General features: G+C 31.7%; 4 protein-coding genes across 12 annotated transcripts; 2 read left to right on the top strand and 2 right to left on the bottom strand.

The window, feature by feature from the left end:
- The first annotated feature begins 4,678 nt into the window (after window positions 1-4,678).
- Window positions 4,679-6,583, top strand: LOC134705862 (uncharacterized). The gene has a single exon (XM_063564576.1). It carries the CDS (start codon window positions 4,679-4,681, stop codon window positions 6,581-6,583), a length of 1,905 nt encoding a protein of 634 aa, XP_063420646.1.
- Window positions 6,584-14,916: 8,333 nt separating this feature from the next.
- Window positions 14,917-67,312, bottom strand: LOC134707570 (proto-oncogene vav-like). Of its 6 annotated transcripts, none has more exons than XM_063567460.1 (30): window positions 67,089-67,312; window positions 65,832-65,948; window positions 65,411-65,472; window positions 60,458-60,553; window positions 59,578-59,671; window positions 56,127-56,228; window positions 50,922-50,990; window positions 49,977-50,177; window positions 48,529-48,624; window positions 48,233-48,304; window positions 47,462-47,535; window positions 47,044-47,062; window positions 45,044-45,135; window positions 44,723-44,768; window positions 42,986-43,006; window positions 39,793-39,885; window positions 38,947-39,056; window positions 37,932-38,027; window positions 36,625-36,656; window positions 35,422-35,481; window positions 27,946-27,972; window positions 27,250-27,279; window positions 24,374-24,498; window positions 23,282-23,341; window positions 22,091-22,245; window positions 21,302-21,424; window positions 19,741-19,831; window positions 17,457-17,559; window positions 16,647-16,801; window positions 14,917-15,496 (listed from the first exon to the last, which is right to left on the bottom strand). In XM_063567460.1, the coding sequence occupies exons 1-30, from the start codon at window positions 67,293-67,295 to the stop codon at window positions 15,449-15,451; spliced, it is 2,676 nt and encodes an 891-aa protein (XP_063423530.1). In that variant the 5' UTR covers window positions 67,296-67,312; the 3' UTR covers window positions 14,917-15,448. The 6 variants fall into 6 exon arrangements, with proteins under 6 accessions (XP_063423530.1, XP_063423529.1, XP_063423527.1 ...); XM_063567459.1 differs by lacking the exons at window positions 42,986-43,006; window positions 59,578-59,671 and adding exons at window positions 44,347-44,361; window positions 58,077-58,185; XM_063567457.1 differs by lacking the exon at window positions 59,578-59,671 and adding an exon at window positions 58,077-58,185.
- Window positions 67,309-84,117, top strand: LOC134707571 (rab9 effector protein with kelch motifs-like). 4 transcript variants are annotated; one of them, XM_063567464.1, is made up of 6 exons: window positions 67,464-67,581; window positions 68,332-68,401; window positions 75,435-76,784; window positions 79,045-79,365; window positions 79,975-80,239; window positions 82,782-84,117. In XM_063567464.1, exons 3-5 carry the CDS (start codon window positions 75,959-75,961, stop codon window positions 80,184-80,186), a joined length of 1,359 nt encoding a protein of 452 aa, XP_063423534.1. In that variant the 5' UTR covers window positions 67,464-67,581; window positions 68,332-68,401; window positions 75,435-75,958; the 3' UTR covers window positions 80,187-80,239; window positions 82,782-84,117. The 4 variants fall into 4 exon arrangements, with proteins under 4 accessions (XP_063423535.1, XP_063423533.1, XP_063423534.1 ...); XM_063567465.1 differs by lacking the exons at window positions 67,464-67,581; window positions 68,332-68,401 and adding an exon at window positions 67,309-67,331; XM_063567463.1 differs by lacking the exon at window positions 68,332-68,401 and having other exon boundaries at window positions 67,411-67,581.
- An 8,524-nt stretch (window positions 84,118-92,641) lies between these two features.
- Window positions 92,642-101,317, bottom strand: LOC134705861 (potassium voltage-gated channel protein Shaw-like). The gene is made up of 2 exons (XM_063564575.1): window positions 100,817-101,317; window positions 92,642-93,507 (listed from the first exon to the last, which is right to left on the bottom strand). The coding sequence occupies exons 1-2, from the start codon at window positions 101,315-101,317 to the stop codon at window positions 92,653-92,655; spliced, it is 1,356 nt and encodes a 451-aa protein (XP_063420645.1). The 3' UTR covers window positions 92,642-92,652.
- Between the last annotated feature and the right edge of the window lie 14,823 nt (window positions 101,318-116,140).

Below are 116,140 nucleotides of genomic sequence, written 5' to 3'. Positions count from 1 at the left end.
AGGCCCGACATGTGAAAAACACACACCCCTGTTTTAGTTACAAAGTCCCGTAACTCAAAAAGTTTTAATCTTATTTTCAAAAAAAGTATACAGAAAATTTGGATAAGTAATTCTCAAGTTACGGTGCGACATGTTTACGCCGGACAGACATACGGACGACATTTGTATGGTCATAATACGTCCCGTCAACATTTTGACTGGCGTATAAAAATCATTCAGGACTAACAAAGGCCAGATGCATCTGACTTGGAACAGACGCAAAAATGCGGCGGGGTCAAACATGTTTTTTAGATCGCAATCCTCTCCCTATACCTGACCATAGTCACCATACCTCTGGTCAATGTAGAATGTAAGATGTCTATATGTTGAATTATATTTACGAATGATGTAATTCTCTTGTGCCGATGATAAAATTTAGTAAATGTTTTGACTAGTTTGTGATATCGAAAACCCTGGTGTAACAATTCTTCAATAATACACAAATTTCTCTCGCTAAAATCTTATACTTTGTTACAAACACGAGCGAATCTTACAAGTTGAGATATATAAACACCATGAGATGGTGCCAAGAGAAAGTCGCCATCTAAAATGGGTTGTTTGCACCTGTCCTATGTCAGGAAACTGATGTTCAGTAGCTGTCGTCTGTCTATGTGGCTCATAAGTGTTTCTCGTTTATATATATAGATTAGACCGTTGGTTTTCGCGTTTAATTTGGGTTTACAATAGTAATTTGTTTGGCCCTTTATAGCTTGTTGTTCGGTGTGAGCCAAGGCTCCGTGTTGAAGTCCGTACTTTGACTTATAAGTCTACTTTTATAACATATATACATTGTTACTTGAACGGAGAGTTGTCTCATTGGCACTCATACCAAATCTTCCTATATCTAATTAACGATAGGAAATGAAAAATCATATCTCTTGTCATAAATTTTGGTATTGAGTTTCCCGTCAATGATAAAGATATCAAGATATAGGAAGGTTCAGTGTTCATTATAAGTATTAGCTGTATTTAAAGTTATTTCAACAGGATAAATTTCTTTAGTATACATACTGAAGTCGTCATTATTGAGAGCCTTTATGTCATTCAAATATCTATAAGTATTGTTAAATGTTTGTTTCAAATGTTGTTTTGATGGGTCTTTGCTGATTTTAGTCATACATTGTAACTCATAACAATACAGAAACAGGTCCGCAATAAGCGGTGCACAGTAGGTCCCCATTGGAATTCCGATTACTTGACGATATATGGAATTTCCATTTTAGAGAATAAAAACGTTATCAAGTAAAAATTCAATGTCAGTTATAGTACTTGAAAATTTTGAAATTTTTCAATTTGATGAAAGAAAAGAAAGTCTGTTCAAGCAGATGACAAAAAAATTATTCTGAATCCAGATTTCCTCTGTACCTTATAGTATTAATTTAAAAAGAGAGATTTGATTGATAACGATGTAAAACTGAATAAAAAATGTCATGACTCAGACAAAAAATAACATACCCCTTTGAAGTTGAATGTTTTAAAAGTTTAAAATTTTACTTTGTCACAGTCAACACAGCTCTCGGTGCTATCAACATGGGCAACCTCCTTACTTTATAAAAATCAATCAGTAACTATAACGTTTCTATAAACAAACCAATTGCAACGATTTTTTGAATGACAAAGACGTGTTGCAGGATCTCAATTTTGATGACTAAACTTACGCACATACGCTTGCTTTATTTAACTGTTTATATACTAATCCGGCTGGCCAAGTTATTACTGGTAGATTCAGTCGATGATTATGCCAGTGGTTTAAAAGCGAGAAAGGATACGTAGGTACTTCTTTCGAATGGATAAACGATGCGAGGTCGTTGATGCAAATCAGAATTAAAAAAAACTAAATGGATCTATGAATACACGTTACATCGAATGGTGAATTGTCACGTCCTACCTCCGTGACAAATATGCTGTTGTTGTTCCTGCAGGTAAAGCCCCTAAACATTACACAAACTGCTCGGTAAATTTATAGGGTTCTGTCAATTCACCTGACAACTCAACATATACCTCAAGATACTTATCAAAGAGGAAATCCTGGATAATTATATATTTGTTCTAAATTCTTTTGTCAAACAAATATATGAAGAACTGGGTCTACTGAATAACATAAGAGGCCCCTCATGGGGGGGTCCTAGTAATCACATAATCACCATTTTTTTGCCAATATAATCACATAATCATTAAATATTTGCTTATCTTTAGTAATCAAATACAGTCATAGGTAATCAAATAATCATGAAATATTTGGCTTAATAATCAAATAATCATTAAAAAAACGGCCAAGTAATCACATAATCAAAAACCCCATGAGGGCCCTCACATAATTGTCCTTACACACAACGTTATAATGCCTGGTCTTCAAATGTGCGGCGTAAAACTACTTTCATGACTATCAACATCAATTTTATCACCAATCAAAGCCGGGTAACACTGTTATAGTGAAACTACATATTCTAGGTGTAGTGTAAATCAAATGTGGCTATTTAAGTATTTAAAATTCCTAAGATCTGTTAGAGTACATACAATCTTTCTCGACTTTCAATATTTTAAATCATTTTATAATTTTTTTTTTTCTGTACACAAGTATTTCTCATTTCAAACCCGAAGACACATTAAAAGAAATGGTTCTGCTTTTGTTTCCTAAAATGGAATGATCAACGTATATTCAAGTATCTTGTCTAATTGAGGACGCGGCAAATGTTATTTGTTAACATTCACTCGTATTATAAAACAAAGATTCTCTGAATTGACTTTATCAAGATTCTTGGTTTCTAGATTGGCAGTTGCTATTTGTACGGCTAGCCGGACGAATAGTACCAGGACTATTTGTCCGGCCAATACAATGCGCATGTCACTATAATATTAGTGTGTGCGTATGATTATCTTCAGCAGCACCAGGTGGTAACACATGTTTAATTTAAGTGTAAGGTCCTAATCTTGTTACTAGTAATTGATTTTTTCTTCTTCATACTAGTATATAGTCCAATGTGGATAAACAATACATCGAAAAAAATCATAAAATATCCTATATTTTTAATATATGAAGAGAGAAGAAATTACTTGTAAAAAAAATTTGGTTTGTGTTTGACTCGTGCACTTTAAGTTAGCGTAAAGGATTTTGTCTAGCTGAAAAAGGTACAAAATTATTATGTTTGTAGCTCATTTCTCTGTCAAAGAGAATTATAGACCCCTTGCCATAAAGTTATCCATATTTTGAGTGAAAGGTGAGAGATTTTTCTATAATCCCCCCCCCCCCCCCCCCCCCAATATTTAAAAAAATATTTATTTACGTGAGGAGGTTGGGTGACACGGTGTGCTCCTTTTCCCAAATTTCTCTTTTATATTTTTTCTCCTGATCCAATTTTTGTTGTCCCGTGTATTTCAATACCCCACTTTTTATAATCATATTTCCAACATCCCCACTTCAGTCAAGTTTGAAGCCTCACACCCCCCCCCCCCTAAATGTACTTCTTTCAAGGCTACTTGCAAGACTCATTTTTGGAATAAAACTATAAGCTAAATTTCATTCAGTTAGACATGCAAAATTGTAAAGGCCTTTCTCAACTACTCTTGCTTTGAACATATTTTCCACCATTTAAATAGCTGTACAAGTCGAATAATTTTGTAAAACCGATCAATTATCTTTAATTTTCCAATTTTCCTTGTGATTTCAATTTCTTAGAGTCACTTTTATAAGATTATATCATTCTAGGAAGTTCATACTATCGTATTCCATTGTCAAATTCCGAAAACTGCAAAAAATATCTCAAATATTGATATCCCCGTTTTCAGCCATCTTAAAATTGAATATCAGTTATCAGATTACACGCACCCCCTTGGTGCTACTGAAGATAATATTACACCCGCGTCCGAACGCAAATGATATGACATGCGCATTTCCATGGCCGGACAAATAGCCCTGGCACTATTTGTCCGGCTAGCCGGACAAATAGCCACTCCGTTCTAGATTACCAACAAAATTCGTAATGTTTTTTTTTGGGCAGTGGCTATTTGACCGGCACCGGCTAAATAGCAAATTTGCTATTTGACCGGCACCGGCAAAATAGCAAATTCGCTATTTAGCCGGCACTGATTACAACTGTTCATTGATGTGATTAATAGAGAATAAAAAACTTCTTAATTACAATTTAAAACAATTTTATCACAATATCAAGCATTAAAAATATAGAACAATAAAAAATAAAATATTGAAGATGTAAATAATTTATAACTTTATAATATCAATTAAAAGTATGAAAACACATTTATATGTACATTAATTTACTAAATATATCTTTTCTAAAATATTTATAAAAAAGTTAATGTCCAAATCTGTGTAAAATATCCTGCCATGCGATAGAAAGAGTGATTTGTAAAACTACGTTCATCATGAAAAAGACAATATTAAAGTCAGGAACTGTAATTCAGTGGTTGTCGTTTGTTTATGTGTTACATTTGTTTTTCGTTCATTTTTATACGACCGCAAATTTTGAAAAAATTTTCGTCGTATATTGCTATCACTATCGAGAAAGCTATAAAATCAATCAATAAAGGAAAAGCTGAAGATGTATTTGGTATATCTATTGAAAATGTATTATATGCCGGACAACAATTTAAATTATTTTTGCATAAACTGATTAATCGAATGTTCGAAGATAAGGTACTTCCTGACATCATCAAAACAGGATTATTATCACCAGTATTTAAGAACAAGGGAGACAAAAACGATGCCAAATATTATCGTGGAATAACAGTCCTTCCCATACTTCTGAAGATCATTGAATTTATTTTACGTTTAGACCTAAGATCTGGCTCTCTAAAATTACAGTCCATACTTCAAAAAGGTTTCACAGCAAATACATCACCTTTAAATGCTGCTATCATTTTAGAAGAAGTGTATAGGGAATATATGGACAAAAAATTACCTTTCTATATAGTGCTATTGGATGCAAAGTCAGCTTTTGATGTTGTTGTTCTAAAAATGTTGTTAAGGAAAGTATATATATCAGGCACTGATCCATCATCCTGGCTACTGATTGATGAAATCCACAAGAACACTGAATCTCGAATAAAATGGTCAACCGAAATCTCAGAAAAATTTTCAGTTTTACAAGGAGTTAAACAAGGTGGTTTATTGAGCGCAGATCTATATAAACTATATATCGAAGATCTTCTTAATACATTTGAAAATACAACATCTGGATGTGAGATAGGTGAAACGCTGATTAATGCAGTAGCATGTGCTGACGACGTAGCAATTGTTAGTGAAAACCCACATGAACTACAATACCTTGTGAATATTGCTGCACAATACAGTGAAGACCATCATTATCTCTTACAACCACAAAAAAGCGTAGTTATACAAGTACAACCCTCAAACCGGAAAAAATCTGAGGATCCAGTAAGCATATTTATAAACAACAATGCAATGCCAATTTCAGACAAATCTCCACACCTGGGAATTTTAAGATCAACAACCAGTCAAAAAACACAAAATGCTACTGTTGAACAGAACATCACCAAATCAAGAAGAGCTGCGTACAGCTTAATGTCAGCCGGTATGCATGGAGAAAATGGACTTGATCCTAGTACTGCTATTCAACTTTTTAAAACCTTTGTACAACCCATCTTAACTTATGGTCTCGAAGTCATACTACCAACTTCAAAAAATCTACTTAAATTGGAAAAATTTCAGAAGAAAATATTAAAACAAATTTTATCCATACCTATATCAGCTCCGGATCCAAGTATTTACATCATGTCTGGCATTCTACCTATAGAAGCTCAAATTGATCAAAAATCATTAAATTTATTCAACAACATCTGTAACCAAAATGAAGAACATTTAGAAAAGAAAATAGCAAGGAGGCAATTAAACGCAAAAAATCAAGAAAGCAATAGCTGGTTCATAGCAATCAAGAGAGTACTATTCAAATACGATCTACAGTCACCAATCGTACTTCTGAACGATCCACCAACAAAATATTCTTGGAAGAAATCCGTTCGTTTAGCAATTGACAATTACTGGAAAAATGTATTAGTACAAAAGAGCTGTACTTATAAATCGCTGAAATACCTTGGAACCTTGAACATTTCACCGGGAAAATGCCATACATTATTATTCATTGGAAATACAAGTGACCCAACTAGAGAAGCTGTCCGAATATCTGTGAAACTAAAGGTTATTACTGATACCTACATTTTACAATCTCATAGATCAAGATATAATCTAAATGAAACTCCTACTTGTAAATTATGTGATACAGATATCGAAGATCGTTCTCATTTCTTGCTTACGTGTAAAATACTCCAATGCATTAGAGAAAGATATCTCAACCAAATTGATGAAATTATCTCCGATTTCTTGAACTTTAGAATGAGGGACATACCAACTGATGACCAACTTCAAATTATCTTGGACTGCACCGTGTTACTTTCTCGTTATACAAATGATAATACATTGCTTCAAAGGATAGAAGATTTATCAAGACAGTTGATTTATGCTCTTCACGTTGCTAGATATAGAACGTTGGACATTAAGAAGAGATAGTTGTGCGTCTTTAACAGGAAATAAGTATATTGTTAGTGTGCGGGGAACATTTAGTGCTAATTTTACCGTGATTGATATTGTGTATATATGTGTGCGGGGAACATTTAGTGCTAATTTTACCGTGATTGATATTGTGTATATATATGTTGTATATATATACACAATATCAATCACGGTAAAATTAGCACTAAATGTTCCCCGCACACTAACAATATACTTATTTCCTGTTAAAGACGCACAACTATCTCTTCTTAATGTCCAACGTTCTATATCTAGCAACGTGAAGATTAGAACTATATATATGTTGTATATATATAGTGTATATAAATTCGGTGATGGATATTATTGACATTATTGTGATGACGGATTACTGTTGTCTGTAGATATTACTAAAGAAAAAAAACTGTACTCAATTGAGGTTGTCCCAACGTGGACGGAAAAAGAATACCAGAAGAAGAAGTTGGCGTCGTCGTCGTCGTCGTCGTCGTCGTCGTCCGAATACTTTTAGTTTTCGCACTCTAACTTTAGTAAAAGTGAATAGAAATCTATGAAATTTTAACACAAGGTTTATTACCACAAAAGGAAGGTTGGTATTGATTTTGGGAGTTTTGGTCCAAACATTTTAGGAATTAGGGGCCAAAAAGGGCCCAAATAAGCATTTTCTTGGTTTTCGCGCTATAACTTTAGTTTTAAGTGAATAGAAATCTATGAAATTTTGACAAAAGGTTTATGACCACAACAGAAAGGTTGGGATTGATTTTGGGAGTTTTGGTTTCAACAGTTTAGGAATTAGGGGCCAAAAAAAGGGCCCAAATAAGCATTATTCTTGGTTTTCGCACAATAACTTTAGTTTAAGTTAATAGAAATCAATGAAATTTATACACAATGTTTATGACCACAAAAAGAAGGTTGGTATTGATTTTGGGAGTTTAGGTCCCAACAGTTTAGGAATTAGAGGGCCAAAAAAGGACCCAAATAAGCATTTTTCTTGGTTTTCCCACCATAACTTTAGTACAAGTAAATAGAAATCTATGAAATTTAAACACAAGGTTTATGACCATTAAAGGAAGGTTGGTATTGATTTTGGGCGTTTTGGTCCTAACAGTTTAGGAAAAAAGGGGCCCAAAGGGTCCAAAATTAAACTTTGTTTGATTTCATCAAGAATTGAATAATTAGGGTTCTTTGACATGCGGAATCTAACTGTGTATTTAGATTCTTTATTTTTGGTCCATTTTCAAATTGGTCTACATTAAGGTCCAAAGGGTCCAAAATTAAACTTAGTTTGATTTTGACAAAAAATTAATCGGTTGGGTTCTTTGATATGCTGAATCTAAAAATGTATTTAGATTCTTGATTATTGGCCCAGTTTTCAAGTTGGTCCAAATCGGGGTCCACAATTAAACTTTGTTTGATTTCATTAAAAATTGAATAAATGGGGTTCTTTGATATGCCAAATCTAACTGTGTATGTAGATTCCTCATTTTTGGCCTTGTTTTCAAATAGGTCTACATTAAAGTCCAAAGGGTCCAAAATTAAACTTAGTTTGATTTTAACAAAAATTTAAATCTTGGGGTTCTTTGATATGCTGAATCCAAACATGTACTTAGATTTTTGATTATGGGCCCAGTTTTCAAGTTGGTCCAAATCAGGATCTAAAATATTATATTAAGTATTGTGCAATAGCAAGTCTTTTCCAAGAAATATCTAATTGCACAATATTGTGAAATAGCAATATATTTTTTTAATTGGAGTTATCTTTCTTTGTCCAGAATCAACTCAAATCTTTGTTATATACAATGTATATTCACTTTTTACTACCAACTGATAAATTAAAATAATCTTTACCATTCAGTGATAACAAGCAGTTTTTTTACATCTTAATATTTTATGATGTATTTAAATGAGTAGTTATTGTTGCAAACTCCATTAGAAATTTAATTGAGATTAATTTGGAATAAGGGAAAGGGGGATGTGATTAAAAAAAATGGGTTCAATTTTCTCATTTGAAATGAAATTTCATATAAAATGAAAATTTCTTCAAACATTTTTTTGAGAGGATTAATATTCAACAGCAAAGTGAATTGCTCTAAGAGAAAACAAAAATTTTAAGTTCATTAGAACACATTCATTCTGTGTCAGAAACCTATGCTGTGTCAACTATTTAATCACAATCCAAATTTAGAGCTGAATCCAGCTTGAATGTTGTGTCCATACTTGCCCCAACCGTTCAGGGTTCAACTTCTGCGGTCGTATAAAGCTACGCCCTGCGGAGCATCTGGTTTTTACATATTAAGTTAATTAGTTTTCTCGTTTGAATTGTTTTACATTAATTGTCTTATCTGGGCCTATTATTTCTATTGTTTTTTCCTCGTTTTTGTTGAGCCTGCCATTTACAGCAAAAGTAGGAGAGGCACTGGGTTCCGCGAAAACCTTACATTTTTTTTCTAAATGAGAGTTATATTGTCATTTTTAGAATATTTTTAATTTGAAAGTTAAAAGTTTTTTTTTATTGTACTGTATTTTTAATGCTTGATATTGTGATAAAATGATTTTAAATTATTATTAAGCTTTTTTATTCTCCACTAATCATATCAATGAACAGTTTTATTCCGTGCCGGCTAAATAGCAAATTTGCTATTTTGCCGGTGCCGGTCAAATAGCAAATTTTCTATTTAGCCGTTGCCGGTCAAATAGCCACTGCCTTTTTTTTGCGTGTTTTCATCAACAAAATTCGGCAGTCACACGTGGGAACCAACTGAGCTCCTATTTTGCCGATTTGTTCCTTTAATTGTATGAGGCTGGTTTATACAGGAGCTTTTTAGGAAGAATGAAAAGAAGCTAGCATTATACTATAACTTCATTAATCGTTATATATAGCTGCTCACTATGTAGTTTAGAATGAGGAATAAATCAATTGTTGGTGACTATATACGCATCCATCCTATCGAACTTGAAATGAGGGATACAACAGATACAGTTAAGTAAAAGTAAGTAAGTAAGTAAATTATTTATTATAGTGACATGTGTAAATATGTACAGATTATAAATATACAATATATGATAAATATCAATACACCCGGCCCAATGGACCTATAAGTCACCTCAAATGAAATTAAGTAATTTTAAAACAATATATCACGTTCTTCAAAATAACAAATTATTCATGAAATTATCTTTTTGTTGACGAAAGTTAACCTTTAATTAATTTTAAAATAAAAATATATAAATATTAAGCTATTTGTAAACAAAATTTCGTCTTTTAGAATATGCCTGTACAATGTATTTGTAAACAAAATTTCGTCTTTTAGAATATGCCTGTACAATGTATTTGGCTAGTTTTCGAGTATGGCTAATATTTAAAAAAATAAGTTTTTCATTAATGTTCATAGAAATAAAGGAAGTAGTTAACAAAAGTTCACCAAAAACATGTTCTCGTATATCAGAATAGAATGTACAGTCTAGTAAAAAATGAGTTTCAGTTTCTGACACGTCTGCAGTGCAAAATTTGCAAAGTATGTCTCATATTTTGACGCACATCTAGAAATTGACAATAAAGGTCGACTGGAAACAAAACTTTACAACAAAAGAGATGCAGAAGCTTCCAAATAACAAACTTTCCATTTCTAAGTAGTAACATTCCAGCGCCTGCACATTGAGTATATATCTCCAGTTTATAGGAGATTCCAGAGCTTGCATTTCCTATCATGATTTCGATGATAAATAGTTTGTTGTAACAAGGAAGCTATTGAACAAAGAGATAAAAGTGATGAAGTTTAAATCTTATTCAACCATTTTACGGACACCTTCACGAGTTGATTATGAAATATGTGTTTCACAGATGCCTACGATAGGTTCCAAGTTCCGTAACCACATCCCGTCATCTTTTTCATGAATGCGACTTACCGAGTTATACTTGTCACATGTTGTGTACTTTCACGAGCATCAAGACGGTGTCACGTGTGGAGCAGGACCTGTTTGTATAATATTGATGGACTTATCAAAGATTGTATATATAGCGTATTTTCTATCGAATTATGGGGGTTCATAATCAATCTTTAAAAAACATACAAATCAATACTGTTAACAAAGCAATTTAATGGGAGATACATTTTATTGCAGTTTGCTCAGGTTCATGTTATTAATTTATTTCAAGCTTAATTGTCACTTATTTAATCAACCAGAGGTAATTATTGCACTGATTGTATATGTTATATAAGATTCCCTCGCATTTTTTTTTTTTTGGGGGGGGGTCTTTTCAATGAAAAAAACACAAAGTTTTAAAAATTCTTAGAGACATCCTTTACAGAACAAACGTATATGGATTAGTCTCAAAGTAAAAACTAATTGATAAAATCTACCATCCAAATATAGCAAACATCTGATATACTATTGTGGTCAACAATTGTGTAGTGAATTGTGTAATAAAGTGCAAGACAAAAGTAAAGTGATTCGGTCTGTTAAGATTGGCATGTAGAGGATGTTCCATCAACACTTTATATTTTGTCTTTAAGTGTTTGATGAGAGTTGACAAAATTACTGGTACTCTTACTTGATAAACAAGAGGTTACCTTTAGTACAGGTGAGCTAAAATGATAAACAAATTACAAACGTATTTACACTAAATTCATTGAATGTTGAATGTGTACTGATTGACATTTCAGTTATATACATTTTTATTATTAAACGATATTAAAGACAACAACACCCATCAATTACCGCATGGTGATTATTTTTTAAGTTGATTTTTATTATTAGTTAATATTTGTGGGTTTGAACTAGCCGTCAGCTGGAAACTGGGATATACTATCTACATATATGTTCCTGCTGTCAGTAACTACTCTCAAATCTGTACTGAGTGTCATTCTGTTGTAAGGGGTGTATAAATACCCCAAAAAGGCCATTCTTGATTTTTTGTTACAATGTTTGTTTGCTTTGTATTGATCTGATGAGTTAAGCCCTTTGCAACTATGTTTGCAGTTACACCACTGTCCTAGTTTGAGCACTCACAAATATGTTTTACTCCTCCGCATTCGTGTGCCTCTCCCAAGTCAGTGAACTGTAATTTAGTGGTTGTCAGTGATTCATGGCCGTCATATTTTTTTTGGAAAAAAGTTTTGTTACAAATTAGGCCATTAATTTTCTCAATTGAATTGTTTTAATATGTTCCTGGTCTTTTATAGTACTCTATACAGTTTATGTTTTTCTCATTGTTGTAGACCATACAGTTGCCTTTAATTGTTTACATCCACTTCATTGGACTATGCTGTTGATTAGACTTGGGTTGGGACTTCAACTAAAATAACTTGGCCAAAAACTTTCAACTTGAAGCAGGACTTACAGACAAATGGACAGACAAACAGAACAGATAAATGAACAGATGCAGGGACAGAAAAACATAATGCCCCTACGTGGGGCATAAACATCACCTTCCTCTCTCAACACAACTAATATTGATTCTTTTAGGTTTATCAGCTAAACTTTTCTTGATTAATCTGTGACACCTTTTAACATGGCCATACGATGGATTTCAACTTGTGAAAAGTAATTTCAAACAAGTTAGTGGTTTCTTTTTTATTATGCACAAATAGTACATTATATACAAATTAATTCAATTCTGTACAACTTTCAATATATTCACATTTAAAACTCATAAAATTTTATAATAGTATGTTATAAGTTATTATTTCTATGTGCTTACAAAAGCTACCATTTGCTTACAACATAAATATTCAATTATTTAAAAGGTTACTGAAACAAGTCATAAAAAAGTGAACCCATTAATAGTTTCCTTATCATGCTCTATTCTTCAACAGAAACAATTGCATGAATGAAGATATACATCAGACTCAACACTATTGTCTTCTATGTTCAGTGGACCGCGAAATTAGGGTTGACTCTAATTTGGCATTTAAATCAGAAAAATCATATCATAGGGAACATTTGTACTAAATTTCAAGTTGTTTGGACTCCAACTTCATCAAAAACTACCATGACTAAAAACTTTAGCCTGGAGAAGAACAGGCAGACGAATGAAAGGACCCACAAACTGAAATCAAAATATCCCTAAGTGGGGCATAAAAATCAGGCCTAAAGAATTCACTTTAGATCAAAAATAGCCTGAACACTTCAGCTTTATAATATTATATCAAAATGGCCTAAATTTGGTTCTAAAACGGACCTTTTTCAAAAGTCTTACTACTAGTTTCAACAAATCTTTTCATTAGAGTACATTTTAGGTTGCAAGTCTGAGAGCATATTTGGATTAATTGTCAAAAAGTTATGATTTTGTGCATTTGTCAGTTTGCAGTTTAATAGTACATGTAGACTCTGATGCAACATTTCTGTTGACACATTTTAATTGGCAATTTTGATGACCTCAGTTTTTAGTTGTTGACAATACCAAGATTCTGCATCTGGTAATTGCCATATGTTTGAAATGTGGCAACAATGCAATGTTTTATATATATTAATCTATGGCTTTAGTCTTGATTCTATTTTTGTTTTAAAACAAAACTAATTTATGACTTGTAGTATTCACCCTTAAAATCACAGCATTAATTTGGCAAAATGGAATATATACATTAAATTTTGTTTGTAATCTTCAATAGTGATTTGTACTCCATATCAACTGGTAGAATACTTCAGATGATAAAAGTTCACAAGGCTTGTTTCACATATTTTCAAAATACAAAATTCTGTAAAATAATTTCATTTCAGCTACCAGGTAAGCAAAATTAATTGCAAAATTATTTTGTGAAGAAGATGCGTATATATACTAGCTATATGGAAGGACAATATCATAAGTACAAACACAAGCCACAACAGTATTTACCTCATCATACAGAGGCTCGACTCTTTTCAAAATGTATTAACACAGATCACTACTTATGATTTATCTTGAAACATATACAATGTTTTATTTTGAATGGACTTTCTAAAAATAACTGGCTCTTTAGAAACATGTTCACATACAGGTATATTTTAATAATTGGTACAAAAAAAGGCTATAAATAAAGGTTTTTTCTTGTTCTGTATGGAAAGGGATCATTCAAAGATAAAATGACCTAAAAAGCCAATCACTTATGCAATATTTTACTAGAAATAATCATCATGACTTATTGCTTCAACTTAAGTTACAATGGATTCATTTATTTTCAGTGGAATCAATTTTCTAGAATAAAAGAAAACTTGTATTTTTCGTGGATATTTGATTTTTGTGATTTTATAAAAATGTGTGAAGAACTGTTCATGTGAGGGAGTGGACAGAAAGACTGTGGACGCCTCATATTTATATATCACCTTCACTGCATTGGGAGAGCACATTCAGGATACAGGAACAAATTTTTAGTTACCGTCATGACAATCTATTTAAGCCTATCTAAGAAAATGTTAAGACCTTTTAAAAAAAAACTTGTTATAAAACAAAATGAATGACTTTTTTGATAACATAAAACTGATCAGGTTAAACATAACCAATGTACATCATAAAATTATTTAAAAAAAATGTTCAGTCCATCCTTACTAATGCAAGGGGAAAACCCCAATAAAATTCTACATACTGTCCATTAAATTAATATTGTAATATTTGTATATGTATATATATATATATAAATTAATGAGCAATCATAAACATGATATTAACCAACATTTTTTTTTTATAATACTGATTCTTTATCTTAAATTAATGAGAGTATACATATATAAACATTATATAAATATAATACAGAGTTCACAAGTTTATGTCACGTTTTCTTTGATACTTAGGTTATACTTTATTGTGAGAAGAATTTTAACTACGATAATGCCAAAAGGTTTCCAGCATTTAATAATTTATTCTTATTTAGTCTAAACAGGTAGTCCTACTGGTATGCTGTTTCCTTTTTACTGATGATAAAAGAAAATCTAACCAGTAAAAGTTGAGGCTACTCAAGTGTTGCCACCTAGTGATAGTTTGAAAGCCTATTTTAAAGCATAAGATAAATGAGAAATGAGAAACTTGATTGAATAATATGCAAATTCAAAAAATTGACAAACAAATCAAGAAACTTCATTTCAAAGTAAGGAGCAAAACTTTAAAATTCTTACAATATATATTCTATACATAAAAGATGTTAATAAGTTCCAGGAATGGTAATCATTTTTGTATAGTTGTAAACAAACATTAAAATATCTATATGAGGCAGGTACATATGGGCAACTTTTTGGTAAAACCTTTACATGATATTTTTTATAAGGAAAGCAAAATGGAGGAGATATGATCATTGTTATTCAAAGGTCCATGAAGTATGGTTTTTGAGATCCTTTACAAATTAACTTAATTTAACTTTAAAAAAAAAATTATTCAACAAAATAGTCAGTTCTCATTCTTTTTTATAAGAATCAAGACAACAGACACAGGAACACACAAAGAAAAAGTTGTGGCTTTTATTATAATACTTGAACGTGCTTGTAAATCAAAATTAAAATTAGTTATAATCACTTGTGTTCTTTATCTTTCATCTAGATAGCACTTTTACACTACCAGGGTTATTTCACCTAAATTCACTAACATTTTTCTAAAAATAAAAGTGATCAAGACATTTCTACTTGTCATTTTGATTAGTTTGGATTTGACAAAAAGGAAAATGTTCTTTTTTTAAATAAATTTAAACAAAACAACCCTAACATATACCAGTATTCATATATGTCCTTCAATAAGTGTTATTTGCCTGTAATAAAAACCGGTACTCAAGCATAAAGCTTTGCAGTACAATCACAGATATTCAGTCATGCATGACACATTTGTCTTTCCATTTTATGGGGAACAGCACTGTCTCTATGTCACACCTGATTGACTTTTTGTTTGGAATGACCTTTTAGCACTTATTATTCTTCATCATCTTCTCTAACATATGCTAAGGGGAAGTAACCAACCTGTAAATCAAAATAAACTAAGTTTAAATTAAATTTATTAAAAATTGTCTTATATATATGTTATAATTTCCCTTTTATATATAAATTCACAAACATACATGTAACTTTACAGGGCTCCATGTTGAAGGCTTACCTTTACCTGCAATGGTTTACTTTTAATACTGTTCTGGCACCTGTACAGGAAGAACACAAAGTTTTATCTAGCACCAATTGTAATTTTTTGTTGTTGATATTCACCCCATTTGTACCAGCTGTTAGATTACTTTTATTGATATACAAGAATTTTCTTGGTATTCCTTAACCAGAAGATGATACACACAGAAGAAGTATACTTAACAACAAAATTATTTTACCTGTGTATAATATGATATAATGTGTTTCAAAAGTGATGATTTTCTAAAATTTGTTTAACATTTCACAGTGGTATCATACTTAACTATGTTTAAACCTGTTTATTTACTTTATACCTTAATTATTTATCCCTTATAATTGTTGTTAACTATGTATTTGCATTCAGGTATCACAGATTAAATTTATTCGTCATTGTATGTTTACTTGCATTTTTTGATTGAGTTAAGCCTTCCAATTGATATTTTATAGAGTGTTTTTCTATGTTGAGATGTTATACTATTGTTTCAGAAAAGGGAGAAGGTTTGGTACCATGACAATGTTTAATTTGCTGCAAATATTTGCACCTGTCCTAAGTCAAGAATCTGATTTACTGTGGTGGTCATCTGTTTATGTAGTTCATACATGTTTGTAGTTTTTATATTGGTTAGAATGTTGGTTTTCCCGTTTGAATGGTTTTTCACTTGTAATTTTTTGGGCTCTCTATAGCTTGCTGTTCAGTTGCTTTTAATATAGGTGCATTTTAACTTATGCATATCTGCATTGCATCTCATTTCTCATTTTGATATTTTCTGTGTTATACATTGTCCACTTCAATTTTTGTTCTTGGTTGATTTTTGTGACATGTAAATTGTATTATCTGTTCATTGTATACATGTGTGCATGTCCATTGAAAGCTGTACACAACCTACTTTGTAAAGTTGTATTTGCTACCATTTATCTAAATAATTTATCTTTATGCTTTATGCTGTTACTAATTCTAGTCTAATATTCTGTAATCTGACAGCATCTATAGCTTTACCTTGCCAGTAGTACAGTGCTCTCCCTTCCACCAGCCTTTATCACTTCCTGTTTTACTGAGTATTGCAACACGATCTCCACGACATAAAGATAATTGTGATGTAGCATTTGCAGCATAATCATACACAGCAACTGCATAGCCAAGAATTCTGGAAGCTATAATGTAGAATAATATTTGTATAGTCAATTGTCCTGTACAGTTTCCTGAAAGCTAATATACAGAATGAAAAACATGTTATAGGGTATATTAACTACTGTAAATTCAGAAATTATTGCAATAATTTTATTATTGCGAAAAATGCGATAGGGTTATAATCACAATAATTCAAAATCATACTTTGCAATTTTCTATATGAATTAAACAAGAATTTTTCTCAGTATCGCATAAACAAAATTTTGTTTAAGTTTAAATAACAAAATCACAATAATAAATGCACACAATAATTTCTGAATTTACAGTATCATTTCATTAAAACTTGATGAAGATGGATGCATATTAATGTCCAGTGTCCAATTAAATATTCAGGGGTTGAAGTCATAAAACTTTGCTCAGTGCTCAGAGCACAAAAATCATGCTCGAAACATGAAATCAAGCATTTTGATTGGTTGATTCTTGAGTCTGAGTACAAAAATCGTGCTCGAAAGTTTTATGACCACAAGGCCAGGACTATAACATGTTAAAGCAATATAAATATCAACCCTGCTTGTTAGATTTTTAACAATGGTACACACAATTCTCCTTACAGACAACCCTACTCTAAACTCTGACCAAAAGTTGACTTTTATTTTATAACTGTTATACTGTACTTACTTGCACCAAATCCAGCCTGACTTTTGATTGGATACAATAATGTGGTTTTGACACCAGGGAAACATTCTTTTAAACTGTTCTGTTGATAAAATTCTACTAGTTCCTGTAAGTATAACATAGAAAAGAGAATAGAAATGGGTACAAACTGACCATATAGCAGAAAACATCCAAATGACTATCAGGAAAAAAGGTTTTGTGAACTCTAAAAACTATACTGAAGTGGCAGTTTTATTACACAAAAGGGATTACAAAACAAAAAGAAATCTTATCTAAACAAAATAACCGAAATTCTTTCTGTAAAATTAAATTTGTTCTTTATCCCAATTATTCATTTAGGACATATAGCTTTTAGCTTAGGTCATGACCTGCAAATATGACTGTTTTCATACCCTTGGTTATGAATTCAAATTAATAAGGGATCTTTCATCAGATATATGCAATGATATCTCAATTTGATTCTGATTTAACCTAAGATAACAGATTTGACATCTTGAAACCTTAAATGTGACCTGATTTGGGTCTAGGTAGGTCTTGTACCTGTGACCTTGAACTTCAACATATTGACCTTTTAATCAAGGTGATCTTTTCTACTATCACATGTATATGTTTTTGAAAGATATCATTTTTGAATATTAACAGCCAAATTCTCAAGCAGAGACAGCAGAAACTTCAGTAAGTCTATTTACATCAACTGAGGAAAATCTCTTTTCACTAAGTTTACTTACAACAATTGAGGTAAATCTCTTTTCACTAAGTTTACTTACAATAACTGAGGTAAATCTCTTTTCACTAAGTTTACTTACAATAACGAAGATAAATCTCTTTTCACTAAGTTTACTTACAATAACTGAGGTAAATCACTTTTCACAAAGTTTACTTACAATAACGAAGATAAATCTCTTTTCACGAAGTCTTCTTACAATAACTGAGGTAAATCTCTTTTCACAAAGTTTACTTACAATAACTGAGGTGAATCTCTTTTCACTAAGTTTACTTACAATAACTGAGGTAAATCTCTTTTCACTAAGTTTACTTACAATAACGGAGATAAATCTTTTCACTAAGTTAACTTACAATAACTGAGGTAAATCTCTTTTCACTAAGTTCACTTACGATAACTGAGGTAAATCTCTTTTCACAAAGTTTACTTACAATAACAAAGATAAATCTCTTTTCACGAAGTCTTCTTACAATAACTGAGGTAAATCTCTTTTCACTAAGTTTACTTATAATAACTGAGGTAAATCTCTTTTCATTAAGTGTACTTACAATAACTGAGGTAAATCACTTTTCACAAAGTTTTCTTACAATAACGCAGGTAAATCTCTTTTCACTAAGTTTACTTACAATAACGAAGATAAATCTCTTTTCACTAAGTTTACTTTCAATAACGGAGATAAATCTCTTTTCACTAAGTTTACTTACAATAACTGATGTAAATCTCATTTCACTAAGGTTACTTACAATAACTCAGGTAAATCTCTTTTCACTAAGTTTACTTACAATAACTGAGGTAAATCTCTTTTCACTAAGGTTACTTACAATAACTCAGGTAAATCTCTTTTCACTAAGTTTACTTACAATAACTGAGGTAAATCTCTTTTCACTAAGGTTACTTACAATAACTGAGATAAATCTCTTTTCACAAAGTTTACTTACAATAACTGAGATAAATCTCTTTTCACTAAGTTTACTTACTATAACTTAGGTAAATCTCTTTTCACTAAGGTTACTTACAATAACTGAGATAAATCTCTTTTCACTAGACAGGAAGTAAAACCCTGGTTCTTGATGAACTTTCATGTGTTTAAAATTAAAATCCATTCTACAAGATATATACGGTTTAAACTGACAAATTCATATAAAATCATGAAATTTATTAACATGCTTACATTTTTGTTTATATCTGATAATACGTTTTGCCTTTAATAGCTATGTCTGGCATCATTGACAAAAGATGCAAAGTGCCAACTCCCCCCAACTTGTACAAAGAATGTTAAAATCATACATAAGGCAAAAGGTTGGCAATTAGAAGAAAAGCTTCAAGAGAGGTCTTTCAGAGCAGAGTGATCATAAAACTGTCAAAATATCATTTAGTAGCAGTTAATACAGTTTTTGCAATTACATTTTTGAAGGAGAAAACATCAATTATTTGAGAATGAAAAAGAAACATGCTTTATCATATCAAGAAACCAAACACATAAGTTCAGATGGCGATGACTCTTTTCTTAGTAAATGCCAACCTTTGACCTCATGTTTGAATCAACTTGAGACTGGTACTTACTGGAACAGTTTGGAAGTATTTGGTATCACCTAAATAGTAATAGTTTTCAGCACTTTTTTCTACACGGATATGCCGCACCTGGTTTTCATATCTAGAAGGAAAAGTTAACAGAATCCAGTTAAGGGTTATTAAGGTCATGCAATACTGAAGATTAACATTCAAAGGTTAAAAAAACAAGTCACAGTTAAAAGGTCAAAAGGTTAATCAAAGAATTTAGACAGAATGTATACTAAAAAAATTGCATTCAATCAAAGATTTTTTTTTACATTATCTCTCCAATCTATAGAAATTTCACATTCTGAGAAAATAGAATGATGCCAATTTTCATGATTACTGTTCTCCTCTTATATTTATTGCCTTTTCCTCGGTTTTAGTTTGTTACCCCGATTTTGTTTTTTGTCCATGGATTTATGACTTTTGAACAGCAGTATACTACTGTTGCCTTAATTCATGATTACTGAAAAATTTCATTGTAACCTAAGATTCTAGGCTTTAAACTTGACACTTAATTCACCAATGGAAAATCTGAACCAAGATTGGTTTTGAATTTGTGTAGATTTAATCATCCACACTAAGCATGCCTACACCATCCCTTATGGATAATTTGTTTTTATTTTTTTATATTTTTGACTCAAAGGTCCTCTTTCTGACTCCACCCGCTGTTTATCTGGAAAACTAGTAACATTCTTTGAAAAAAATATTATCAGTTATTTGAACTAGTGAGTCCTTCTTCAGCAATTTATTTCTAGAATAAGATTGGACAAGTTTCTAGTGGCCATAAATAACGGACAGCTTGATTTTACAACACTCAATAGAACATCAGTAAGTTATTGACAATAGATACAGCCATAGTCTTATAATTATTAAGAGAAAAAAAGGAGTTAAGCACAAAATTGGCAATTTCATAGATAAAACAAGAAGTTGAAAAATATGCATTCAGTAAATTATCTTGGTAAGAATTAGTAAAAACATGCATCTTTTTAATGTATGGTTTGTTCTTTAACTATTTAATTCAACATTTTGTGCATCAACTAAATATTCAATTGAATTCGTTCATCATTATATTGCATTGCTGTGGTTTTCATAAAAATGTGATTTTTTTTTCTAATTTCTGTAATTTCTATGATTGTCTGTCTCATGTATCTCTCCCTATTTCTATGATTGTCTGTCTCATGTATCTCTCCCTATTTCTATGATTGTCTGTCTCATGTATCTCCCTATTTCTATGATTGTCTGTCTCATGTATCTCTCCCTATTTCTATGATTACGGTTGAATGAATAATTTATCCTCATACCTCTGTGTTTTTTTTATTTTCAAATCCTCAAATAGGTTGTTTTCATAATCAAAAGGATCATGGGTAATCTCATTGTGTCAATAAAAACAACTGCATGTCATTAGTTAAATTTCAATTGTTTGGGACAATGTTAATCTAACACAAACATTTTAGTGATTTCTTTTGAAAAAATTACCAAGAATGCATTAGATTCTGAAAGGGAAATTATTCCATTTTTCAGTCTGATAAATTCTTAAAAGCAAGTGAAAATAATGAAGTAAACTTACTTTAAACTAAGTGAAAGTTCTCCTCGTCGTCCTGGATTTTCACTAACACGTATTAAAAAGGTTCCATTTGGCAAGGAAGTTAATCTTCTTACTGCTGTATCCCTGTCCATAGGACCAACAAACCTGATTTAAAAGGAAAGTAGTTTTAAAAGTTTATCAGCACTTCTACTGATTTTAAGAATCAGAAATATATGATTTGCAATGGGTGTTGACAATGTCATTGGTTAACTGGTGATGGCATTTCAGCATTACAGTATAAACAAGATAAAAAAAATATTTAATTTAAATATTTTATCAGTAATTTGTCGTTTTTGCAACGAAATATTTTAACATGTAAATAAGAACAAGACTGACAGGATTTGTCATGTAGCACATATTCAAATCTGTCAATTTTTGTTAATTTTGTTATACATTCTAAGAAAAATTAGAAGAATAATCAATTCAGTTTTGAAACTGCTTAAACCCAATTATTATGACTAATTCTTTTGTGAAATTTGACTTCTTGATTTCAACAACATATAGGTATAAGAAAGCAATGCTTGACAAAACTAAATATGCAAGTCAGATAGGTGATAAGTTATATTAAATATATTTAGTTTAAAGATAAATTTCAATGAAAATGAAACTGTTTTGAATGAATGTGGTGGAAAAATGAAATAGAATTGAAATTTATACTTATTTATTGGCACTCTATAAATATCAATCTGAAACAGCATTGAAAATATTTTTTTATTTATGTTTTTAATAACCTTAATTAAAAATTAATCACAGCAAATTAAACATACATACCATTTATACACATTTAAATGACTGGACATTTCATTATCGTTAGGGACATTCACATAACCAACAAGAGGCGAGTGTGGGCGAGGTGCAGGTGTCACACCATTTGGTGTTGAAGGATATCGAATTTTCACATCCACATAGGATTCTTTGCGTATAATCTAATCACAAAACAAAGAAAAGCAGCATTTAGTTATACACAAATTTATTAATTCAAATTGAGGATTTAAGAATGCTGAAAGCTTGTGGAATTGCCAATAAATACACTAAAAATTCCAAGGTCATACATTCATTTATAATAGTAATCAAGTTAAAACTTCATGCAAAACAATGAAATAAAATCAAAATTCTTTTCAAAATAATTTACAAATCAATCCTCCACATTCTCACACAGTACATCAATCAAGTCACACAGACATTAGATCATAAGTCTTATACAAGGTTAACTTAGATAATTATGATTTCTACACTTAAAATATATATATTTCATCATATCTGTGATGTGGTATGAACATTTTTATGTATAATTGGAAACATTTTTTCTTCAATTATTATATCATTCATCAAACATGCCATCACTAGTCTTTTCTTTGCAGTGAGGAGGCAGTCGTCTGACATATAGTAATCGCTGTTGATCTTTGATATTAATACAGATTGTAAAATCTGGATTTCTTCGTTTAAACCTTGAGCAGACCATCGACATTTTAATTTTGACATCATGCAACAGTCACTTTTTTTTTTTAGAACATTTTCTCTTGTGACATCAAAATTTTACGAGAAACCGTAATGTGCAGTTGTTATTTACTATGAAGACCATATGATCTTTAGCTGTTGTGACTTTTAGGAAAACTTTTGCATGCAGACATACCAAATACATCTACAAAGTTTCTGACATTTTTCTAAAGCTTTCAGTATCTCTCTTGGGATAATCCTTAATCTTAGCTGTAGAAAAATTTAATTGAAGAAATTTAGCCATGTGATAAAATAAATACAAGGACTTTTCATTAACTTTATAAAAAAAATGTGTATGTGTGTCCATATATAATCAATTGCTTTTAAATTGGTTTACACGCATTATGTCTTATTAAGGTAGGTTCTAATTTCTTTAACCACTTCTCCATATATCAAAGTAAACAAGTTTCGATCCTTTATAAAAATTCCAAGCTTTTTATTTATAAATTGGAGACTGTTTTTTACCTTATGTTCTTCTTTGACTAAATGTTGAGGAAACCAACCTTCTTCATTACTCATAGTACCCTGTAAACAAAATGTATATTTATGTACTCTAAATGCAATTCTAATGCAATTTGGATGTAACAAATTTTTTCATTGGCTAAAAGTTGCCGTCAAATCCACAGTTGACCAGGCGTAACTAAGGATGGACCTGCCATTTTGAATTGGTGAATCAACAAATGTTCGATTACTACTATATAATCAAAAATAAAACAACACCTACCTTGAATTCGCCGTTTTCATGTAATTTTATACGAATTTGAAGCGTACAGGTAACGTAATAACCTCCAGTTTGTAAGTTTTCATTTGTATGACGTCACGTTTAGCCATGACGTCTTTGTGCCAAAATCATTCATGATGTTTTGCGGATTTTTTATTTGACAAATTTAGACATATTTTCAAGTTTTATCGTATTTTTCATTTTGTAATGCATTAGAATCGGAATAACAGTACTGTAGTTGAAGAGTTGCCACTGTCAATTTTGATTTGACGGTCGAAAATCTCCGTTTTACTGTCTCCGCTACGCGTCGCCAGTAAAACTGCATTTGCGACCGTCAAATCTACAATTGACGGTGGCAACTCTTCAACTACAGTACGTTTATTTCTTAAATATACCAATTAGATTATCAGAAGTTATGAGCTGTCATATTGAAGAGAGCTAACAGCCTGTTTGACATGCCACATTCTATGCTATTTTTTCGATCTATCAAGAAGCATAACACTTGAAAGGCAAAAATGAAAATATTTGCTATAGAAATTGACCACCATTTCTTCATATTTTTTTTTAAAAGTTCAGCAGTTAATCTATGAAATGAAGCTGTATTTTTCGCCTGTACCTACTGTTTACCACTTTTTAGAAAATGATGGTGTCCCTTTAATTCACTGTCAAATTTAATTGAATATTTCTATTATTCTTTTATGAACTCCTTTTTCTTTTTATTGAATCCCTCAACCTGATGGTACCTTCAGGTAAAATACCAATATTTATATTAAAAAAAAAAGATAATTAATTCATGTTTAGGGAAACAGGTCAAAGAACTTGTAACTGGTACCTACCTTCCACCACTGTGGATCTGAATTATTTAAAATTTTAATTGTTTGATCTTTTCTGAAATGTAAGGGTCTCTTGCCAGCTGGTGGGGCTGGACTCCCAACATAGTCTACTATTGCTTTCACATGACCTGTAGGAATAAAATATATAACATTTGTAAATGATTGTCATAGATGTACATTCAAAAGACAATAATTTCTTTCTAAAATGGCTGAAATCCTTTATTAAAAAAAATCTATCATGTTAAATTGTTTTGCAAAATCATTTGTTTTTATCTAAAGTTAACATCATAATAAATAATATTTTTTTTTCAAAAATAAATTTGAACATGAATGACAATCTACACTGTAATTAATTTTTATTTAAAAAAAAACTTCTGCTTGCAAATTTTTTGAAGAAAGTTGAAGATATTTTCAACAATGATTTATGTACATCATGCCATTTTGAATCTCAAGAATATACACATTAAGGACTGCCACAAGGTAGGACTGCTAGCCACTAAACCAAGGGAAGTTAAAATTAGAACATCATTTGAATATCAACAAGTATGGGTTCTACAGTGCATTTAGGTACTTATTTCACTAGCTTGTATATGCTTATTTATAAAATAAGTGGAAGCAACGGACCTCTGATAGAATACTTTGAAATGGCCTTACATTTCCTGCATCTGCTGGATCCTAACACAAAATAATCATTGGAAATTTTTAAATACAAATTTTAATAATAACTTTCAGAACTCTTTCATTATAAAAAAGAATAAGCTATTTACAACTATTATATTTTGAGTACTGAAATTTCCGAAATCATTGTGTGCATTTATTGTTGTGATTTTGAAAGAATCGACAAAAATGCCAGATTAATTATTGCAATTTCAGGAAATCTGTTTACAGATGTTTGTATCAGATATCAAGATGCAAGTTCTAATTATTGGGATACTCTCCCATTTGAATTAATCACACAAATAAAAGCCTAGCAATAATTTCTTAATTTACAGTATGTCAAATTAAAATAAAGTTAATAACTCTTGTTTAATAGGCCAACCATGACATTAACACTTTAAACCAACTTATTTTTAACTTACTAAGTTACTTAATAAGTTCTTCATCACAAACTTTCCTGCAATTTATTTTTGCGATTTTTCAAATTTGTCCATGTATTCAAATGAGAAATTGATCTAAGTTTGACAAATTGGCGACAATTTATACTTCAAATTATTTTTCTACTCTTAAAAAAATTGCTTTCAAAAAATGAGTTGGTTTATAGTATTACCTACAGATAGATAGGTAAATGTTAACAATATTGATTGAACTACAGAGAGGTAGAAGAAGGAGAACAATTACAACCAATCTGATCATTGAGTCTTTTGATTACCACAGCTGGTTTGGAAATTTATGGTTAGAAACACGAGAAAAGAACATTTTAATAATCATTGAATTTTACAAAATCTAATATAGTGTATAACAATTACAAACAAGAATGTGTCCACAGTACACGGATGCCCCACTCGCACTATCATTTTCTATGTTTAGTGGATCGTGAAATTGGAATAAGTTCTCTAATTTGGTATTAAAATTAGAATGATCTTATCAAAGGGAACATGTATACTAAGTTTCAAGTTGATTGGACTTCAACTTCATCAAAAAATACCTTGACCAAAAACTTTGACCTGAAGCGGGACAGACAGACAAACAAACGGACGCACAGACCAGAAAACATAATGCCCCTCAACTATCATAGGTGGGGCATAAAAAAGTATACATAATCACTAATAGAAATAGTTCCTTACTGGTAGATATAAAGTACTGGGGTAATTTATTGAAAATGCAACAAAATGCTTCCACAACCTTGTGAAGACTAGATATTTTTGTGATCTACAAGTCAGTTATTACCAATTTAATAGTCTATGATCTGTGTTGTATCTAATATATAGTTCATGTTTTATCAAAAAGCTTGTGAAATATCATATTTTTTAGCCAAACAATTGTTACAAGGCAATATATATGTATGCATGATCAAACTAAAAAATATCCAAAATGTCATCACAACTTTTGCCATTTCAAGTTTCTAAAACTCATGTTCCTAGATTTTGTCCCTATAACTACAAGCCTCCTACCTTCCCAATCAACCACTCACTGGTATAGATTTTTCATTTTAAATATTTATAATATATATATATTAATTGATGTGGGGAAATGTCAGTGAGACACCAACCCAATGACAGAAAAAAATAGACATCATTTAATAGAAACATTATGTATAGCTGTACAGGGAAGTAAATAAAACAAACTGCTTGTGTACTTGACAGGTTTAAATTCATTTTCCAAACATTCATAGAATATCATGGCAGTCCATTTAATTGATGAAATATACTAGGTATTTTATAGTTGAAAACTAAAAAACAACTAGCACAAACTTGTAGAATGACTGAACATTGCCATTTTTGCATATACAGTGAACAATACTAGAAGTCTAGGTTAGTAAACATATAAACATAAAACATTGAGATAACCCACTGAAGTATATAACCGTTATGATGACGTTACGTTAGAATAAGAAAATGAATAAGAACTAAACTAGTGAAAGATACAGAACTACACCAAAACATTTGATAAGTTATTTTTCTAACACTACAAACTTTGATTGAAGATAATATTTAGTAACAATAAAAACCCTGATAAAAAATTAAAGAATGGACACCTTTCATGATGCTAATAAGACATGACATCCCATCATGCAAACATCTCTATCACTGTTTCCAACAAGAGAATTTCAATGTCAAACTGCTGGAAAAATTAGCTTAGTTATGGTAGTATGTTAAGCTTATGAAAGAAGCAGAAAAAAAGCAGCAGCAGTCTTAAAGTAGGTCACTGTGACAACTTACTGATTTTAGCAGATGCTTCTGACTTAGCACCTAAAATTAATTACACATCTTAATAAAAACTGCATATCTTTTATTGATACAACTAGTGTTTGTTATTCCTTTCTAGGTCTTCCATACAATACTAAACTTTTTTTTATTCAAAATCTGAATGACTTGTTGAATCTAAATTATTATCAGGCAATTTCAACTTTAAAAAAAGAAATTAATTTGAATCAAACGAATTGTAATATCATCTGAATCTAAAACATGTATATCAACTTCAAAGATACTTTGACCAACATATGAATGGGATTGGAATTTTACCAAAATATATATTAAGAGTATTATTTTCATATAGAAATGAGATTACTAGTTTTAAATCTGTTTCTGTATATAAACTTCCATAATATAGCAAAGAGTTATAAAAACTTTTTAAAACATATTTCTCACCATAGAATTAGAATTTGTTTTATCTGATTATAATATTAACTTAAGAGCCTATTAAGTACAGCATTTTTGCTTCAGATTGACAATCTGCACTTTTTGTGTATTTTTTTTAAACAACACCTAGAGCAAGTGAACTGAACTCAAGCTCATGAACAAATACAGCTCAACAATAATGTGAAGCAAAATACTGCCAACAGTTAACTCCCTTACATGATACCCAATCAAGCCAACTAACTCCAAAGAATATTTTATAGAATATTTTGGACTTACCAACAACTCTTGGCGGGACAGGTGGCACTGAAAAAATAAATTTAAAAGTTAACATAACTTTATGAAAGAAATAAACAGTAATATAAATAGTTCACATCCTAAAAATTTGTACTTTATAACTGGAAACTCGGTCTATGAAATGAGCATGTTTATATTTAATGTAATGTATGCAAAAACTGTGGATTTATTAATTTTCATGGATACCAATTTTGGTGGATTAAAGAAACTTTGTATTTTTTTCGTCGATATTTTATTTCGTGGTTTAAAAAAGGATTCATACAATCCTATGGAAAATGTGTACTTCAATGATTCACCTGTAACCACAAAATCCACAAACTAGAGGCTCCAAAGAGCCTGTGTCGCTCACCTTGGTCTATGTGAATATTAAACAAAGGATGCATTTGAATTCATGACAAAATTGTGTTTTGGTGATGGTGATGTGTTTGTACATCTTACTTTACTGAACATTCTTGCTGCTTACAATTATTTCTATCTATATTGAACTTGGCCTAAAAGTTTTAGTCGAAAATGTTAGTTAAAATTTACAAATTTTATGAAAATTGTTAAAAATGCACTATAAAGGACAATAACTCCTTAAGGGGTCAATTGACCATTTTGGTCATGTTAACTTATTTTTGGGTCTTACTTTGCTGTACATTGTTGCTGTTTAAAGTTTATCTCTATCTATAATAATATTCAAGATAATAACAAAAAACGGCAAAATTTCCTTAAAATGACTAATTCAGGGGCAGCAACCTAACAGCAGGTTGTCCGATCCATCTGCAAATTTCATGGCAGATTGATCTTGACCTGATAAACAATTTTACTCCCTGTCAGATTTGCTCTAAATGCTTTGGTTTTTGAGTTTTAGCCAAAAACTGCATTTTACCCGTATGTTCTATTTTTATCCATGGCGGCCATGTTGGTTGGTTGGCCAGGTCATGCCACACATTTTTTAAACAAGGTACCCCAATAATGATTGCGGCCAAGTTTGTTTTAATTTATCCTGGTAGTTTTAGAGGAGAAGATTTTTGTAAAAGATTACTAAGATTTACGTAAAATGGTTAAAAATTGCCTGTAAAGAGCAATAACTTATAAAGGGGTCAACTGACCATTTTGATCATGTTGACTTATTTGTAGATCTTACTTTGATGAACATTATTTCTGTTACAGTTTATCTCTATCTATAATAATATTCAAGATAATAACGAAAAACAGCAAAATTTCCCTAAAATTACCAATTCAGGGGCAGCAACCCAACAACGTGTTGTCCAATTCATCTGAAAATTTCAGGGCAGATAGATCTTGAACTGATAAACAATTTTACTCCCTGTCAGATTTGCTCTTAATGCTTTGGTTTTTGAGTTATAAGCCAAAAACTGCATTTTACCCCTATGTTCTATTTTTAGCCATGGCGGCCATCTTGGTTAATTGGCTGGGTCACGCCACACATTTTTTAAACTATATACCCCAAAGATGATTGTGGCCAAGTTTGTTTTAATTTGGCTTGGTAGTTTCAGAGGAGAAGATTTTTGTAAAAGATTACTAAGATTTACAAAAAATGGTTAAAAATTGACTATAAAGGGCAATTACTCCTAAAGGGGTCAATTGACCATTTTGGTTATGTTGACTTATTTGTAGATCTTACTTTGCTGAACATTATTGCTGTTTACAGTTTATCTCTATCGATAACTAGAGGCTCTAAAGAGCCTGTGTCGCTCACCTTGGTCTATGTGCATATTAAACAAAGGACACAAATGGATTCATGACAAAATTGTATTTTGGTGATGGTGATGTGTTTGAAGTTCTTACTTTACTGAACGATTTTGCTTCTTACAATTATATCTATCATGAACTTTGCCCATTAGTAACAGAGAACTATATTTGGTAAAAATTTACATAAATTTACCAAATTAATGAAAATTGTTAAAAATTGACTATAAAGGGCAATAACTCCTTAAGGGGTCAATTGACCATTTAGGTCATGTTGACTTATTTGTAGATCTTACTTTGCTGAACATTATTGCTGTTTACAGTTTATCGCTATCTATAATAGTATTCAAGATAACCAAAAACGGCAAAATTTCTTTAAAAATTACCAATTGGAGGGCAGCAACCCAACAACCAGTTGTCCAATTCATCTGAAAAATTCAGGGCAGATAGATAATGACTTGATTAACAATTTAACTTCTTGTCAGATTTGCTCTAGATGCTTTGGTTTCATAGTTATAAGCAAAAAACTGCATTTTACCCCTATGTTCTATTTTTAGCCGTGGCGGCCATCTTGGTTGAATGGCCAGGTCATCGGACACATTTTTCAAACTAGATACCCCAAAGATGATTGTGGCCTAGTAGTTTCAGTGGAGATTTTGTAAAAGATTACTTAGATTTATGAAAAATGGTTAAAGATTGACTATAAAGGGCAATAACTCCTAAAGGGGTCAACTGACCATTTTGGTCATGTTGACTTATTTGTAGATCTTACTTTGCTGAACATTATTGCTGTTTACAATTTATCTCTTTCTATAATAATATTCAAGATAATAACCAAAAACAGCAAAATTTCCTCAAAATTACCAATTCAGGGGCAGCAACCCAACAACCGATTGACCGATTCATCTGAAAATTTCAGGGCAGATAGTTCTTGACCTGATAAACATTTTTATCCCATGTCAGATTTCCTCAAAATGCTTTGGTTTTTGAGTTATAAGCCAAAAACTGCATTTTACCCCTATGTTCTATTTTTAGCAGTGGCGGCCATCTTGGTTGGTTGACCAGGTCACGCCACACATTTTTAAAACTAGATACCCCAAAGATGATTGTGGCCAAGTTTGGATTAATTTGGCCAAGTAGTTTCAGAGGAGAAGATTTTTGTAAAAGATTACTTTAATTTACGAAAAATGGTTAAAAATTGACTATAAAGGGCAATAACTCCTAAACGGGTCAACTGACCATTTTGGTCATGTTGACTTATTTGTAGATCTTACTTTGCTGAACATTATTGCTGTTTACAGTTTATCTCTATCTATAATAATATTCAAGATAATAACCAAAAACAGCAAAATTTCCTCAAAATTACCAATTCAGGGGCAGCAACCCAACAACCGATTGACCGATTCATCTGAAAATTTTAGGGCAGATAGATCTTGACCTGATAAACATTTTTATCCCTTGTCAGATTTCCTCAAAATGCTTTGGTTTTTGAGTTATAAGCCAAAAACTGCATTTTACCCATTTGTTCTATTTTTAGCCGTGGCGGCCATCTTGGTTGGTTGACCAGGTCACGCCACACATTTTTTAAACTATATACCCCAAAGATGATTGTGGCCAAGTTTGGATTAATTTGGCCAAGTAGTTTCAGAGGAGAAGATTTTTGTAAAAGATTACTTTAATTAATGAAAAATGGTTAAAAATTGACTATAAAGGGCAATAACTCCTAAACGGGTCAACTGACCATATTGGTCATGTTGACTTATTTGTAGATCTTACTTTGCTGAACATTATTGCTGTATACAGTTTATCTCTAACTATAATAATATTCAAGATAATAACCAAAAACAGCAAAATTTCTTCAAAATTACCAATTCAGGGGCAGCAACCCAACAACTGATTGACCGATTCATCTGAAAATTTCAGGGCAGATAGATCTTGACCTGATAAACATTTTTACCACATGTCAGATTTGCTCTAAATGCTTTGGTTTTTGAGTTATAAGCCAAAAACTGCATTTTACCCCTATGTTCTATTTTTAGCCGTGGCGGCCATCTTGGTTGGTTGACCGGGTCACGCCACACATTTTTTAAACTAGATACCGCAATGATGATTGTGGCCAAGTTTGGTTTGATTTGGCCCAGTAGTTTCAGAGGAGAAGATTTTTGTAAAAGTTAACGACGACGGACGACGGACGACGGACGCCAATTGATGAGAAAAGCTCACTTGGCCCTTCGGGCCAGGTGAGTTAAAAATGGTATCCCATGAATAATAATTTATCCACAGTAATTATCAATTCAGCATCTTTATTTCAGATGGACGATCTGTATTTTTGGTCTATTGATTTGTTGTTTATTATTTGAAAATAAATCATAAGGAGCAAGTAAACTTAATCTGAACTCATGAACAAATACAACTTAACAATAGTGTGAAGCATAACAATGCAAAAATGATGACCATTGTATTGTATTGTAATAAAATAAAGTGGCAATAGTGTTTTCTTTCTGCATCCTATATAAATTTTCACTATCCAATCCCACTTGAGCAAATATTCCTATAGATCTCACTTTAAACATTTTTTTTTTTTTATATTTTTCAATTTTTCCCATACTGGAATATCAATTCTCGATTTCTTTAATTTTTTTTTTTTAACACTAACTGTTGAATCAACGGGAAGTACCGCATATGTAATCAATGATATTACATATTAATATTAACTGCTTGGTTACAGAAGTTAAAATAGCAACAAAATGTAACTCACTTGATTGGCAAACAAAAAAATTGAATCAATAAACATATAAAATAGTTAACTTTTTCTCTTTTTAAAATCATTACTGCTTTTTACAATTCAAACTCTGTTGTCAAAAGACCTCTCAATATAAATTAAATCCAAGATAAACACAATTTGGTTTTGCACTTTTCCATAATGTCCCAAAAGACATGAAAAGTAGACTTAAATGAGCAATCCAAGGGAGGGTACAAAAGATACCAAAATATTTTTTAAACATATTTAAAGTGTTGCAATATCTTTATAGAAGCCTTGTCCTTGAAGACTATTAAATGATTTATCTACGTGATATATTGACTACTAGGAGGATTAGGAGATAGAAGAAGTGTGGCTATATATGGAATACATTAATGAGTGAAACACACATGTAAAATCCTACATACAATAGATTATACTATCAGATATCTTAAATAAGTAACTATTGTTAGTCTTGTATGTTGCTTTTTTAAATTTTAGTTCTTTTATATGTTTCTGAGTTAAGTATGATGTCCATTTTCCCTGAACTAGTACACACTTGTGTTAAGGGGCCAGCTGAATCCAACCTTTGTGAGCGGGATTTTCTTGATGTGTTCAAGACACATTGGTGACCTTGGGATGTTTTCTGCTTCTTGGTAGGGTTGTTGTCTCTTGGAAACATTCCCAATTTCAATTCTCAATTTTACTATATAACTATATAATTATTAATTTATTTACTGAAAGATTGTTCAAGAAAAGTAATGGTTGAAAAAACCTTGATAAAATTTATTGATATTTCAAATATTTTCATATCAAAAATACCTTACACAGAGATAACAAATGTAAGAAACCTATATCAATAGGTTGATAAAACTAACGTCTGCAGAGGCTATACCCACAATGCCAATTCTAACTATCACTATGAGCAGAAAGGAAATGTATGGAAATGCCCATGCCACAGAAACTCAACCACACAAGTTCACCAAAATAGAAGTAGGTCATCATACTACACAATGACCAAGCACTAACAAATCTACGAAAGGATGTGAAAAAACTTCTACTAAGACAATGAAATATCTGCAGCTAATAATATCAACAAATTAAAAACCGGAGGAAACAAGGACAAGAATTTAACTCAAGACAAGGACCTAGACAATTACATCTACATTCATTTTATTTCCTACATCAGAGGTCAAACAAAAGATATGGTGCAGTACAATTGTGACTGTTACTGTGATAACAAATGTGCAAAGATGAAACCAGGTACCGTGAAGCAACTAAAAGTTTGCAACAAGCTGAAAGCAGGCTCAAAGTACTTTTAAATCTGTTTTTTTTTTACAATCATGGCTTTCTAATACACTTATATTGGCTGTATATCATGATGCAATACGGGAAGATTGACATTGAGATAACTCTCCACCAGAGAACAAACGGCATAGAAGATAACAACCATAGATCATCATACGGCCTTCAACAATAAGCAAAACCCATACTGCATTGTAAGCTTTAAAAGGACCTAATGACAAATGTAAAACAAACAGTTAAAATGGGAAAACTAATGGCCTATATGTGTTTGTCCATTGAAACTAACAAAACTGTTTATTTCATATAAATATCTGTAAAATTTGATATAAAGGTCAGATAACTGTTATAAATTTCATATGTCTTTGTATTGTTAATCTAAATTTAATATAAATACAGAATATATTTCTGGTTAATATCATTATATATTTTTGTTAATATTTGTGAACATAAGCACTACAAGTTTTGGGTTATTACTCACTATGATGCCCTGGACAAAGAAACAAACAATATATTATAATTCATATGTATACAACGACAAGGAGATGTGGCAGGATTGCCAATGAGACAACTATCCACCAGAGTGTAAATGAAGAAGATGTAAGGAATTACCATTTTTCATTTATAGAAGATAAATTAAAACCTTTTCATCAGAATCATCAAATGTCTTTACTGTTGGAGTTGGACAATTAATGCTAATGTTTTACTGTTGGAATTTGAAGATTAATGCTATCTATATAAAAAAAAATATCTTAAAAAATCCCATTGAGTTTTAATCAATATTTGTAGGAATAAAAAAGTTGTAGGAATATATTTGTTTATGGTCAATTCAAAAAGCTATTTAGAACAAAGACATACAAATTGAAAGATTTAACATGCAGATGCTTGTAACTTAATTCTAGTAACCTGTTTAGAACTTTTTTCCTTCCATGATCTTTCATGCATTGCATTTTAAAGTAGAAAGAAACCCAAATTAAAATGTTTGCCAAATACTAAAAAAAGTTTGCATAAATAGTGCTAATTGGTTTTTTTAAATAACAGGATAGTTGTACCTACAAAGAACAGTGATGAACTTTGAACCTACAACCATTCCTTGGTAATCAACATTTACCAACAATTTTTTCAAACTCATCATTCTTCCAAAGTTGAGACCGAAATAGCTGATGATTGGTGCTGTTTTGGCTATTGAACTACTGTGGATTCATTAACATTCATTGGATTTTTTGTTGATTTCGTTGGTACAGGAGAACCACAAATTCAAATGTTCAATAAATTACCAATTTTCAAAAGGAATTAGTGCAGACTTTGCCAAAACCACGAAATCAAATTTCCACAAATATGCAAGTTTTCCTCAAACCACGAAATTTGGTACCCATGAAAATAAATGAATCCACAGTACCGCATAATATATTTTCATTAACCTTATATATATGTTTAATTTATCTAAACTTGCTTGTTCTACTGGTTGAAAATGTGAGTTGTCTTTAATCTTAGACTGAATAGAACAGGTATCGTAGTATGAGACTTATGGCAGCTGGCTTTCAAGTGGGAAATTAAAAAGGATTTAGTAAAACATACCAAATAAATCACCTTCCAACATTTTTAAAAACTGGAGAGTTTGTTATTCCTTTTTCCAGTAAGTAATAAATTCTGTAAATGATTACATTATGATTGGGTTTCCTTCTAATTTAAATTTCATTAAAAGTTTAACATTGTCTTACCTCCCTTATTCTGTGTTGGCGACTTCCCTATGCATTCTTTATGAACAGACTGCTTATTATCTGAAAAACACGGTAACATTGTTTTATACATGCAGAATAATAAATTATTGTACAACCAGTCTTCAGCATCATTTGCCAAAGTACTGCAATAAATGCTATAGTGAAAACGAAAAAATTAAATCATGTAAAGATTGTTTCTTAGCAATTATGCCTCCTCTCTATCAATCTATGTTCATCTGATGTTTTGTAGTTGAAGATTGTCATTTTTTTTAAAAGATTAGACTGTTGGTTTTCCCATTTAAGGTAGCACTCCACAGTTAGGTGTGGTGTTTCGCATTTGGCCCCTGTGGATTTTTTTCAAATATGAGAGCTAGTGTGCAATAAAATTCATTTGTGGATAGCTGAGTATTAAAATAGCCTTTGTATTGGGTTTATATGAACATCAAGGTTATGTAACGCATGTAATATAGGCTGTTTTCTGTATGACAGTCTGTATTTGCATGTCCATACCATACATTGGTCTGGCAATTATTGTAATGTTTTTTTCCAACTTTTTATCGCACGAACTTTGTGATTGGATTTTACGAAAAAATGAGGCGAAAGACACCCATTTTTCATTTGATCATTAGGAAGATTTATAAAAACAGTTTCTAAAAAAGTATCACTCAAAGGCATTGAAATTCTAGTTTGATCAAAATTTTGGGGGGATATGTGACATGTTCACCCCCCTTTTTTGCAATATTTTATGATAAATAAATGCAGAATGTTGACATGGATACACATAAAAGGAATTAATTTTCACCCTTTTAACTTTTGAAAATCAAATCTATGGAAGATACTGATTACATACATATGCACATGTACAAAACAAACAGTTAGGTAAATGTATAAGAAATCCTGGAATAGGAGATGATAAAACATTTTGGGGCTCAGTTTTAATCTTATTTTCTAACTGTGGAGTGCTACCTAAATGGTTTTACACTTGTAATTTTGGGCCCTTCATGGCTTGCTGTTCGGTGTGAGCCAAGACCCTGTGTTAAAGAATGTACCTTGACCTATAATGGTTTAATTTTATAAATTGTTATTTGGATGGAGAGTTGTCTCATTGGAGCTCATCCCACATCGTTCTATATCTATTTATAACTTTCTTTTGTTGATAGTCATATGCATTGCTGATGGTACAACATAATATAACCAACTTACCTTCACACAAATATCCTTGGAAGAATACACCTCTGAAATATACAAGAAGAAACATTAATTGCCATAACAGAAATGGACCAACATAAACAATATAAATATAAAGACTACTACTTCATCAAGCATGATACAATGTTTCTCTTGTGGTGACTGTTACACTTTTTAATTTAAAAAAGCAAGGTATATAGCATTCAGCTGTCATTTCTGTTTCTCTAATGACTTTTTAGACAATATGCAAGCAAACTTGATCTTTCTTTACAATGATCCGCACAATATGTGATGTCATTTGGCATGATCAACTTTTATGTTACGTTACAATAGCAAACTTCAAAGCAATTCAAGAGAAATCTGAGGTCATCATTGCATTTTGAACGATGACCAGCCGAGCTTAATCAGTCAGGGGCGTTACTTAAACAAGTTATTTTTTTTAATTACTGGTATCAGTAATTTTTTATTTTAAAAATACTAAAATTACTTAATAGAGTTATTTTAATTTTCAATAGAAACATAGACTAAATATAGTTTTCATGATTTTAAACAACATTTTATATCATAAAATAAAGAATTTATCAGATTTGAGAGGAGTATAGAGATAAAGGGTTACTTTGAAAATAATTACAAAAATATTACTTGAATGAGTTATTTTAAATATTTTTGAAAAAAATAGCAATTACACTTATCTAAGGCACATATGTATTTGATTTAGGTTACAAATTATAAATAAATGCAGGTCTTAATTAATTTACAAGTATCTATCTATTTATATCAGTCTACTTTCAAGATTTTAGAAGAAAATGATAATTTAATAGTCCCAAGAGACCAATCTTTGACCCAGAAGCGTCGGTATGAAAGATAAGTGCGTCGGAAAGTTAATTAGTGTTTGTGAAGAATTAGTTTTTATATATCAAGGGGAAAATAACCAGATAACTGTGAAAATTATTTAAAGCTATTAAAATCTGTATTCTTGGACACCTATAAAAATAATATTTAGAAAAATAACTTATATAAGTTATATTTAAATAAGCCTCGTTTTCAACATTACTTGTATAGGTAATTTTAATTGTTACTTGTTTAAGTAATGCCCCTGACTGTTAATAGAACAACACATTGATTGTAAAAACTTCATCAACTGGTTGTGGTAAGTATTGTGTTTATGTTTGGTAACACTTAGTTGAGGCAAACTAAAGTAAAAGAAAGGAAACAAAAATTCAACAATTCTTCCATTGTAGCTACCCCACAGGGGCATTACTCTAGAATGATTAAAGTCACATTAAGATGAAAATATGTATTCTTAACAACCTACAACTTACCTCAATAATTTACCACAGGCATAACATTCTGTTGGAGTATCAAATGTATTCATTTTATAATTAGCACCAGCAGGAGCAGGAGGCTGGGTATTATCTCTGAAATAAATAGGAAACGTAATAGAGACCACTTGTTCTTTGATCACTTAGAATAATATTCACACAACAGTTTTTACTCTATATAATTTGATGAAATAACTATAAAACAAAAACTTGGAATTGGAATTCTCAGTCTCAGGTTGGAATGGAATTCCCATAAACTTTTATTGGACAAAAATTCTAAAGTGCTTTAAATTTTATTGGAATGGAATTCTAAAAGTGCTTGTAGAATACGAGTAAGATATCATTTATTATTCCAACATCCAACTTTTAAAAAAAATTTGATTTGATTTTTTTTTTCTTTCATTTAACGCCACTTTTAAGCACTGATTTTGGCTATTTCGTGGTGGCCATTTTAAATTAGTGGAGGAAGCTGGAGTGCCCGGAGAAAACCACCAACCTTTGATAGGAAAACTGACAATCCTAGTCAATAAAGATTTGAGTCAAGTGCACTTGCACAAGCAGGGTTTAAAACTTACAACCTCAGTGTTGACTGGCAAGTGATTACAGTAGTAACTACTTTGATTTCTTGGCACCTTCTAAAACTGATGATATGTTCAAACAACCAAAAATATATACATGTTTAACAAAAGGCTACATGTTGTACACTAGATATTTATAGCTTCTTTTTGTAAGTTTTATTATCACTGTTGGTTTTTTTCCATCACATACTTTAAAAGAAAAAAAAAGAAAACAGAAAAATATGTATCAAAATACACATTTCTCAACTCTTCATAAGTTAAGAGTAAATATAAAGTTTATAGGATGAAAACAATTTCACTGTTTCAAACTCATATAAATTTTCATTATATGCAAAGGAAACATAATTTTTCATTTCAATAGCAAGACAAACCGAAGGGAATTAAACCTTACAAAGATAATGTGATTGCCTCTATCCACTTTATTCTCATAAACTTACAAAGATAATTTGATTGCCTCTATCCACTTTATTCTCATATCATCTGTTTTGGCAAAAAATGTATAAGCTATCTGTTCATCTTTCTTTGCCAGGATAAAGCCACTGTTCCACTGAAAGATAATAAGAAAAAGACAAAATTTAATTCAACTTATATTTACCGGTATCATCAACATAGTATCTCATTTGACAAGAAATCTAATATACAGCATCTACAATCCCCTTTTGAATGAAGAAGGATCTGCATTCTATTTTGGAGCACATGATTTTCTTTCAGAACAATTAATTTTCTAATAAAATTGAAAACATGGACATTTTTATACCTAAGAAAATATATGTTTGGATTTTTTTATATCAGACGTCTGCTTTACAATATAAGTAGACTATGTAGCAATAGACTTTTTACTAGTAATTTGTATCCACACAGACACATTTTACCAGGACTTATTTATTGCTTACCCTTTGAAACTCATGCATAGATTTCATGTAGACCATTAATTTACAACCATCTTGAATTGTCAGTAGCATTATTTATTATTATTATTATTTCTACTTTTATTTCCATTTTGACCTGCCTTTCCACACTATTGAAATATCATGTGTATTTTACCTGCCTTTCTACAGTATTGAAAAAATCATGTGTATTTTTACCTGCCTTTCCACACTATTAAAATATCAATTTTTACCTGCCTTTCTACAGTATTGAAAAATTCATGTGTATTTTTAACTGCCTTTCTACACTATCAAAATATATGTATTTTTACCAATCTTTCTATACTATTATAATATCATGTGTATTTAAGCCTGCCTTCAACCTATTGAAATATCATGTAAAATGACAGTACTTACATTTCCTTTTTTCTGCCCTTCTTTAATAGATGGCATATCTTCTACTCTAAAGGCTGCTAATATAATGGCTTCTTTAAAATTATATGTTTCACCCTACAACAACAAAAAACAAAACTATGCCAATAAACTATATAAAACTGATCAGCAAAAATAATAGTCAGTAAAATACAGAAAAAGTGCAAAATATTATAATCCTTGAGTTGATACATTAATTTCTAGAAAATCAATTTCTTATTTACCATATAAGGGGGAAATGGATTTGAATAGCTATCATTAAAATGTGATTTCATTGGTAAACTTTTTAAAGAAGTGTATGCCAACTTAAATTAAAACTTAATATACTATTAAATATTCATACAAGTGATTTTTTTTGTGAGTGCAATCTAAAGTGAGTTGAATATATAACAAAACTCTTGGTCCAAACAATAAAATTTTATGATTTTCACACTGAATTGACTAACAAATTGATTTTTATAACTAATACTTTTTGCCCCTAGTATACAAAGTTATATATTTTAAGACACAAATGAGGGTAATTTCAATTTTGCATGAGACCATATTTCCCTCCAGTGCAAAAGGGTTGTATATATTTTAATATATAGCGTATACAACTTCCTTGGCAGTTTATAGATATTTTATTCTATCAATATGTTATATGATCTTGTACAGTTGATTCTTTGTTATCCAAACCTTAATAAAGGCTTCATTTTCAAAATTAAGTTGGTACTATGGAAATAACAAAATAAGAACACTGCAAAATATGAATACCTTTTAAATTAGTTAACATTATATATAAACAGTTGATATACATATAAATTTACAATATTTTTTTTCTTTCTGAAAATCAGTAACTGGCCTAGCATAATAAATGCATACTTCTAAGTGTTGTATTTAAATAATGTGCCAGTAAACAGGCATCTGTTTAAAACATACCACTGCATAAACTGAAATGAAGCAACCAGAGTGTGAAGGGGAAAATAAAACTGTGTAGACATATAAAGCAAACATTGAGCCTCTATGCAAACAACAAAGAGAAAAGTGGGTCATCTGTATAATAAAATAGGTTACTGTGGATTCATTTATTTCATGGGTACCAATTTTGATCAATTGAGGAAAAATTGTATACTCATTGATATTTGATTTTCAGGGATTTGTCAAAGTATCCACAAAAGTCCAGAATTTTTTTAACTTTGTTAAACATATAAATTTGTGGTTTAACCTGTACCCAAGAAATCAACAAATAATAACAAATCCACAGCGTATTCCTGTAAAATATGGTAACCTCATTACTTTCTTCAAATTCTAATTTTGTCTAACTTCTTTTCAAAGCAGTTTACTTGAATTATAGGACTTTATAGCAAAGCTATAATATTGCTTCTGAAAAATATTATGTTTTAACTCATTTCATGTTATGTCTTGCTTTAAAATAATGATTTTGTATTTGTAAAACGTGCATTTCTTCTGCAAATCTATAAACCTAAATGTAATCTAGCTAAAGATGCATCAATTTCTAAATAATTAATACTAAATAATAAAAAATAAAAAAAATGTTGAACACAGACTCTTGACTTTTTATTGGTATTTCATATTTAAAAAAAACCCCAGACACACAATATATTTTTAATAAATGAAACTTAGTGATAAGGTTCTTAATACCACAGAGAATTAATACTATGCATAAATTTATAAAACTAAATTTCACAATCCTTTTTTAAAAAGAAATCTCAATTTAATAATTTTATTGACTAAGACAAAGAATTAGGGATAGTATATAACCCAAAGCCCTGAAGGAGAAAGCTACATATAGGACATTCAATACATCTAACACCTCATACATATATGTCCCTAACAACTGTATTATCGTCCTTAGTCCAGCAAGTACGGCTGACCAATGTATTAAGTCAGAGCATACTGTAAGATTGACAAGCTTTTTAGAAAAGCATTAGACTTGCTACAAGAATCTTTCTATATGTCATTTGATTTATTTCTATTTAACTGCTATAAGAGACGCATATTGTATCAACACCTTTTATTGATAACTATAGAAGAAAGGGACTTGCTAGGTCTATCACTTAACTTATCCCTGATGTGAATTCTTACATCAGATGTCAATCCCTGATGTCAATTCTTTCATTAGAGGTCAATCCCCAATATCAATTATTACATCAGAGGTCAACCCCTGATATCAATTCTTACATAAGAGGTTAATCCCTGATGTCAATTCTTACATTAGAGGTCAATCCCTGATATCAATTCTTACATTAGAGGTCATTTTCATTTAACAATAATAATATGTTTTCTCTCTTATAGCTATTGCATTGGAATAATGAACATGTAGAAAGACTGTGTACCAAGCCTAAAAGCAGCATTGAATGATCATTTTTGGTACTTTAATATAAAAAAGAAGATGTGGTATGATTGCCAATGAGACAACTATCCACAAAAGACCAAAATGACACAAACATTAACAACTTAATATGAGTACATCTATCATTATAAATAATCTTTATCATTGATCTTTTGCAAGGCTCTATTTGTGCAAATATTGGTATCAAATAATAGGCAGCATAATGTAATTTGCCTATTTGGACTTCAATAGTTCAGGAAATGTGTTTTCTTCTTCCTCATGCTTTATGAAATTTGTAATTTCACAATATGCTCTTGTCCACATTTTAGTCAAAACACAGAAACAAAAAAACCCAACATAAATGTGAAGTATGAGAAAAATAAATATTCTCTAGTGTGCTTGCAATGAATAATATATGTAATGCCTTTAAAAATGGGCAATATTTGTGATGAATCTGCAGTGTTCTCTCTGCTCCAGTGACAATTAGATAATAATAGAAAGAGAAAACTTAATAATTAACTATATAATCAGAAAAGAAAACTTTTTCTTAGGCAATATATTTATAAATATTACATTCCTATGACAAGAAAACAGAAAAGTTGAAGTTGGATTTCAGAAATCAAATCATATTTTAGGCCTGATGTTCTAAGAAAGAAAATAATGTATATATTTCTCTTGTCTGAATAATCAACGTTCTGGTCATTGTTATGAATGCAGTGACCAGTTTAACCAAATCAAATGCAAGAATGAAGTAACATAAAATGAAATGCACAAATGGAAGATATGAGGAATACAAATAAGCTTTTACAACGCAGTGTCCAACATTCCTTTGTTTATGTGTCTTACCGAGAAAAACTTATCCACTGTCTATGATGCAAAAAAGAAACATGAATTAATGATATGATTGGTGATAAATATGATCACATGATGAAATGCTGCCTTCTAAGTGGTCAATAAAATGAGTACATGAATATCTTTCTATAAACCAACTGATTTTTTTAACAATTTTCTGTTATTTTTTATTGATCCACTCAGAATTACAATTGAAATCAGTTGGTTTACAGAACACATTCAGATTCTGCCACACTACTGAAACACTTCTAAAAGACATATAAAAGTTAATAATGAGTTGTGTGATGATACTGGTACATGTATAAAGAAAAATATTACAATAGTAAATAGTGCTATAAGACTATACCAATGAATACACTCAAATAAACTAGTCTTAATATATATTTGCAGAAACTACTATCAAGATACACTCCAAAAGAAACTACTCTCAAGAATCAAATAATCTACTCTTAATATATAGACTTTCTATTATTAGAATATGGAAAGTTCCACCTATTGATGAAAGGGGAAGTGAATTGTGAAATCACAGCAAATTTTCAAAGTGAAACTAACAGTGCCCTTATGTTAAAGATATACAAATCTTAACCAATCTTTGATTTGAAACATCCAATGGAAATGTAATGACTTAAAATCTATTTAAACTTTAGATCAATCAAAGTTAACAACATCCCTCCCTACCAAAAAAAAAAAAAACAATCGCAAAGGCATAGAAAAATAATCAACTTTTTTGTATTCAAATGACATCTTTTTTTATATAAGAAATATAGCTGCTGGAAAAATAATACCAAAAAGGATAAAATGGCATTGAAAATTTTGGAATTTTGTTAATTTTATTTCAAGGATAGACAAAAAAGCATTAGAGCTGTCAGAATGGGATTGTGTTTTATTCTGAAGCAGAAAATAAGTTCATAATTTAAAAGGCCACTAACTTCCCAATGGATGTGTATGTTAAGATTTAGCCTACAACTATTCCATTCCAAACAAAGAGGTATGGAGTAAAATTCAAAAAACATGTAGTTAGAAGGAAAAATTATTGCTAATGCTTCAACCAAAAATTTGTTCATGACTTGACCTTAATCTTAAAAACTTATATTTTCCTAAATAAGTGATGGTCTTCCATATACATAACTAAAAATGTCTAAATCTAAATTGACAAACAATTTCTTCATAATTTCTAATTACTAGACAACTACATTTGACATTGAATTTTCCTCTTCAACAAAAACATTTTGAATCAGAATATATTTGGATCACAACAAATTTTTTTAATTCTTTTTCAAAATAGATTGTTCTTGTTTTCACCCCTATTTGCTCAGAATGGAATAGCCCATTTGAGAACTTTTGCAAACATATACCTGATGATGCTGAAGCTGGATATAAAAACATCGGTATAACTTAAGTGTACATTTTTTTGCATAAATTGCTATAAAATAGTGTAGCACACAAATTACGACACAACAAATGCTGCAGAAGAACGATATTAAAACACAATACAAATCATCAATGTGCTTAAAATCAAACAGTTCCTAAATATTTTTCAGCTAAATAATGAGTTTTTCTTAAAAAATGACAACATTTGTAACAACAATATTACAAATACTAGCAGGAGCTAAATTTGTAAACAAATTAATAACAGGTAAAACTACCAAGATCATGAAAATCTATGGTTGGTTTACAACATTCAGTAAAAGATAACTCTGAAATTACTACAATTTATAAAATAATACATACCCGCGATTTACACATTAACATAACTTTGTCAAACAAGAAAATGTATCTGAAAAATAAAGGATATATATCTAAACTAAAGAACAAATTTATAAAGGCATGTACAGTATCGCTTATCTTTTCAAGGCAACCAAAATAAATTATACAGATATACAATAGAACAATTAGTTGCTGAATGTGATTGTGAATGAGAAAAAAACCTAATATTTTTCAGATTACTGTAAAGAAATCAGTTTATTCTAGCAGCTTAGTCTTAAGACACAAATCTGTAATTTAATTTTATAATTGTTTGGCATTGTATATTCTACTTTCTAAGATACAAACCTGACTCTAGTTTTATTATCTACATGATTTTTAACTTTCAGTTCGCCGTCTTTCTGTAACCTCCCATAATCCTTTAATGTGGTGTTGGGAGGCTGAAAAATAAATACAGTAATATAAGTAATGCCTGTGGTAGTTAAAGTAACAAATATCATAAACAAATGATCTATACTACTTTGTTCTGAAAGAAAAGTGCAGTATTCTATTGACTTATTAATTGCAATGAGTGCAGATAACATAAACAATACCAATTTCACTGCACCAGATGCACATGTCTCAGTGATGATAGAGACCAAAATATTTGTAAATCCAAAACTAACTACAAATGCTTTAGAGCTGGCTAGCCCAAAATAAACTCTTAACAGAGCTTTAAAGAAAAGAAAAGAAAACGAATAAGAAAACCTAATATACAAAATTATTTTTCTTTTAAGAGTGGTGAAAACTTGATGATGGTTTCTGAGAAAAATATGAGAAAATTTCATGGGACAGACAAAGCAATACATGTAATAAATGCATGCAATAATTTCTGAATTGACAGTAAATGATCTATTATCAAATCTGTTTGTTATTCTCTCAATTAGGTAGCATGACCAATTTGAATCTCAACAAACATATTTGGATACAGACCTCCCGCTGGGGTTCAAAACCAACCCCTTTTCATCTATTCATATCTACATATTTTTCCTGCATTTCACATGACATGCAATCTATATGTGACATCTTAATTAGATGTTCACCACATGGGATAATTAAGATAAACTAGATATCATTGAGATGGAAGCCATCTCTGTGGGCCCCGCTGTCAATAACGTTGGGTAAATAAATATAGTGTGAATCAAAATTGTAAGCGATGGACAGACCAACAGACAGACAGACCTTTGACCTAGGAAATTGTACATACATCATGACACACCCTCTGGTGTTGGTTAAAATTGATGTCAAGTATAATATTTGAAATCAAAACGGTTCCCAAGACATAGAGTGGACACAATCTTCAACTCAGGACACAGGGTTGTCAACTAAAACCAAAGTTTTTTTTACCTTGACCTTTGACCTAGAAAGTTGTACATACATCATGACACGCCCTCTGTTGGTGGTTAAAATGGATGTCAAGTATAAACTTTGAAATCATAAAGGTTATCCAGATATGGAGCAGACACGATCTTTACCACAGGACACAGAGTTGTCAACTGAAACCAAAGTTTTTGACCTTGACCTTTGACCTAGGCAGTTGTACATACATCATGACACATCCTCTGGTGTTGGTTAAAATGGATGTCAAGTATAAACTTTGAAATCATAAGGGTTCTCAAGATATAGAGCGGACATGATCATCACCACAGGACACAGGGTTGTCAACTGAAACCAAAGTTTTTGACCTTGACCTTTGACCTAGGAAGTTGTACATACATCATGACACACCCTCTGGTGTTGGTTAAAATGGATGTCAAGTATAAACTTTGAAATCATAAGGGTTCTCAAGATATAGAGCGGACATGATCATCACCACAGGACACAGGGTTGTCAACTGAAACCAAAGTTTTTTTACCTTGACCTTTGACCTAGAAAGTTGTACATCATGACACGCCCTCTGGTGGTGGTTAATAAACATGTAAAGTATAAAATATGAAATCATAATGGTTTTCTAGATATGGAGCGGACACAAAGTTGTTACGGACGGACGGACCGACAGACTGATCACTATAGGGCGACCCAACTTTTAGTCGGGGCCCTAATTACACACAAAGTTTACAGAGATCTTTGCAGAAGATGCACATTGGTGACCCATTGACAAATAAAATTGCAACCCATTGTTATATACCATCATTGAACCCATTGCTAGGTTCCAAAAAAAAATAACCTATACCAGTCTCACATCTGTGTATACCTTTATTTAGACAATCATATTCTTTTCTTCAATTTTTGAAGACCTTGAGCATGTTTTTCTATTACATTCATAAATAAAAGTAGTTATAGATTTTTACTGCTTTTAAAATTCTTACCATTTGAAGATCACCAATACTGAAATAGAAATGAACTCTTTTTAACATATTTTTTAACATATATTTCTAGTAAAAATCATAACTTTTTAAAAATCTTTTTGAATACAAATTGTGTGGGTAATTTGGGATGCTTTAAAATAATTAGTAAACCACAATGGTTTTGGGATGCTTTAAAATAATAAGAAAAAAACTACAATAAACTATCCATTTTTTACACATAATAACCTTAATACATAAAGTTCCCTTTAACAAAATGAACGATGGACAATGCATGATTACTTGATACTTGATGCCATTATTTTGTACTGTAGGGTTTTTAATTTCCATTTACCTTGTTCTGAAGACAAAGATCTAATCAGCAAAAGTGTTGTTTTCGATTTAGCAGTTTTGTTTTAGTTTAAGCCATTAATTAACTAACCTGTTTTGAATTTCTTGTATTAATTGTAATGTTTCGTTGTCACGTTTCACCTCATTAACATATAAGGAGAGATCCTAAAATAAACAAGTTAAAATAAGAAAGTGAAAAGGATTATAAATAATTGGTGGTTATTACATGTTTAGGGTATTAAAGAATGTCAATCTACAACTTTTTCCTAGACTATACAATCATGACAATACAATTCTAAAAAAAATATTTTGAAAATTTTTACAATTATTCATTTCTTTCGCATGAAATGTCTAAAAACAACTATTCTGAAAAAAAAATGTCTTCTAACTGAAATGTCTTACAGACACTGAGCTAGACCTTTTTTTTTTAAAATGATTTGATATAAATTTAAACACTTCTTGAAAAAGTTGCCATTTAAAAGAAATACTGTTGCCTTTTTTTTTTTTTTTTTTATCAGGGACAACTTCGAAATGAAGTAGGAAATCCGATTATGACAACAATGAGACCCATCAATGAATTCTAAAGAGAATTTAAAGCAAATCAAGTCCTGGGCCATATCACCTCCCCCCCCCCCCCCCCCCCAAAAAAAAAAATAGAAGAAAATTTAGATACTATTATGTTTATGCACAAATATTCTGCTGACTATATAGTATGGGGTTTAATCCTTGTTGAAGGCTGTACAATGGCCTATCATTGCTTAATACCACTTCATTTCAACTCTGGTGGATAGCTGACTCATTGGAAATAATATCACATCTCCTAATTTTGAAAATGATATATTACAAAAAATGAACGTTTTACCATCATTGCTTCTAAAGCTCTTTCTAGTCGTTCCTTCTCTTCTGAACCTTTATCTGTATTTTTTATTAGTTCCTGTAACATAAAAATGTTAATTAAAAAAAAACCAATTTATTTATATACAAAGGATGATCTTATATGATGTCGACTATTATATACAGCCATTTTTTTTGACAATTCTTATTGGAAAAGTAGTTGAAGATTTGTAAAATTCTAAATGTTAGTTATAAGATATACTATTAAGTCCATTTTTTAGGGCTGAGTTAATAACACTGAACATTTTTTTTTTTAAAACTTACCCGTAATAATAGATGATATTTGAGGACTCTCTGCATTGGTACATGTAGGAGATCACGTAATCTAAACTTCCCTTCATTTGCTCTTTTTTCACAAGCCTGAAAAATAAAATGAAAATAATCACATAATTACATAAAGAGAAATGGTTCATGTAGACAAATCTTACTTAATACTGTAACGATTCTTTCCAAGACTTTTCATGCTTAACATTATTGCTATAAAAGGAACGTTTTATGAACCACATGCTACACTGCTAATAAACATCTGTTATCACATAGCAAATCCTGAGTCATCAACACTCTTCTTGTTGTATTGTTAAAACAGAATAAGATGCTAAAAATGTTAGCAGTTGATTAACAGTTTATACATCCAATGGTTTCATTGGCAGATTGTATGTATATTTTATTATTACCCCACCTGGGTAATACAACAACCCTGGGCAGATTGTATGTATATTTTCATTATTACCCCACCTGGGTAATACGACAACCCTGGGCAGATTGTATGTATATTTTATTATTACCCCACCTGGGTAATACAACAACCCTGGGCAGATTGTATGTATATTTTCATTATTACCCACCTGGGTAATACTACAACCCTGGGCAGATTGTATGTATATTTTCATTATTACCCCACCTGGGTAATACGACAACCCTGGGCAGATTGTATGTATATTTTTATTATTACCCCACCTGGGTAATACGACAACCCTGGGCAGATTGTATGTATATTTTCATTATTACCCCACCTGGGTAATACAACAACCCTGGGTAGATTGTATGTATATTTTTATTATTACCCCACCTGGGTAATACTACAACCCTGGGCAGATTGTATGTATATTTTTATTATTACCCCACCTGGGTAATACTTGGACAACCCTGGGCAGATTGTATGTATATTTTTATTATTACGCCACCTGGGTAATACTTGGACAAACCTGGGCAGATTGTATGTATATTTTTATTATTACCCCACCTGGGTAATACTACAACCCTGGGCAGATTGTATGTATATTTTTATTATTACCCCACCTGGGTAATACGACAACCCTGGGCAGATTGTATGTATATTTTTATTATTACCCCACCTGGGTAATACTTGGACAACCTTGGGCAGATTGTATGTATATTTTTATTATTACCCCACCTGGGTAATACTTGGACAAACCTGGGCAGATTGTACATATATTTTTACAATTGGTTCTCTCGTTGTATTATAAACAAAGAATAAGATGCTTGAATTCTATGTTTATTAACAAGTAATATATCCAAATGTTTTATTGGTAAATTTTGTGTATATTTTTACAATTGGTTCTCTCATTATATTGTTAACAAAGAATAAGATGCTTGAAATGCTAACAGTTTTCCTATCTTGTTAAATCATTGCACATTGTAAACAAAGATTTTTACATACAGCAATCCATGCAGGGGAGGGACAGACTTACCTCTATTTGTTGTCGTATTGAGTCTGATCGTTTTAACACATCATCAATTCTTTCTTGTGCCTTTGGTAAATTAGAACAATAATCACCATATACTAAGAGTTTTGTTTTGTATTTACAAAAAACGTCCTCCAACCTCGGTTTACCAAGTAATATAGCATTTTGTATCTCTTTTTGAAACACTTCATGAACTCGTAATAATTTCTGAAAAAGATCAATGTATAGTTAAATATTAAATATGATAACGAAAGCATGTCTGAAATACTTTAGTATTTACAACATAAAACAGCAAAACTGACCATTTTTAATCTAGCCTTATTAATATTTTTTTTCTCGTAATGAGTTATAGGAATAGCATCTTTATCCAAAAACTAATTCACTGATTAACCATTGTTACTGCACAGTCATTTACATAAATAAATACAACATATATATATTCTTAATTGTTATTATTGTACTAGAACATTTCAGATCAAATAATATGCTGCTCAAGATGATAAAATCCAAATAGTTATGATTGTGTCATTGGTGAAACATTTGATTGATAGATTTTTGTTGTTTTAATGTCACTTTCAAGATTTCTGTTATTTAATTGCAGCCATATTTTTTGGTTGGAGGAAGCCAGAGTGCCCTGAGAGAACAGCGACCTTGGACAGGAAAACTGACAATCCTGATTAATTATGATTAAAATCAAATGCATCTGCCATGTGAGAGGCTCAAACTCCTAAAGCTTGTGGTACCAATGAGATGGTGGCAGTTGTGTATCATGCATTGTGTTAAGGTATAAATACATTAAACTTTTTGTGTTCTGTTTTTTTATCAAGTCAAAGTATATTCTTCCTTTTTTATTATGAGGATAAGGAAGTAACATACTTTGAAATAAGTCCAGTCTTTTACTATTCCTCAATTACATGTACAACAGGGTATTCAGTAGATAGTAATTCTTACCTCTATATGGTTAAATATAATATTTCTGTCATCAGGTGGTATCACATCTTTTAAAGGCTTGATAAAATGCTGAAATGAAACAATTTAACATGAAGATACAACTTGGAATTTCAAATAAAACAAAAAAACATTTGGAAGAAGTAAGCATGCAAGTGTCATATCATGGTTGTAAAGATATTTAATCAGCAAACAGTCAGGTTACATCTTTCTAAAAATAACCAGATGCTCTGCAGGGCGTAGCTTTATACGACCGCAGAGGTTGAACCCTGAACGGTTGGGGCAAGTATGGACACAACATTCAAGCTGGATTCCGCTCTAAATTTGGATTGTGATTAAATAGTTGACACAGCATAGGTTTCTGACACAGAATGAATGTATTCAAATGAACTTAAAATTTTTGTTTTCTCTTAGAGCAATTCACTATGCTGTTGAATATTAATCCTCTCAAATAAATGTTTGAAGAAATTTTCTTTTTATTTATGAAATTTCAAATGAGAAAAATTGAACCCAATTTTTTATTCACATCCCCCTTTCCCTTATTCCAAAACTAATTTCAATTAAAATATTCTAATGGAGTTTGCAACAATTACTACTCATTTAAATACATCATTAAATATTAAGATGTAAAAAAACTGCTTGTTATCACTGAATGGTAAAGATTATTTAAATTTATCAGTTGGTAGTAAAAAGTGAATATACATTGTATATTGTATATAACAAAGATGTAAGTTGATTCTGGACAAAGAAAGATAACTCCAATTAAAAAAAATTCTTGCAGATATTTCTTGCTTACTATACTGGACAAAGAAAGATAACTATTAATTAAAAAAAAATTTGCTATTTCATAATATTGTGAAATTAGATATTTCTTGCCATTGCACAATACTGTGCAATTGAAAAGACTTGCTATTGCACAATACTTAATATAATAATTTTAGATCCTGATTTGGACCAACTTGAAAACTGGGCCCATAATCAAAAATCTAAGTACATGTTTAGATTCAGCATATCAAAGAGGCCCAAGAATTTAATTTTTGTTAAAATCAAACTTAGTTTAATTTTGGACCCTTTGCACCTCAATTTAAACCAATTTTAAAACTGGACCAAAAATTAAGAATCTACATACACAGTTAGATTTGGCATATCAAAGAACCCCATTTATTCAATTTTTGATGAAATCAAACAATGTTTAATTTTGGACCTCGATTTGGGCCAACTTGAAAACTGGGCCAATAATCAAAAATCTAAGTACATTTTTAGATTCAGCATATCAAAGAACCCCAAGGTTTCAATTTTTGTTAAAATCAAACTAAGTTTAATTTTGGACCCTTTGGACCTTAATGTAGACCAATTTGAAAACGGGACCAAAAATTAAGAATCTACATACACAGTTAGATTCGGCATATTAAAGAACCCCAATTATTCAATTTTGATGAAATCAAACAAAGTTTAATTTTGGACCCTTTTGGCCCCTTTTTCCTTAACTGTTGGGACCAAAACTCCCAAAATCAATACCAACCTTCCTTTTATAGTCATAAACCTTGTGTTTAAATTTCATAGATTTCTATTTACTTATACTAACACTATGGTGCGAAAACCAAGAAAAATGCTTATTTGGGTCCCTTTTTGGCCCCTAATTCCTAAACTGTAGGGACCGAAACTCCCAAAATCAATACCAACCTTCCTTTTGTGGTCATAAACATTGTGTTTAAATTTAATTGATTTCTATTTACTTTAACTAAAGTTATTGTGCGAAAACCAAGAATAATGCTTATTTGGGCCCTTTTTTGGCCCCTAATTCCTAACTGTTGAAACCAAAACTCCCAAAAATCAATCCCAACCTTTCTTTTGTGGTCATAAACCTTGTGTCAAAATTTCATAGATTTCTATTAACTAAAACTAAAGTTATAGTGCGAAAACCAAGAAAATGCTTATTTGGCCCTTTTTGGCCCCTAATTCCTAAAATGTTGGGACTAAAACTCCCAAAATCAATACCAGCCTTCCTTTTATGGTCATAAACCTTGTGTTAAAATTTCATAGATTTCTATTCACTTTTACTAAAGTTAGAGTGCGAAAACTAAAAGTATTCGGACGACGACGACGACGCCAACGTGATAGCAATATACGACGAAATTTTTTTCAAAATTTGCGGTCGTATAAAAATGGAGGGGGTGAATCTTAATCAAATTAGGGAAGATTATAGTTTTACATCAGTGACAACAATCTATATTCACTTTCCTAGGAACATTGTTAGTTTATGTCATTCATTGTCAACATAGTTTGAAGTTTTTCCTGGATCTTTTTTTAATTGCCATTTGAACCAGATTGGGATATCTCTTCAACAGATATCACTCAGACACAAAAGGATGCACAAAATGGTGCAACAAAAACAAGTTGAATTGTGATATCCCTACTGATACTCAGGAATCTGATGGGAGTGGATTAAAAATGCATTACATTCACTTTCATTTTTGTTGTTGTTGAAAAAGAATATATTAGCTAAGAATTCCTGTTTGTTTCATTTTATTTTTTGCAATATTCTTCCTGTTGTGTGATTATTTCACCTCTAATTCAAAACCATAACAATCTAACATAACTGTTGGTGTTTTAAAGTGTCTTTCTATGTTATGATGTTGCATTCAGGTTACGGTGAAGGTTGGCGCCTGTTGAGGCATTTTGACCTGCTGCTTTTGTTTGCACCGGTCCTAAGTCATGAGCCTGTTGTTTGGTGGTTGCTGAAGAGCAAACACCAGTCAGATCTAAATAATATGTAGTGCTGTCTTTCTGAGTGATTATAAAGAGACCAACACCCACAGTATATTTAAAGGGACCATGAAAAGATATCTACAACATTCAAAGAAATACCTTGTAACAGACAAATGAACACAATACTGTCTATACTTATAAAGGTATCACAAAAAATATTTTAGAAATTAACTGGTTTCAGATTCTCGGCTTTGTGTCATTTACCTCATACCATATATGCATCAACCACAACAACTACATTGAAATATAAACAACTGTAATCTCTATAGTAATCAAGCTTATTATGTCTTGAACAGACTTGGACAAAACTATAGAGAACAATTCCTGTCCATTTAACCTTGACAACACAACCAAGCCTAACTGCGCTTACTATATTGCCAAGGCAACAATGGATGAGTTGTCATGATGTCAAACAAAGATGGCTGTCATGAGATATAAAACCTTTTACTTCTTCATCACTAACCAGAGTTAAAAATTTTAAACACATCACAGTGCACAAAACTTATTTCAATTTTCTTTAACCTTATATCATCAGGAACATTAAATAGAGACTGAATGTAAGGAAAAAGTAATTGAATAAAAACTTTTGCACCACTTCTTTGTATGGATTTTTTCCTTGTTCAAGTCTCGAATGAACTATGATTGATTGAATTTTGGTGTTTTAAAGCATTTTCAGCCCTGTTGGCTATTTTGTGGTGGCAGAATGCTGTAGTACCCAGAGAGAACCACCAACCTTCAGCAGGCTATTATGTGGTGGCAGAAAGCTGTAGTACCCAGAGAGAACCACCAACCTCCAGCAGGCTATTCTGTGGTGGCAGAAAGCTGTAGTACCCAGGGAGAAACACCAACCTTCAGCAGGCTTTTCTGTGGTGGTAGAAAGCTGTAGTACCCAGAGAGAACCACCAACCTCCAGCAGGCTATTCTGTGGTGGCAGAAAGCTGTAGTACCCAGAGAGAACCACCAACCTCCAGCAGGCTATTATGTGGTGGCAGACAGCTGTAGTACCCAGAGAGAACCACCAACCTCCAGCAGGCTATTCTGTGGTGGCAGAAAGCTGTAGTACCCAGGGAGAACCACCAACCTTCAGCAGGCTATTTTGTGGTGGCAGAAAGCTGTAGTATCCAGAGAGAACCACCAACCTCCAGCAGGCTATTTTGTGGTGGCAGAAATCTGTAGTACTCAGAGAGAACCACCAACCTTCAGCAGGCTATTCTGTGGTGGCAGAAAGCTGTAGTACCCAGGGAGAACCACCAACCTTCAGCAGGCTATTTTGTGGTGGCAGAAAGCTGTAGTATCCAGAGAGAACCACCAACCTCCAGCAGGCTATTTTGTGGTGGCAGAAATCTGTATTACTCAGAGAGAACCACCAACCTTCAGCAGGCTATTCTGTGGTGGCAGAAAGCTGTAGTACCCAGGGAGAACCACCAACCTTCAGCAGGCTATTTTGTGGTGGCAGAAAGCTGTAGTATCCAGAGAGAACCACCAACCTTTAGCAGGCTATTTTGTGGTGGCAGAAAGCTGTAGTACCCAGGGAGAAACACCAACCTTCAGCAGGCTTTTCTGTGGTGGTAGAAAGCTGTAGTACCCAGAGAGAACCACCAACCTCCAGCAGGCTATTCTGTGGTGGCAGAAAGCTGTAGTATCCAGAGAGAACCACCAACCTCCAGCAGGCTATTCTGTGGTGGCAGAAAGCTGTAGTATCCAGAGAGAACCACCAACCTTCAGCAGGCTATTCTGTGGTGGCAGAAAGCTGTAATAACCAGGGAGAACCACCAACCTTCAGCAGGCTATTTTGTGGTGGCAGAAGGCTGTAGTACCCAGAGAGAACCACCAACCTTCAGCAGGCTATTTTGTGGTGGCAGAAAGCTGTAGTACCCAGAGAGAACCACCAACCTTCAGCAGGCTATTCTGTGGTGGCAGAAAGCTGTAGTATCCAAAGAGAACCACCAACCTTCAGCAGGCTATTCTGTGGTGGCAGAAAGCTGTAGTATCCAGAGAGAACCACCAACCTTCAGCAGGCTATTCTGTGGTGGCAGAAATCTGTAGTACTCAGAGAGAACCACCAACCTCCAGCAGGCTATTTTATGGTGGCAGGAGGCTGTAGTACCCAGAGAGAACCACCAACCTCAAGCAGGCTATTTAGTGGTGGCAGAAAGCTGTAGTACCCAGAGAGAACCACCAACCTTCAGCAGGCTATTTTGTGGTGGCAGAAAGCTGTAGAACCCAGAGAGAACCACTTACCTTCAGCAAGCTATTCTAGTCAATGAAGGTTAGAGTCAAAGTCAACTGCCACTGGCTGAGGCTAGAACTCATGACCTCAGGGGTGACAGCCGGCTAATGGTACAGAAGTTAAACAAATTATACCACCCGGCCAACAAGACCAAAGAATAAACAAGATCCGACCCGTTTCTATCAGTATTACATAAATCAAACATTTACCTGGTACATCATGCGTAGTGCATCAACGTAATTCTTTTCTGTGTCATATAATTCTTTGATGCAGAAATCTCTTTTTGTGGTTGGAGGAGGCAACTCTGAAACCTGAAGCAAATCAATATTACAATTGAGGAATATCCAAATTCAGTTTTTCACTTATATCATTTTTACTTTGTGTGCCTTATTACATTGTCAATGATTCAATAACTTAAGAAATCATCTTTTTATTACTAATATTAAACTGTATACAGTTTACTAAATAAAATCTAACAACATTCTTTTTTTAATTTATTCAAATATAAAGCGGTTTTATGTACGACTTATTTGACTTTGTTTTGCAGGTTACATTTGAAATTAGCTATATGTATAATTTGACCAATAAAAATAATGAACAACTTTATATGAAATGTCATAAATACACAAAATAAATTTAATTGGAACTCATACTATTTTTGCTGTGCCATATTCTTCTAGCAGTAAAAATTATGACATTAGCAAATAAGACTAGAATTAACAGGCATTAAACTAAAATAAACTAATTATACTTAAGTTAATAACTAGCTGCATCTGTTTGAATTAACATTATGCAAGTCCACATTTACTTGTATATATAGATATGTGTAAGAGGATTGATTTTGAAACAATATAAAAGATGAATTTTGGTCTGTTTAGTAGGGTACAGTTACAGACTTTCCATAGAGCATTGTTCAACCAAAAATAAGTTGCTATTCACTTGCATACAATCGATTTCTACACTGGCATATCTAGAAATTTCATTTCAGTGGGGGCACACTGACTGCCTAAGAGGTGTCCTGCTCCAGTCAAGCTTCAGTGATTCCCTATATAAGCAACCAAATGTTTTCCAAACCCAGGCCCCCTCTACCTAAATCCGCCTCTGTTCTACCTCACGCAGCTCAAATGTTATACTGTGAAAGTACTTTTATTCGTGGGGTATCAATTTTCGTGGATGACTTTATCCACGAATTTAAGTGTCCAACGAAATAAAACAACCATTGTCCAAATCAAGACATGGAAAGATAACCATGTAGCTTTGACTACTGTTATGATTTAGACAATATGTTGAATAACGTCAAATATTTTACAATTCAAGATACATTTATAGCATTTGTGTATGTTACTTTTTTCTTTAGGTGACATGTTTATAGCCTAATTAACAATTAAAAACTTAGCAATTTCCTTCAATCCAGACTAAGTGTAACTGTCGGTTCTAAAGGTTTCAATTTTTCATTTTTTTTTCTTTCTAGAAAACTTAAATCCACGAATTCAAAAACCCACGAACCTGTAAATATTGCTGAAACAACGAAAATTGATACCCCCGAATTAAAGTACTTTCACAGTATTACCATAAGGATGCAGAATTCATCTCATTTAAATCTTTTGGTTTATAGTTACATAACCAAGGAATAAAATTCTGGTTCTAAGCTTTTAGGTCTTATTCTCTTTAATCGATGTCTAGATTAATCAAGGTTAAATCTGTATCTATAATTTTAATTGGCTGAAAACTATTTAAAGCCATTCCTATATCATAATTTATTTTAGTACAAAAAACAACAAAAGAGGAATTATCTAAATGTGGAATAAATTGAATTCTGTAAATCCTTAAATTCTTATCAATTTTCCAGACTTCAAAGTTATTCCAAATTCAAATAATTCTTTGTAGCAGCTTTGACTTTTATCGGTGACAATTTTAAACAATGCATAGCAAAACAAACACTAAGTATTACTCTTTAACCTGTAGATGTAGCATAAAATGGGATTATACAAATTGAATGCTTCTTTTTTAGAATTTAAAAAGGTTTTGAAAGTGTTGATCATGCACATAATTTTAAATGTGTTTCAGTCAACACTTATATAACCTAATAAAATTATGAAAAGAAGCATTCAATTCTTTAACAATTTGCGATTTTTTAAAACTGCTTGATCAGTGCTTACTCTAGATTCTCTGTGCTTTTTTCTAGAACAAAGATCTTCATAAATTTCTTCATCGTCCTCTTGATAAACTTTATCATATATTTCTTCATTGTCATCCAAATCATTTTCACTATATAATAATAAAACAAAAAAACATGCTTCAACTAAAGGACAAATTACAACATACAAATAAATGACAACATAAAGATACTGATAATGTGTGCACAACACAAGGGAGACAATTATGTCCTTGCTAAGGGGAGATAATATCTGTCTGGGTTAAAACAAACACACATGGGCAACTTTCTGTTTGCATATGTATGGCATGAAATATGGCATAGTTTTTCTCAATACATATCAAGTCACTTAAAACTTTTAACTTTAATTTGACATTCTAAATTCTAAAGTTTATTTGCAGTTCTTAAGACTTATTAAGTTAAAATATTTCAGAAATCATTAACTTAGATCTTGTCATCTTCACTTTTGTTCGAAAAACTCTGAACAGTAGGTTTTGGGAAAAAATATGCTATATCAAATACATTGCTTTGCTAATTTGCTATAAAATGCTGCTAGTTTGTGTTTTATTTTCTCTTCTTTAGGATATAACAGACATAAATCATCTCCCAAATCTTCTAGTCATATTTTCTTTCTCATTTATATTAATTTTTTTTTCAAACATAATACTAAAATCTGTCCATATACATCAAAACAGCATGCTCTGTAAGAAAAACTATTAAATGCAAACTGAAACTTAAAATAAACTTCATATCACATAAACTTAAAATTTCATTTTCATCACACAAAAAAAATATTAACCTCAGCTATTCAGGTTCTGCTTGACAAAAATCTTTACAGCCATAGTTAAATGTGGTAAAATAGTCCCCCATCCTTTTTATAAAAAAAGAAAGGGGAGGGGCTTTATGTACAATTTTATTAATAGAATGTAGAAAAGCAAACATGTTAATCTAAATATTGGGGTCCATGTCCTCTCATAGTAAAATTCATAGGACACAAAAAATCTAACAAAACCTGAACAACTGTTGAATGTCTCTTTAGAGCTTATCTTTGAAAATGGTTCAAAAACTCAAAGCAATTTAAACACCCAAATGTGTGCACTTGTTAACTAACTTTTCTCTCAGCTGATTTGTTCAATTTGTATCTTACATATTTCTTTTGCAATAAATATGGCTTATGTGAAGCCTCTTGGTTCAGGTTACTTTGAATTAACCAAAGTTCTGTCAACAAAATTTTGGTTTCAACACCTGATACTTCAGCAGCTCTTCTTGAAATTAGATAGAATTAACCATCTCTTAAAATTTGGTTAGGAATTAATTTCACACAAATATCACATGGTAAACATAAAGAACATTTCCTCCCATTACAAAAGAGAAACTCTAAAGATACAAACTGAATAAAACTAGATAAAACTACAATAATAAATCTGTCTTTTTGGGTACAATTAAATCCATGCTTTCAACAACATCTATCATCTGCAGTCACATGACTATCACATGACCAATACCTGTGAAGAATGTTTAACAGAACAGATTTCTACATATATTTTTTCCTCCTGATCCCCCGTTTGGAATTCTGCTTCATCTGGCATGTCATGATCCCTGTAACAGGCACATATTTATTTAACTCTCAATAGAGAAAAACATTTCAACTCACCCTTTTTACCTAGACTTTAATTCAATATGATTGTTAAGTTAAGTTGCAGTCACTCTATAACTTGCACTCAAATGGAGATACTCAATGCAGTTATAATGTAATTTTTTGTACAGATGCTTCAACTAACCCATCAAATGTCAATTTAAACCCAAAACTGAATCAAGTAATAAATTTGAAAAAATTACAGGTCATTTTTAAAATTTAAGGTGAAGAAAATGTATGAACTAACTTTCATATACCAGGCCTTTATCTGTTTATACCTGGTACTATATTCAGACCTATACTTAACACATCATTCATGTATGAAATGTAGGACAAAGTGACTGATTTTTTAATGCATCTTGATGTGTAACTTGAAAAAAAAAAAACAACATATAAACATAAAATCAATAGAACAATTGCTTTATTCTTTTTCTATCTCTGTAGACTGAGGAACGTAGGCTTAAAAGGGCTAAATTAGGATTTAGACATCATTGAAACTGCATTTAGAAATTATTTTGTAATTGCATCATTGAAATATCAAAGGATGAACTTTGTGAAGCTGAATGAAACAACATCTTGTTGCTTGCAGAAGCAAAGGATGAAAATGTCAGTCAATGAATATATATCATGTATATAAAGGCTGAATCTTAAGCTTGTTATAAATATATTTGTTATGATATCTTCTTTCAAATTGTAATTTTATTGAAATAAAGTCACCAAAAATGATGTAAAAACACTTCTAAACTTACATTGCCATTTCTGGCAGATGGCCATAAATATCATCATCGTCATCTGGAACTCTTCTTGTTGACTGTCTGTGACTGGGAGCATCTGTTGGAAAACCACTACAAAAAGCGAAGAATAATTTGACTGAACAATCGTTCCATAAATTTGTGCTGCTAAAATTAAGATTTTTTTTTCTTTCAAAAAATTCACAATCTATTAACAGTGCCTTCAAATCAATAAGTACGGTAATTTGATAGAAACAAATATTAATAAAAAAAACAAGAGTGCACATGCTAAAATGTCTAACCTGCTTCACCCTTCATCATTAAGTTTTTGTTAAAAGTTTATAGTACGAAGATTTTTACACATTGCACATAAAAATTAAACACAGAAACAAGGGAAACACCAGGAAAAACACATTTTTTTACTGATCCGAAATAATTCATTTACAGATAAGCTAATTGCCAGGTCTTATAAGTCTATTTTAGTTGTCTTTTTTACTAGTAGTATAACCGTCTGCGGACTTCTGAGGTGCTTAGGTCATCTCAATGGATAATTAGATGGATTCTTTTATAAAGTATGCCCTACATGCTGATACATTATAGCAAGCCAATGCATTGATAATTGTTTCTTTATAATATATACAAGCTTTAAGACTTTGGGTCAAATCTGTGAGCATGAATGAACCATGATAAAAGTATGAGGTCAGATAAAACCTGCCAGATAGACATATTCACCTAAAAAATAATTCCACACACCCTGTCCACTAACCTACATGTACTAGTGCTTATAGTACCCAATCATACCACAAAAATTAAGCAATCACTAAAAAAAACATGAAAATGAGGAAAAGGTCAGATGAAACCTGTCAGTCAGAGTCAGACATGTAGTGATATACACTTTTCAATCATTGCATACACCAAATGACGTATTGCTGATAGTATGTGAGATAAAGATTTGACCAAGAAAACTCAACTTTGATCACTAAACACTGAATTAAGTCTGGCTCATTTCAACATTTCTAACAGACATATTTCCCTTTCAAGGATCTCATATACCAAAAATTTTAATGACCATAAATGTACAAGTTTTGAACCTTCGAGATTGTGTACATTTAATGTTGATCATATTTGACAGCGAGATCATAATAATTGCTAAATATTTGAGTTTCACATATAAAATATAATTTTTAATAAATGTGCAGGTTCGTTTGGAGTCAGTTAATCATGTTAATTGTTAATTAAAAGTTCAAAGGTGATTTGTGTGATAAATTAGAGTCCGTCATTGTGCAGTAGTAAAAGTTCATCACAAAATATTCAAAGCAAAACTTTTTTTGTGGATGTAAAACTGAAAGTGTTTACTTTAGTTTCAAAAAAGAGTAACCATAAGGAAAAAATATATATTTATATCCAATAGTCATTTCTGAATATGTACATGTACATACCCAATTAATTGTATGATAAAATGACACTGTATTTAAATGGTAACTCAGTAGGTCATATCTTTCACTTAACATCTGAACAAGTACAGTATAGGGAGTATGTCTATGATGTAACTAGTATTTACATAAGCTAGACTGCACCACTACTTTTAAATGTGTTTATAACAAAAATTCAATAAAATCATCAAAGGATAGGTCTACTGTCTACCTGTAAATATGCATTTTTGAAATTCTTGGAGATAAAACAAAAATTCCTGGTAATTAATATCTTTCACTAAAAATAGATTGGCAGTATGAAGGAAAATACGAAATTGTTAATCAACAACTTAAAGACCTTGTTTGAACTTTACAGGAACTAAATTATACAGGAAATTAACAACTACAGCAATCTATTTTAAGTCTCCTTTGAGATAATTTGAAGACAACCTATAATATTGAATGGGTAATAAACTTTGGCAGACTGTTAAGCATAGGATGAACAGCTGGTGAACTTTTTAAAAGAACTCTTTAAAAAAAAGCTGACACACTGAAAAAGCTTACATGTACATTTATCTAAGAATATGCAGGCATATAGAGCATGGAATTAAGATTCAAATAAAAAAGAAGATGCGGTATGATTGCAAATGAGACAACTGTTCACACAGTTAAGTTTATATGACATCTGATACTCCCAAAATGAACATGTATTGAGAGATTAATATTTATTTATTGAGTTCAAAATACATGTATGTTTGGAGAGATTCTTGGTCAAATAAACTATTTGAAAGACTTTAATTATTATTAAAGCATTGTTTAATAAAACTTTACACTTCTTGTAGGTTTTCTTAACACTAAATATTTTAGACTAGAAAAGGTCAGAATTCATTTACAACGGCTGCTTTTATTAAGCATTTATGAGTGGGTCTAGTAAATCTCTCCCTAAACATTTAATCTAGCATTCTAGCAGATAAAAATAAATAAATTTAAACAGATTTTTTTTATAGAGCAGCTCACTTTGACAATGACATTTACAAATATATAAAAAACAAGAATGTGTCCATAGTACACGGATGCCCCACTCGCATTATCATTTTCTATGTTCAGTGGACCGTGAAATTGGGATAAAAAAGATCTAATTTGGTATTTTAATAATCTTAACCTAAGGAACATGTGTACTAATTTTCAAGTTGATTGGACTTTAACTAAATCAAAAACTACCTTGACAAAAAACTTTAACCTGAAACTAACACTATCATTTTCTATGTTCATTGGACTGTTAAATTTTGGGTCAAAAGTCTAATTTGGCAATTAAATTAGAAAGATCATATCATAGGGAACATATGTACTAAGTTTGAAGTTAATTAGACTTCAACTTCATCAAAAACTACCTTGACCAAAAACTTTAACCTGAAACTTGCACTATCATTTTTGTATGTTCAGTGGACCGTGAAATTGGGGTCAAAAAACTTATTTGGCAATTAAATTAGAAAGATCATATCATAGGGAAAATGTGTACTAAGTTTGAAGTTGATTGGACTTCAACTTCATCAAAAACTACCTTGACCAAAAACTTTAACCTGAAACTTGCACTATCATTTTCTATGTTCAGTGGACCGTGAAATTGGGGTCAAAAGTCTAATTAGGCAATTAAATTAGAAAGATCATATCATAGGGAACATGTGTACTAAGTTTGAAGTTGATTGGACTTCAACTTCATCAAAAACTACCTTGACCAAAAACTTTAACCTGAACGAACGAACAGACGGAAAGACAGACGGAAGGACGGACGGAAGGACGGACGCACAGACCAGATAACATAATGCCCCTCTACTATCTTAGGTGGGGCATAATAATAACACTACTAACAACCTGTTACTATTTAATATATATGCCATTCCAATTAACTGTCATTAATTTTAATTCTAGCTCTATCAGTTTCTTACAGAAAATTATAAATGATAATGGCTTTAACACACAATGTTACTAGCAGTCAGTACAGCAAACATGCATGTAACACTTAGTTTAAATGGGGCATAGGTTTCATCACAGTGTGAAATCTGTAATCATAATCAACATGTTAAACATGAACTAGTATAATACAAATAACAGATGGTTTTTATCTGCTTAGTGCATAACGAGTACAGCTTATACAGAAACAAAAAACAGAAAGGATATGCATAATAAAGGAGTACAGCTTATATGTACAGAAACCAAAAAACTGAAAGGATATGCCTAGAAAAACACTTAGGAACTGACAGATCATTGATGATGGGGATTATTTTTTGTAATAAATTGATTTTAAAAATTAAAATAAAAAGGATAGTGTAAGTAAAATATTGTTTGTTTCTATTCGAAATTAGTTGAAGTTGAAATAAAGAGGACTCAAAACTTTTTTTTAGTAAAAACACATTTCAATAAAAAAAAAAGCTAGGGGGGAGGGGAAATCTGTGTGTTTATAAATGTGGCTGAATGATCATGCAGACTGCAGCAAACATAAACTGTGAACACCACTGTGTCTTTTAAAACCAAGAAATAAGTAAATAATTAAGGAATGTGTCCACTGGACACATATGACGCCCCTGCTTGCATATTAAGTTATAAAGGGACATTACACAAGAACTTTAAAAGTGATGCTTCCCAAATTCATACTTAATCTGAGCTTTGGGTGATAATATTCAAGTGTATAAGTTTCGTAACATTTGAGGCAAACTTTAGTTGAAATATGAAAACAAAAAGTTCAGTAATTTTCAATTTGTAAAGAGGCATAACTTTAGCATAGTAAAAATGATGCAACCAATATTCAAACTTAATCTGTACTGTGTGCATGTGGTAATAAGCATTGTGTATGAGTTTCATAACACTTGGTAAAGGGAAACTAAAAACAGAGAAAGGAAACCAATTCTGGGACGTACAGATGTACGCACTTAAATTAAGCATTAAGGATATTTTTTAGCAACAAAGTTAAAAACAAAGATCAATTTGCTTTAATTCTATGAATACAAAAGCTTGATGTTTTCACTATTTTTCGATGTTCAATAAGTTATTTCAAGGACTGTTTGGCTTGCTTTCGAGGGAATACATGGTTCATATTATTTCATTTGTACACAGAGTTGTCACTCAACAGCATTAATAACTGTTGCAAGAGACAAAATAGGAAAAACAAAAAGAATAGTTAGTATATATTTGTTTAGGGGCCAGCTGAAGGACGCCTCCGGGAGCTGGAATTTATCACTACATTGAAGACCTTCTGCTGTTGTTTTTTCTATGGTCGGGTTGTTGTCTCTTTTACACATTCCCCATTTCCATTCTCAATTTTATTTGGAATTTGGAATAGACTGTATACTTGTACAATGTATTAAATTGTGATTTACTTCAGTCATATCAGATAATTTTTCAGTTAACCAGAGAATGCTTACATGAATAACACAAAAGAAATCATAAAACTATTGAAAGTTGAGTTTTTGAGAAACATAAAAAGTTATATATACATGTATATTAGTATGTAAGCATGTCTTCTCAAATTAAAAACATGTATATATATAAAGAAGTTACTTACAGTACTTTTGAACTCCTCTGTGCAATATCTGTCTTTGACAACTTTGATAGTGTGTGCAAAACCTAAAATCAAAGAAAGGTTTTTTAAATGAACACAACTCCAAACATTTGGCTAATGTTTATAAGAATGGAACGGCAACAGTGACTAGTAATTGAACCCAATGCATAACCAGCTTAACATGTTATATAGTTTGTCCAAAATATTCTGGTCTAAGCAGTAAAAAATCTCTTATAAACATTTTCAGTTTCAATAATATATAGTTATCTTAAATGCCATGTGTGTAGTGTAGATATGGTAGATGTACGTACATATAAATTCTGGTTGATACAAGTAAAAATGACCAAAAAAATGACAAAAGCAGTACATGTCTATTATTAGATATAACATGTATGGAAAAAAAGACAAGAAAATAAATACAAACCTTTCTGAAATCTTTCACATCAAACAAATCTGGTGGATCAAATAAATCCTGGTCCCTCAATCCAAATGAATTCTTACATGTTGCAAGGAATGTACGAATATTCTTTAGGCATAAAAACTAAAAAATAAAATATGTTGCAATGATATATTGCATCCAAAAATAATGTGTGAAAGCATGAAATTGTAAAATATTATGAAAAAACATTTACTTGCAAATAGAATGGAATTATTTTACCAGCTCGAGGCTTATACTTGTATGTTGTTATTGATATATCAAAAGTTTAGCAAGAACTTTCAATGACATTAGCTTTAATACATTGTAATAGCGCTAGCTGAATCATTAGTTTGAACCGTATTGCAATGAACCCTTAAAGACTTACTGGAAAAACAAGAGATTCCCAGCATCCTTTCATAAATAAGTTTCATAAAAATTAAATGAGTAAACAATTTATGTCTAATGGGTAGACTTTTCTGCCTTGTACATGTCATCTTCATATTAACCATGTTAACATGATTATGCTGAATTTTCTTTTATGATTTGTTTCCATTTTTTGATAATTGACTTGGAATATCCATAAAAGTCTCTTGCACCAACGCAATCAGTGAAAAGGTCGTTGGTGTTTATTGAAAATGACTTCATAAGAGTGATATATAGGAAGTAAATAAATGTCATATCAATTTTTAATATAAGAAGTATATATATATATATAGATCATTCTCACATTCATGCACTTAATTCCCCCTACATTTGCAGTGTCACAAATTGTATGTTATAAGTTTCAGAATTGAATGATTAATGAAATGACACCCTTTAGCCTAATTGACCCTGTGTCAATTACCTCAACTTACTCATAAAAGGAACTCAGTCAAAATTTGGTTAATGGAACAGAAAATAGGTGTAGATAATGTACATGTACTATATAGGAAAATCAATATTTGCCATGTCTGCATTGTTAATTTGAATGGGAGAATTCAGATTAATATTGCTGATAGGCACCTATTAATAAACACTATAAAAATTGGTTAAAAGATCAAGAGTGCATGGTTGCTATATTTGTTTATTTACAGCAATTTACATCAGGAAGTGAAAATAGATCCGATTGGCCTCTTTCCAAATCCTTATCTGTTGGTTTACTTTTATGTTTTTTTTATTATGCAAATTCAGGATAAATATTTCATAATGTCTTTATTTCAATTGCATTTACATATTTTTTTTCTCTTTTTAATAAAAGCTGATCGAAACGAAAACAAAACAAACCTGGGAAAGTTGAGGTCTTGGGCTGAAATCCTTCAGGTCAACCACATTTGGACTAAGATTGTTCAGTAAATGACAAATCAAAACACCATCACGTAAAGCCTGAGCTAAGTCGAATGCTGAAGCATCTGGTCCTGTCGTTTTGTGGTCATCTGGCAAAATGTGACAGCGAACCAACCAGTTCGCACACTGTCGCCACTCGTCCGCCATTTTCTCTTCACGGATTCCTTGACCCGGAACTTAACTGTAAATGATTATATATTCATATATGTATTTCAGTAGAACTGTCTCAATTAAAAAAGTCAATTTATGCTGAATTAAACTGCATAAAAATCGTTAAATAATTAGTTATTCCATCAACAATTATTTATACGAAAATATAAACTTTAGCTTTACATGCAGGTGCCCTTACTGAGCACACTGCTTCTTGTTTCTAAGGCCTTCCTGCTTCACAAGAAATATCTCTTGCAGAGATCAAAGCAGAAAATATTTCCAGGTAATTAGGCTTGTTAATTCCTAATGAATATGTTCAACAGACAATTACCTACACAACTTTATGGTATCAAATAGAACTAAAATACAGAGTGACAGTCTAACTGTTTACCCAAAAGATAATGCATCACCATCAGCTGAACTTGGACATGTTGGATGATGTATGAATTAATAGTCACTATAAATGCATCCAATAAGACCCCAATCACACTAGGACATTTTAATCAATTTAACCTAGACCGTTTCATTTTAGCTTGATTAAGGGCCACTGTGAACGCTTTGAATTGATCTTCAATCGGTCTAAACCAAAACACCAAATTTTAATCTAATATATATATATATATATGTTATTATGAGACGAGAAATCATTATTACGACAATCCAAGATGAGGGGTCAGTAGAAGCCGCTTGACTTATTTAACGACCGAAGATAAAGGTATTATTAAAAGAGGTGGTTTCATTTAAATATAAGCGCATTAGCTATAGGCTATAGCCATCCTAATATGTATGAGTACGCATGCCCCTATCTAGAACAATGATTCAAACCTTTAGAAAGAAAGAAAGAATTGATCATACTTTAAATGTGAACACACTGAGAACAGTTTAAAATTTGTGTCTTCTGTTGATTTTTGATATTAGGAACTGCAGTATTTTTTTCATTTTGTTTAAAAACTTTCTTGTCAGAGCACTACATTTTTTTGTTTCAAAAAATCCTATGCAGATCAAGTATGATTTTTTTTTTATTTCCATTAAGGAAAATGTGAACAGGAGAAGAATTTTGTAAAAGTTAACGATGCACGCCAAATGATAGGAAATTAGGCCAGGTGAGCTAAATAAGGAACGCAAGTCTGCCTATTAACAAATGTTTAGCATGAAAAATCAAAATATTAATGTCAGTTATCAGTGGCGGATCCAGGAATTTTCATAAGTGGGGGCCCACTAACTGACCTAAGAGGGGGCCCACTTCAGTCACGCTTCAGTGATTCCCTATATAAGCAACCAAATTTTTTCCCCCCCTAAATCCGCCTCTGGTTATTATTGCACAGTGCTCAAGCTAGAATTCATTAGGGGCATGGTGCCAGTGGAGGGCAGGGCACTTTTTTATGATAGGAGAAGGCAGTGCTCATTTCTTTTGTCTACGTCCCTGCATGTATCACAAGTTCACATATTTCTTTACTGTATATATTGTTAATAAAGATGCATAAGTTGTTGTTTTGATTATTTATTCTATAAAATTTGCATAAGAAAAGTCATTCATACTACATGTTCATAAAATATGGCAATACACATTCATACTATTAACCAAAAGAGGCAAAATAAACTTATTATTCTCCCCCACCCCCTCTCCTTCTGAAAAAAACCATAAACTTAACATCTCATAGTTTACCATACATGTACATGACAGAGTAGTTGTATTTCTAAATTTTCATCTAGAGTTTGGCCCTTAAATTCTTTTTTCACTGTTTGTGTTTAGGAATATGTTATTTAGTGTAGCTTCATCAGGTTGATTTGTGAGTCTAACTGCACACTACTATTTTTGTAAGTTATAGCTTGACACCAATATTGAAACAAATATTCATATAAAAGAGAAGATATGGTATGATTGCCAATGAGACAACTATCCACAAAAGACCAAAATGACACAGACATTAACAACTGTAGGTCACTGTACGGTCTTCAACAATGAGCAAAACCCATACTGCATAGTCAGCTATAAATGGCCCTGATAAGACAATGTAAAACGATTGAAACGTGAAAACTAACGGCCTTATTTATGTAAAAAAATGAACACAAAACAAATATGTAACACATAAACTAACGACAACCACTGAATTTACAGGCTCCTGACTAGGGACAGGCACATACACAAATAATGTGGCGGGGTTTAACATGTTAGCTGGATCCCAACCCTCCTCCTAACCTGGGACAGTAGTATAACAGTACAACAACTTCACATTTCTTTCTTGTATAAAATTTGGATTGCCAAAAGTATGATTATTAAAATAAATTGCAATTTATTTTTTTTGTATGTTCTAAGACAGTTTTAAGGTAACATTCTTATATAATTTTGTATTCAATTGTTTATTTTTTCCTATTTTTAGTGCTAGATAATATTTTAGGAGCACAAATTTGTAATAAGCTTTTTCAGGGGAAGTAACTCCAAAATTAATTTCCAACATGTTTACGTCTGCTTGTCGTTCACAAGTTGACATTGACGTTGTTTCTGTGAAGGCATAGTTTCATTTTGATTTCTTCAATTCAATTTTAAATTTATGAAAGTGTTCATCCATACACTCTTCCATTGTGACTTCATCTTGGAGATCAAAATAGACATATTCATCAAATTTTTGACAAAAAGGTACATTGTCTTAATTAAATTACCTAGTAATTAACACCTTTGAAGTCTTATCCACAATAATTGATTGTAATGACATGATTAACCTTGTTACCTGGGGCCAATCACCAAGTGTCTTATATGTCATTTAACTTCTGATAAAAAATCGAAGCAAAAGGCAATTTTACCAAAACGGCACAAGGTTTTTTCAGAAAAAGGAGTCAGGGCAGAAGGGGGCGCGGCTGAGGGCACACAGGGTGTAGCTTAGGGCACTCAGGACACGGCGCCCTTCTATTTTGGGCTAACGAGACCACTGTTGCATGTATTGCGTTCCTGAATTTACAAAAATTGCTGTAACTAATGTTTTTTAAAGGGGCACTAGCTGTCAAATTCATGGTCACCATTCTGACTCAAATTCTCATATTTGATTTATAACAATGTAAAACATTTATCTAAACTATCAAAAGTCTAAAATAAACAGTTTACAGAGCATGGGTTGGTAATATGTAGGTTCATTTCGTGTGTATTTTAGTCCAGACACCATCTAATTAACAATCGATCTGACCTCAGATGACCACATAAGCGATGTAAACATAAATAAAGATATGAATAGATTAAGTCAACACATGCAATTGGATATTTATAAGGGCTATTTTATTTTATTTTATAGATTAAAAATATATGTTTCTCATTGTTTTTACCCGTATGAGAATGATTTTATGTGGATCGAATTAGTTATTAAATGATATACCTTTGTTTCAATTTCATTGTTGACAATCTTTTTCTTTAAATAACCAGTACATGTACAAAGCATGCATTGTCAATCTCTAGCTTGGGGTTAAATTGAAGTTCACATGAATACAGATTTAATGAGGTCGACTTATTCACTTGCAAGTGAATAACTAATTGTCTATTTTTCTTAGCTTTATTTGACAAAATTGAACCATTTTGGCTGTTAGAAGCGAATTATTATTTCACTATTTTACTTTCATTATTGCTTGAACCAGAATCATCTTACTTTAGATTTTTTACATATCTTGTAGCTAGTGCCCCTTTAAGAGTGAAAATGCAAAAAATAAATAAGTGGGGGTATAATTCAAAGCAGCTTTGAATTTTCCTCGGAGTTCGGTATTTTTGTGTTTTTACTTTTTAAGGTTTGGTATATATCATGTTTATAACAAGGTTTATTCATATATTAACCTTACTATTGAGAAGTTGATGCATTTTGTTTTTCATTTTCAATAGTAAGTTTGTTAAATTTACAATTTGATGTAAACTAAAGTGTTAATATTGAATTGATAAAGTTTTGACATGTTTGTAAAGCCCATTTAAAATTTCAAATGTATCATTCTTGTAAAACATATTATTTACAATACACAGTTGTATGTATGTCTATTTGTAATAAATAACCCCATGAGTGGTGATGACATAAGTTTTGAAATTCTTTATTAAATTATTTGAATTATATATAAAATATGCATGTAAACTGAACACCTCAAATTAGGCATGCTAATGAGTTAAAAGGGTACTGGTATGATGGCACAAACTTAAGTTTTCAATGTTTTGTCAGTTTATTTGATACAAATGTACATGTACTATTAGCAAAAGGTCAATAACATTTGGTGTATGGAAAAATTGTAAGGTGTAAATGTCTGGTTGGCAGGGGTCATATGACCTTGAACTCATTTTCATGATCCTTCGTTCAATGTTAATAAGTTTTTGTGATTACCATGATTACATCTATTTCTGAGGAATTAAAAGCAACAGAGCTCCACTATAGTTGGGCCACAATTTAAAATATTTTGGTTTGCCCAAACCCTACTCAAGGTTAAGACAGTGGGTAAGTAAAAAAAATGTAGGCAGGCATTTTTTTTTTTTAAAGAAATGGAAGTATTAGTCTTCATGCCTATCTGATTAAAAAAAAAAATCTTCAAATTAGGAAAATATAAGAATTTGAGTAGGCAGCTTTTTTCTTGGTAGGTAGGGTTTGGGCAAACAAACATTTTCTTTTTTATGGCCTTGGAGTATGGAGTTATTGTAGGGTGTTCATGTCTATCTAACAGAGTTCAAATATCATGAATATGGTGTATCTGACCTTGACCTTGTTTTCAAAGATCATTGATAATTGTATTAAATGTACATGTATGTGACAATTGTAGTAGACTAGTTCTGAAAAATTTCAAAATAAATTAATGATGTAAAGCAGGCTTGTTTTACACTGATGACAGGCTCTCTGTTCCTAATTGCTACAATGTATTAAAACTTTTGGATATTTTGTACAGCATATTTTAACTTCAATTTGTATAAGTTTTTCTTATATTTTCTTAAAATTGAGAATGGAAATGGGGAATGTGTCAAAGAGACAACAACCCGACCGTAGAAAAAAAACTACAGCAGATAACATATTTTGTTTAACAAAACCAATTACTAGTATAAGAGAAAGTTCTTTTATGTCAGTGAAATATGATTCCAACCAAAGTATTCAACAGCAGATAAAAAATGCAAAACTATATGTACATGTAGTGCAGACAGTTTGCTTAACATATTTACAAAAGGTGTGGCCGCTAAAGGAATGAAATGTTATCCAGAATATTTAAGTCAGTACATCATAGCATGCATGATTGATCTAGATTAATACTTCAATGGAATTGACTAACACAAGGTTGTTCACTATTTAGCTGATTTATTGCTTGTATTTATAATAATTGAAAGTGGGATACAACTGTTTCATGCATTGCATGTATTTAAAGTTTTGATTTAAACAGTTTAGTTTATTTATAATTTTAATTTGAATCTCTTACACAGAATTTTAACATTCAATTGTAACATAAATAAAAAGCACCAGAATGGGAAGCTTGAATAATATATGGTATTACGTATGCAATGTACTGTAGGTATGTCTCTTTTACATATTCCCCATTTCCATTCTCAATTCTTATTACCTGTAAATGTATTGATTTTTAGATTTCTGTCTCATTGACAAAATTTCCATAAGAGGCCGACAATGATGGAGGTTTTTAACTATCTTGACTGGCTACATAGCCCTTGCATGGTCAGCTGTAACTCCATATCTCTATTACTCATATTTTTATACTGTGGACAGTGGCAGATCCAGATCTTTTTGTAAGGGGGAACCAACTGACTGACCTAAGAGGGTGGGGTGGTGGCACTAGTCACATTTCAGTGATTTCCTATATAATTAACCAAATTATCCCCACAAAAAATTTTACTCCTCAAAATTTCAGTCCTATTTTTTGGAGTGAAGCTATTTTAGATTACATTATATTTTTGAATTTCTGATTCATTTTAATGTAGGTTGGAGCTAATCGAGTGTAACAACAATTTTACTACAATTGTTATCTATTATTTATGTTAATGGCCATGGTTATCATAATTATCAGATCATTATTTATTTCCTGTTAGTATTTTATATTATATGAAGGTTATATGTTTTAAATTAACATAAACTACAACATGTACAAAGAAGTATAATCTTCAGTATCCACTGATGAGATAAACACAATCTTTTATGAACCACCTACATACTATTAAATTGTTAAAAAGAAATTAACTAGAAAATACTGGTACAAGTTAATCTCAGCAACTAAAATTTAACAATTTTATGGTAAGCTTTTTTCTCTTCTTTTATTTTGATGCATAATAATGATTTAATAATGTTTTTCCTTATTTAATACCCCTGCTCCTGTAGAGGGTGGGGGAATAGAGTTTTACTACTGTCTATCCATCTGTCAATTGATCAGCTTGTTCATATGACTGACCCTCCCATTAAAAATTTACATCACATTTTTCTAAGGAACTTCAAATAATTGCTTCCTGAAATTTGTTATCTATCTTACACGTCAGGAGCAATTGGTCAGGAGGGTATCTACTGTGTGACTCGTTTTCAGATTTGTTTCTCATCAACTTCCTGTTTTCAAAAAGCTTATAATATATATATTCTAGACATAATACCATTACTTTCTTTTTCACTCCACTAAGAAAAACTCACTGTCACGATAAACTCAATCATGCTGAAAGTGGTGGTAAGTATTAATTGATCAATTAGTTCTAGGAAATTACAAATAACAGCTTCCTGAAATTTGTAATCAGGCTTCATGTCAGTATATTTATCAGTGTGACATGATTTCAGATTCATCTCTCATCAATTTCCTGTTTACCAAATATTTATGTATTATTCTTTCACATTCTGAAACATTACCATTAAGAAAAGGGCATTTAACAATAGGAAAGGAAAAGTAATTTCTTTTGACATGGATTTTAGAAAGATGATTAATTTTGATAGTAGAAAAAGGATTGTTCCTTTGATTATCCTGGTGGAAATTCTACCACCTAGACATATATATGCATATTTACATAACAGCCTAATGAATATCGGTGGTTCAGTATAACTTCAAATTCTCTTTAGTGATGAAGTCTTGGGTATATTGATAGATTACATACACGTATTACTGATTTTAATGGTAATCTACATCCTCACTCAGGGACAGGTTGTATATATTTTTCACAGAATTAAAAAAGGGAATGATCATATTTGGACCATATTGCAGAGCTAGATTTTTTTTTACTCCAAATCAAGATTTAAGTTTTAATTGTTTAGGAAATTTTCTGAATTCTACATACTAAAGAATACTTTTCATTGGAAATGGTTTCAATTTTCAGTTTCTTAGGAACTCTAGGAAAAATCTATGCAAGGAAATTGAAAATGCACAATTTGATGAAGCAAAATATTGATTGTGTAAGACTCATTATTGTATTCTATTTATTGTTCCATAATTTAATATTGATTCCCAGTATCTGTCAGTGATAACAAAATTCTTCTCTACTGTGACTCATAAATAAATGTGTGAGAATGTGTCACCTTTTGTCTTAGAAAGGCATAGCAATTATTAGATACATTACATGTATCTTATAATTTCACACAACACCATTGAGGATGGTGTAGATAGGGGTCTAGCATTTCTTTATTCTTTTTTTAGACCACATTTTCTATTCTTGTTAATTTTTGTCCATTATTCTTTATAATTTTTTGTCCATTATTCTTTATGTTTTAGCACCCCATTATTCTCTCTATTGGTTTGCCCTTTATTTTGCACATTATGCTCTATTGTGTAAACCCATCCAAACTCTCTTTAAATTGTTAAAAGTAAGAAAGAGGTTTCGAAAACTAAAACTTCCTTGCCTTAGAAGCATAAATTCATTAGTTGATCAATTGAATTTGATGCTTTAGTATACTTAAATGTCATTCAGAATATGCTAATTGAACTCAAATGTAGAAAAGAAGGAATTATAATTTTGCAATCTTACAGAAACCACACAGTAAAAAATTATACTTTAAAGACTTTGTATCTCCTTCTAAATTCTTTTTCAGATACAACTATTTTAAACTGAATTGCAAAATTTGTCACTTAGAACCCCAATCCCGATATTCTATTCACTATTGTTCTGTAATATATATATGAATTTTAATGAGCCATTTTATATGTATTTTTAATTTTTTTTAGGTGAAAAAAGGATGAAAGTTTATTATCAATGAGTAAGACACCATCATATTATGACTCCTCCTATTTTGTGCATCAAAGATACGAAGATACATCGCTGATGATATTTCAACAGCAACAACGAAAAAAGCGTGATTCTCAACTGGAACTAAAGAGACGTAGTTTTACAGATCACTCTGCTTCAGGTGGCCAAGGCCAAGCACATGTTGATTTCAGTCACTATGGGAACTCTGGAGTGGTTGCTAAGAAAAAAACTATACAGAATTTGAAAACTGATACAACCATTGTCCAATCAACCATATGTAGTATAGTTTGATGTAATTTCTGCCTAGCTGTATATATATTTTTAGCTTTGCTATCATTAATTTCAAACATTTATCATTTCTGTACTAACTTTAATAGTGGTCAGTCCTTTGCTTGAACTGCATGCTCAAGTTTTGATATTGTCTCATCAAGGAATCTCTTAGCTCAGTGTATCAAATTTCTATTTGAACAAAAAAAAACTCAAACATCGAATCAAATCTACCATGGAGCTTCACCCATTTTTAGAACCAGATACAATTCCAAATCATGACCTATGGTATGTTTTGTCTACCTTTGGAGATTGTCCATCAATACGTGTTGGACACACTTGCACCTTTATCAAAGGAAATGGTCAGGATGACAATGGAAAACTTTATGTCATAGGTGGCGCTAATCCCAGCGGAGCATTCTGTGATACATTTGTACTTGATCTCAACACAATGCAGTGGGATATAATGGATTTACCTGGATTCAGGGCAAGGTATGAACATGCAGCATTTATTCCGCCGAGTAGTCCAGAAAAAATATTTATTTTTGGTGGTGCTGATAATACTGGCAATATGAATGATGTTCAGATTTTTGACACTGTAAAAAACACATGGTCCACTGCCGAAGTATCTGGGAACCCTCCAACTCCACGAACATTTCATACAAATTCACTCGTTGGTGATAAATTTGTTGTGTATAGTGGAGGACATTCGCAAGCAGAACCAGTTCAAGATCGACAAGTTCATTTCTTCGATACAACATCCTTAACCTGGTCCACTAAGATCATAAAAGGAGATGCACCCAAGTCAAGACATGGTCATGTGATGGTTGGTGTTGGCGATAACCAGATTTATTTACACGGAGGAATGGCACGATCTTCTTTCTTTGATGACTTCCATTGTTTAGACCTGACCAAAAATTCTTGGTCCCATATTAAAAATAAAAAAGTATACCCTACAGCAAGAGCTGGACACAGTGGAACCTCTGTTGGTAACATGTTGTTTATTTGTGGTGGAATGAACAGAGATGGTGCTTTAGATGATCTGTACAGATTTGATACAAGTAAGTTTTCTACTGTCATGACTGTGCAAATGCATGTATTTTTGTGGATTTTTAATTTTGAAGCTTTTACAAAGTGGGCAAACAAGCTTATAGTATAGAAAATTTGTTGGACATATAAATTCTGGTTCACTTTTACCCATTTATCACGGAAATTGGTATCCCACGAATGATAATGAAATATGTATTGTTTAGAATGAACATCCTGAATTTTATCAGATCTTATTGATAGAAAACATTTTATCTTGTAAATCTTTTTAAAAATGAAAAGAATTTAGGAAGTGAATATAACTGAATTAGTTTGCTTATTTTCTTCATTCTTTTCAAATGTTACTTCAGGAAATAGAGTCCTCAGTAGAGACCAATCTTACAACCTAATTTGTGTCTAAATATGGAATAGTCTAGTTATAATAGGAGAATAAACAAAAAAAGGATAGTAAGAATTTTCAGCTATTTAACAGACTTGTCACTGCTTTCAATTACTATAGGAATACCATAGAAATCAATAGGTGTCAGTCTTTATCTATTTTTAGCACAAGGTAATTTGTTCTCAGTTATTTAACAGACCCCTTTCTGTCAGGTTCTATTTTTGGAATATGGTTCTATTACAAAAATCAATAGATATCTTCCTGGTTGAAGTATGTTCTATTTTTAACCAGTCAATGGAATAATTTGTTTTCTTCCTTGTTACATGTATTTCGTGCAAAGATAAATTTTTGTAGTAGTGCACTTATATCATGTATATAGAACATTAAAACCAATTTTAGATAAAACTGAAAATTTTCAGTTTTATTAATTTTGGGTTTCATTAGTTTAAATATATTTTTTAGTTTGACATGATTCTCCTTTTAATCATAAGTAGTATAGGTTAAAGACATGATAGATATATTACATTAGTAAAACCGTTGCTAAAGTTTGGCATCCCTTTGCCTGTTCATGCTGTGTAAATAAGCAACTTTCCTTTCTAAGCGGTGACTTGTGTGTAGGGAGAGTGCAACACTCTCTCTGCATGTTAAAGAACACTTTCAATTATGTTAAAAGAAATTTAATTAAAATATTCTGAGAACAACTTTTCTTAATTGTGGTAATCAGTATAACAAGTTGAATTTGGCTGATTTATAAAAGAATTTATGCATATATACAAACATAGACATCCACGATAGTGACAAAATGGAAATAATTCTTATTTCTCAAATTATGTCAACCTAAACCTATCCATTGTCAATTTTTTTGTAAATTTCTTTTAACTTAGTTGAATACAACATACATTTTGTACATTGTATATTGTATGTGACCAAAGTCACCACATGGATTTTATAGGAATCATATATGAAACACATAGCTGACACATACATGTAGTATACTGGGGAAATAGAAACCTTTATAATACATGTAAATGCATGTAGTGATCTTCCAAGATGAATCCATATAATTGTAGAATTTGGAGTTTAGTATGACGTCCATTATCACTGAACTAGTATATATATTTGTTTAGGGGCCAGCTGAAAGACGCCTCCTGGTGCAGGAGTTTCTCACTGCAGTTAAGACCTATTGGTGACCTTCTGCTGTTGTCTGTTCTATGGTCGTGTTGTTTTTTTGACACATTCCCCATTTCCATTTTCAATTTCATAATAACATTAGTCCTGGATTTTAAACATTTGTATCATGTGTATTATATACTTGGTATAAGTGTTATATAGATATAAATATATAAAATATAAGACATTAGATTGGTTAATATAATTTGATGGATATTGTTGTTTTTAAAATTTGAAGAAAAAGACTACAAATTGATGGTTTTTGGATAAGCCACTTATGTTACCTTTTGAATAAAAATCCAAAGATTGTAGATGATAATTTATAACCAGAACATGTAAAATTTAAATTTTCAGCCTTGCAGCTGTTTTGGTTCGGGTGTTACAGTATGTACACACAAGTTGATTCAGTTCAAAATAATCATGTGAGGTGAACTCTTTCACAGTGATTCACGTAATATATTATGCCAGCAACAGAAATTTTAAACTGAATCACCTTGTAAAGTATTGTATACATGTACTTAAAAAGATTAAAACTTGGGAAATCTGCAAAGTTGTGTAGAAAACTAACCAGTTCTTTCCTTAGTATTGATAAAAAAATCTTTGAGATAAAATTAAAGCAACTGCTTAACTTAAATATTTTATTTACCAGAAGCATGACTTAGTGAGTAAATGCTGTAATGTAATGATTGTTTAAGTGTTATTCACTGATACCGTTCATATTCCAGGCTGTAAAACTTGGTGTAAGATAGAACTAGCTGGACCAACACCAACATGTCGTCTTGACTTTGGTATGTGTACTATAGAACTATCAAGAGATCTTCCATCAACTACGAATGAAAATACAGATGTTTTGGAGACTTCAAAACATGCACAAGAAATGCTAGAACTTGCAATGAAGCCTGGAAGTGCTAGTTCTAGAAGCAGTAGTACCATTGGCAGTGCAAGTTCAAAAGATCGACAGTTACCAGAAAGTGCCAGTTCTAGACCAGGAAGTCGACAAGTTGGCAGTGCTGGCTCCAGAGAAAGCTATCATGAATATAATTATGGTTTGTATTAAAGTTTTCCTTGCATGACTATTTATCTTATTAGTTTTACTATTTTTGCTGTATCTGTAATAGACCAAAATAGCATTTTAAACTATCCAAATTGAACCTCTTCATGACTAAATACTTTGGTCAGTTGGTGGTGTTATATTGTCTTTCCTAGTTCCCATGTATATTTTTATTAACTTTTAACAAAAAAAGATTGAGTATAACACACAAAATGTACCGATGAGGATTTTGACTTGAAACAGGCACATGAAAATTAAATCTACAGTTTAGTATCATATTAGATAGATGTTTCAGTGTTCTCCCCAGAAATTTCATATAGCATTTAGTATGCAGGGAAATTTAAAATACCATCTTGTTTCTAAAGATTATAGCATATCACATCCTATACAAAATTAATTCAGATAGCATCACATTCAAGAAATATACCATCACATTACCATGATGCTAAAAGGTCCTGGGGAGAACACTGGATATTTTCTTTCACATTTATATTCCCTGTTAAAAATTGATCCACTTTATCATTTCATAAAGATCAGTTATAGATATAAGTTTACTAAAACACACAATTTGTTAAATAAACATGTTTCTTTAAAATTATTTCAGAAAGTTCCAGTACAGGCAATGATATACAAACTCTTGAGGAAGGAGAAAATCTCTCTGACGAGGAAGAAACTCCTAGAGCTGAAGGTGCTACTTCAAGTGTATTTAATGACTTCATTAAACCTAAACATACAATGAAGATGGTGCTTATACATGGTGGGATGGATACAGAAGGAGAAATCTTTGATGATACACTTGTGTATTTGGTGGAATGATACTTTTGTCTAATGAGCAATATGAACAACTAAGTTTTATGACATGAGTGTTTATATATCTTTATTCTCACAAACCAAATTACAAAGGTATAGAGATAATTATACATATTTCAAAATTACATAAATAAATAATGTACGAAAGTAGATAGAGGCATTCACAATTGTTCACCCAGAAAAATTCAATTTGTTATTGATCTCCTTAATAAGTTTACATAGTTCGTTCAGTTCTGAACATTTTTTTGAATTCATTAAATCATAAAACTTCAATGTATTTGGACTATTTCTATAGTAAAATGCAATACATTGTTTTCTACAGTTATCAAAAGCTGAACAATTAAAAATGTAATGGTATTCATCACCAATGGCATCTGAATTACATAATACACATTTTCTGTTTTCTCTTTCTATTTTTTGCCATCTTCCAGTTTCTATTGGAAATTTCATGTTCAAAGTTCGAAATTTAAAAAATAAGGATATTTGCCTATCATCCAAAATATTAAAATATTTTTCAAACTCCAAAGTATCTTTAAATAAACGATAATTTAATGCTTTTGGTGATTCCTGTAGGCTTGCTAGCCATTTTTGTTTGAATTGATCTATTAAATTCTGTTTGATGGTTACATGTAGCCATGTTTTATTTACAAAAAAGATATTGTCCCATACATATGACAAGCCACACGTGTCTAAAATTGACTTGACTTGTTTAAACCATAAAATATTTGTACCATATTTGGCATTTGCTAAGTTATACAAAATAAAAGGCAATTTGTCAGGTTTTCCGGTTACCAACTTGAACCAATAATTTATCATTCGTAACTTAATTGAAATATCAAATGGATATCTTCCCAATTCACCATAAATCATAAAATCAGGAGTAGACTTTTTTACTCGAAGTAATATTTTACAAAATTTAATATGAACCCTCTTGATTATTGAATTATTTCCAAAACCCCAAACTTCGCACCCATACAGAAGTATTGGTTTAACAATTTTATCAAATAGATCAAGTTGGCATTCAATTGACAGATTATGTATTCTACCTTTTCGAATAATATCGTACATAGCATGTGTTGCTTTTTCACATTGCTTTTTTTTAGCTCTTGAAAAATTTCCTGATCTAGACAGTAATACACCAAGATAAGTAAATTCACTCACAATATCTAGTATTATATTATTATACTTAAAAACAATATTTTGCGGTAGTCTACCTTGTGAAAAAATTACAATCTTACTTTTTTCCACATTTACTCTTAGTTTCCATAACTCACAATATTCATATAAGGAGTCCAGTTGTCTTTGTAAATCTATCTGAGATTCTGCCATTAAGACAGTATCGTCAGCATATAAAATGACAAACAATTTTAAATAAACATTTAACTCTATTTCTAACTCATCAGAGATAGTACACAAACCTTCTATATTATTATTCTGTAAAAACAATTCCAGATCGTTAAGATAAATGGAAAAAAGCAAAGGAGAGAGATTCTCTCCCTGTCTAACACCAATGGAACAAGGGAAAAATTCAGAAAAATCTGATCCAAAATGAATACGTGATTTGATATTATTGTACATGTTGACAATAACGTTATACATTTTTCCGTTAATCGAATGTTTAATAAGTTTTGACCAAAGACCAGACCGCCAAACAGTATCGAACGCTTTCGCAAAGTCAACGAAAGCACAATATAGTTTCTTCTTTTTCCTCTTTAGCAACTCAAATAAGATGTGAATAACAAATATATTGTCTACTGTGGAATAACCTTTTCTGAAGCCAGCCTGGTTTTCATTTAATAATAAATAATCCTCTAAGAAAGAACTCAATCTAAGATTTAAAACAGATGTGAAAAGTTTTCCCAGGCAGCTGAGTATAGTAATTGGTCTATAATTTTGGGGATCAGATTGGTCACCCTTGTTTTTATAAAAAGGTATAATATTTCCCATAAGCCATATTTCAGGCAAAGTACCAGAATCAAAAATCATATTAAAAAGTTTCACATAAACGGGTACAAAAATGTGTGATGTGCTTTTAATAAATTCGTTGATTATTAAATCATCGCCACTAGCCTTCCGTTTTTCAAGTCTCGTATACACTTAATAATCTCATCTGCGGTAATTTCTGAATTCAAAACTTCATTTACACCTTGAATGTCATTCGGCTCAGATGTGACGTCATTTGTAATCTCGGCGTTATTTAAATTTTTGAAAAAATCAAACAATACATCTAATGCTATATTAGGTTTTTTTCTTTTCCCTCCCCTATTTAAAATTTTCCAATATTCCTTCGGATTTTTTGTCCTCAGGTTTTTCATATGTTTTTGAAATTCTTTTCTATATTCCCTCATCGATTTATCCATCTGGCGTTTATATTCCCGTTCTTTCTTTTTCATTTCTTCCCTTTTTACTTCTGATCTATTACTGTTATAATTTCTCTTTGCTCCCCTGTAAATCTTTCTCTTATTCCAACATTGCTTATCAAACCATGGTTTGTTCCCCCTTTTTTTCCCTGTACGATTTCCTAAGCTAGCATTATATGTACCTAGAACATTTTCTGCAGCATCCAATAATATGCTGTTAATTTTTTCGACTACTTCGTTCGATTAGTAGAGATATGTAATGTATTGTGAAGAATGATGTATATTTTTTTTAATTTCTGAATTTATAGAAATTTAAGAACAATTGCATGTAAGACAAATGTGTCAAATGAGCAGATCCAGGACAAATATTTATTTTACTTTGTAATTCCTCACCTGGCCCATATATACAGCCAACTGAGTCATTCTCATCAATCGGCATCCATTGTATTTGTGATCTTTTTTTTTCTTTTTTTTTTATTATCTTTTTTGGAACTAATGGGTGAAATTTAACCACAGTTGGCCACAAACATCATTGGGGTACAAATATGATGGATGCATCTTGTTAATTTTTTTTTATTAACAATACAAGATGACAGAAGAACAAATTTCAGCCTAGAATCAATTTAAAGTCTTCAATGTTGGAGAGTGGCAATTGTTAAAGTTGTGCTTGGATCTAAATGAATGACACAGGCTCTTTTGTAATTTGATTTCGAAATCAAAATGACCTTGTCATAGTTTTAAGTAGAGCCTTACCTTAAATTTGAAACTGACTATCAACAAATATGTTGTATAAATTATTTAAATAGAATTAAAAAAGGATCAAGGATTCTAAGGATTATATTGAATCTAATGTTAATGATCAAAATCAGGTACCAAATTCTTTATATAGATTAGTACGGCCAAATCTCAGCTTTTTTCCAAAAAATCTGCTTGGGTTCTGGATATGCATATTAATTAGCTAAGAATTTTTTTTATATCATTTTCATAAGGTTAAATCCTATTGTGACACTGCTGTCAAGAATATAACCTGTAATAGAAAAAAGTGCTTTTTACATTTGCTCAAAGAATTAACTAGTCAATTTTTCTAGGTTTAAATTTTTGCCAACTGAAAGTTTTTCAAAGACATAAATAACTCTGCAAGGACTCTTGGTATCAAATTATTGCAATTTTATTTGCACCTTCAAAACTTGACCACATGACATATAATCTAATTAGTGATAAATGATTTATTTTGGATAAAACATGTATTGGTATCTATAAAATATGATATAGAAAATAATTCAGAAACATTGTAATTACTGACAGATTAATTACACATTTTTTTTAAATCATAGATAAATCATAATTATCGAATGTATGGTGTAAAAAGTTGTCTTGTGTCAAAACCAGTTTTTGTAAGTGTAGCTTGGTCTTTCAATTTGATGTTTTTAACCATTGAGATTTAGAATGTATGACTATTTTGATGCAACATGTGTTCTGCCTGTAATTTAACTTTATCTGCATGTGTCTCAAGAATATTCATCAGATCTGTAGTAAAATTATACTAGTTTTAAACCATTAAAAGTAACAAGAAATGATTTACAAATTACTTTATTCACAATAAATTGTGTACAATTGTGGAAAATGTTATCAACCATACAAGGCTTATAAGTTAGAATATGTTACATGTTTTTTTGTTAATATAAGACTCATGAGGTGCACTTGGATCAGTTGTAAGGCAAGATCAATACAAAATTAAAGAGCATTGACATCCAAAAATACATTTTTAGTTTAACCAAATCTGGCTTATGCTATTTAAGCCTTATATGGAATGCATTCGTACTTATAGATAGTAAATATCCATGCTAAAGAGACACCCAATTTACTTATTTTCTATATATTTACAAAAGCATGTACATATTTTAGTTACCAGAAAACATAAATTAAATTTGCACATAAGCTTAAAAGATTTTTCATGAAAATTAAATCAGAAATTAATAAAATTCTAAAGATTTATTGTAAAATAACTGAGCCTTTTTTTGCCACCTATAAGCATTAAGACTTGGATTTTCTTTAAAATGATTAGAATTATCTCCCTTCCTATTAAAATTTATTTGTAGTTTGAAAACATTAATATTTTAAATCTACATATAGGAAGAAAAGAAAATGTATTTATTTTGCTACTTTCTTTGGAAACAAAATAGATAAGATAGAAATATAAAACAGCAGGCTGATCAACAAAATGAATTGAGATCTTCAAATCATTTCATTGGTATTATGTTGACTGTTTAGGGCAGATCTATATGATTTTAGTTTCAAATATTTACTTCATCCAATTGAATGGGTAGCATATAAAAAAAAAAATGGTATGATTGCAATTGAGACAACTCTTCACAAGTGACCAAATGACACAGAAATTAACAGTTTTGTATGAACATCAACAATGAGCAAAGCACATACTGCATAGTCAGCTATAAAAGGCCCCAAATGACAAATGTAAAACAATTCAAATGAAATAACTAACAGCCTATACAAATATGTAGCACAGCAACAAACGGCAACCCCCAAATTACAGGTTCCTTGCTTGGGACAGACACATATATACATAAATAAAGAATGCGGTTAAACATGTAAGTGGGATCCTAACCCACCACTAACCTGGGATAGTTGTGTAACAATACAACATAAGAACCAACTATAAAAATCAGTTGAAAATGAATACATCTAGAAATACATCTAACAAAAACAGATTGGATGTGGCTGGGTACTTTTACATCCTTTCAACAAAAAGAAGCTAATTACAGATCTGAGAGTACTAACAGTTACTAACAGCTAGTTTAAAGCTAATAATAACCAATAAAAAAATCATGTATCTATGACTAATTATCAATCAGTACACATCCCACATCCAATAAATTTAGAGAAACATGTATTGAAGGCCGTACTTTAACCTATAATGGTTTACTTTTCAAATTGTTATTTGGATGGAGAGTTGTCTCATTGGCACTCACACCACATCTTCCTATATCTATAAACTGTCAGAGATAAACATGCACACAGAGTGGACGTGGCTGGGTATATCCTTATAACAAAAAGATGATAATTGCAGGTCTGAGAGTACTGACAGTTTCTGACAGCTAGTTTAATGTTTTTAACAACCTAAAACAAAAATCATGCATCTAAGACTAAATTATCAATCAGTACACAGCCAACATCCAATAGATCTAGTGAAAAGATGTTAAAAACAGTTCGAGAAAAACATGACCTTGTGCAATGCCAAGGTTTTGTTGAACACATTTTTGTAATATATTCAGATCTAACACACTGTACATTATTAACATATATTAACTCAACCTGAATGAAGTTGTTATGTGGCTGCACTTAAATCTCCGAAATTGTTTCTTTAAATACAAGATGTCTTATAGTTCAAAGTTATGATAATATCTGGCTTGCATATGGGTCTAGATGAGTTAGAAAGCACTCTTCTGTTGTATTTCACATGAAAAATATTTTCTACAAAGCCTGGCTGAAGTCAGCTTTTCTAGCCATGGATTGCAACCCAACCCCCTTCTCTTTAAACCTAATATGCTAATGATACAGGGAAGATCATTTACTTATTTACAGTTCAAAGTTAGAAATGACAACCACAAGTGACAAAACAGAACCATATGAGAAGAAATGGAACCATATGATAAGAAATCAAGGGACAAAATAAAACCATATGAGAAGAACATACGTACAGGTTCTCACAAATTATCTTGCACATTTAAATAACATCATGCTGAAAATGTACCTAATGTCTACTAACTTTAAGTTTAGGCTTTTAGCCAGAGGCAAACTAGTGGAAATGTATTTAAAAAAGAGTCATTTGGTAATCGATACAACAAGTACACATGGTCAGTGTCTCCTTCGTGATCTCCTTGTACATACAAAATATAAACCCAACAAATATTAAACGACACTGCTAATTTTTATTGTATGGTACTGCTCTGATATTCAGGAGAGACGTCACTGGGGAACACTATTTTACACAGAACACTATGGAAAAAGCATAGAACATAATTAACAAAATCACAGAACACTATTAAATAACTATGGAAAAAGCTGTCTACTGTGGATTCATTTATTTTTGTGGGTACCAATTTCGTTGAGTAAGGAAAACTTTCATGTTCGTGGAAACTTGATTTTGTGGCTTTGCTGAAGTCTTCATACAAGCCTAACGCGTTGACATATTTATTAAACATAGGAAACATGTAATCTAAGGGCGGTCTATAGTACTCAAGCCCGAGAAGTTTCATTGTTCCTGAAAGAACTATAGTAAAGAGGGGCGTCGGTTCGGCTGCGTGCGATTTATAATTAAGCAGAATGGGGATGTTAGAATTCAGAAAGAGTCTGTTCCACTTCGTACTTTGTTTGGCCTTTTAATTTTTTTTTGGATTATAGCGTCACTGATTAGTCTTTTGTAGACGAAACTCGCATCTGACGAAGAATAATAAAATATTAATACTGGTATCTATGATAATTTAATTGCAACCACTGGGTCGATGCTACTGCTGGTGGAGATTTATTTGCCCGAGGGTATCACCAGCCCAGTAGTGGGCATTTTTGTGTTGAGTTGAGTTATCATTGATATGATCATAATTATTAACTGTTTACAAAACTTTGCATTTTTGAAAAAAAAAGGCTTTTTTTACCTCAGGAATAGATTACCTTAGCTATATTTGGCAAACGTTTTAGGAATGTTTGGTCCTCAATACTTTTCAACTTCGTACTTTGTTTGGCCTTTCAAACATTTTTAGCTCACCAAGCCTAAAAGGCCAAGTGAGCTTTTCCCATCACTTGGCGTCCGGCGTTCGTCGTCGTCCTGCGTCCGTCGTCGTTAACATTAACAAAAATCTTCTCCTCTGAAACTACTGGGCCAAATTAAACTAAACTTGGCCACAATCATCATTCATGTATCTAGTTTAAAGTTTGTGTTTTTTGACCCGGCCAACCATCCAAGATGGCTGCCATGGCTAAAAATAGAACATAGGGGTAAAATGCAGTTTTTGGCTTATAACTCAAAAACCAAAGCATTTAGAGCAAATCTGACGAAAGGGTAAAATTGTTTATCAGGTCAAATTCTATCTGCCCTGAAATTTTCAGATGAATCAAACAACCCGTTGTTGGGTTGCTGCCCCTAAATTGGTAATTTTAAGGAAATTTTACTGTTTTTGGTTATTATCTTGAATATTATCATAGATGGAGATAAACTGTAAACAGCAATAATGTTCAGCAAGTAAGATTTACAAATAAGTCAACATGGCCAAAATGGTCAGTTGATCCCTTTAGGAGTTATTGCCCTTTATAGTCAATTTTCAACCATTTTTCGTGAATATCCATGATCTTTTACAAAAATCTTCTCCTCTGAAACTACTGGGCCAAATTAAACCAAACTTGGCCACAATCATCATTGATGTCTCTTGTTTAAAGTTTGTGTTTTTTGACCCGGCCAACCATCCAAGATGGCCGCCATGGCTAAATATAGAACATAGGGGTAAAATGCAGTTTTTGGCTTATAACTCAAAACCCAAAGCATTTAGATCAAATCTGACATAGATAAAATTGTTTATCAGGTCAAGATCTATCTGCCCTGAAATTTTCAGATGAATTGGATAATCCATTGTTGGGTTGCTGCCCCTAAATTGGTAATTTTAAGGAAATTTTACTGTTTTTGGTTATTATCTTGAATATTATTATAGATGGAGATAAACTGTAAACAGCATTAATGTTCAGCAAAGTAAGATTTACAAATAAGTCAACATGACCAAAATGATCAGTTGACCCCTTTAGGAGTTATTGCCCTTTATAGTCAATTTTTAACCATTTTCGTAAATATCCATGATCTTTTACAAAAATCTTCTCCTCTGAAACTACTAGGCCAAATTTAACAAAACTTGGCCACAATCATCATTGATGTATCTAGTTTAAAAATTGTGTTTTTGACCCGGCCAACCAACCAAGATGGCCGCCACGGCTAAAAATAGAACATGGAGGTTAAATGCAGTTTTTGGTTATTACTGAAAAACCAAAGCATTTAGAGCAAATCTGACAAGGGGTAAAATTGTTTATCTAGTCAAGATCTATCTGCCCTGAAATTTTAAGATGAAGGGGACAACTCGTTGTTAGGGTGCTGCCCCTAAATTGGAAATTTTAAGGAAATTTTGCTGTTTTGGGTAGAGATAAACTGTAAACAGCAATAATGTACAACAATTTAAGACTCACAAAAAGGTCATAATGACCAAAATGGTCAATTGACCCCCTAAGAAGTTATTGTCCTTTATAATCAATTTTTAACAATTTTCATAAAATTTGTAAATTTTTACTAACATTTTCCACTGAAACTACAGGGACAAGTTCATTATAGATAGAGATAATTGTAAGCAGCAAGAATGTTCAGTAAAGTAAGATGTACAAACACATCACAATCACCTAAACACAATTTTGTCATGAACTGTCTGCTTCCTTTGTTTAATTCACATATATAAGGTGAGCGACACAGGTTCTTTAGAGCCTCTAGTTTAATTCGAGCGTCACTGATGACTCTTTTGTAGACGAAACACGCGTCTGGCGTAAAGTATCTATGATGAGTTTATTTGCAACCCCTGGGTCGATGCCACTTCTGGTGGATATATGTTTCCCCGAGGGTATCACCAGCCCAGCAGTCAGTACTTCTGTGTTGAGTTGAGCTATATGTTCATAATTATAAATTAACTTTGAATTCTTGAAAAATTAAGGCTTTGCTACCTCAGGAATAGATTACTTCTGTATTTGGCAAACGTTTTAGAAATGTTTTGTCCTCAATGCTTCGTACTTTGTTTGGCCTTTTAAATGTTTTTTATTCGAGCGTCACTGATGAGTTTGTAGACGAAACGCGCGTCTGGCGTAAATACCTATGGTTGCGTTGGATAAAAACCGCAATTTTTATACCTGTGCATGTAAAACAAATTTCGTTGTAGAAGGGTTTAAATACAACACAAACAACAATTTCCAAAAGATCAAAAAAGTGAAAAATATAAAAAAGAAGATGTGGTATGAATGCAAATGAGACAACTATCCACAAAAGACAAATATAAAGACCAAAAAGTATATTTAATCAAAACGCATTAGACTAACATGTTGAACAACTGATGTTCTTTAACCCTGCTGACTGTCATTGGAGATTGCCAAATAAAATTGATCACGAGATGTATCAAAATGGGATCTTAATATAAATTTAATACTAAACTTGTGGCCCAGTTGTTATGCCACAAACAGTAAGGTGTCAATATTTTTTTGTACACCATATCTAGATTTCGACAATATATGTCTCTTCAGTGATGTTAGGGATCGTAACGGTATTTGGAAGGCCATATCATTTACCATAATATAAGATAGACTCTTGAATTTTAAGAGTCAATATAGGATGAACGGATCATAGAAACCGGAGGGAAAATATGATACAAGCCCAAACGAAAAAAAGTCTAAATTGAAAACTACGTTCAAATCTATGATTGCGTTGGATAAAAAACGCAATTCTTATACGTGTGCATGTAAAACAAATTTCGTTGTAGAAGGGTCTAAATACACCACAAGCATCATTTTCCAAAAGACCAAAAAGTGAAAAAGTATATTTAAACGCATTTGACTAATATATATATATATATTGAAATGTTAGTTACAAACAAACAAACAAACAAACAAACAAACAAACAAACAAACAAACAAACAAACAAACAAACAAACAAACAAACAAACAAACAAACAAACAAACAAACAAACAAACTAACAAACAAACAAACAAATATTTCTTTTGCCAATCACGGCGCCCAAAATGAGCAGAATAATTACAATATAATTTTCAACAGGATGTAAAGTAAATTAAAAATAGGTTAAACAAAGTACATAATATGATTGATTTTGATTTAGTTGATTGATATAATATTAAAGCAAATGAAGTAGGCAATTTGTAATAATAAACAGTCATATATAATACAATATGACCAATAGTCTGTTACTCTGGTCCCTTTATTGGACAGCACACCTCATAGTATACTAATAATTTTTCAAATGCATGTAAAAGAAATAACTTATGTAAATGCATATTTGATCATACATAATTTTATATAGAGAAATCTAATTTAATATGGAACTTCTGTTTATATTTAAAACCTCTAATAATTGACAAATTTATATTATCAAAATGTTTTTATCTTCATTTCCCATTAGGCAAATAAAAAAAGTGATTTTTTATCAAGTTTTGAAATATTTTTGTTTTTACTATATATTTTGCTTAGAAAGGGATTTCTAACATTATCCAGAGTTTTACATGTTGAAAGAAAAATGCTTCTCATCTTCTATTTCCTCATTACAGAGTTTGCATTTCTATTTTCTAGTTTAATATTATTATATAGTGTGTATTTGTCTCTGGTTTATTTATATGTTTCGGAGTGTGTCCGTTTTCACTAAACTAGTACATATATTTGACAGCTGAAGCCTGAGTCCGGTTGCGGAATTTTATCGAGGAATTGAAGACCCATTTACCTTGAGCTGTTTTCTGCTCTTTGGTGGGGATGTTGTCTCTGACACATTCCTCATTTCCATTCTCAATTTTAGCTTATTTATGAATCGGACAACTATGTTTTATTGTTCTGTGTCTTTGTATGATGATGTTTTTTTTTAAATTATTAATACATATATTAAAACTTAGGTAAACATATCCTCATTTTATAGGGAAGACGAAATTCCCTTCCTTTATACCGCGGTTCCAGAACCCATCTGTTGTCTTTTTTAATAACTTGATTTCTTCCTGCATATGCATGAAATATTTATAGCTGTACGTTAAGTAATACTCAATCAATCAAAAACTAAGCAATGCAACAAGGTTATTACTAGAAATGGAAACCATGCGCATGATATCGGCATATATTGTTGAGTCATCTGCAAGTCAAATCTAAACATTAATTGATTGATTGTGACGTGATATATGTGTCACTCATGATGTTCCAACTGTAAGTAACACAATTCCATCTTCTTTTTCCCTATTGTAAAATCCCAGAATAGCAGTTTCAAACAGAATTTATACGAATCATGACCAACATGTCGTGCCACTAGTAAAAGAGAAATCTGCTTACCTTTCCGAACCCCAGTTTTTGGGTTTTGCGTTGCTTTAGTTTTCAATGCAATATTTCGTGAACTTTTTTGTCTTCTCGTCGTCTTTTTTTTTTATTTCCCCCCCATGTCATTGTACTTTTTTATCTGCTCAATCTTGTGCACATGATTTTGGTTCAACATATAAGAAATGTTTTCATCAAAATACTACTGGACCAGTCGAAACTGATCTTAAAGTACATCTTAAAATGAATGATTAATCTTCCCGCAACGAAAAAAATTTGGGAGGGTCTTTTACATAAACGGACAATTTTTGTTCATCTTTGTACGAAAACATTTTTCATTATGTTAGTCAAAACATTCGTTATTCATCCTGTTGTGGGCACTATTATCAGTTTTTAATTCTTACCAGGCCAGCATATAATTTCAGACCCCGCTGTGATTTTGGGTTAACACATTGGAACAAACGTTTTCAATTTTATTTTAATACACTTATAGATCAGTGTGTCAATATCAAATACTCATGTTTTTTTCTGATTTCATTTTGATATTTTGGAACATTAAGCATCTTACTTTTAAATTTACCTAATTTGGTTCGTTTTTTTCGTATCACGCGCTCTCAATAATACTCTTATTATTCAAATTATGTTTTGAATTTCATTTTGTTTTTTTTGTTTTGTTTTATGTGAGAAATTATTTTCGGTTTAAGCGTTCAAGGAGAACTTTAAACACAGAATTGACAGATCATTTGTAACTCATCCATAGCTAATTTTAAAAATATGGCGTATTCGTACGCATGTTTATGTTCTTGGCACGAAACAGCAACTTTGGAAATATTGTGTAAACCCGTCAAAAAGATCTGCTAGTACTATTCACCATATCTCACTCAGGAAGATAACACAAGTTAAGTTTTTAATACAATTTAATATAATTTAAACAAATTACAAAACTCATTTGAATTACACACAATGACATTATAACTTAAAGGTCCATATCGATTTCTTCTATATTGAAATAAGAGTTTTCTTCTTCTCAATAATCTTAAGCCTCATAAATTGTTGCCGATCTCTATTTCTCTGATAATATTCGTTGAAATTTGCAACAATCATTGCAACTGGCATTGCTAAAACAATTATTCCACATATAGCGCAAAATGACCCAATGACCTGACCAATCGGTGACTTTGGCACATGATCCCCATAACCAACGGTCGTCAAGGTAATTATAGCCCACCAAAGACCGTATAGCAAGTTAGGAAAGGTGGTCGTTTCCTGCATTTCTGCATAAAATATACAATTAGCAAACAAAAGTGCAAATAATAAAATCGTGAAGAAAAACAGCATTAATTCTTTCCAGCTTGCCTTTAGTGCTAAAACTAAAACATAAAGACCGCTAAATTGTTTTGCCAAACGAAGAAATCGGAATATTCTGAATACAGTGATGCAATTACAGATTTTGTACAACGGTAAAATAATGTTTGAATTTTGTGATAAAAACCATCCTGGGTTTCTATCCACCATGACACGAACCATTATAGCGGTGAATAGTAAAGCATCCAAAATATTCAACCAATCCTTGAAAAACAACCATTTATCAGGACAAAAACAGACGCGAAATAAAAATTCGATGGCGAAGTAAAAGGCTAAAAATAGATCGAACAGCATTAACCATTCGGGTATCTCCCTTGTTTCGAGTATCATTTGTTTTGTGTTATGTTCGTCCAGTTGTAGAAACCTGATGACATCAGAGATGTTGTAAGATGGGAATTTTCTGTTATCTGATCGTAGTTCTGGCATGGTTATCAACAATGTGGATAAAGCTGACAAAAATACAACTGTGAAGTAGAAACCATTATAAATCTGAAAGAAACAATGCATTATATATATATATATATAGTATACCAATAACGAATGCATTACTATCCAGTACTAGAGAACATGGAAGTATTCCATTCTCCCATAAGACTTACTTGCACTAATTATGCTGTTTTTCGTACAGCTTAGTGGACGCTTCACTGGTAATCATCATATGAAACTCAAAATTCCCAAACCCGACCTACTCTTGCACAAAAAAAACAGCAAGCGTACAGCAATAGGATAAGGGGATTCGAGAAAAAGAAAAAACGTTATTTTCCAACAAATAAGGTGGGAAAAAATGTTTCGGTTTCCATCACGATTATAAAGGACCATTTCGAAATCAGTACCATACACCTTCAAATATCTGTTATTCTGTGTTAGTTGAAGTATCATTATGTAATGCAATGTATCGAGGAGGAAACCAGCTATGGCATCGGCTTGTTGCATGGTTGAAAACAAACTGATCATACGTACCAGACTTAAAAAAAATTGTTACGCTAGACGCGCGACTCGTCAGCAAAAGTCCAGTTTAAATGTTACAATTTTACCCAATTAATCATTTGAATGAGTCAATGCATCAATATTCCCACATCATCGGGTTTAAGACATTTCGTTCTAGAAGATTACTAGTTTCCTTGTGTATCATCTACCTTGTAAATACCATTCAGCAAACACATATTTGTATATAATTATGTCTGGCCATAAAAACCATCACAAGAAAGGTTCATCTCGAACTAGTATTTGTGCGGGGGACACGGTGTTAATTAACCAGTTTTAAAAAGCTATATGTGCATTAAAAAAAGTACCTTTGGTGTCTTCAATTATAAATTTGCCTATTGCGTATAATCAGAACAAAACAAAACAAAACAAAGATGCAATGAAAGTAAATTATAAATGGAACATGTAATGGCTTCGCTTCGTATTCATATATTTATATATATAAACTACTAATCCCATAGTAAAACGATTTATAATAGATCGAAAGCAGATAAAGCACGAAACACAATACTTTATAGAATACATTCAATTATCAGATCGTCCTCACTAAACAATTATCCCTGATTGAGTGCAATGCCGTATATGAAATTAATTATTTCAGTAAAATTTTCATGATTTTACTTTTATTCCTAATTGAGTTCAATGTCGTATTTTAAATCAATTATTTCAGCAAACATTTTCATGATTTCCATTTTAAGCATTTTGAAGTTTCTTTTTAAAATTGTCAAATTACTGCTCTTTGTTTTTTTGTGATTCCATTTAGCAAGATGTTAAAAAACAATATTCAAGATTTGGTTCCTAGCCTGTTGACAGCTGAACTAGTAATTTGTTTTAGGAAGAAAAGTGAATTATACAACCAATCTGTTTACATTCTGATGTCATCAAGTGCTTCATTTTTGTTTTTTTAAGAATAGACCTTTTTTAGCCACCTGCTTGTAAATTGAATGCATCTTGAGTGGACATATTACCTTATTCGTATGAAACAAACTTCCAACAGACGAATGCATACATCTGAAGGTGAGTAGTGAGTGTGACGATATTCAAATCTTACAAATTGATTAAAAAGAGACAATTCATTGTTACAAACAATAACTGGGGAATCGCATGAGCTCCATTTGAAGGGAGCGAGACCCTGTGAGTCAGCAGGTTAAGCATCTCATTCTTTGCAAATGTCAGTTATCTGCATAAATTAGCATTATCCCCTGACATATTTTCTGCAATTTTAGAGATAACCTCTCATTGAGTAATTGCTTGTTGTTTGCTGATCGTCCAGCGACAAACATTTTTTTTATTCAGATCGATGAAAAAGTTACATTTAAAGCAATCAATCGACCAGGATGAACTACCTATTTACCACAAATTGTATATTGCACGTTTGAAAACAAATTTTCACCAAAAAAAACAGTTCCCATTTCTAGATCTTTTCTAGTAACTTACTGCTGGTGTAGTTTTTATTCCCCGAGAGGATCCCCAGTAGTCAGCACTTCTGTTTTGACATGAATTATCATTGATATGGTCATAATTATAAATTAACTGTTTACAAAACTTTTTTTTTGCAATACAAAGGCATCTCTACCTCAAGAATTTATTACCTTAGCTGTATTTGGCAAAACGTTTAAGAATTTTGGTCCTCAATGTCTTCAACTTGGTACTTTATTTGGCCTTTTTAACAGTTTTAATTCGAGCGTCGATTATTAGTCTTATGTAGACGAATCGCCCGTCTGGCGCAAATATGAAATTTAAATCCTGGTATCTATGATGAGTTTTATTTAATGCCACTGCTGGTGGAGTTTTTATTCCCCGAGGGTATCACCAGCCCAGTAGCCAGCACTTTTGTGTTGACATGAATTATAATTGATATGGTCATATTAATGAAATAAATGTTTACAAAACTTTGAATTTTTTGAAATACTAAGGCAAATTTACCTCAGGGATAGATTACCTTAGCTGCATGTAATTGGCAAAACTTTAAAAACTGTTTAGTTCTCAATGCTCTTTACCACGATACTTTATTTGGCCATTGTAACAATTAATGATTCGAGCGTCACTGATGAGTCTAGCACAAAAATAAAATTGAAAATCTGGTATCTATGATGATATTTACACAGATGGGCAACACAAAATCAGGATCTATAACAAAACCATTAATTTCAGTTTTCCTATTGTCAACCGCAATTTCACATATTCAGATATTATGAATTAGTTCAAGTCAATGACATATAAGTATCAACGTAATTTTTTTATATAGGCAGGTTTCGCAACTTAGTACTGGGTGAAACTAAATCTTGCTTATATTTTTTTACTTCTACATGTCCGAAGTTGTAGATTTGGTATTCGTTTCGCTTTGTGGAATGCATACCTATTCAAGTTAATTCATTCAGAAATACACTTTAAAATAAGGTATTTTATCAGAATACCACAACCAGATGGCCTGTATCAGTTTGTAGTTACAGGACGATACGTCTGTCCTTTTAAAAACACCCTATTTTTCCAGAGGGACGTCAAAATAACGAACTTTGTAGAAACATAAGATGTAGTAGTATTGTTCAATAGCATTTTTCCTAAAAATTCATGAATATTTTCCGTTTAACGTGTAGCAAACAACAATCAATCAATGCTACCTAATGCATCTTTCGAATAGCATTGCATCCACACGAACGAATGTCTACACTTTTGATGTACGTGGTCTCAATCAGTATAAAAATCATGCATTGTCGACTATTTTGATGCCCATGTCCAGTATACCTATTTGTTGCTTGACATAAGATATCTGAACTGACATCAGAAAACTTTCTTTATATCTACTTTCTAAGATATTTTACTTTGTAGAACTGCGTTCAAATAAAAAAATGTGATTCTTGTTTCGTATACAAATTATATGTTTGATAACTTGCTTCAATTCTATGCGAAAGATCATAGGTAATCTTACATTGCAGTAAGTAATGGGTGCATTCTCTACGCGTCTGCATGCAAGCAATTTCAATTTTCAACAGAAAAAAAGACCACATCTTTGAAAAAAAATTTCAAACATGGCTATTTTTCCAGCCAAAAAAATACAGTTTACCAACGCTTCCTACATATGTTTGCCTCACAACGTGAACAATGCTAAAAGTTGTTGATTCCTTCATTATTTTTACTTATAAATTACATACTAGTAAGTACTAGTTACTTGATATTTAAAAGTACTGTTTACCCTTCTGGAGCACCTGATATCACCCCAGCTTTTGGTGGGGTTCGTGTTGCTTAGTCTTTAGTTTTCCATGTTGTTTCTCTGTGCACTATTATTTGTCTGTTTGTCTTTTTCCAGCCATGTCATTGTCATTTATTTTCGATTTATGAGTGTGGATGTCCTTCTGGAATCTTTAACCCCTTTATTATGTTAATTAAAATGAAATTTGATGAATACTATAAAACTATTCTTAAAGAGTTCATTTTGATTGCGAATTTTCAGTTATACCAATGTTGCGATTCCATCAGTCCTATTAACGATTTTGTCGGTTTTGGTTATACCTTATTGATGCCTACACATGGTTTGTATCTATTAACAAAGCTTTTCGCCTTGAGCGTATTTCAGAAAAAAATTATGTGTGTGGTGAGATATCAAACCGGTTTACATTATATATAAAATATTTGTTTAATGCAGAGAACGGTTTTCCATGATTATGTATTTTAGAGTGGTGGAAACTGAAACCAAAAAATATTTACAAATATCGTTTAAAATTATTTATGTTGTCATTGTAATGCTATATTTAACATTGCCATAAAAGCGGGAGGTTTTGCATGCCACAAAACCAGGATCAACCCACCATTTTATTTTCTTAAAATGTTCTGTAACAAGTAAGGAAAATTGTCATTTTAATATCATAGTTCGTTTCTGTGTGTAATACATTTTAATTTTGTGTTTATGTTGTGTCGTAGTTCTCTCCTTATATTTGACGTGTTTCCCTCAGTTTTAATTTGTAACCTGGATTTGTTTATTTCTTAACCGATTTATGAATTTTGAACAGCGGTATACTACTGTTGACTTTATTCATGACTTAACATATTCTTGCACTTAAAATGTTTGGAAAAAAGTAAAATCACAAAAATACCGAACTCCTTGGATAATTCAAAACGCAAAGTCCTTAATCCAATGGCAAAATCAAAAGCTCAAACACATCAAACGAATGCATAACAACCGTCATATTTCTGACTTGGTGCAAGTCTTATGCAGAAAAAAGTGGATTAAACCTGGTTTCATAGCTAGCAAAACCTCTCAATTGTATGACTTCAAATGCATATATTTACATTTCTTGCATTTGATTACAAAATTATTTGGTTTTTTTCGGATATCGAGAGTTGTGGCGACCTATTTGAACACATAAGACGACTCTATGGGAAATTCACTTCGTGTATTTCTTCTTAACGTTTACCCTAATGCATCTTGTATTTATTGATACGAGTCTATACAAAATACGTGTAAAGTGATGCTTGATTTTTAGAGATGTTAGGGTAGCTGAATTATACACGCGCTTCAATCAATTAACTCTCTTTGGACAGAATGTCAATGAGCCGAGTCTTGTTACCATATGGATAGATGATTTGTGATTACCTATCGACACTAGTTTAAATAATTCATTTTCTAATTTTACGGCATCAAAGAAACGCATCAATTTGAAAATCATTGTGTTTATGGCTATATATTGGTTTATAAATGACAAATTTGTATTATTATGTTTAAATATTGTCAATAATATAGGAATATTTGAAAAAAGAAAAAAATGAATGCCTTAATTTGAATACCTTGCATTTGTAGTGTTTGACATAGTTTTCAAAGAAGCTAATGTATTTTAAATCTATAATTTAGCTACAAGAGAACATAAAAACCCTGTTTTTCCCTTTTTATTCTTGCTTCGCATATGAAAAAGAGTTGAAAAAAATACGCAATGCAGGACACTTATTCTATTAATTCCATAGGATAATATAAGACCAATGCAATAAAAATCTAAAGAAACACGCGCCTATGTCAGCAAGTATAGTTACAATTAGATCTATGTACTGCTCATGTATGCTCGGTCGTTGAAATTGCATAAATAGTAAAAACGTAGTCACAAAAAAACCGAACTCCAAGGTACAGGTGAATCCATACAAAAAATTGACAACGTAGAATGAATTTTGTATTAAAAATTGTTTTGATAGAAACGGATAAGAGCTTTGCCCAAATATCCATCATACTCTAAAATAATATTTTGGTATCAGCCATCGAGTATCAAAACATTTTTTTTGAGACAGGTATAAACAAAAATCTGAATATGAAGAATTTGGCAGTTTGGCATAAAGTACAAGAATTTCGAATCTCTGAATCAAATATGTAAGACACAATTTAGAAATATGATAAAATAACCCGCTGTACGGTACTATTACTATTGAAAACTGTTAGATAAACAATGAAAACGAAATATTTGAGGAAGTGTTGAATAGTGTTCTGATTTTTTTTTTATAAAGATTGAAATATAAGTTATAATAACAACGATCGATGTTTTGTAGTACCATTGTCGAAAATCATGGGCCAGACATTACTAGTTAATGAAAGAGATGAGTCGTAATCTATCACGATACAGTTGTCAACAATTTGTATGTATGCAAAATAGTAGAGCCGTTTTCCAGGAACAAATATCGTTTCTGATATGCAATTACTTGCATACCATAGATATACGAGTCGTGACCCATCGGCGAAGTAGTTGTTCCAAGCTTTACATACTAGTAATCTTCATATGAAACGCTGAAAGCCTATCGTTGATTACAAAGTTAAGTCAATAAAAATCAAAAACAAGGTATGAGTTGCTAACTCAATATTTAGTTTTCCTTTTTGTGTTTTATAGACTCTTGTTTGTCGTTTGGTCGTTTTAAGATTTTTCTTCATTGTATTGTCATTTTGTTTTCTACTTATGACTTTGACTTTTCTTTTGGTATCTACTGTCTCTCTCATAAAATATCAAATGCTTAATAGAAATACTTAGTGTTTCTTTACTAGAATAAGTTTTAGATAATGTAATGTTCTAGATAAGACGAATTCGTCATATTTTTTTTTAAAACACAAAAATTGCTTTCAATTGTGAATCGAATAACTTAATTGTAACACCATTAATTCTCAAATGATTTCCTGTTTTATAGAAAATAAAAAAATACTATCAATGATTAATCATATTGATTATTAACCTTTCATGTACAAATGTAGTATAATGACAATGCAATATTGTATTGAGCATGACAAAACACACTTTAACATCTGCATTGAATTTGACAGTACTATTGAAAACATTATCTGTGTCTTTATGTTCAGTGGGTTTTTTTTCGTATGTGAAAGATCTTGCTTCAAGAAAAACAAATTACGATTTTTATAAATATATTGAAAAAGTTATCGAAAAAGAATGAACAGAAAGTCTATATTATGGCTGTAAATATGCTAACACTAATTTTACACGCTATTGATATATTGTAATACTCATTTCATCATTTTCAAAACTACAATTGATAAGCTTTTATCTTCAGGGAACAATCCAATATATTTCATATCCTTTGGGGCTTTTTTAATTAATTTATGTTATTATGCTATGTATTTCATCTCGATTGAAGACTGTGAAAGCAGAACAATATGTTTTTCAATTTCCAGACCAAATAGGAATATGTTTTAACAGATAACAAAGATTTGATAACGCATCATATAGACCTGCCTCTGACTTGGGATATGAAATAGAAAACATGTTCAAAGGTTAAGGTTTATCCTGGTATCTATGATAAGTTAATTAATAGCATTCACAATAATTAACATTACCTTAGCTTGAGTTGATGACCTAGGTTCGGATAAGAAGTTCCAAACACGAACTCTAATTCCTTTAACATGTTCGGTTGAAATGTATTCTTCACTACTACTATTTTCTAAATCCCAGCGATCTAATTCCTCAGTCGAACCCGTGTCTAATGCCTTCCGTAAATTTTGAATGATAGTGTCGTTTTTGCAGTACTTAACATACGTTGAATAACAACATTCTGATATAGTACTACTAATAGATAAACCCCAATATCTTAATTCCTGATGCCAAAGTCCACTACAAAGATGATTTGGAAAATGCAACGTGTCGTTACGATAAAAGTCTAATATAGTATTGAATAGCTCTGGATTCCGATCAAAGAAATAAATATGCTTATCCTTTCGATAATGTGGAGAATCTTCTGTTAAGGATCCTAATTTTGTGTTTGGATATTTTTGTAAAGTTTCCCAGAATGTAATAAACACTGTACCTCCAACATTTAAAATGACCTCGTCTTCATCCATTGTTAAAACATTAAACTCAACACTTCATTATAATTGATTTTTGTAAACGGAACGTAAACTAGTTACAGCATTGACACTACATTTTATAGCAATGAATACTAGACGAATTAAAAATTAATATTTGGTATTTTATTTATTGACAAATTAGTGCAATTTCAATATGAGAGTATGACTCTTGAAAATATTGCTGTGCAAACATATATGGAGAACACAAATGATTCGTTTGCAATTAAAAGATGTCCTATGGGAGTTTATGGTGAAAAACCTGATCGCTTAATAGCAATAATTCATATATTATTAAACCGATACATATACATTTTAAAGCTGACATTTAATTTAGTATTCTCTATGTTTCAAAATAGATTTATCTCTATGGTGCAGAGTGTATCTCTGCTAAAAGAGAGGCGAAAAATACCAATTGGGTATTATAACTCGAAAACAAACTTACAACGACATGTCAAAACACGAACGAAAAAAGATTTAAAGACAAAAAACAGGACAAAACACAACAAAAAAAATTTAGATTGAACAACAATAACTCCACCAAAAAAAACCGGGATTAACCCAAAGTGCTCTGAAAGGGTAAACAGAACCTGCTCCATATGAGACACCCTTACTTAATTATACATGTATTTAATTATAAAATGTAATAATCTGATAAAAATGATAATGTCAGAATAAAACAGGATATAACGTCATTATGTTGTATAGATAAATATAACATCAATTTCACATAAACACAGTAAAAATACATAAAATGAAAAGGAGATTTTTTTTTACATATTGGTAAAAAATAAAATCACAATAACTCTGAGGAAAATTCAAAACAGAAAATTTCTTATCAAACGGCAAAATCAAATGATAAAACACATCAAACTGTCATATTCCTGACGTGGTACAGGTTTTTTCAAATGTAGAAAATGGTGGATTGAACTTGGTTTTATAGCGATAAACATCTCACTTGTATAATTCCATTATATCTTTAACGATGTGTGATGAAAACAGACATAATAGGTAAATTCGTCACAATCTCAATTAAAACAAAAACAAACAAATATTTAACAAAGAAACACAAAAAGCATAACTATCAAATTTAACAACAACACTCATTGCTTACTCATTTATGTATTTTAAATCATCCCATAAAGGAATGCAATATTTGAAGTCCGTTGACTGCATTCTGATCGACTCAGTGTACAGTCGCGTGTTTGACGTCAGAATGTAAACGTCACACAGGAAGAAATATAAAATAATTTGGTCGTTCAAAGTAATTAAAAAGATGTTTTCCTATACGTAAGGAAAATTCCCTCTCCGCATGAGCCCACTTCATCTGCTAAGAAATTAAAACAATTAATGTATTTACGCTAAATGAATAAATTGTGAAACATATTTATAGGTTTAGGAAGTTATGCAAATTTCACCTTACAATGAAACGAAAACCAACACTCGTCGAACAGTCGTTAAAATGATTCTAAATCATCCCAATTTCCTATAAAAGTCATATGAAACGAGTTTCGTGTAATTTGATGAATCGAAATTATTGAAACAATGCATTTATATATACTAAGTATTGAATCAAGTTTGTTAGAATTATTAGGAATCTATAACGCAGTATCTACTATAATATTTCATTCATTGATTGTTGATCGCAGGTCGGGATCGAGAACAAATCAACAAAACAATATGTCATTCGTACATCAAATTTGATCCAGGTACCTTTGATGATAGGTCCTGTAATAGATCGTGAAATTTTGCAGTGAATTAAAAACTGTATATGCTGGTGAGGGACTTAGGAAAATGTCTTTCACTCAAATCTAGATCATAACTCTCTATGTAAAAATATATTTCAAACGTTTTATTTTTTATTCTTATTCGTGTTGGTCCTTTATTTGAGAGTAAAACAAAAAGATTAGGTATTTCTGTTCATAGGGTAGAAACAAACAAAAAAACAGAAAAAATGTTTGGTAAATATCCAAAATATCTAAAATGTTGATAAAAAGTAGCACACAAAGCTTTTTCATTTAATCACATATCTTCATTTGTCAGGTAAAAATAGCTTTTATGCAAATTTTCTTCGGATGTGACGTCCACATTTTGACCGGACGTGATTGCGAATTTATACATCATTTAGCACAAGCGAACGGACGCCCATTTTTGCTGATTGTTAAAGATCAAAATCGGGTCAAACAGTAAAAGAACAAAGAAACATAAGCGGGTTTAACAGCAAAAGAAAAAAGCAAAATCACAAAAATACTGAACTTAGAGGAAAATCAATTCGGAAAATCCATAATCACATGGCAAAATCAAATAACAAAACGCACCAAAAACGAATGGACAAGAACTGACATATTCCTGACTTGGTACAGGCAGTTTCAAATGTAGAAAATGGTTGATTAAACCTGGTTCTGTAGCGCTAACCCTCTCACTTTAATAACAGTCTCATCAAAATTCCGTTATATTTATGTTATCAAAACCAACTATTAAAACCCGAAAAATAAGTTGATGTTTACCTTTTTGTAACAATTTATGTAATTGTTATCCTACCTCAAGACTTAAATGAATGCAAAATTAGTATTCTTAATGTGAATGTTCAGTCTCCCGCTTTTAAGGTGGTATGGGTGTCTTTCGCCATCTTGGATTGTAAAAAAACAGAGAATCTAAGGTCCATATTTTCTATCAAGTTAGCAAAATTTTATGCAGGAATGCAGATATTTAATGTGAATTTTCATTTAAAAGAACCGATTTATAAGAATATAACTTAGAAATATTAATATTTTTACAAGTGTATATTATTTTTGGTTGTTTTTGAATATTTCCAAATTGGTAATTTAAGGGGAGGTAACTCTAAAACAGTACATTTTCTGAAGGACTCTACATGAAATTTTCCTATTTTGTCTTTTAGCCGGAAAAAACGTACGGTGACCCTATCTTTTCTTTTGATATTCTCAAAGCATTGTCTGAAAGCAATATTTTCCTAATTTATTTTACAATTTTATCACTTTGTTTAGTTTCTATTCACAAAATGTTGTTTTTTCCTGTATAGTCCATACAAAATTTGTCATTTTGTCACAACCTGTAGCTTGAGAAAATGCGCGGTGACCTATCATTTTTATAATATTTTTGAACATGTATCAATAGATACTACATTTTGACAAAGTATGAACAAATTCTATCATTTTTATTTTAGACTCCCATACCACCTTAAGAGCTTTTAATGAACACTAATTATTGATATCACTTTGAATCGAAAACGGATAACACAACGCTATAGTGAATTGAATTGAAGATTTTGATGATTTTAAGATAAAGAAAACAGTAGTACCGGTATATCGTTGTCTTATAGTGATAAATCGATTAACTGAACACAATCAGAATTACAAACTAAAACCGAGAGAACCACATGTATGTGAAGTAAGCAGCCGGTTCGTTATTCGTTATTCGATATTCAATATCCAACCGGCTGCTAGCAGTAAGTTCGATATTCAAAATGAAGTTGAAAATTATAAGAAAATTAAATACTTGATAACATTAAAAGCATGATTTCATAGTTAAAATGACTGAAGAGATAAGTAGGAAATCGTTTAATGACTTCTTCAAGCTGTCGTAATTTCTCGTTGTCCTCGAATATAAAGCCTAACCCTTTTCTAAGTTACATATGATATATAAATTTATGTCAATAAAACGACTAAAAAGATGTATTTTTGTATATTATATTTCTAAAGACAAAAAAGAAAAACCGATAACTGTAGAAATATTCATATTTTATAAATGGAACAAGCTCTTTAATACCGAATATGTTGGGAAATATATACCCCGTATACAGGCGAATGTGGTATATTGCTACTAGAGTATCGGAAATAATTTCAAAATAAAAATCGTCTCGATTGTCATAAATTCTGGTACTGAATACACTGCAGCTACCTTAAACGTCTTTTTAAAGGATTTATGTTGGTGTATAAATGGAACCAAGTCACTGAACAAAATAGTATTTAAGTCCTTCGGACTCTTATTTGTTTCTGAATGAATTGGTCTTGCTTTTACACTAATAATTCCTTTAATAGCTGTTTCGTCCTTTTTTATTATATGTAATCCATTTTCTTGTATTTTATTCTCATTGTTTTTTTAACATGTCATTCATTGCACTCATGCAAACACAATGTGTATTAAGTTTAGTTGGGCCAGTTTGTGGACCACGTTTTCGGGTGTTTTGGGTTTTATTTTACATATGACGTCATCTTTTCCGATGGAGTAGTTTTAAGGACTTGTATTTTGACTTCAAGAAAGATGTTACTTGTAACGAAAAGTAAGATTACAAAACTACAGAACTCCAAGTGAACGAAGAGTCCTTTAACAAATGACAATATCGAAAGCTGAAACATTTATTTTTATTTAAACATGTTTTATTTGTTATGATCTATAACAAGTGTGGACACAGATGAGTGTGGATAGTATGTTTGGATGTTTGACAGTGTCTTATGACAAAAGGAGTTCTACTATGTTTTTCCTTTATGGTGTTATTTTTTTGTCTATCTGATGAGTTAAGCGTTTTTTAACTGATTTTTATAGTTTGTTCTTATGTTGTACTGTTATACCACTGCCCCAGGTTAGGGGGAGGATTGGGATCCCACTAACATGTTTAACCCTGCCACATTATTTTTGTATGTGCCTGTCCCAAGTCAGGAGCATGTAATTCAGTGGTTGTCGTTTGTTTATGTGTTACATATTTGTTTTTGGTTAATTTTTTTACATAAATGAGGCCATTAGTTTTCTCGCTTGAATTGTTTTACATTGTCTTATCGGGGCCTTTTATAGTTGACTATATATGCGGTATGGGCTTTGCTCATTGTTGAAGGCCGTACGGTGACCTATAATTGTTAATGTTTGTGTCATTTTGGTCTTTTGTGGATAGTTGTCTCATTTGCAATCATACCACACCATCTTTTTTATATTATTAACTGTGTTGCACGGTGACAACCAACCTGAGCATTAGTCTAAGAACTGTTATTTATTTAATATTTTTTTTTATGTTCAAGACAGGCATAGAGGAGACAGTAATAACACTAGTTACCGAATGATTATGATAGAATATGTTCTACATCTTTGATTTTGGATACATTTTGTATCAAGGAGAGCAACACATAATAGATTATTTTTTCCACACGTTTTTTTTCTATATGGGAGATGATATCTAGATTTGAGAACATGTTATAAGGAGCCTGTAACTCGGTGATTGTCGTTTATTTATGTGTTACATATAAGTTTTTTGTTTATTTTTTTTTTAACATAAATAAGGCCATTAGTTTTCTCGTTTGAATTGTTTTATATTGTCATTTCGGTGCCTTTTATAGCTGATTATGCGGTATTGGCTTTGCTTATTGTTTATGTCCTATAGTTGTTAACTTCTGTGTCATTTGGTCTCTTGTGGAGAACTGTCTCATTGGAAAGCATACCACATCTTTTTCATATGTATTTGCTTACTATTGGTATGGTTCACTAGATTTAGTTAAAACAAACTTAAGTTAAGACTAAATAATTCTTCAATGTTTCCATTTGTAAAAGGGCATAACCCTAGAATGATAATCAAAGTGCTTGTAATCACTGAATGGTTATTAAAGACTGCTTTAATTTATCAGTTGGTAGTAAAGTGAATTTTGCATTGTATATTGTATAAAGCATTAATTTAAGTTGATTAAACTACTATTCTGGACAGAGAAAGACAACTCTAATTTTCAAAATAGATTTCATAAAGCATTGGTTTTAGGTAATTCAACAACCATTCTGGACAATTTGTGGTCTCGACTCTACAAACATGCTTGTTTTTGGCCCTCAATTCTTCGACTGTTTGCCCCAATAACCCTTAAAATATATCCCAACCTTCTACTTATGGTATTAAACATTATGGTACAATTTCAGAGCAATTGAAATACTTGTACATGTTGTACACAACTTTTTGTACTGACACTAAATTAATGCTTGTTTTGGGCACCTTTGGAACCTAAACCTTATGGACTATAACCCCCAAAATCAATCCCAAGCTTCCTTTTGTGGTTAAAAACATTGTGTTATAATTTTATTTATTTCTTTTTGCTTATAGTTAAGTTATTATATGGAAACCATCTGTCTTCGGACAACGACGACAGGATACCTATTTAGGACCGCAAAAATTTCTGTGGTTGTATAAAAATTTCAGGCATGAACAATGAAATATAGTTTAAGAAATCGATAAGCCTAGATAGAGCTTATCATTTTTTTAACATAATTGAACAAACATAATATGTTTGGTTCAAATTAAAATAGAATGCTTTTATCTCCCTAATACTTACATTGTACATAAGAGGTGATACTACTTTGACAAATCCTTGTACATGAGAGTTGTCTGTCAAATCTTTATTTTACAAAGAAAGAATTGCATACCAATGAACTGAGCTCAAAGCAAAGTAATTTAATAATACACTTAGACAAAGAGCTAAATCCAGTGATATACTTTGTACTACAGGTCCTTCGTGATCATCCATCGACCAAAACCATATCTCAAGAACATTCCATACTACATGGTTGGATTCAGAAGTCCTGAAAAAGACATGATTTTTTTATCGTATTTTAAGTATATATATGCACAGGTTAAAACTTTCTTGTGGTATAATCATTCAGTATCTAGCAACTATCAATTTGCTTCATGCACATATTGATATAGGTTTAGTGTCCTTCTGTTGGAAATAAGAACACACACCTCCATCTAGTTTTAGTCAACTGAAAAAATATTCATAACTATAAAATGTTATCTACTGTAAGACCATAGGTGGATCCAGGGCCCCCCCCCCTTTTTTATGGGAAAAATTTGGTTGATTATATAGGGAATCACTCACTGAAGCATGACTGCCCCCCCCCTCTGAAAAGTTCTGGATCCACCATTGAAGACTTGTCAGTGTCTATTTATCATTGCCACTATATCAGTGATATATGTACACATACATATATGTAATTATATACATGTAAGACTAAAGAACATATATAAGACTAAAACTGGCATTCAGCCTTTACTACATCTTCATTCCCAAATATAAAAAAGAAGATGTGGTATGATTGCCAATGAGACAACTATCCACAAAAGACCAAAATGACACAAACATTAACAATTATAGGTCACCCTATGGCCTTCAACAATGAGCAAAACCCATACCACATATATAGTCAGCTATAAAAGGCCCCGATAAGACAATGTAAAACAATTCAAGCTAGAAAACTAACGGCCTTATATATGTAAAAAAAAATATGTAACACATAAACAAACGACAACCACTGAATTACAGGCTTCTGACTTGGGACAGGCACATACATAAATAATGTGGCGGGGTTAAACATGTTAGCGGGATCCCAACCGTCCCCCAAAGTCATTTTCAAATTGGACTTCATGATAAAATAAGATTCTATATCTACTTCCAATGAAAATGAAATATCCCTCTAATAGACTAGCATTTAAATCACTGTTTTCTAAACTGGTAGCTAGGTCACCATGGATCTTAAATATTTCAAATGCATGTACATTTAATAATATAAATTCTCCAAAATTCACTATATTTTCCCTTTTTTGTCTTCTGTTTGATATAACATTTTTTGAGTCTATATATTGTCTATATATATATTGTCCTTTATATTGAGGTCATTTTTCGCAAAATGAACCCACTTAATCTGAACTTTAAATGCAAAAGACCCCTAAATGGCTAACAGATATTGCTATTAAGAATTATAGTCCATGATTTATATACATGTGATTTAAGAATTCATGAAATTTACACTGATGCACAATACTTTTTTATGAGACCTGTTTTAACTTAAGGACGACACCAAAAGTTCAATGAAGGATAAAAAACTTAATTCACATAGTTTTTTCACTGACCCCCCTACCCCCTTCTTAACTTAATTTGGGAAAAACTGATTGACCCATATGGATATGTATAAAAATCAATGTCAGATAACCAAATTTTGCAGCAGTTCAACCCCCAAACTATTTGAATTAAGTTTTTTATCTTACATTGATCTTTTGATGTCGTCCCTTACCGTAAAAACTTTAAACTTCAATTTTAATTTCGAAAAAAGTGGATCATACTATATTAAGGAGCCTCGAGGGTACAAAATTTTCAGAAAAAAAATAAACATTTGTTTTTCATTACAAATTTTATTTGTTACCTTTTGTAGTTGTTACTTTATCATATGGTACAAAAATCATTCAAAACAATAAATTTGTGTTGGCCCCAGACGACTTTTAGGCCAAAAAAAATATATGTCTGTTTCCTGCTTTTTTGCACTTCCTGTCAGATTTGTCGGTTATATGTCATGTTTGGTTATCATTTCCATATGTAAGCTGTACTTAAACTAAATTATTGTGAAAATTTGAGCGATTTCTGTAATAAATTTCTTTTTTTATTTCAATGTATTTCGATATTAACTTTATTTCTCCTATTACTTCAACAGAAAAAAAAACACTTTTACATAAATGTATGCTTCTTTGGAAGACTGATTATGAGCGCAAATGAAGGGTGACCCCACTTTTTTTATTTTATTTTTCTATTAACTATAATATAAAGTTCATTTATAGAAAAATATAGAGAAATCCTATATAAATGATTTAGACCCGCCACCCCCTTAAAGTTTCTTGATGATCGCTTTCTTAAGTTTTTACTCCCTCAGCTCTCTACTAAAAAAACTCTATTTTTAGCCACATGACCCAAACAGGGAGTTGTACATTTGACTGTCTTTCCCAGATTGGATTAAATAGCGATAAGGTGTATTTTTCTTATTTTCCGGGATTGTTGAAAACTTGCATATTCATCACTATCTGATTTTGTGGTTTTAACAATCCAGACAGACAAATGGTTCGAGACCACAATTGTCGTCCCTTGATTTTCGTTGTTCACGAATAAAGTCCCTAGTGTTAATAGTGGGTTACTTGCCATTAATTTTAATACCCCTTCCAAATTAATTTATCCATGTTTAATGCCTCAAATTGTAAGTAGGGGGGTGAAATTACACTGTAAAGAAATTTGGGTCCCGAATTTAAAAGGAAAGTAGTGATTTAGTCCAGGTGAAAAAGGTTGAAATATAGGACTTTGGAAGCTGTCAAAAGATTTCAAGACGCCCTAAAGATAAAATTGTTCATATTTTGAGTTAGAGACAATGAAGTTTTCTTTAATTTTGATATAATTTGTCCCAAAAGTAGTACAACACACTGTAAAAGTTTCATTGAGGAAGCGCGGTGGGATTTTTTTAATTTTCATATATGTTCTAAAAGAAATGCACTAAAAGTTAACATCCTTCATATAAGACAAAAAACGTGGGAACTCATACTGAATGGTTAAATGTGTTCAATATGAAAATTGCAGTTAAGATGGTAAAATCACAAATAGGCCATTAATGTAAATGGACTAAAAGACTTTAGTATGACTTTTGCGCAAATTTAAAGGGAAATGACGGGGAAGGGGCAAATTAGTGTTCAAGGGGAGCAAATGCTGTTTAAATTAGTAAGCGGTTTTAAATACAGAGGGAAAGTGGAGTTATCTTTTTAGACTTAAGTTAAATATAACTTATGTAGACTTACCTTCTAATTCTATGAAGAAAAAAAAAACAACTCAGAACTATTACTAATTCTCTTGGACTATACTGATATGCAGACCTAAAAACAAAAAGAAATATATCATAAAATAGTGATTGAAAGATTCATAACACTTTGAAAGAATAATTCAGACACGTGTTACACGGGGAGCATGTTTGTTTACAAATAATAATGTCACGTGATCGCGCACTGACCTCGCATGTTGCATCGCCCTTACAATTCACTAATACATAACCATTTTCATGCAAACATGCAACGTGAATGTGATTGGTTATCAAATAATACAAAAATAATGCATGAACCGTTGAAGAAGAAATTATTTCATCAAATAGATGCGATTTTCACTTTCGACACGAATAGGTCGAGTTGACATTTCTGTCATCGGAGATAGTATTGAGATAAATGGGATATACAGATCTTTGATATATGCAAAAGTCTGGCAATATGTTAATGAAAAAGTGTGTATAAATTTTCGTAAACGAAGTTACCTGTATACTTCACCAAGAATTACATTTGAGCGCTAAGATCTGTATGTGATTTGGCTTATGTAACATCGTCAGTCGGAACTACTCGGCTATTCACTTCGTGCAACCAGAAAGGCCGAGTAGTTCCGACTGGTAACAAAGTACAACATGATTATGGATTTTTTTGCGTTGCTATTAAACCATTGAGGCCACGTGATTGAGGCCATCTATTTTTATTGCGGGTTCCACATATTTAAATCGGAATTATAGAAAAAATGGAATGTTGTGAGCAGAATCAAAACAGAAATGATGAACACTGCAACATTTCCAGCAAAATATAAATAGGATGGAGGATCTGTGTATTAACATTATTTGTAAAACTCTCCTTATTCCTGTGAAGCGTGTGCTTTACATCGAGGCTTATTATGCTAAGCATCGACGCCACAGTACTTCAACCAATCAAACAATGTTTATTTGGGGCATTCGATCTATTTTTACTCAGATTTTGTAATATTTTAATCGAAATTATAGAAAAATTGAATATTGTTAGTACATATAAAATAGAAAAAGATAAATACTTTTGGCTAGAGATAATTTGGATAGGGGTTCTGTGTATTCACATTATTTGCACAACTCTCCTTACTGATGCCATATTTTGGAATTTCCGTGACCTAAATGGTTCGCGAAAATTAATATTTTTATATATAGTATAGTAAATATACAAGTATACGGAAAGCCAAAAAAACAAATTTTCAGCCAACAAATGACAGAACGTTAGGACAAAGGGCACCTGGTAATGTTGAGAGCCCCCTGATCTCTCAATCTTTCTAATATTATGCAGATATTTAGTCAATAGGTAGATACAAACGCGACAAAAATGAATGTGGGTACACTTCTTGTCTTCCATGTTTACTGAACGCCCAATGTGCCAGTTGGATATTCATAATATATAGCGAAAGCCTACCCGAGACCGCTTAAATGAGGTTAAGACCCCCCTGGTCTTTCAATGTCCATATTATTCAACCAAATCATTGACTGTGTATATATATAGGTTGTAATAGAAGGATTTTCCAGAAAAACGTCAACTTCAATATCTACGGAGGGCTTAGATTGTCACTTTTCAGCTAAAAAATGTCAAAATGTTAGGACAAAGGGCACAGTGTAATGGTGAGAGCCCTCTGATCTCTCAATCTGCCTAATATTATGTAGATATTTAGTCAATAGGTAGATACAAACGTGACAAAAAATGAATTTGGGTACACTTCCTGTCTTCCATGTTTACTGAGCGCCCAAAGTCCAGTTGGATATTCAAAATATATACCGAAAACCTACCCGAGATCGCTTAAATGAGGTTGAGACCCCCCCTGGTCTTTCAATGTCCATAATATTCAACCAAATCATTGACTCTGTAAATGGGTTGTAATAGAAGGATTTTCCAGAAAAACGTCATCTTCAATATCTACGGAGGGCTCAGATTGTCACTTTTCAGCTAAAAAATGTCAAAATGTTAAAACAAAGGGCACAGGGTAATGGTGAGAGCCCTCTGATCTCTCAATCTTTCTAATATTATGTAGATATTTAGTCAATAGGTAGATACAAACGCGACAAAAATGAATTTGGGCACAATTCCTGTCTTCCATGTTTACGGAGCGCCCAAAGTGCCAGTTGGATATTCAAAATATATAGCGAAAACCTACTCGAGACCGCTTATATGAGGTTGAGACCCCCTGGTCTTTCAATGTCCATTATATTCCACCAAGTCATTGACTCTGTGTATATGAAGATTGTAATAGAAGGATTTTCCAGAAAAACGTCACCTTCAATATCTACGGAGGGCTTAGATTGTCACTTTTCAGCTAAAAAATGTCAAAATGTTAAAACAAAGGGCACAGGGTAATGGTGAGAGCCCTCTGATCTCTCAATCTTTCTAATATTATGTAGATATTTAGTCAATAGGTAGATACAAACGCGACAAAAATGAATTTGGGCACAATTCCTGTCTTCCATGTTTACGGAGCGCCCAAAGTGCCAGTTGGATATTCAAAATATATAGCGAAAACCTACTCGAGACCGCTTATATGAGGTTGAGACCCCCTGGTCTTTCAATGTCCATAATATTCAACCAAATCATTGACTTTGTATATATAAAGGTTGTAATAGAAGAATTTTCCAGAAAAACGTCATCTTCAATATCTACGGAGGAAAGAGATTGTCACTTTTCAGCTAAAAAATGTCAAAATGTTAGGACAAAGGGCACAGGGTAATGGTGAGAGCCCCCTGATCTCTCAAACTTTCTAATATTATGCAGATATTTAGTCAATAGGTAGATACAAACGTGACAAAAATGAATTAGGGTACACTTCCTGTCTTCCATGTTTACTGAGCGCCCAAAGTGCCAGTTGGATATTCAAAATATATGACGAAAAACTACCCGAGACTGCTTAAATGAGGTTGAGACCCCCTGGTCTTGCAATGTCCATTATATTCCACCAAATCATTGACTCTGTATATATATAAAGGTTGTAATAGAAGGATTTTCCAGAAAAAACGTCATCTTCAATATATACGGAGGGCTTAGATTGTCACTTTTCAGCTAAAAAATGTCAAAATGTTAAAACAAAGGGCACAGGGTAATGATGAGAGCCCTCTAATCTCTCAATCTTTTTAATATTATGTAGATATTTAGTCAATAGGTAGATACAAACGCGACAAAAATGAATTAGGGTCCACTTCCTGTCTTCCATGTTTACGAAGCGCCCAAAGTGCCAGTTGGATATTCAAAATATATACCGAAAACCTACCCGAGACCGCTTATATGAGGTTTAGACCCCCCTGGTCTTTCAATGTCCATAATATTCAACCAAATCATTGACTCTGTATATATAAAGGTTGTAATAGAAGGATTTTCCAGAAATACGTCATCTTCAATATCTACGGAGGGCTTAGATTGTCACATTTCAGCTAAAAAATGTCAAAATGTTAGGACAAAGGGCACAGGGTAATGGTGAGAGCCCGCTGATCTCTCAATCTTTCTAATATTATGCAGACATTTAGTCAATAGGTACATACAAACGTGACAAAAATGAATTTGGGTTCTCTTCCTGTCTTCCATGTTTACGGAGCGCCCAAAGGGCCAGTTGGATATTCAAAATATACAGTGAAAACCTACCTGAGACCGCTTAAATGAGGTTGAGACCCCCCTGGTCTTTTAATGTCCATAAAATTCAACCAAATCATTGACTCTGTATATATAAAGGTTGTAATAGATTGATTTTTCAGAAAAACGTCATCTTCAATACCTACGGAGGGCTTAGATTGTCACTTTTCAGTTAAAAAATGTCAAACTGTTAGGACAAAGGGCACAGGGTAATGATGAGAGCCCCCTGATCTCTCAATCTTTCTAATATTATGCAGACATCTAGTCAATAGGTACATACAAACGTGACAAAAATGAATTTGGGTACTCTTCCTGTCTTCCATGTTTACGGAGCGCCCAAAGTGCCAGTTGGATATTCAAAATATATAGCGAAAACCTACCCGAGACCGCTTAAATGTGGTTGAGACCCCTCTGGTCTTTCAATGTGCATAATATTTAATCAAATCATTACCTGTGTATATATAAAGGTTGTAACAGAAGGATTTTTCAGAAAAACGTCATCTTCAATATCTACGAAGGGCTTAGATTGTCACTTTCAGCTAAAAAATGTCAAAATGTTAGGACAAAGGGCACAGGGTAATGGTGAGAGCCCTCTGATCTCTCAATCTTTCTAATATTAGGTAGATATTTAGTCAATAGGTAGATACAAACGTGACAAAAATGAATTTGGGTACACTTCCTGTCTTCCATGTTTACGGAGCGTCCAAAGTACCAGTTGGATATTCAAAATATATAGCGAAAACCTACCCGAGACCGCTTAAATGAGTGTGAGACCCCCCTGGTCTTTCAATGTCCATAAAATTTAATTAAATCATAGACTCTGTATATATAAAGGTTGTATTAGAAGGATTTCCCAGAATATTGTCATCTTCAATATCTACGGAGGGCTTAGATTGTCACTTTTCAGCTAAAAAATGTCAAAATGTTAAAACAAAGGGCACAGGGTAATGGTGAGAGCCCCCTGATCTCTCAATCTTTCTAATATTATGTAGATATTTAGTCAATAGGTAGATACAAACGCGACAAAAATGAATTTGGGCACAATTCCTGTCTTCCATGTTTACGGAGCGCCCAAAGTGCCAGTTGGATATTCAAAATATATAGCGAAAACCTACTCGAGACCGCTTATATGAGGTTGAGACCCCCTGGTCTTTCAATGTCCATTATATTCCACCAAGTCATTGACTCTGTATATATGAAGATTGTAATAGAAGGATTTTCCAGAAAAACGTCACCTTCAATATCTACGGAGGGCTTAGATTGTCACTTTTCAGCTAAAAAATGTCAAAATGTTAGGACAAAGGGCATAGGGTAATGGTGAGAGCCCTCTGATCTCTCAATCTTTCTAATATTAGGTAGATATTTAGTCAATAGGTAGATACAAACGCGACAAAAATGAATTTGGGTACACTTCCTGTCTTCCATGTTTACGGAGCGTCCAAAGTACCAGTTGGATATTCAAAATATATAGCGAAAACCTACCCGAGACCGCTTAAATGAGTGTGAGACCCCCCTGGTCTTTCAATGTCCATAAAATTTAATTAAATCATAGACTCTGTATATATAAAGGTTGTATTAGAAGGATTTCCCAG

The sequence above is a fragment of the Mytilus trossulus genome, chromosome 2, assembly GCF_036588685.1.
Source record: "Mytilus trossulus isolate FHL-02 chromosome 2, PNRI_Mtr1.1.1.hap1, whole genome shotgun sequence".
Lineage (NCBI taxonomy): Eukaryota > Metazoa > Mollusca > Bivalvia > Mytilida > Mytilidae > Mytilus > Mytilus trossulus.
The sequence above is the reverse complement of the archived record's forward strand: the minus strand, read 5'-3'. Positions and strand labels throughout refer to the sequence as shown.

Excerpts from the sequence above, each read along its gene's own strand:
- LOC134707570 (XM_063567457.1), bottom strand. The coding sequence starts at position 67,295 with ATGGCGGACGAGTGGCGACAGTGTGCGAACTGGTTGGTTCGCTGTCAC. Across the intron at positions 58,186-60,457 it reads CATCTGCCAGAAATGGCAAT|TGAAAATGATTTGGATGACA; the intron begins GTAAGTTTAGAA and ends ATTATTATATAG. Across the intron at positions 39,886-42,985 it reads CAGTGGATAAGTTTTTCTCG|GGTGAAACATATAATTTTAA; the intron begins GTAAGACACATA and ends TTGTTGTTGTAG.
- LOC134705862 (XM_063564576.1), top strand. The coding sequence starts at position 4,679 with ATGTTCGAAGATAAGGTACTTCCTGACATCATCAAAACAGGATTATTA.
- LOC134705861 (XM_063564575.1), bottom strand. The coding sequence starts at position 101,317 with ATGGATGAAGACGAGGTCATTTTAAATGTTGGAGGTACAGTGTTTATT. Across the intron at positions 93,508-100,816 it reads GGTCATCAACTCAAGCTAAG|ATTTATAATGGTTTCTACTT; the intron begins GTAATGTTAATT and ends TGTTTCTTTCAG.
- LOC134707571 (XM_063567465.1), top strand. The coding sequence starts at position 75,959 with ATGGAGCTTCACCCATTTTTAGAACCAGATACAATTCCAAATCATGAC. Across the intron at positions 76,785-79,044 it reads TCTGTACAGATTTGATACAA|GCTGTAAAACTTGGTGTAAG; the intron begins GTAAGTTTTCTA and ends TTCATATTCCAG. Across the intron at positions 79,366-79,974 it reads CTATCATGAATATAATTATG|AAAGTTCCAGTACAGGCAAT; the intron begins GTTTGTATTAAA and ends AAATTATTTCAG.